Source organism: Coenobita brevimanus, chromosome 44, assembly GCF_032717465.1.
Source record: "Coenobita brevimanus isolate Jiangsu-jjx chromosome 44, ASM3271746v2, whole genome shotgun sequence".
Lineage (NCBI taxonomy): Eukaryota > Metazoa > Arthropoda > Malacostraca > Decapoda > Coenobitidae > Coenobita > Coenobita brevimanus.
In genome coordinates, this window is record NC_136997.1 from 3139302 (window position 1) to 3283480 (window position 144179).

Here is a 144179-nt window from a genome sequence, read left to right on the forward strand (position 1 = left end):
CTTAACCCTCTTTAGGAAATATTTCATAATGGTAGCAAGTTGTTCGATGAAGATGGTATGAAAATAAGAATCTAAAGGATTTTGCTGAGTACTGGAACATGCGTGGTCGTCACCGTCAATGCATTAAACGTTTTCAGTTCAGTTCCGTCATGCTGGACGTCTTGGGAGTTTCAGTCGTCAGCACAAGTTCCCTGCAAGCCTGTTCGAGTGATTAGGGTCGTTTTGTCTGGCAACAGTATATGGGGAATACTTACCACATAGCTTTTTTTTTTTTTTTTTTTTTAATGCTTGAAAAATCTATTTGTAAGAATTAGTGCTAAAGACCAGCTATAATACAATGTTCTTTACATCTGATTAGCATAAAAATGTGGAAAAGGCGACAGAAGAACGTTATGAAAAGCTCCTACTCTCTCCCCGATACCCCTTCCGATGATCCTTCCCAACCTTACTCTCACCTTCCCAGCGTCCCGCTCTCCTTCATCTATACTCCCCACTTCTCCCCCAACCTTTCAGTTATATTTTATGCATTGTACTATCCAACTTAATGAACAGCACTCTTCTGTATTTCTGTTTCTGTAAGTTTCTTGCTTCTCTAGATTAGTTTGTTTCTTGCGATGCCAGTCTTTTTCTCACACACTACTCCAAACACGATGCAGCAATTTGAAACATTATTGCTGCTGATCCTGCTTCATGAATCTGTGAACAGTATGAGGTAAATGGGAACACTTCCCTAGGGAGGGGAGAGAGAAGTAAGAGGAATGGGCACACATGTTTCTTTAATTCAGACCACTGAAGTAATAGCCACCGACTGGCAGGTTCACTCAAACAAACATCAGTGAGGAATATATCACAAGAACTTTTTTTTTCTTTTTTAGTGTGACTTATATGGCCATCACCCGTTATGCGGGTGTGGGGCATTAGGCCATATTGATTCTTCGGTGTTAGCAAACTAACTGAAGACAGCTTGTTCGTCCTAGATGTAGCGAATGTGTCTGGGAAGATGGACCGAATCCTTGTACTGAGACCTGGAAAGAGGTAACTCTGTAGCTATAGCTTGTCTTGCAGTTTTGATACAAATGACGGCCTCCTGGGGCAACGACAGAGCCTTCTTGGCGACGACAGAGCCTTCAAATGGCGCGGGCGGGAGTTCCTCCCACGCCACTTGGACTGCCGTTCACGTCTGATTGTTTCTGTGTTGGTTGCTGTTTGTTTCCGGATTCTCACTGTTGGATTCTCTCACAAGAACGAGACCTCCGTGTTCCTTAATCTAGTTGCTGTTGACAGTGACAAGGGGTGGAGGAAAAAAAGGACACTGGAATAAAAGGAATGGGAACGAGACGGGGAGGGTGAGAATGGGACTCAATAGAGAAGGAATGTTGATTATAAACGTTATATGTAACTGGCTTTATTAACGTATTGTGAGCAACTGCGAATGAAGCAGGCTGGGTTTAGTAGAGACAAAAGAATTGCTGTGCACCAAACAGGTTAGTATCATGGATAAATAAATGAAGGTAGAGAGTGGGAAGAGGAGACAGTGAAGAGGCATAACAGGGCGTGGGGGGTAGGAGGGAGAGGGAGGGGTGGGGGAGGGACACTGAGAGGAGCAAGGGGGAGAGTGGGGGACGGAGTTTAGAGACTGTAATAATAAGGAATACCAGAGTATTATTCTCATACGTCTTTAAAATTCTTCTGTCACCTCTTGCACTTTTTTATGCTACTGAAATACGGTATACAGAATATTATATTTTAGGCAGTCGCCACTGCTAATTCTTACAAATACGTCATTAAAGAGTATAAAAGCCTATGTGACAATGAGCGTCCATACACTGTTGCCAGTCAAAATGACTCATATATAGGCTGATGACCGTACGTTATTTACCCTAACATTATTTTGTTTATTTTTTTCTCAGAACCAAAAGTGTTTAATGGTTTTCATCTTTTTTTCTGCAGGCGTAGATATCTATGAATTTAAATAAAAAACAAATAGAGGAAATGATGAGAAGAAAAATTCAAACGCAAAACCCAGTCTGAGAGCTAAAACAATATATCGTATAAGCATAAATCATTTTATTATTATTTCACAAGTGATTATGTGAAAAAAAAAAAAAGGGCATGTATGTGGAATAACTGAGACAAAATGGGGAGGTGAAACTGTTAGAGAATGGCTGTATGGATACTATGGATGGTGTATATGTGTGTGGTAGTAGGTGAGAATGAGAAGGCAAAAGAAGAAGTTTGTATTGTTGTGTGCAAGAGATGGAAGGAGAATATATGAGTGGAGCTTTTTTTTTTTTCCTTGTTCCTTTTCTTAATCTTGCAGTGTCGTGGGTTGGATCAAATTATTGGTAAGTTATGGGGGCAGTATGAGTGAAAATTTGGAAGCCACTGTTATATGGGATTTGGATAGTTTATAACAGTAATCAAAAGACATGATTACACGCAAGACAATAATGGGGTGCATAATACCTCTCTTCCAAAATCTGCATAGAAGAGATTAGGTGTGCTAAGCAAACTTCATGTCTTCTTTATCCCCGTACAGCTGCTGCGTTTATACAGTTGTTTTGTTCGCTACTGCGTGAAGGAAAGATTCCGGGCTTCTTGCGTTTGGTTATTTATTCTTTGGAAAAAACTTTGTAAGCAGACTAGGAGATGACCAAAGAGCACTAATCTAATGGTCGTATTCTCATCAGCTTACAGGGTAGGGGCACCTACCGTGTAGTGCCTCTTCCTTACCGATTTACCTTTGTAAAAGACTGAGAAGCTGAAAAATTTGGGTTGTGTGCATCTTCATCGTTTGTTGATAATACATACTGTTATTTTGCACAATAAAATCATCAGAGGCATCGCTGTTTTCATCTTTCTTTCTTTTTAATTCAAAGAAGGAATCAAAGGCCAAGAGGCAACAAATGGCTCCCTTCAAGAAAAAAAAAAAAAAAAAAGATAACAGAGATCCAAATTCAAGATCCGTTCATTTCGAGATGCCTCGACACATTGTGTCTGAAAGACTGGAGATCATAGGCAAAAGGAATACAGACAAAGAGAGATAATAAAAGAGCTGACTTGTTGCATACATGAAGGACTGAGAGTAACGGTTAACTTTTGCATTAGAGAGCTGGTCAGAATAAGGATGAGAGTTTGTTGCTTGACTGGAGCTACTCACCCACCGTAGTGATGGAGGGATGCAAGCAGACATTTCAGAGGAGCAATGACCATTGAAGTAGCAATACAAAAGAGATAAAGATACAAATGAGATAAAGATGTGAGTCGAAGGGAGTCAGTAAGAAGAGGAGAGTTTATGAGATGAAAAGCCTTTGATTCCACGTTGTTGAGAATGTGTGCAGTTTCCCCACTCATGAGAGTTGTACTCTACATAGGGGCGAATAAAACCCGTGTAAAAAGTCAACAAATGCGCAGGGGTAAAGAAGGCACAGAGTTGGCTTATCATATCCAATCTCTTGGGAGCAGATTTTACAAGAGAGATAATATGATCTTTCTAAGATAAATCCTAAGACTTTGAAATCTCAAGCATGTTTAAAGATAATAGAGGATTGAGCTGAATATTGTTAAAAATTAGAAGGTACTTCTGTGGTACATTTCTTCGGGTTGATTGATATTAGAATTGAGATTCTGATGCATTGAAAACAATATCATTTTTACCCCAATCAGAGATATGAACCAAGTAAGACTTTAGGTGTGTCATAGCCTCATCCCTTGTTCGTTGAAGTAACTGTTGAGATGGACGCTGAGGAAAGCGAATGTAAAGGTTGAGAGTGGAGTCATCTGCGAATGAGTTGCTGTACAGCTTAGAAGGTGATTGATCAATAAAGAGAAGAGAGTTGACGATATGACAGAGTCCTGAGGAACTTTAACAGTTCTAGGAGAAGAACGGTGGCCGTCTACAACAGCAGATATAGAATGACCAGAAAGGAAGCTAGAGTTGAAGGCACAGATAGGATTTAAAAAAAAAAATGAGATTTATGCCAGACTCGATCGAAAGCATTTGAGATGTCAAGTTCAATAGGAAAGCTTTCGCCATAGTCCCGGAAGGAGGATGACCAGGTGTCTCAAAGGTTAGCAAGAAGATCGCCCGTGGAGCGTCCCTGGCAGAACTTAAACTGACGATCAGAATAAATGTTGTGATACGAAAGATGCTTTAATTTTTCTGTTAAGAATAAACTCAAAATCTTTTGAAACACAGGATGTTAAAGCTATTTGGCTATAGTTAGAGGGTTGAGAATGGTCACCCTTCTTTGGGACACGCTGAATGAGAGCAATCTTTCAGCAATAAGGAAAGATGCAAGTTGACAGATAAAGGCGAAAGAGTTTACGTACGCAGGGTGTAACCACAGAAGCACAGTCATTGAGGAAAACAGGAGGGACCCCATCTGGACCATATGCGTTGTTAGTACTGAGGTCAGATGTGGCAGAATGTACGTCAATTGAAGAAATTTTTATGTCAGCCATGAAGAAGTCAGAGGGGGTAGTGATGGATGAACAGCACTAGAATCGTCTAAGGTGGAATTGGAGGAGAAAGTCTGAGCGAAGAGTTCTGCTTTATCAGTATAGGAAATAGCTACAGAGCCATCAGAGTGGAAAAGAAGAAGGAAGGATGATAAAGTTGTTTTAGAAATATTTTTGGCAAGGTGCCAGAAGGAGCAGAAGGAATTCGAATTGGAGAGGTCAGAGCATTTAGTACGAATAAAATTATTTTTAGCAGAGCGAAGAATAGACTTAACATGATTCCAGGCAGAAACATAAGAGATGAGGTTCAGGAGTGGGTTGGCTCCGTTACATTTAGTAGGCCTTCTCCATGTTGTGCACAGCATTAGAATAAGCGTGATTAATCTATCTATCTATTGCCAGACGCTTTAATCCCTAAAGGGGTGGCCACAAACAAATGGCCTCCATGTCCCCTGTCCCCCGCCATTTCACTGTTCTGCTCCAAGCTCACACCCCCCTCCCTCATATACCTCTCCACTCTATCTCATCCTTGACCTCCCCCTTCCTCTCCCCCCCTCCACTTCACTCACACACATTCTCCTCATCAGTCTCTCGGTTTCCATCGTCTCCATGTGGCCAAACCACCTCAATGTATTTCTCCTGATGCTTTATATCACATCCACATCCACACCACAACATTCCTTCACTTCCTCATTTGTCAGTCTGTCTCTCTATGTGGCTCCACATGCTTCTCTCAAATAACTGCATGATTGAACTAAGGTTTATTTGCATTAGTCAAAGGATATGAGCAAGGAATGTATGATTCCATGCCAGAGAGAATAACCTCTGTAATGTACGAGGCACACACTGATGGTTCCTGGCCATGGAAGCAATAATTATTCCAGGGAAAATCAAAGTATTGCCTAGGAGCCTTCCAGTCAGCAGCTCCTAAGATCCACAACCCACCCTCTTTGGAGGGTCCACAATCCTTACTGGAGCGATAGGACAGGTTGAGGGCGTAAGGTTGTTATCGGAGGAGCCTTTCAGAGTATACAGATTAATAGCATAAGCAGAATGATTAGTTGTATGGAAGAGGTCAATTATGTTGCAATTCTGTCCATGGCGGTCAGCGATACTGGTAGGGTATTGTACAAGCTCCTTTAGGCCGTTGTTATAATTACCGTTGTTCCTCTGTTCAGCCTTTCATTCTCAAGCGATCTCAAACGATGCTCATTTCACGTAATTTTCTGGCACACTATGACAACACTTTGGCTCTGCAATATCCACACTGGTATATTTGGTATACATTTTGTTCAGACTTAGCCAAGTTATAAAGTGACTTTAACCCGCCGAGTGCCAGTGCCGTTTTAAAACGGTCTGACATAATGCTGCCGCCAGTGCCAGTGCCGTTTTAAGATGGTCTAAAATAAAAAACTTTACTGTGACCACATTTTTCAAGATCCGCGGGTAAAAATTGGCAGGCGTGTAAGGTAACTGTTCCTCTACCATCCCCCAGGCTGTCAGGGCCATACACTCACTCGCTCCCCCCCTCACGCTCGCTCTGCCTCACTCTGCCTATGTGCCTCACCCAATGCTCTACATATTGAAGGCATTTTGTAAATATTTTCATGTAAATGTAAGTTGTAAATATTTTCTTGTAAGTGTAAGGACTATATAGTGAAGTCAAGTTGTAAATACCTTCTTGTAAGTGACAGGACCGTACATAATGAAGTTAGGTTGTACCTATCTTCAAGTAAGTGTAGATAATGCATTCACAGTGAGAAAGACATGCAAATTTTGATAGATGCTGAAGTAAGAAGTGATCAGAAAAGTGTACCGAACATCGCTATACCTTCCCAGCATAAATACCTTCCTGTAGTGCCAGGACTGTACGTAATGAAGTCAGGTTGTACCTATCTTCAAGTAAGTGTAAGATAATGCATTCACAGTGAGAAAGACACGCAAATTTTGATAGATGCTGAAGTAATAAGTGATCAGAAAAGTGTACTGAACATTGCTATACCTTCTCAGAATAAATACCTTCTTGTAAGTGCCAGGACTGTATGTAATGAAGTCAGGTTGTACAGTTGGCCAAGATGAAAGGGCAATCAAATATGCAGGTGTGTGGCGATATTTGGCAGATGCTCTGTAGTAAACACTCGTACTTTTTCAATGGATCACTCAAAACCTACAACCTTTGTAAGGATGCACGTGATTGGCTGAAGCGTTTAGTATCGGAACAAATGTATCGACCCTTGTTTATTATAAAATTTTAACTACGTGGCAAGAACTAATGTATACAGATAATCTCTAAGTACTAAATAAGCAAGCTGCAATTGCAGTCACAGTATGAATAACATTTAGGAATGAGTACCAGTTAACTTAAATGTTAGCATTCAGAATAGTGTTTCAGAGGTTAGTTTCGAATGATTTTGACTTTTGAAGCAGCAGAACCTGTCCGAGGGACATTGTCTACTGTAGTTGGTGTCGGTATCTATCGAGATGCAAAATTTCCTTACAAAATGGGCTAATATGTGAGGTTAAGCAATTACACACTCTCTGGAATTCTTCAGTGTAATATATATGTGACATAAGATTGGCCATTCTAGTTCAATGTCACTAGCAATGAAAATTTTTAAAATCATTTATGCAAGTCTTATGATATTCCCTCAGTACGATGCCATTTATAATTAATTCACTTTGGTTACAGAAAATTAAATTTAACTAAGAGAAAATAATTGCCTCCTCAGCTAAAGAAACTACCTTAATTATTCCCCCTACTATCATGATTCATAACCGAATACGTGATCCAGTTTAAGTACTTCATTGCAAATTGGTACTAACAGCAGCGAGTGTCCACACTATGAATCTGGTAGCCCGCTACTTGTAGGGCTTCACCGTGAGTAGTGGATCTCAACCTCGGGTAAATTACCCCCAGCACAGTCACTGCAGTCATTTTGCATTTAAACACATTCTTCGTCATATATACGCTAGGTCCAGTGTCTACATAAACGGATGTATTGTTTGTGTACATTATGGCCAACGATCCAAAAGTATTTAGAATGTAAAAAAACAGCTAAGGTAGGCTGCAATGTTCTAGTAAATCACCAGGGATCAAACTCGTTACTCTAAACCCGCACCCATTCACCCTTCCTCCATTTCCCTATGTCAGTGCACCTCGCCGCATCACCGTCCATTCGACAACAAATATGACCTAACTACCTCAAATATTGTGATGTTCGTGTAGAAACTATAATCACCATCATCATCATCATCATCATCATCATTCGGACCTCCTTTCCCACCCAAAGGCAGGGTGAGAAGTAGCAATGTCCAGACAGCCCAAACTTGCCCAGTCCAATGGGCAACGCTTCTAGTCACTCATCATTCAAGCCTCCGGAATCCTGGCTCCATTGAATATACCAAAAACATTCACCACATTCTGTAGCTTCACATAAACGTATCCGATTGAGTCAATAGATGTTTACAGTTTATAGTTTCTGCCACGTTTTTTAACATGGCAGAAACTATAAACACCTATTAAATGTTTGAATTTCGATATGATTTTGTGTTGTTTGCTTTACTTTCATAGGATGTCTACTATGAGGAGATTGCTCCAGTCGAACTGGAGGGGCCTAAAAACCATGCTCGGCATACCTCTTCACACCACACATTGCTTCCATGCATCCTTCCTCCCTTCTCATCTCACTATGGTGTGGAAAGGAGAGATACCTTTAACAAATATATTTCCTCATGCCTGTCATTGCACCTGTATGTATTGCTGCCGGGCATCAGTGTTATTTTTTTGTCAACCATCGCTTGTATCTATGTAGTTCAGGATATAGAAACTATTTTATGAAAAGGAGGGTAGGAATAACTACGTAAGAAAACTGTGGCATTACGAAATAGAGACGATGGGAATTTTCGGCATTTAACCTTACGTTATACGGACAAATGTATGCTGCATACTGTTAATTATATAAGGCTAGCTAAACGGATATCATCAGATAGGAGTTCGTGCTTAGTAATACTGCGACCGAGAATATCTGAGAGCTATATCAATCACCAACACGTTCAACAAGATATATGAAGGTTGGTAATGAGTAATATACCTACATGTTCTTTAGGAACAGTGAAGGTTAATACTGTGTTTTCCTTTGATCAATGATGCTCTAAGATTTTAATTACAGGGAAGTGTGTATCGGGGCTCTAACAAGTTCTCGTAGTTCACAGTGTAGCCATGTGCTCAAAAATCAAACCACAGCATTACATTTATTATTATTTATACACCTTCTGTTCATGCCTTTAATGCACAAGTTTTATATTTCCATCCCCTACATATTATCCGACTGTAAATAAATACATTTAATTTTTACTTACTGACATTAGAAAGGAAACAGAAATATCAACCTGCATGAGAGTTATTAAATGTGCACCATAAAAAGCATGACAAGGGAGTGTTGCAAGAAACAATATTACTGGACAGTTCAGTACTTTGTCCAACCAGCAGTCTTCACGATTACACTGTGGAGGCGCTCTGGGACGGAAGCCACGTGCTTGTGAATGAGAGTCGGTTTCCTTCTCAAAACTTGCCACTCTGATGTCAGGTATTGCATGAGTTGCTCTGGCGTTCTTTCCTGCACTGGCTACCATATATTCACAATATTAGCTCACACTTCTTCTATGGGGTCCATGTCAGGGCTTTTGCTAGGCCAGGGTAGATCAACGTGGCACTGATCCTCAGACCACCGTTTCACTACCCTAGCTGTGTGAATAAGGCTGTTATCCTGTATGAAGATAATGGTCTCTGGATATGGTAGGGCGTAGGAGCGGACAGAGGGCATCATCACTTACTCAAGTATCTCCAGATACTTATCTGAAGTGAACCTACCCTCTATCCGTGTGATCTCACCAACCCCATGCAGGAAAATCCATCCCCACACGTTGCAAGTCACAAGACCGCAGCGAGCTATCTGGTAGATGTTCTCATATCTAGAAGACATGTTATATAATGTATAAAGATACGTTTTGGTTTTTATTTCGTATGTTCACACTTGAAAAATCTATCTATCTATATCTCTATCTATCTATCTATCTATATCTATATCTAAACCTCTCTCTCTCTCTCTCTCTCTCTCTAATTACTTCGTATTGTCTCTCCTCCTGCAGTGAAGTTTCCCATGAGATGTGGAGCTGAATATTTTCTCATCAGAGAAAACTACTCTCCCCCAGTGGTGCAAGCCATCCTCCACGTAACGCTGGGCATACTGGAGCCGAAATTTCCGATGATGCTCCGTTAACCTGGGTTTGATCGCTGGTGTTCGGTGGCTATAGCCCATTGCCTTCATCCTCTGCCGTATAGTCTCTGCAGACACATCCAGCTGTAACTGTTCTCTAGCTGCCATAGTCTCGCTGAGTGGATGGGTTTCAAAATACTCTCATACGCTGATCCTCCTCAGCCGTGGTTTTCCTCACCCGTCCTGGTTTAGGGTGATCTCTCAAGTTGCCTTCCGTCTCCCACCTCTTGAGCCAGCGATATACTGTACAGTGGTGCGGTGAATGCCAAGTTCCTCTGCTATATCGCACGTTGATAGGCCACTCTCATTCCCACTAACGTCCCTCGCAGGGCAAGTGTGTCACCTTGACGTTGTTCATTATTTGCTGCCATGACGCGCTATGACGGTGTGGGTGAGATGTATGGATCCTTCATCACATATTTATGGTGTGAGGAAATGAATGAGACTTCATGGCAGCACGCTCTTATTATCTCATCTATTGATTCGACCTCCCCATCTATTCCCAACATATGATAATTTAATTAATTACTTTCTTTAATCACTGGACTATATTCAACGGTTTTGATGCATGGTAAAATACTTGCGTTTCACCGTTTAGATCATGATACGAAACCATCCTGCTACCGCTAGACTCCTCCCGTGTGCTGTGATGCCAGCTACTTTGATGGTGAACTGATATTAAAGCACTCTTAGTTCTCCGTAGTTAATTATCTCACATATTTGAATATAGTCCAACAGTTACTGGTGAACGTGTTGGTGTTTGATATAGCTCTCAGATATTCTCGGTCGCAGTATTACTAAGCACGAACTCCTATCTGATGATATCCGTTTAGCCAGCCTTATATAATTAATAGTATGCAGCATAGATGTGTCGGCATAACGTAAGGGTAAATGCCGAAAATTCTGGTCGTCTCTATCTCGTCATTTCATAATATTATTACATACTTATTCCTACCCTCCTTTTCATAAAATAGTTACCGTATCCTGAACTACATAGAAATGCACGATGATTGACCAAAAAAAAAAAGAAAAAATGATGCCCATCACATATGGGTGCAATGACAGGCATGAGGATATATTGTATATTTGTTAAAGGTATCTCTCCTTTCCACGCCATAGTGAGATGAGAAGGGAGGAAGGATGCATGGAAGCAATGTGTGGTGTGAAGAGGTATGCCGAGCATGGTTTTTAGGCCCCTCCAATTCGACTGGAGCAATCTCCTCATAGTAGACATCCTATGAAATTAAAGCAAACAACACAAAATCATATCGAAATTCAAACATTTAATAGGTGTTTATAGTTTCTGCCATGTTAAAAAAAAAAAAAAAAAAGCAGAAACTATAAACTATAAACATCAACTGACTCAATCGGACACGTTTATGTGAAGCTACAGAATGTGATGAATGTTTTTGGCGTATTCGATAGAGCCAGGATTCCGGGGACTTGAATGATGAGTAACTAGAAGCGTTGCCCATTGGACTGGGCAAGTTTGGCTGTCTGGACATTGCTACTTCTCATCCTGCCTTTGGGTGGGAAAGGAGGTCCGAATGATGATGATGATGATGATGGTGATTATAGTTTCTACACGAACATCACAATATTTGAGGTAGTTAGGTCATATTTGTTGTCGAATGGACGGTGATGCGGCGAGGTGCACTGACATAGGGAAATGGAGGAAGGGTGAATGGGTGCGGGTTTAGAGTAACGAGTTTGATCCCTGGTGATTTACTAGAACATTGCAGCCTACCTTAGCTGTTTTTTTACATTCTAAATACTTTTGGATCGTTGGCCATAATGTACACAAACAATACATCCGTTTATGTAGACACTGGACCTAGCGTATATATGACGAAGAATGTGTTTAAATGCAAAATGACTGCAGTGACTGCGCTGGAGATAATTTACCCGAGGTTGAGATCCACTACTCACGGTGGAGCTCTACAAGTAGCGGGCTACCAGATTCATAGTGTGGACACTCGCTGCTGTTAGTACCAATTTGCAATGAAGTACTTAAACTGGATCACGTATTCGGTTATGAATCATGATAGTAGGGGGAATAGTTAAGGTAGTTTCTTTAGCTGGGGAAGCAATTATTTTCTCTTAGTTAAATTTAATTTTCTGTAATCAAAGTGAATTAATTATAAATGACATCGAACTGAGGGAATATCATAAGACTTGCATAATTGATTTACAAAATTTTCATTGCTAGTGACATTAAACTAGAATGGCCAATCTTATGTCACATACATATTACACTGAAGAATTCCAGAGAGTGTGTAATTGCCTAACCTCTCATATTAGCCCATTTCGTAAGGAAATTTTGCATCTCGATGGATACCGACACCAACTACAGTAGACAATGTCCCTCGGACAGGTTCTGCTGCTTCAAAAGTCAATTTATTCGAAACTAACCTCTGAAACACTATTCTGAATGCTAACATTTAAGTTAACCGGTACTCATTCCTAAATGTTAATCATACTGTGACTGCAATTGCATCTTGCTTATTTAGTACTTAGAGATTATCTGTATACATTAGTTCTTGCCACGTAGTTAAAATTTTATAATAAACAAGGGTCGATACATTTGTTCCGATACTAAACACTTCAGCCAATCACGTGCATCCTTACAAAGGTTGTAGGTTTTGAGTGATCCATTGAAAAAATACGAGTGTTTACTACGGAGCAGCTGCCAGATATCGCCACACACCAGCATATTTGGTTGCACTTTCATCTTGGCCAACTGTACCTATCTTCAAGTAAGTGTAAGATAATGCATTCACAGTGAGAAAGACATGCAAAATTTGATAGATGATGAAGTAATAAATGATAAAAAAAAAAAGTGTACTGAATATTGCTATACCTTCCCAGCATAAATACCTGAGTATACCTTATACAGAAAACGGCTTCCTCACGTACGTGGTGAGCGTGAGAGAGCGTCTATAGCTGTACTCGAGTATGGAGGACTAAATAAACTCATTTTTGAGCCTCGGAGAGCATTTTAATGGCGAAATTCGTTGTTTCTACATCAAAATCTATCATTTAAGCCAAAAAAAAAAAAAAAAAAAGGTCGAAAAATGGCCAGCACTGGGGTGACCCAGAGGGCTAAAAATAGCCGGCATGCGGCGGGTTAAGAAACTGCACTTCGTTACTCACAGGATAAGGCACGCCAGTGTGGTGTTTCTCTTTCAGTTATGCAGTTTTTGTTCTAGGTTAGGAGATGCTAGAGTGTGTTTCCCAAGTTATATTGAAAAGTTTCTACTTGACTTAATTTTGTCACTACTCTTTTTTTCTGCCAAACTCCAAGTGCTAACCATAATTCAATGTTTCGTGGCTAGTAACTCAAGGTGCAGTGTGGTAAGCAGTGTCACACAATTTCTAGTCATTCTGAAGGATCCAGTCTGTGTGCGTGTTTGCTCAAAAAAGTAATCATACAGTGATGCCAAGTCTTAATAATTATTGTATTTCGTGTTTATATCCTAACATCGACTTGGTGGATCATTTAATTCTGAATAATGAACTATTCAGGAAGGTATTATCAACAGAATTTTTGTGATAACATGCCTCTTTTCCCTCACAGATGGTCACACTACAATTGCACAGACTCTTTCATCATTGGTTAGTGGTCCACTGCGCGGGCATGACCTCCTGATTGTGAGCGATGACCTTGAGCAGCACCAGCTTGACATGAGTCAGGTAGTGGGGGTCGCTGGAGCCTCTTTCACGCCAGTCTTCCTCGTTACTCAACACTCGTTCTTCCACACCGGCCGTCCACAGTACCACATCAAAGGTTCCCATCTCATCGTCATAATCATCTTCTACCGCGACCCCACCGCCTTCTTCCTCAACCTGGCAAATAACAAAGAGTGGAACCCCAGTTACCTCACCCTCTTTTGCCTCAACCCGCACCTAAACACCACATCAGTAATTGCTCAACCCATCGTCCAGCGCTCGGAGTACATCTTGTTGCTGCAGCCACAAGACCGAGTGGGACATCAACCCATAATCGCCTACACCAGTTTACCTACAAGCACTAGGGCACCACTGGGAGTCTGGAGCACTGAGAAATTCAAAACCAGACAGACACTCTTTCCTTACCGCTTCAAGAACTTTGGGGGGCGGGTTTTGAAGGTACCAGTTTCCTGCTATGATGAACCCTTCTTGTACTTTGGAAAAGACAGTGAATGTGGTGGTGGAAACCCAGACGCACTTCAGGTCATTGGTGATAGGTACAACTTCACGTATGAATTCACCTTCATTGACACAGTTACATGGGGAGTCAAGGAGAATGGAACCTGGAATGGTATGCTGGGTGATATGATGTACAATAAAAAGGACATAGTGATCAGTTCAATGAGGCTTAACACGGATCGGTTCAATGACTTCGACTACGTCTACCCCTACTGGCGATACAGCTTTGTTATCCTCCTACGTGCACCACCACCCATAGCCCGCTGGAGGAGTATCTTATATCCTTTTTCCACCCTGCTGTGGGGCTTAATCCTGGCTTCCACCATCGCAGTTGCCTCTCTGCTCTCGTGCTTACTCCACTACCTTTACCACCTCAGCGACCCCATCGACATCACTCTCAAGGTGATTAAATCCTAGATCTGCTACGGTACTTTGTGCAGCTAGTAACGTTAATATTATATTTACTTTACATTCAGCATATCGGGGTGGTCAAGTTTTGCTCTGATTGTGGATACGGTGACACCATACTGAAATGGACAGTTTCATTTAGAATGTGACAAACATGGTTACTGAAACTACTGTCAGGTTGAAACATGAGATTATTGAGCACAATGTCGTCTTAAAGGAATGATTATATAATTCTTAAAAATAATGTAAAATTTGACATTATTTTGTACTTCTTGATCATAACCTCTGTGGAATTATTTAATCATTTCTGCTTATGAATATCTATATAATATTACAAACAATATTATATTTCAGTATATTTTGAAGCTCAGCTCAGTGGTTAACAAGACAAACATGTAAAAGCATAAAGACATGACATAAGCAAAGCAGACGTAAATATACTGTGTCAGCAAACAGTAGGACTTATATCATTTTCAGTATCAACATAATTATGGTTACCAATCTATAAAGTAGATAATTATAATGAAGAATCAGCCAAGTCACTGCACTTGCTTACATTATCAGACTAATTCCTTTATATCTGGCCCCTGTTGAACAGACTGAATGAACACCTTCAGCCCAGTGGATCACTCTTGAAATCAATAAAATTGTCTAACTACACAGAAAATCCAAAGGAAATGTTCTCAGGACAAATGCATGATTTCCACCACCACATCATATATATAGTCACGAACTAGTTTCAGCTCCCCCCCAGTGATGTCAAAACAGCCAGGTGCATGAACAATGTTCATTATTCTGCATCGGTCAAGTGTAGGACAAACAAAAGGCGTAACATTTACCATTCCAGCCTAGCGATATTGATCCCGTTTAATCACAACTGTCTGGACTCACTCACATACGACCAACTGTCTCGTAACTAAAGTTTGTTTTTGTATGAAGAATTAGAAACATAAAGATCCAGCTCTTTCCTTTCGCTTGTCCTTCCTGTAAAAACATATGCTATGAGAAGTTATTTGGCTATGCAGGAACATCAAGAGATGTGAATATTTTGAGCTCTCGTTTCCTTGTATTTCTTGCATGAACAATCCTTGTTACGACATAAAATTGATCTTAAGCTTATCAGTAAATCCGGCACAGGCAGACAAATTCACGGATGTTATAAATTAATCTAATTTCATTTGGGTTGCAATTCTGATTTATTTGCAATCTATCTGTTATCTGTAACAGCAGATTTGTGATCCGTCCATGTTTTTTCGTCTTCATTCTTCTGTGCCTTTATAATAAAAGAACCTAATTTATTTCATTCTTCTACATGATACCCAATACTCTTTTAGAGGAAATCTGCGAGAAGAACCACTGTCTGGCTTTTTTGCTTTTGAGAAGCAAATATATGAGTCTTCTAATCAACTTTACTTACTTATTATTCCTTACTTTCTACTACTGTGTCATGATCAGGTGCTTTATTTTAATCTTCTGATCCATAAGCTACTGTAGAATAGTAATGAGACACATTGTTGTATAATTCTTTACAAAAGATAGTGACACTTTAAATGTGATTCTGTTCAGCAAACTCCATTAATCTATCTCATTAACTTCTTTTACACGATTTCCTGCAGTCAGTTCGGATAGCACCAGTTTTCTGACATACTATACCCTGCTTGATTGACCTGTGCAGCTGAGATGTATGGGGTGAGTAGGGTGTGTTTGTTTCGCGGTTGGTGATTGGCCGTTGAAGATGTAAATCTGCAGTCTTCTTATTTTAACAGATATATATTTATATTTCTAAATTGCCTGCAATATAAGCAGCCAATTTAAGTGTGGAATAATTTCCGAAGCTAAAGAGGTCAAAATTAGGTGGAAATGTTCACTATAATCAAAGAAAATTTAAAATATATTATAAATTTTATAAAACGATGAGTGACGTTTGAAGTAAATTATCTGCCCACTGTGTACACCCACGTCCGCATGTTGCACTGCATCCACCCACGGTGTACACCTACATCCGCACTTGCACTACAATACGAGTACATGCCTGCATTTACCTGAATTACATAACTAGCCGCCAATCAGAAGCCACAAATCAAACACACCCTACTTACCCCATACATCTCAGCTGCACAGGTCAATCAAATAGGCTATAGTATGCGACAAATTATACTACTCTTTGTAAAATCCACTGGAAGGCATATGGTACACAAAAAGTGGTAAGGAGCACTGTCTGATACAACTGCCCTTTGACAAATCTGAACAGAAATGAAACTAAAGGAGGAATGAAGGATCTGCTTCTGTGGGATTTGAATGCACTGCACAACGCTGTCAAACTGCTTTGGGAACATTACCCAGAGTTACCAAACTACGGTTAAAAAATAATACAAAATATTATGTGTCTGTGAACCTGGAAATTTGGTATTTTAGCAATAACTGCCATTAACCATTTCAAAACGATGCCAGGTAAACATATCTATTCAACTTGGCGGGGGGGGGGGGATCTTCTAATGCAAGGGCTAAAAGTGGTCTCCTTCATTGTGTGGGACAGATGGTGTCGAGGGTGCTGGGTCAGACCATGAATGCCAAGATGTTTTCAACTACAGTGAAGAAAATTCGCTACTAATTTTCCAAGCTATAAGTTTCCATCAAAATTCCCAGTCTGAACTTCCTCAGTTCCCTACTTAAAATTCCCAGGTCACTAATTCTCATATAAACTCCAGGTTGTATCGGGTCTGCTGGGACAGGCCATGAATGACAGTAGGGTGCGGGAGTTTTGGTGGGCGCGTGTGTGGCTGATTTTCTGGTGGGTGGCTGTGGACATCCTAGCAGCGGCCTACATGAGCAACCTTGTGTCAGTGCTTACCGTGCCTGTCTACCCACAGCGTATACAGACGCTGGAGGAACTGGCTGCATCTGACATTATGTAAGAGTAGCATAATTTCTTGTTTTATCCATTTACTTTGATTTATAATCTCTTATTATCATTAGTGTACTTTTTGTTAAATTTGTGTCAGTGTTCACTGTGGCCTTCTACCAGCACCGTGTACAGACGCGGGAAGAACTTCCCACTTCGCATATTATATGAGGGTTCATTCCTTCATTTCGTCTTTATTATCCCTCTTTTGACTTACCTTGCTGCTGGGGAGGGTCGCTTTGATGTGATGGCACCTACATAAGCAGATCGATCCATTGGTTATACAAACGTCCCACTGCTACTTCCCTGTTTCCGTCAAAGAGGATGCACTGCAGAAGGGCAATTTGAGTCTACAGTCCACTGGGTTTACATGTCAGATGAGCCAGGGGTTCCAACTACTACCACTACTATACTTGCATTCGGACGCTGAAGCAACTAGAAAACTCAGATATAATGTGTGAGTAGCATATATTGTATTCGTTTATCTTTTAATCAACACATCTTTTAATCAGCTTATTCTTTTGTTATTCATATGACTGTGCTCACTGTCAGACAAAATGTGTGATCGTTAAGAAATTCTGTCTTACAGTTATTGCTGTATCATCATTAGCCAACTTTAAAGGCTTACAGCCTGAGATCACGAGAGGGGAGACAGACAGCGAATGAATGACTTCCTTGATAACCCTTGTGTTTAACTAGGAAAAAATCAAAGTATTCGTCTTCACACTGGCCTATGTCACCCACATCCTGTGTGTTACGCGTGTTAGACAATGGAGGTTTTGTTTCCAGGGCCTCATCTACACCTCTTTGAGGTGCAGAATGGAATTGAGAACAATAATATTCTAACGTCCTCCCTCCTCACTCTGGTCTTCCTATATTCAGATGGTACAGTCACTCATAAAAGAAACGACCCCCCCGGCCAAGACACCTTTCAACCAATATGATATCCGTCCTGGTAACACTGTAAATGACGTCAGGTGTGGGGGTGTGAAGCTGCGTTTGGAGGAAGTTCATGCAAAGTTCATTCTAAGTGTGTCGAGTCCATTCATTTAACCCTTGAGGCCGGGGGTTTCATTTGCATCATGTGCGGCATTAATGCATAAATGTTTCGGGTATGGGATTGTGTTATCACCTGAGAGTTCTTTGTTCTTGTAGCATAAAGTTAATTTTGTGTGAAGGACAACGTAACAAGTCAGATATAATGTATGTTTGACTCGAAATGTGGATTGAAGCAGTGTTTCGTGCAGATTAACTCCGCCCTCCTCTCAAACACCCCTCCTCATCCCCCCATATGGCTGACATGAAATACAATGTTACCAACACTGAATACCCCGAGTTATATTGCCTCTAACGCAGGGGGGTCTTTTCTTTTATGAGTGACTGTACAATTATGATGGAAAAAAGAGGTTTTGTGCTTAGCCCATTCCCGCCCAGTGTCCTCGATATAGGACGGGACTGGGCATTTTCAAAAGTTAATAAAGAAGAAAACCCCTGGGTAGCGACCTATGAGCTTCGCGACAATGGGTTGACAGGTGGAGGGCGGTACGCTTAGTACCGAACCAGCAAAATCCCTCGAACAGGAACTCTGTGAATTAATGGGTTAACAGCTTTCCTCATTGCTCCAAGCTTTTATTGATGACAAAGGACCTGTTCGCACGGGAGCTTAGAATCTATTCTGATGTAAATTGTCTGTACAAGTTTGGAGTAAAGACTGGAAGTAGAAAACTCTGTTTCACTGGACTAAATTCTGGACACTTTGTTTTTCACTGTCAGATGTAATGTAATATAAGTGGGAGGGAGAAGTGGAATGTCCAGAATGTGAAGCCAATGAATCAGAGTGTTCTTTGTTTAGTTTTCATCCTCACTTACACAGCTGAACAGTTTGTGCAAAATGTGTCCGATTCTGGCTTCCCTAACATATAACACAGGATCTTATATCTGTTTTCCTCACCCAGACCCTGTAAGAAACACTGCAAAGGCTTCATTGACCAAACGCTCAAAGAATCCAGTGACTGTTTATCTCTCCTTGGGGTGTAAGATGTACTACTGTGGACTCTTAATCTCGATCCACTGCCTAACGGTAAATAGCAAGACAGTGAACGATGACTTTTGAACGCTGGTTATGTTGTCATCGAAACCTAGCCAGCTTTTCATGATTTTGCGAAGAGTTGAGTAATTCTTCGACCAGAAAGTGGAGCAATATTCATGGCGGCAGCTATAAAAAGAAAAAAAAATGGTGTTGTACATTTGCAGCAACACTCTAACATTTTGGACGACGACAGTTAATGATGATGGCAGCTAAAACTAAGTAATAAAATGTGTTCATCTTATCCATGATTTGTAAATCTGCTTTAATTATGGTGCCATGCAAGGCTTACTTGAGGCATTACCTAGTGAGAATGTTGTTTCAGATGTTCAGAAATTATTATTTTTGAAACCTAGCGAGTAATATTGATCTATCTATCTATCTATTGCTAGACGCCTCAATCACCTTTGGGGTGGCCACAAACAAATCGCCTCCATGTCGCCCTGTCCCCCGCCATTTCACTGCCCTGCTCCCAACTCACACACCCCTCTCTCATATACTTCTCCATCCCATCCCTCCATCTCATCCTCGGCCTCCCCCTCCCTCATCCCCCCTCCACCTCACTCACATACACTCTCTTCGTCAGTCTTTAACCCTCCATCCTCTCCACATGGCCAAACCACCTCAATGTATTCCTCCTAACGCTTCCTATCACATCCACATCCACTCCACAAAGCTCCTTTATATCCTCGTTTGTCAGCCTGTCTCTCCATGTGACTCCACAGGCTCCTCTTAAATAACTCATTTCCACCGCTCTCACTCTTGACTTGTGTCCTTCCAGCAACGTCCAAGCTTCACTTCCATCTGTTAGAGTTGGTATCACAATACTGTCATGTAGTAACTTTTTCACTTCCATCCTCACTTCCCTTCTTCTTATCACTGCATTCAAAGAACCAGCAACCTTTCTTCCCTGCTGCACCCTTTCAAGCACTCATCACCCTCCAAACCTCCATCCTTACTCATCACACTACCCAAGTACTTAAACGTACTCACATTTTCCAATTCCTCACCATCCAACCTCACTGTACATTCAATGACTTCATATCTCTGAAAGACCATCACTTTACTCTTCCCTACATTCACGTTTAGATTCCGTTTCTTACACACTCTCCCAAACTCATCCACCAAGCCTTGCAGCTCTCCTTCGTCTTCACTCAACAACACAGTATCATCTGCAAACAACAGTACAGGGAGTTTCCAAACACTGCCCTCTCTCACCAGGGCCACTTCAACATCCACTACCCTACCTTGTACCTCTTTTATTACTCCATCCATGTACAGATTGAACAACCATAGAGACATGAGACATCCATGTTTCAACCCAACCTTCAAAGAGAAAAATTCACTCAGTTCACCATCAACACGCACTGCCGCCTTAGCACCATCATACATACTCTTCACAGCATTCAACAACTTCCTATCTACTCCATATATTTTTAATACTTTCCACAACCCTTGTCTATCCATCCTGTCATATGCTTTCTCCAAGTCCATGAAAGCCGCATACAACTTCTTTCCCTTCTCTAGTAACTTTTCCACCAAAAATCTAAGAATGAATATCTGATCTACACAATCTCTTCCCTTCCTAAAGCCTCCCTGTTCTTCTCCAACTAATTCCTCTATTCTTTCTCTAACTCTGTCAAGAAGTATCCTACCATACACTTTTCCTATTATACTAAGAAAACAAATGCCCCTATGATTACCACACACTTCTTTTTCCCCTTTTCTTTTGTACAAGGGAATAATTATACCTGATTTCCAATCCTCCGAGACTCTACCTTCCTCCCAGGTCAATCTGCACATCTTCCACATCCATTCTACTACTATCTCTCCCCCATGCTTCAGCATTTCACAAACACTCCATCAATTTCTGGTGCTTTCCCCAGTTTAACTTTCTTCATTGCTTCCACAACTTCTATCCTACTGATTTCTTTCTGTCTTCTCACCTCCCTCCTTCTCCCAGCCATTCCCGAGCCACTTATACTTGCATTACTTCCATCCTCTATGTTCAAGAATTCCTTAAAGTGTTCTCTCCATCTGCTCACTTTTTCTCCCTCCTCAACTAGTAATCTACCGTTTTTATCTTTCACTCCCCTGTTAACTTCACTTCCACCTTGTCTTACTCTTTTCACCTCTTTCTAGAACATTTTCTTACAGTCCCTCCACTTTACACTCAAATTCCTTCCAAATTCCTCATCCACTCTCTTCTTACTCTCTCTTACTAATCTTTTCAGCTCTCTTTTTCTTTCTACACATAACTCTCTCTTCCGCCTCTCAACTTCTTCCACGCCCCTATTTCTCATCCATTCATTATATGCTTTCTACACTTGTGCCACAGCTTGTCTCACCTCTTCATTCCACCACACTGTTCCTTGCACCCCCCTCCGTCTTCTCTTCCTCCCACACACCACATCACATGCTGCACATATTTCTTCTGTGATTTTCCTGCACACACCTTCCACGTCCCCCATCTGCTCCAATTCATATTTGCCCAATCGTTCCTCCACTTCTCTCTTATACTCTGCCTTTTTCTCATCGTTTTGTAACCTTTCCACTCTCCTTACAAATACTCCTTCTACCCATCCTTCCCTTCTTCTATTTCTCCATCTAATTTGGATCTTGATTCTGGCCACCACCAAGTAGTGGTCAGAAAGTCCACTCCCTGAACCTCTATAAGCTCTTGCATCCATTACACATCTTTGCATTCTGTCATCCACACACACATTATCAAACATTGCCTTCCTTTCATTCAGTTCACCACCCACCCTTCTCATCACTCGCCATGTATATTTGTGGATCATTTTGTACCTGAGGAGGGTATTGGCTATCACCAACCCCCTCCCAGCACAAATGTCCACTAACGCACTGCCATTCTCATCTATCTCAACAGGCACACCCCACTCACCAACTATTCCATCCACCTTCACATTCCGTACTTTACCATTCATATCACCGATCAAAAACACTCTCTCATTCCTTCCAAACTTTTCCATGCACACTTCCACATTTCTCCAGAATTCTCTCACTCTGCTTGCACGATCTTGCGTTGGCGCATACACACACACAATCGCCCACATTTGTATTCCAACTTTCAATCTTACCCACACAATCCTTGACCCAAGTGATCCATACTGTCTTATGCTCTTCATCCATCTTTTACTCACAACTATACATACTCCTTCTTTTGCCCTCTCATTCACAACTACTCCTGCACATATACCCCATCCATACTCCCATTCTTTCACACTCTCACCTCTCCATTTCGTTTCAGTTATTCCGCATACATCAACTTTCGCACCCTCAAGCACCTGGACACTCTCTCTCTCTTTCACCTCATCATTCGCTCCCCTTTCATTTCATGTTCCGATTACCACGTCCTTTGTCCGGTCCTTGGTCGTCAACTTTTGGTCAGTCCTTGTCCAAGGCTTATTGTTTGTCTTTTTAGTTAGTTGTTTTCCAAGGAGGTGCACTAACCCTCCGCCAACCCTTTTAGTTGCCTTTTATGACAAGCAGGGATACTGGGGGAATATTCTTAAACCCCCCCCTACCCCCAGGGGTAATATTGATCATTTTGAATAACATTGGATCCTCCTGTACGATTCATTTTATTTTTTCTTCTCTTGTAATCATCTGTATATGACAGGAAATGTAAGTTTCTTCTTCCCTGAATGTTGAAATGTGGATTTCAGCACTACGCTCAGAGTACTTTGCCATGAAAGAGTTCGGAAAGTTCTTGACAAATTTCACTGTACAGATTAAGAGAGATTCTTTGAATTTGCACAACTTAGCCCAAATCGGCTAGAATCCAATCGTCTTGGCATCTCTTAACAGCATGTAAAATTTCAGAATGATAGATCAATTTGAAGTATGTTTCTGGACAAAATTTGTGATAATTTAGTCCTTACTCCAAATGGAAAGTTCAACTAGATTATGATGGGACTGGGTGCAATTAATTCCTTTTATATGAAGAGTAGCTCCAAAGTTTCTAGAAAGTGTAACACCGTAATAATTATTGTCACGGGGGGAATGTGAATTTATAAATTATGAATGCTGGATGTTACTTAAAACAGAGACAAGGAATTAACTTGTGAAAACCTAGCAGTAAGTTTTACTTTATGCCGGCTTACTTTGCCGATTCTCTAAAGACGAGAATTTATAAACTTTCTCAACGATACACAGCAGAGACTAATTACTCACGAGTGCTGTTTGTAACTGTTAGCCTCTCGAGAAAGTGACTCCACCCCTGACAATCAATAACTAATGCTAATAATAATAAACAGGTTCTTGCTGGTGCTTGACTCCTGGCTGGCACAACAGATTTAAGTTTGATACAAAGGAACTGGCCTAAGTACCAGTTATGAATACTGTAAAGAGTTTGTGCAAACTAGGAGCGGCAACTAAAATAAGCTTAATGTGGAGAAATAAAACATGAGTCTAATTACATTAAGCTCAAAGAAAAGAACTGTAAATTTATTGATTACAATAAAATAAATTTACGTTATATGAATCTCAAAATCAATTCAAAGGGGGAATTTCATGGTTGCTAGGGGACTCATGAATTCAAATAACAAGAGAATACACTCACTCGCTCATTCAAAAGCTAATTAAAATTAAGCCTAGAAAAACGAACAGAAATACTGGTCAGTGGAGGGGAGCTGAAACGAAAGTCTGGGCGCCTGTGATGAACACCAATGCTGCTATTCGCTCCAAGCCCGCTTCGCCAATCACCGTCTACATGGAGATTCAGGAATTCACTGTACAATGGAGACGCTGCTCTATGCTGGGCACAAAACGATCCTATTCTCGCGATGATCTCGGGCTGACTATCTTCAAACTCGGAAGGGAGGTACGAGCTGGCCGTATTCACAGGAAGTAGGCGTGGCCTAAGTTCAACGGTCAACGGAATGAAGGTGAACGATATAGGCTCACAATAAATCACTCAGTGAAAGCACTAATATCGTGGATAAGAATGGTCACTTGTGAAACAGTGACAAATGTTCTGAAAACCATCCCGACCGAAGCGAATATTGAGGACGGTTGAACTGAGTGATGCCCAGTGGGAATTCCACTAGAGTTCGTGGTTTTCTCATCACAGTACAATGTCACGAATTTATATACACTCACGCGAATTCGTGACATTACACCCCATCAAAATCAAATTTTTCTTCAGAAAAATCTTTGATATACGTACATATAAATCCTAACTCAGTCACACAAGATTCACACTGTGGTGTGTGTACTATCCTGCTACAGGAGAAAATCATAGTCGCCCATGAGCGTAAAAACCTCGTATTTACGTTAACAGAAGCAAGCTTGAGGAAAAAACACCGTGACGACGGTGAAAAATCCGGTACTCAGGTCGAACTGAGCGAAAAGTTCGCTACATTTACATTAACAACTGATTGTTATGTAGCATGATGTATGTAATACACGGTGTAGGTGTGACAGTTGTGGTGTAACTGTGCGTACATGTAAAATGATATAATACAGATCAATAGTAAACAGAGGCGACGAGGCAGAAGAGAAGAGGCGGCAGCATTCGGCAGAGACGATCAGCTGATCTGCACTACAAAATTGCTACCCCCGCCAGCTCCATCTGCGAAAGCAATCAAGGTGGAGCATCAAAAATGTCAGTATGACAAACAATTTTTTTTTAATTACAATTTCTCTCTCTGCCTAGTAGTCAGTACTTATGTTACAAAAAGTACACTATTATATTGTTAATGGATACATTATTAACCCATTTAAGCCGAAAAAAATATGAAACTCTGAATCTGACATTGAGGTTGAAGTATATGTGTAATGTGGACATAAACAGAACTCTTATGGTGAAAAAAAATATCCATATATGCAATTTTCTTTGTTTTATTTGGAAAAACAGGCATTGCAGAAACACAACGAGCGCTTTCACGTCCTCATAATATGTTGCATGAACGCAACCACCGGCATCACCAATGACACCTCCCAGTATAATTAACAACTCAGATACCTGACCCAGATACTCATATGGGCAATCTTAACACCTAACACACAGGTTACCACCAAATATATATAATAGAAACTCAAAGATGCGTTCCTCAAGAATTTTTTTTCCATAACATTGCAATGTCTTTCTGCAATGAAATTTTTTGCATACGAATTTTATTCCATAGTAAAACACTCAAATCGTTTTGTAGTAAGAAAAAAAAAATGCTCACAAATAAATCTAGTAAAAAGAAAAGACAACTTTTTTAGTATAAATGTATGTAATTTACATAAGAAAAAAAAAAAATAGAACACTAGGCTACAACTTATATTAGTGCTTTACATGATACCACTGACCTACATGGTGTGGTATTCTACAGAACACTTTTGATGCAAATGCACTTGACACTTCTGGGATATTGTTACGTCCCAGTCCCCACACTGCCACAGGCTCCAACAGCAGTAGTACAGTATAGGAAGGACGTTGCCCAGTGAGATGTTCTTCTTATGGTCAGCCTTTACGTGTGCAGTACACAAGATCAGCTGAGGCGAAAATAAACACTGGCTCCTTAAAGTTCACTGTCTTTATTTTCCAAATAATTCCACTTACGCTTTTCAACTTCACTGTTCTCACAAGCACTGGAGCTATACACACTTTATAGATTGCAGTTACACTTAATGTTTAACAACACTTCACAGTTAGTACACTTAATGCTTGCTAACACTTCACTTATTACACAAGTACTGAAAATAATCTTCACTGACAGTAATTACATTTAATACACTTCACTGTCTTCTCAAGTTCCACTGATATACAAACTTCAATAACCCGTCACTGTTTGCCACTGTTTTCACAAGTACCAAAAATATACAACCTTCACAGACAGTAATTACACTAAATGCTTGCAAAGCAACTCTCCACAAACTTCACTAGCAGCACTGCACCAAAACCGACTGAACTGAAACCCGACTAAAAACTCCAAACTGACTTGTCACCTCCCTAAACTTGTAATAATCTCTACCCCATCCTTATATAAGCTTGCATTGTTCTAGAAACGTCCACTTCTCCAATATTCTAGGACATACTGTCTTGCATCAGCCCTTAGCAACAACAGTTACCAACTATGAGACATCAAAACATTCTAGAGTTGTCTTACATTACATAACACTCTAAATCATTAACCATACGAACTTAAATTACATAATTTAACAATCAATCACTTAAATCAAACATTATAGGGAAAAAGCACATTAAATTAATGCATAACTTACGAAATAACTATCCTCACAAACAGCAGGCTAACTGGCAACTCTGACTCGTACCGAACTTACGGTACCAGAAACGTCTCGAAAGATCTCGGCTACCTAACTGGCAAATCTCCCTTCATAACAATATGAATATTGACTGACTGTTACACAACTTGCAGCGACGACGCCTGGGAGGATCCATTTTCATAATATGATGCCCAACGTTATCATACCGCATATGTGAGGATAAGCTTGCAGCATGTAGAACAGATCGTGATCTACCTGGATTGTCTGGGGCTTTTCCATGTTTCTGTAACAATTCCGTAGCAACAGCACTTGTGAATGACAGCATATCTTCTTTGTCACCTCCTACCCTTGCAAAAATCCAGGCATTGTTTACACATACTTTAATTAGGTAACTGATAATAGGAAAGTACCACTTTTTTCCTCGAATGGAAGGCTGATATTGTGCAATATTTTGATCTAGCGTATCTGCTCCACCCATTTTCAGGTTATACTGATGTATGACATTTAGCATGGGAACTTTCATTCGTTTCCTTTCTGAAACAACATAACGTTCTGCCTTCACTACTGGAGATACATCGTACTCAGATGATGCAATAGTTACGATACCATTATCATGCCAGCGTACTGCAATTATCTGAGAATCAGTATCGCAAAAATGCTCCTCAGATCCTCTTGGAAGCTTCATAAATGTCTTAGAGTTGCTAAACGGGCACTTTTCAATACGATTTTCTCGTAGTGTGCCTGTAGCATCATGACCCATGGCCTTGATTTTTTCAAGGAACTTGAGTGACGTAAAATAGTTATCAAAATACAGGGAGAACTTTTTTGTTGGGTAATATCTTTGCAGCATATATAAAACAGCAAGAACAACTCTTCCACCGAGACCATAAGACATTAGATTTATCTTTATCACCAGTCTTGCCTTGGTAAACAGATAATATGAAATACATAGCCATTTGGATCAGCTGCCACCCATGCCTTATAACCCCACCGCGCTGGTTTTCCCCGGATGAACTGCTTAGTCGGGTACCGGCCAAAATATGGAATCATTGATTCGTCAGTAGAAACGTTAACAGGTCCAAATACTTCCCCATACTTGAGAAAATTGTCATTCAGGATTTCCAAGAGCGGACGGATTTTCGCATACTTATTTGCTGGCAGCTTTGTATTATCTGCTGCATGGAAAAACTTCATTATGTCATCAAAACGATCCCGACGCATAGAACCAGCAATAAGTTCGTTATAGACATCGGGCTGCTTCTGCCAGTACAGTCGGCGACGTGAAACACAACAGTAACCTGACACCAACAAAATTCCTATGAAAGTCTTCATTTCATCACTTGTCAAAGCAAAACTATGGTTACTTCTTTGAACAGCATAGTTTACAGTTTCTTTCACGAGTTGATCAATAGCTATTACATCCAGGAAAAGTTCAAATATTTCACTAGGCTTGCGTGGAATATCTGTAACTGAGGGTTTATTGGGATAGGTTGGAGAACTTTTTTCTGGTAGATCTTGTGCATTCCTTTGTCTAAGCTTTACCTTCTTCCTCTTTTGGCGTCCTTCTTGTCTCCCATTACCTTCATCAGCATCATCCTGCAACTCTGAAGATCCTACCACTGCAAAAGCAGCTAGTTGTGTTGAAGGGAGATTTGAGATATCCACGTCTTCTTCACCTGAATCTTCATCCGTGTGAGCACCATCATCTGCAGGCATGATATATAGATTCTGTGCTTCGCTGTGTTTTACCAATCCTCTTGATTCATCTTTATCACTGTTGTCACTCTTGTCAGACACAGGTTTATCTAGTTCGTCTAATATCTCATTCATTACATAAATTATCAAACGAAATATTTGTAGGCAATTCTAAACTATACAGTTACTCTATGAAACACTTTTTTTTTTTTTTCGCACATAATGCCGATCGATGCGAAAACGCAACATTAGTGATCCCCATGGTGCCGATGGTTGCGTTAGCGCAACAATATAATTTCATTTTTTTTTTACAGAAGTGTCATTAGCACTGTAATAAACTGTTATTGATAAAAGGGTATTTTTTCATCAACATATACACAGAATAGAAGCGTGAAAGAAATATGAACAGCATATCAATTCTCATATTCCTCATGTACCTGTTTTTCTTTGACGCCATCATCCCATAAAAGATTGAGCTTCTTTTGGTGATTTTCACCATCTAACGATGACACTTTAGGGCATAAATGAACCTTCCACAGAAAAGGCAAGGTGTCTACTGGCAGCCCGAGTGGCTACGGGATCCTGCGTGTTGTTTCTAGGGAAAAGGATAACGTCAAGGTAGAGCATTTTTCATGTTGCACAAACCCAACAAGCGGCAACGTAGTCCTTGGATTGCTTAAATCTCTGAGGACCCCTGTAGTTTACTGGTTAAACCTACATTATTAACCAGGAAACGTGCTAGTCCTTGGATTGCCCAAATCTCTGAGAACGGGCAGTTTACTGGTTAAACCTACGTTTTTCACCACGAAACATGGAAGTCCTGGGATTGCTCTAATATCAGAGAACGGGCGGTTTACTGGTTAAACCTAACACTACATTTACGATTAATAACGACAAGCTGAGAATCCCTACACAATCTCGGGCAGGTCACATTTTAACACCCAACGTGGGTGTGAACACTAATGTGGATATCTCTGGGAGTTCTCAGAGAGGCCCACAGCTCGAGATACCACAAGGTAATTCAAACACAGCCTCGGATTGTCCTTACGGGGGTGTCGAACTTCTGCTTAACCTATGGTATACATGTATATACAGGTCCTGGACGTAATGTGTCCTGTGGGACCAACGGGCGAGATTCAGGTCTTACTGGTACACTAATAACTGGGAACCAAGCTAGTCCTTGGATTGCATAAATCTCTGAGGATGCCTATCTTACAGAACCCAGCATACAACAGTTGCCTGTGTTAGTCGTCAGTTAGCAGGTGAGACGTCAGGTCTGTCCCTACATTACCACTGTCCTCTCTCTCTCAACTGACTCAGAGATTATGGGTGTGGATTCAAACGGCACAGAAAGGACATGTCCCTGATTGGTGGTAAGTTGACACACATTGCAGGAATGCACGAAGCTATCTATTTCTTGTACCATTCATGGCCAGAAAAAGTCAGGACGGATACGGCCCTAGGTTTTCCTTTTCCCATATGACCTCCTAAGGCTGAACAATGACCCCATTCTAACACTGCTTGGCGATATTTAGCGGGAACGACAATGCAGTCGAACCTCACCCTGGGGTGTTCGTGACTCACGGTAGAGCCGTCCTTGTTTACGAAGGAACCTGGCTTGCTCCCCGTAAATCTAACTCTACCCTTTTGCTTCTTCTGCACGGCAGCAACGTTGGGTCAAAATGTTGTTCTTGAACATCTTGGCTACAAATCAGATCTTGCGGCGATGCAATGGTCACCGGGGTGACACAGTTCGGAGCCTTGGCCATGGCTCATGTTACTGCAGACGAAGTCTGAGTAGCATCATCCATGGTGCAACTATACTTGGCACCGGATATGTTGCCTATAATAAGGTCAAACAAAGGTTCTGGCATGACAAATGCAAGGGTCGTACCAATGTAAAATGGAGATGCAACCTGGATATGTGCCTCAGGGAGCAATCTCACTGAACCATTAATAAGCTGAGCTTGGATCTGTCGACCTGTGTACTCCTCAGGCGAACTAGACTCTGCCTGACAGAGCAACCTGAGGAACCATTGTCTCTCAGGACCTTTACAGAAATGCCTCCCACAAACCCTGGCTGAACAAGGAAGGCACTGTTACCTGTGAGAGGGCCGGTTGATGAGGCTGCTGAATGAATGATGCAGCAAACGGTGCCCTGAGAATTTGATACATGAGGGGTCGTACTCACCGTCTGGGGAGATGGAGCGTTGACCACCTGTGGCAGAGAGTTCACTGTCGCTGGGGGACTAGTGAACATGGAGACAAGGAGCAGCCAGCCACAGTACCTGTACTGGTGGGGTTGGCACCACTGTCCGCTTGTTGTGGAATGAAGGCTGCGTTAGCCTCCTGCCTCCGATACACTGGGGCTGGTGCTGAAAAGGATTGTCCCGACCTTTGATTGCATGGCTGGTTAGGGTACTTGTTGTACCCCTTCCAAGCAGGGTTCTGTGTATTTTGCCCCTGGTCCTTCTTGCAGTTCGTTTGGACCTTGGCCATTATTTTGAGAACGGCCTTGATGCTGGGGTTCAGTCTGAGACGGTTTCCCAGATTTGTCAGCTTTCCTGTTCCAGGTGTGTTGCTTACGAGTTTGATACATGTACGCAGTGAAGAACTTCAGCCTTCTCCACCATTTGGCTGGCATCCCTTACCTGGCAGATCTTAAGCTGTGCCATAAGCTCAGCAGGCAACGACTTTTCTAGCTGCTGCGCAGCATAAGGTCAATTATCCTCTCTCGCGTGGGAGGAGTTTCATCTTTCTCCATCCACTCATCTAAGTAAGCAGTAAGCCGATCAAGAAACTGAACAGCAGTCTCCTTTTCTTGTAGATGCGCCCTCATAAACTGACTCCTGGCGTTGTCAACTGTGAGACCGTACACTTTGATGAGTGCAGCCTTCATCATCTCATACGTGAGATTGTCTCCACGAACTGTGTGGAGAATATCAAGGGCAGAGCCCTCAAACAAGCTAAGAAACTGGAGGCGCTTAGCTGCCTCATCCAGCTGGTACAGCTGAGCCATGTCTTCGAAATGAGCAATGAATGGCTCAATTCGCTCGCATTCTTTATATGGAGAAAGCTTGATGTGTGGGGTCGCCAGAACATGTGGAGCTTTGATTAGCTGCACCAGATGTGTCTGAAGCCAAGGAGTCTCGCTTGAGCTTCAACATCTCAAGTTCATGTTTCTCACGTGTCTCGCGATCGGCACGTTCGTGTTCTCGTTGTTCTCGCTCTTATTCACGTTCTCTCTCTCTCTAGTTGTTCTCGCCATGTTCGCGTTCTCTCTCTCGTTGTTTTCGCTCGTATTCTCGTTCTCTCTCACGTTCTTCGCATTGTTTTTGCTCGTGTTGACGTTGTTCTCGCTCGTGTTGACGTTGTTCTCGCTCGTATTCACGTTGAATTATACGCTCCTCATGGGCATCATTCTCACGCTGCTGTTCGTAACTAAACCGTGATAGCACATACTCTTTAATTTGCTGGGGGTCGATAAGCTCCATATCTTTGGCTTTATGCACATATATATTAGTAGCCATGACGCTAACTCAACCAAGGCTAAGTAGACTAAAGACTGAGTACTGTCTGCTATTTTGCAGAGAAATACCAATAATCAAAAGTAAAGAATATAGGCACAGGTTGGTTGTGACCAGTTTTATCTAGTTAAAGTGATAAAGAAAGAAAATTTAAAAAAAACTGCAACTGACTGGGAAAACTATTACATAAAATTAATAGAAAAGAATCAATAACCACCAGTAAGATAGTGCCTATAGACTTTAATGATAAATACCAAGGTGTGAGTGAGTGCGTATTATCTCGTTAATAACTTTAGAGCTAGGAGTTAATATCCTGGAATGAGGTCGCCAGATGTCACGGGGAGATTGTGAATTTATAAATTATAAATGCTGGATGCTGCTTAAAAACAGAGACAAGGAATCAACTTGTGAAAACCTAGCAGTAAGTTTCACTTTATGCGGGGTTACTTCAGCGATTCTCTAAAGACGAGAATTTATAAACTTTCTCAACAGTATACAGCAGAGACTAATTACTCACGAGTGCTGTTTGTAGTAATGTTAGCCTCTCGAGAAAGTGACTCCATCCCTGACAATCAATAACTAATACTAATAATTATAAACAGGTTCTTGCCAGTGCTTAACTCCAGGCTGGCACAATGGATTTAAGTTTGATACAAAGGAACTGGCCTAAGTACCAGTTATAAATATTGTAAAGAGTTTGTGCAAACTAGGAGCGGCAACTAAAATAAGCTAAATGTGGAGAAATGAAACACGAGTCTAATTACATTAAGCTCAATGAAAAGAACTGTAAATTTATTGATTACAATAAAATAAATTTACGTTATATGAATCTCAAAATCAACTGAAAAGTGGAATTTCATGGTTGCTAGACGACCCATGAATTCAAATAACAAGAGAATACACTCACTCGCTCATTCAAAAGCTAATTAAACTTAAGTCTAGAAGAACGAACAGAAATACTGGTCAGTGGAGGGGAAAAGAAACGAAAGTCTGGGTGCCTGTGATGAACACCAACGCTGCTATTCGCTCCAAGCCCTCTTCGCCAATCACCGTCTACATGGAGATTCAGGAATTCACTGTACAACGGAGATGCTACTCTACGCTGGGCACAAAACGATCCTATTCTCGCGACGATCCCAGGCTGACTAACTTCAAACTCGGAAGGGAGGTACGAGCTGGCCGTATTCGCAGGAAGTAGGCGTGACATAAGTTCAACGATCAACGGAAAGAAGGTGAACGATATAGGCTCACAATAAATCACTCAGTGAAAGCACTAATGTCGTGGATAAGAATGGTCACTTGTGAAACAGTGAAATGTTCTGACAACCATCCCGATCGAAGTGAATACGAGGACGGTTGAACTGAGTGTTGTCCGGTGGGAATTCCACTAGAGTTCTTGGTTTTCTCATCACAGTAGAATGTCATGAATTTATATACGCTCGCGCGAATTCGAGACAATTATTAACCTCCGTCTCTTAGCTCTTCTATGGCAGACAAAAGAGGGTTTGATCCTCACCCCCTAAAAAAATAAAAAATCTCTTACCTCGCCCTGAGGGCTGCAGGATAGGATGTGCACCCAACAGCAAATGTTCGCATCAACAATCACCTGTCAGCATTGTATCCTGCCTTCAACAATTTTCATTGCTTCAGACGACGGAGTATTCTACCTTCTTATACTCTTCTCTTGTTTGCTTTATATCACAGCCAGAAAAGATTAGTGTCATCAAACTTTTCCTCAATTTGTTTATGTCGAATTAGAAATCTCTTATGATCCGAAAAAATTGCTAGGCTCCTAAATGAACTTCACTGGATTTCAAAAGTTAGTGCTCTTACTGATCGGATCAGTACTCAAAAGGCATTAATCTTTCTTCTTTTATCTTCTTCATTTCCTCCTCCTCCTCCTCCTTTCTATTCTTCTTCCAACCCCAGCATGGTAGACTAAGGATGGTTCATTCCCCAATCCCTCCTATAACACACTACATAATAGCTACTGAGTGTCAAAATGTAATATAGAGGTTTGAAGAAAGTCGTGCCTAACCTCGAGAGATCTGGAGGAAACAATAATACACATTCTAGCTAGGGAATTTTGCACACAGCACAGTATGACACGGGAGGGGAAGCTCCACAGTGACAGAGGGTTCCCTCACACGTGCCCTCACACATTACCGTACCCAACAAATCATATACAGGGGAAATTGGAGAGAAAGGTCAGAAGGGGTTAGGAAAGAGAAGAGGCATGGTGGGAAAGGCAGGAACAGAGGGCACGGAGTTAGCTACCATAAACCACTCTCGCCTCAGTAACTGCTCTTGTGAAGATAACTTCCTCTGGAGAATAAAACTGCAGTCAAACCCCAGACATATCTTTATCTTTCTTCTGTCATTCATGACAAGACCAACTTCAATATTCGCTTCTCTTAAAATACCTCCAGTCTAACACAATTTTGGAAACTCTCGGCGATGGCTACGATATCATTTGGTGGCAGCGGTGGGGTTCAAACCCATGCCTCCAAAAAGACTGGTGAGCAGATTATCTGTTATTAATGATACATTAACTATTACTGATGTTGGTGTTAGAGTCGCTTCTAAGTATGGATAATATAGCATGAGATTCCTGTCCTGAAACAAAGGCCTCAAAGCATGTTTATGTATGCCTTGACTGATTATTTGACACAGATTGTGAACTGTAAGTAAATTCATGGTGATCTTGCCTTTACCAGCATTTGCAATACCTTTCATCAGTGCTTGATACTGAGCCCTGGTGTTGTCTAACTGAAATACTATTATGTCAATATGTTCCATGACTAGTGAGAAGTGATAAAAAAGTGTCATGTTTCCTTCCACTGCATTTATTTTGTCCACACTTTGTTATCACTTCTGCTTTTATTAGATTTTTCACAATCGTCATCACTGCTGTATTTTGATTGTCAGCTAGCTTATGTTGATATATTTATACCCAAGGTATCTTATTGAATTTGTTGTTGAATTCTTACAGATCTTTTTCCTTAGCCAGTCCAAAAATATTCCCTAGAACTGCACTACCCAGATCGAACAAACCGCGTCTCTCAGGTATGTGTGATGTTGTTCATGTCCCTAAGTGTCTCAGTTCCACCAGATGGGATATCTTGGATCATGATAAGCATGGTAGTTTTTGCTTGTTCTAATTTCGATTTAGCTAACTTCATGAACTTAGTCACTTCATTTGTGTTATGAGCTTTTGAAGCGGAACTTCTTATCATTGCTTCGAGTGTCCTCAGTGTCTTAGCAATGTTCTCCAACATCACCGTTAATTCATATAAGATATCCAGACTAATTTCAGTACTCATGATATCTTTCATACTTGCTGTCGGGACCACTGGGACTACAAGACATCCTTGCCTTATTATATGTTGAGGGTTTAATTAAGCTGTTCCTCTTGCTATATAGATGAGAATCCATGGTGTAAGTCCCTCATCGTTACCTACCGAAAAAAAAATCTATTCTTTAACTAATACGGTCATACTGAGGTCGATGATAGTGATGATGCAAATTATAAACTGGCTCATAACTTTGTTCGTTGTTTTACTGACAGGAGTTGAAATCGATACCTAGATCATGCAAATGCTGTATTGTGGCATTTGTAGCAAGAGTTGTACCTATTTTTGTTTGTTTGTTATGCAGTCTTAATTTATTTCTCTATGTACTGATTTCTTCTAATTTATTTTCATCGTGAGTGTTCTGATGTTCGGTGGTGTCTGAGGCTACATATTTCTATCTATCTATCTATTGTCAGACGCCATATCCCCGTAAGGGGTGGCCATTTGACTTTCAGTTATTTGTTTTATGGGGAGGGGCACTAACCCTCCTCCAACCCATTTGTTGACACGTAGTGGCACGTGTGGTTTGGTTATATGGTTACCACTTAGCGTTGTAAATGGTTTCTTGGCTTACAGGAAACCATTTGGCTTGTCACTCAATGTAAAGCCACCTGTGAAGGAAAGAAAAGGAAAAAGAAGTGACAGGAAAGATATGAGAAATAGGAAGAGAGGAGGGCAGGCACAGAAAAAGAATGATAAAGGCTAAGAAGGCAGCACTACATCAGGTGAGTGGATGATGATCCCCACCACCTACCGCTACATATTTGCTGGCTAAATTCTTTGACACATGAATTTACTTTTCTTCGGCACTCGACAGTGCCTTCATTACTACCTTATTGGCTGTTTTCTTAATTACTCTGAATGGGCCTTCAAATTTCGGTGAGAGTTTATTGTCTCTAGTGTGAATGATACCATAGACAATGTTTCCTATGCTGATAGTTGGTTCTTTTGCCTTTTTATTAAATGATTCTGCCATTTCTTCCTTGGACATCGATAACTGTTTCCTCACCATTTTGTGTATATCCTGGAATTCAAGCAAACGTAGTTTAGGATAATCGTCATAATTGTATACAGGCAAATATTCACCTTCCAGAATCGCATAGGATGATTTTTTGTCTGTCCCGTAGATAATGAAATGGGGTGTGTCTCCTACAGACTTGTTTATTGCACAATTAATTGATGCTTCCACTCTGGGAATCCAATCATCCCAGCTTGTATAATTTTTATTGAGAATGTGTCGTAACACATCCAACACTTTTGTGTTTTATCTCTCTACCAACATTGACCTTTTTTAGATTGTATTGTTTACATATTTCTTGTAAGATTTCAGAATTAAACTCACCTCTGTTATAACTTATTGATACCTTTGGTGTGGTGAATCTACATATATTATGGTCTATGATTACCTGTGCCACTGTCTCTGTTGTCTTATCGTTAATTGGGACCAAAATCACATATCTTGAGAAATGATCTGAAGCAACGAAGAGATATTGGTTTTTATTGTAAGATAAGGGTAACTTCTGCAAGTCAACAGTGACAACAGCATATGGTTGGTTAGGTACAGGATATTTTTCTATAGGTGCAGGTGTTAACGTGTAGCCTTTGTGTCTCACACATGACTCGCATCTGTCTATGTGATTGTGTATGTCTTTGCATAATGATGGCCGGTAGTATAGCATCCGGGCTTGTCTGACAGTTTTTTTTTTGCCAGGATGTACTGCATGTGGACTATTGTGTACTGTCCTTAAAACCTGTGGTATCATTTCATTACCTACCACTTGTTGCCTGTTATTACATCTGAGGCCCTGCACGCTACAAGGAGTAAAGCGCCACACCTGCTGAAACCTTTTTTTTTTTTTTTTTTTTTTTTTTTTCAACCAGCGTTTCCTTGAAACACTACCCTCTGACTGTGCAAAGTCGCTTTGCTCAATTCCAATCAGTGAAGTAAGGGTGAAAGTCTGAAATGAGAAGTGTGCCCCAAGTGACCTTTGTGACACTTGGTGTGGAGTGAAGGTTCTGTTCCATGCCAAAAAGGGTAAACTCCATTCGTATGTCAATCTATCTATCTATCTATCCATCCTTCAGCTTACTAATGGTGTCGTGCTTCTTAAATAATACACTAAGTGTGCTTTGCATTTTTCTTTTGTTCTACACAGTAAACCACAAGCTTTGACAGATATGTATTTGGGTGCCCTTTGAACACCAATGCAAGGGTTGCACTTTGCACTTTACCGTTTAGTTCCATATTGCCCTTAAAAAACAACTTACCTTTATCATAGTATTGAACGAATATGATACTTTATTGATTTGAATAGGAAAAAAACACAAAAATGGCAGCAAAACGCTCACAAACTCTGACAAGACACTAGCAAAAAACATTTTTCTGCTGATGACGTAATTTTAACAATGAAAATATTATTTGATCAAATTTCTTAGATTTTGCCCTTAGACCACTCACATGTATGCATGTTATGTCCAAATTTTAGAAACTAAAACTAAAAAGTTATATTTCTATGAACTTTTTTATGCCTCAATTTTTGGAAGATTATAAATGTGTCACTTTGCCCCTTGTTCCTTGCAGGGCCTCTTTTCTTCGATGATTTGGTTGTCCTGGGTTGATCTTATAAAAGGCATTGTCGGCTGTTGTGTCTTCTTCGAATGGTATATTTAGCTAGGGTAACTGTACTGTATGTCTTCACTCCTCTCCAACTTGTATATAACTGTAGACCACGTTGTTTTGTAATGCAAAGAACACTGCAAGTGCCTCTAGTTCTGTAGTGAAATACTCTTCTCTGCACCTTTTATTTGTCTGCTAGCGAATGCAGCTGGCTGATATTTTCCACGCTTATCTTCTTGCCTCAATACGGCCCCTAATCCTTTAAGAGATGCATCTACGCAAATTACAAATGGTTTTGTGATGTTAGGATAGTCCAAGCAAGGTGCACATGTAAGTTTATCTTTTAATTCATTAAATGCTAGTTTTTGTTCCTCTCCAGACTGAAATACAGCTTGTTTTTTCGTCAGGTGGAATAATGATTCTACTATGTGAGAGAATTGTTGTATGAATGATCTGTAGTATCCAGCTGTCATAAAAATTGTCTTATTTCATCCAAATATGGGGGTTCAGGGAAATCCCTTACTGCTTATGTTTTCTTATCTGAAGTGTGGATACCTTCTGCATCAAATCTGTGGCCTAAGAATTTTATTTGCTTTAATTCAAATTTGTATTTAGACAGCTTAATTTTCAAACCAGCATTGGGAAACTTGTGTAGAAGCTGGTCTAATTTCTGTAAATTTTCATCTGTTGTGTGTTTTGCAATTATGATGTCATCAATGCACACAAAGACACCATTTCCCAACATTTCTGATAGTTCACAATTCATTAATCGTTGGAATGTGCCAGGACTTGTCCTTAACCTCATCGGCATTCTTTTATACTGATAAAGCCCTGTATTTGTAGAGAAAATAGCGTTTTTGTGCAAGACATCATCAAGTGCGATCTGATAATATCCATTAAGCAAATCAATTGTGGATAATACATTATTTTTTCGTCCAGTATTTTGCAAGACATCACTTAACAGCATAGAAAACCAGTCTGGGATTCTGTGTTGGTTTAATTTACGCTAATCTACTACCACACGCATTTCAGCATTTCCTTTGGACATGAAATATAATGGGGCATTCCACGGGGAGACTGATGGCTCACTAAGACCCATATTTAACATTTCATCAACATATTGATTTGCAAGGGTATGTTGTGAGTGTGTTACCCTATATGCTGGTACATATATTGGTTGTGTCCTGGTGTACTTTAATCTTGTGTTTAATCAGGTTAGTACACCCTAATTTTTCTCCATGTAATGCAACTGTCTGTCGGTGTTTTTGTAATAAATCCAGTAGATCATTTTCCACATGAAAATTTCATGAGCGAATCAAATTCTCCTTTATGCATTCTCTGTCCATTGATTTTAGCTTACCTGATGTTCCACCTATTGTTACCTCACGTATAGGAGCTGGACAAGTCTCTAAAGTGCATATACAAGTCCCCTTTTGATCTGCACTTCTCCATTCATATAATAAATTAAGAACACATGAGTTTTTCCATCGCTGTTCACCTGACATAAGGCGTTTTCCACCAAGACGAGTGAGACAGAGTCCATAAGAGAGACAGGGCATGGAGGTATGATAGTCGTAAGTAACGGATATATGGTACCCACGTCAGACTTCGGTCAAAAACAAGACCAAGAAGCCTTGTCTTGTCCACATGTTGCACCCTGTGACCATATACCAGGAGATTTGGGTCTGCATGTATACCTCTCAAACGGCAGAAATGCAAGACCACCGCCATTGTTGAGGAGAAATGGATTCCGTGCATGGTGGCCCACCGAGAGACCCTGTCCAGAGCGAGCTGCATGCGACTTTCAGCCACGGACATTCGGGAAGCAGCATCCCATAGAGCCAAATCATCAACATAAAGTGAGGCTGACACCCCTTCTGGAATTGAGTACACAATACTGTCCAATGCTAAAGCAAAAAGGGTCACACTGAGGACACTTCCTTGAGGCACCCCTTCCTCCTGAGGGTATGAAGGAGACAGGGTGACACGAACCCTAACCCTGAAGGAGCGGTCATGCAGCCTGCCACGTAAACCTAAAGAATGGAGTTGTCGGAAGATACCAAACTGCCAGGTAGTATCATATGCCTTTTCTAGGTCAAAGAAAATGCACACCAGATGCTGCTGCTTAGCAAAAGCATCACAAGAAGCAGCCTCAAGATGGACCAGTGCATCCTTTGTTGAGCGATATTTTCGAAAACCAGACTGACACTGAGAGAGACATTTATTGCTTTCTAGGCAATACATTAGGCGTGTGTTGACCATTTTCTCAAATAATTTACACAGGCAGATGTTAAGGCAATTGGTCGATATTCCAGGGGACTGTTACTGGCCTTGCCCGGCTTCTGGAATGGCAGGACAATAGCCTCACTCCAAGAGGAGGGAAGAGATTATTCCTTTCAGATTCTAATAAAAAGTCTAGGGAGAAATGACAGTGCATCATCATTCAGGTGCCGAAGCATCACGTAGGAAATATCATGCGGCCCTGGTGAGGTGTCATGACAGAAGGAAACGGCAGATTGGAGTTCACGATAAGAGAAAGGGAGGTTGTAGGACTCCACATTCCCTGAACGGAAGTCCAGCACCCTTGCCTCCTCTATCTCCCACTGTCTGGCAAAAATTCGTGAGCTAGTGTTTCTATGACTGACCGCCGCAAAGGCAGATGCAAAAATATTGGCCACAGCTGCAGGGTCACCAATAGGCTCACCATTAGACATCAGCACAAGGGACCTGCCTTGAGTGAATATTCCTGAAATCTTTCACACCCTCTTCCATACCCGAGACACTGGCGTCTTTGAGTTTACAGATGACACTCAAGCCCTCCAAGAGTCCCGCCTAGCTTGTTTCAGCATCCGATGAGCCTTAGCCTGCACCCTTCTAAACTCAACAAGATTATGCTCTGTCCTGCACCTACGATAATCGGAGAAAGCCAACTTCTTAGCATCTACAGCTACATTGCAATCCTCATTCCACCATGGGACAGGTTAATAGCGATACGTGCCAGAGGTTTTACGAACAGCATGAAGGGTAGCAGAATGCAGAACGGAGGTAATGAACGAAACAGCCTCATCAATATGCAGGTAGTCATCAACTGAGGCATTAATAGAAATCAGAGAAGAGAAAAGGGACCAGTCTGCCTTATCCACTCTCCACTTCAGTAGACAAGAGCAGGGACTAGATACTGCTGCAGCAAGGAGGATGAGAAAGTGATCACTTCCATCGAGATCCTCCATAACCTCCCAAGTGAAGTCCAGGAGTCAGTCAGGAGAGCAGATAGAGAGGTCAGTTGCAGTAAATGAACCCGTCTGGGGGCGAAAATGTGTAAATGCCCCAGTATTGAACAGGTCAAGATCCTCATCCTCCAGTAAGGACACCAACAAACTCCCACGTTGGTTAACAAGATGGGTGGCGACCATTAAAGTCCCCCAGGAGAAGAAAGGGCATAGGTAACTGGCCAAGAAGGTTCTTAAGTTCCACTCTACTGATTGCTGTGTCGGGCAGTAAATAAATGGAACAAACTGTATACCACTGGTGGGCATACAACCGCACAGCAACATACTGGAGGTCAGACTGGAGGTGGACTGGCTGATGAGGGATGTCAGCTCTCACCAAAGCAGCACCACCTCCAACAGAACCCTGGGTTGGCACTGAGTAAAAAGCATTGTACTCAGGTGGTGCATGGGGAGTGGAAACCCTACAAAAGTTTCCTGGAGACACACACACACATAGGGGAACAAGTCAGGAGGGTCCGCAGCTCCTCCCAGTTACCACACCCTAGACAGTTCCATTGTAGCATACTGGCTGAGAATGCCATAGTACCCATAGTGAAGGAAGAATCAGGATGAGGGGCGAGACAACCTTGCCCCCCCAGCAAGTTTGGATCGTTGCTTATGAGAGCCCTTTGAAGGAGCCTGCCCAGCACCAGAAACCTGCACCCTTTGTTTGACATCCGAAGGCAAACACGAGGATGAGGGAGTAAGTTTTACAACATTTTTTCTTGGAGGGGGCATACCAGTTTGTTTGGAAGGTGGCTTGGGGACTGCCTTTGGAGATGTAGGACTGCCAGTGCTCCCACCGGAAGCCTCAGACGTGGAAGCAGAGTCCACAAGACTCGAATCTTTTGAGGAGGCCGTCCTCCATCCTCGTTGGTGCTTCATATCTGAATCACCAGCGAGCTGTCCAACAACATCCCCAGGTGGGGATGGGACCGGAGGTGAACCTTCAGTTTCAGATGCTGCCTGGCTAGATCCCTCAGCCTGCTGGGCAGAGGGTATAGGAGGTGTCGACAGAAGGGTCAACAACAGAGAACTTAGGTGGCTGATCTTCATGATCAGAGGACTCTGATGAACAACAGTGAGATTTGCCAGGTACAGGTAGAGCCTTGAGCGTGCTGGGTAGGACAGAAGTCTGGTCAACGTGGACATCTACCACCACCACAGAAGTGTGCAAGCCATCAGCCACCGGAATCGGGGTGGAAACATTCTGAGCAGGGTTTGGGCAAGATTCATTTTCACAAAAAGTATGAACGGCAGGGACAGCATCCTGCAAAGCACTAGATGATAAAGTGGGCACTGGATTGGGTCGAGGCCATCTCAGAGATAAAAAGCGGTGCACTGGCATTCCAGAAAGGACAGGAGCAGAAGTAACATAGGGCTGGAAGAAGTGAGTCTGGGCCCTCTTCTTAGCCTCGGGAAACAAAACCTTCTCAAGTGTTCGAATTGACAAAATCTCCTTTTCTAACAATAGCAAGGATAACTTTTAGAAGATACAGCATGAGGGCCCCCACAATGATAGCATTTAAGGAGTTCTGGACAGTCACTGATATGACTTAGTCTACCACTGAGATACAGACACCAGGGAGGCCAGCCCATGCACGGGGGCAAAAACAGCTAACATGTTCATACCCCTGCCCAGTGAAGCAGCGCTTTGGGGTTGACACATTTGGCTTCACAGGAATCAAAAACCATGCTAATTTCACAGATCTAGGCAATGCCAATTTGTCAAAAGTTAAGAACAATGTTGGAATTGGGCTCAGAATCCCATCCATCTTTTTCTGAAAGTGCTCAACCTTCACCACACCAAAGGACTGCAGCTCCTCCAACAATTGCTCCTCTGAGTAGTGGAGGATGTCACGAGAGCAAATGACTCCCTTACTTTGGTTAAAGGTTCCATGAGGAACCCAGGTAACAGCAGAGCCAGCAACAGAGGTCAAAGTCTTTAAGTGGGAGATCTCTTCTGGGGAAGACACATCAGTTAGAATACTTCCATCTTCCTGGGATGAGATCTTGGGCTCTCTTCCAAGGGATGACACGATGGCACAGTGTAATTTGAAGATATCAATATCTAGGACTGACCCTCCTACGGTGAATTTCAGCACCAGATATTTTGCATATGATGCAGGCACCGGCTCTTCTATGCTCAGCCACAGAGCTGTACCTACCCGACGTGACCTCCTCCCAGCCCCAGCTGAACAGTGGGGCAAAGGAGGACATTCACCAGGGGCCTGGTAAGGCTTTAAATTGGCAATAAGGGAGCTTCCATGGACAGAGCTAGAGTCGTCAATGAAAGTTTGTTTATTGTCAGCCATATGCATCTTCAAAAACTTCATTCCCCCACCCCTTCACCCACCATGGAGCCCAACAAGGGGAGGTCTTATGCCAAGGACAACACCACTGGCGACCCCAGAGGTAGCAGGAGAGTATACGCACGTAACCACTGGGGGACCTGGGCAAGGGTGACTCTAGGATGATAGGAGCCACCAGGCCCTCCAGTGCCCACTTGATCCTAGCCAACACATGACCAGCGGATTGACCTGGTCAGGCCCATCCAGGCCGCCCGTCTAACCAGAATAAGGGACCAAAGAAGTGTATTGCTAGCTGCAGGAGGCATCATTGAGCATCATTCAATCCCCAGGACTTCCGTCTCGTAGCATTATGGGACACCACGCACGGCAAACACGTGGGGAGGAAACAGTCGTGCCCTAGATGGCAAATGGACAGGGACTAACATCACCAGCTGGCCCCCTCTACCAGTGATGTAGGGTAGGGATGTGCTGATAGTATCGGTATCGATATCGGCAGTATCAGCCTTTTTTTGTAGTATCAGTATCGGCAAGGGAAAAATATGGACAATACTCCGAAACTTTTCTGGTTTATTATGTGATTCAAGACACTCATGTTTCATGACATTGATAAACAGATGGTTATGATATTATATTATATTACAATTACATGTATGATATAACATTATCATATATGAATACTATATATCGATTACTATATTGCTCCTGCATTAATAATATTATAATACAAGTACTTCTATACTTTTATAATATAAGCTTACAGAGGTTACAGATTAAACGCAGGGTAATCAACATAAAAAATTATCGGTATCGGTAGTGGCAAAGTATCAGCCATTTGTTAGTATCAGAGTATTGGTATTGGCTGAAAAGTGGGTATCAGTATCGGTATCAGTATCGGCCAACATCTTGGTATCGGCACATCTCTAATGTAGGGGGTGCTTAGTCCACGAGGCCGACAAATGCTAAACCCTACAAAGGTAGGCACGCCTCCAAAGTAGGTGGCACCACCAACCATGCTTAATGCCCCACCAGCACGTCAAGGTGACCTCCCGCTTCGGGGACATCATTGGTGAGCTGTGAAGGAATTAATGTTGGAAGTTTACTGTCACCTCGGTCCCTGGGTAAAGGGGATGGTAGGTATGGGAGGGTATGTATGAGTACATGTGTACTTTCGTCAGGCTGAATCGTTCTGCGAAGGTGTTTGATCATTCCAACTCCTTTCGATGTTCTGCAATTGTCGGGTGAAGTTTCTGGAGATATATCTGTTATGAATTCGTTGTCATTTTTGTTCCCGTCCATGTGTGGGAGTAATACGATAGTCTTTTTCCTCACGGTTCTCAAACCCAATAACATGTTAGCTCTTATTTCTAAGCTTTCTACTATATAGTAATTAATGGTGATTGTTCTTGCAGTCTCTGTAAAATTGATGTCTAACTGTATCAGACCCTTCACAGTTATTTGTTTGCCATCTGTAGCATACACTTCTAAATTAGATTCCTTCAACAAGCAAACTTTCTCATAATTTCTAAAAATCCTCTCTAATTCCTCTTGTGTTATTAAATTCACTTGTGATACTGAATCCAAGAATAATGAAATCTTTTGATCTTCACAGGAAGCGGACACCAAGATACACTCATTTTCATGTATGCTTCTTATATGCACTCGAGGATTGGTATTCTTTATGTATGGTCGTTTTTTGTAATGGCATGCCCTTCCCCCAGCTTCAAAACAGACACTAACCTTTCAACTGTTTTGCAATGTGATGTCCAGTGTCCTGTGTTTTTATGCTTTCTGCAATATGGCTGCATCCATTTCTCTTTATCTCTATCCTCCTTGTATTTAATATAACATTCAGATTTCAAGTGACCAGGATTAGCACAGTAATAACATAGTGTAGACCTATCTCCCGAATGTGACCCACGAGATGACTTTCCATTTTTTTTTTTTTTTTTTTTGTGTGTGTGTGTGTGTGTGCGTGTAGCACAGTTTCTGCTTAGACTACGTACACACTTTTTAGGCTGACTGTGGCCTGGTGTTTGCGACTGCTGCCTTGATGTCAGATATTGTTTTGTTTGTCTGTTCTCATGTCACTATCGTTTTTGTTCTGTACTTGTGCTACATGTATTCATGGCTGCTACTCTGTAATTCTCATCTTGATTGTACTGGATTGTAATACATCACTCACCCCTGCTTTGCTGCAGTTCATGTCTACCTCGTTCATAAAATCTAATAAACATATTCCTGGGGTATAAGGAACTGTTTTTGACAGCTTTATGACCCTATCAGGAAATTTACACAATACAGCTACATAATCAAGGATGTTTACGACATGCATTGATGACACCTTCCCTTCAGCTGTTACTCAGTTTGAGTTCTCAGTTCTCTTGATTGTGGACACATCTGCTGTTATTTCACCTAGGACAGGATTTGTGGTATATTGTCTCATAAGGTCCACGATCTTCTGTAATTCGGGAGTTATACTTGGCAAAAAATTTATACCACCGTATAATTTCTTCAGGAATTCTGCTTTAAACTCCTCATATGTCTGAGCTCGTAAAAGCTTATCAGATCTAAGCAGATCACCAGCTGGGCACCTTTCTTCGTTAATCCTTGATGAAAACACAGCTCTTTTCATTCTCATCTGTTATATGCCTTTTAACAAAAAGTTGCTCGCACTCATTTAGAAGTGTCATTATATCAATGCGGTCCTTGTCTGTGCCTGAGAATTTTGTGAGATTTTATCTTTAAGGTACACAAATACTTGATGTGGAGAAGTTGAAGCTGTGGTGTTAGTTCTGTTCACCACTGTGTTTGTTTGGTCAGATTCACTTGAAGTCCCTTGTTGTCATAAGAAGGAATTGATGCATATGTATTTCCGGACCTATGTGTCCTATTGAATAAGTTTTCATAAGTATGTATAACAGATTTATAATCTTTGCTCTCTACGTCAAAGAAAACTGTCCAAGAAGCGTCATTATCTTCAGTTGATATCACAGTAGTGTTTGTTTCTTGATCTTTTGTTCATGAAGAACTATGTGTGTTAGTTACGTTTTTCTGTCGTTCTACTGGTATTGAATCATCATTGGGTAATTCAAATGCTGTCTCCTCTGGCAATAAAGTTGATGTCGTTTTAAACATCCCACAATAACACTGGTCACTAATTAAGAGGTACATTTTTCTTTAGGAATGTTATCTAGTTGTACTCATGAAACACTTAATTTATGTATGAGCTAACAGTATATACAGTAGATAACAGTAACGGTTAGGAATATATACAGTATATATATATATATATATATATATATATATATATATATATATATATATATATATATATATATATAGAGAGAGAGAGAGAGAGAGAGAGAGAGAGAGTTACGTCCCAGTCCCCACACTGCCACAGGCTCCAACAGCAGTAGTACAGTATAGGAAGGACGTTGCCCAGTGAGTTGTTCTTCCTATGCTCAGCCTTAAGGCGTACAGCACACAAGATCAGCTGAGGTGAAAATAAACTCTGGCTTCTAGGAGTTCACTGTCTTTATTTTCCAAATAATTCCACTTAATGCTTTCCAACTTCACTGTTCTCACAAGTACTGGACCTATACACATTTTACTAACTGCTTAATGGTTAACAACACGTCACAGTTATTACACTTAATGCTTGACACTTCACTGTTTTCTCAAGTTCCAATGACATACAAACTTCAGTAACTCCTCACTGTTTGCCACTGTTTTCACAAGTACCAAAAATACAGTATACAATCTTCACTGACACTGACACTGCACTACACCAAAACCAACTGCACTTTACTCACAGAACTGAAACCCGACTAAACTCGTAATAATATCTACACCATCTTATATAAGCTTGCATTACTCTCGAAACTTCGTGTTTACTCTCGACGGGCAACAGTTGCCAACTCGGAAATAGCCCAAAGCATCCCAGTGTTGTCTTACATTACATAACACTGTAAATAATTTATCATACGAAGTTAAATTACTTAATTTAACAAGCAATCACTTAAATAAAACATAATAAAGAAAAAGAACACAAAATTATGCATAACTTATGAAATACCTATTCTCACAACAGCAGGCAAACTGGCAACTCTGACACATACCGATGCCGGAACTTACGGTACGAGAAACATCTCGAAGATACGAGACTACCTAACTGGCATATCCCCTTCATAACACTACCCCCTCCCTAGTTCTTTGTCGTCCCGACAAAACTCCACAGTATATACAAACATAAACCTTAATCCTAATGAAACATCTAACTATTCACAAAATAATCCTTCAACTTGTCAGGTAATCTCTATGCCGCTTCTGACGATGCCCTTGCTCCTCCACCCAGTCCACTCCTCCAGGATGGTCTTGGTCCTCTTCTTGATGCACTTTTTCTCTTGAGGAACTGTCACCATCCCCTTGCTCTTCAGCTCCTTGGTCCTCCTCAACATCCTCGGCTATGGGAGAGCACAATTCCTCGGAGACGTCCCAGCTGTACTTTCCTGGCCCATGGTACTGCCATAGACGGGTCACGTGTACCACCTTTGGGCGACATTTCTTGCCTCCCCGCATCCGATATGTTACATCTGATTGGCGGTCCAAGACAGTGTAAGGCCCGTCCCATGGGCTCTGCAGCTTCGGTGACGGTCCTTTCTTTCACTGAGGATTGTATAACCAAACTTGGTCACCATCCATGAAGCTCACCTCACTTGCCTTGACATCATACTTGCACTTCATCACCATTCCTGAAAACCTGAGGGCTCCTTGCACTTGATAATGTACCTCAGCCATCATTTCCCAAAGGTGTTTCACACACCAAGTGGTGTCTGTAGGCAGCTCTTCACCAGGTGGTCTTCCCATTAACAAGTCAACAGGTAAGCGTAACTCGTGGCCCAACATCAGTTTTGCAGGAGTGTAGCTGGTAGACGCATGAGATGCAGAACGATATGCCATCAGCAATGCAAGTAATTTCTTGTCCCATTCTGTTTGTCCATCAACGCAGTACTTTGCAGATTCTTGTCCCAGGGTCCAGTTGAATTTCTCCACCATCCCATCTGACTGTGGCCTTAGGGTGGTCGTCCTGATCTTCTTGATCCCCAATAACTTGCAGCACTCACAGAACACAGCAGACTCGAAGGTTCTACCCTGGTCTGAATGTAGCTCTTGTGGCATCCCAAAACGACAGAAAAACTGATCAACCAACACCTGAGCAACAGTCGCAGCCTCTTGATTGGGGATGGCATAGGCTTCTGGCCACTTTGTAAAGTAGTCCATGGCAACACATAAATACCGGTTTCCTCTCTCAGTGAGTGGCAAAGGTCCAGCAATGTCCACTGTGACTCTTTCCATTGGTGCACCCACTTGGTACAGCTGGAGAGGGGCACAACCACGTTTCTTGGGTCCCTTCTTGGCGCAGCATACATCACAGGCCCGACACCACTCTTCAACATCCTGACACATGCCAATCCAATACAACCTCTGTCGCAGCTGGCTTAGAATTGTCTTCACTCCCAGGTGCCCAATAGTGATCTGATTATGTGACTCATCCAAGATCTCAGTCCTCATCTTCTTCAGAACCACCAGTTCCCAACACTTGCTGAGGCCATTGGGCGTCTCCCACTGACGCGTCCGTTGCAACAAAGAAGGTCCCACTGACTCCAGCAGCTCCTAATCACAGGGTCCAACCTGGAAACTCCTCCCCATGATGGTCGCACTGCACTCCACTGCAGCCACTCCAGTACTGGTTGCAAATCTGCACCCTCCATCTGCATCCTTCCCAGGTCTTCTCTGTCCGATGCCGGCCCCATCACTACAGTACAGCAGCATTTCTTCCTACGACTCCCATTCCTACTACGCTGCATGTTGTCTGTCCTTCTGTCTTCTCACACACTATTCATCAAGGTTCTCTTGCATTTCTTCAATGGTGGGTCTTCTGCACCCTTCTTCTCATCATCCCAACCATTCTGATTCGCAAGTAACTCAAATTTGCACAGTAAGCTTCCCAAAATACCCTACCATCACTTTCTTGAGGTTTCTTCTTAATTGGATCCCTATTATAGCCATGCACTTCACTAGTTTGGGGCCTAAAAACTGAGTCATCAAAATTATGGACCTCCAACATTCTGATTATTCAACTCTGCAATGCCATCTTCAGATGCCCGGGATCTGCCAAGATTCACCATACATTGTCCACTCCTTTCATATGCTCTCTGTATACTAACCTGAGGCTCAGCAGTGCAATATTTCTCTACAGCCTGCATATTCTCACTAATAATCTTCTCATGATCGACTACATGCGTCAACTGGCTATCTGCATGCTGAATGTACTCTATAACAATTCCCTCACTAACCTTTAGCTGGTTGTCTACATGCTGTTTGCAATCTTTCACTATTTCCTCTCTATCTTACTTCAACTGATCGTCTACATGCTGTTTACACTCCATCACATTATTGCTTACCTCATACTTCTGCTGCTCTATCTTAGCATCTACTTCCTCCTTAAGCTGTTGCTGTTCTTCACTCACTTCCACCATGAATGCACCTAGCCATCCTTGCACCCTCAGTTGCACCTCCCCCCGTTGCCCCTGTAACTCCTCCCAAAGCTGTTCATATAGTTCTTTCTGTTGGTTGTTCTGTGTCTGCAGATGTTTTTTTATTTCTTTCTTCTGTGCCTGTAACTCTTCTTCAATTTTGTTCTGTCCTTCGTTCTGTGCTTGTAGTCGTTCTTTGATTTCGTTTCTGAGCTTTTTCTGTTCTTCACTTTGTGCCTCTAGCTTATCACTCTGTGCTTGCATTAGCTTCGCGATTGCCGCCAGGGAAATTTCCTCCTCCTGCCCAGCTCGAGATCTTGGCTTCACACCTTCTCCTTCCATGTCGACGGTTAGACTCACTGCAGCCCTGAAATAATAATCCCACATTCCTGACACCAGTGTTACGTCCCAGTCCCCACACTGCCACAGGCTCCAACAGCAGTAATACAGTATAGGAAGGACGTTGACCAGTGAGTTCTTCTTCCTATGCTCAGCCTTAAGGTGTACGGCAAACAAGATCAGCTGAGGCGAAAATAAACACTGGCTTCTTAAAGTTCACTGTCTTTATTTTCCAAATAATTCCACTTAATGCTTTTCAGCTTCACTGTTCTCACAAGCACTGGAGCTATACACACTTTACTAACTGTTATTACACTTAATGCTTAACAACACTTCACAGTTATTACACTTAATGCTTGACACTTCACTGTTTTCTCAAGTTCCAATGACATACAAACTTCAGTAACATCTCACTGTTTGCCACTGTTTTCACTAGTACCAAAAATACAGTATACAATCTTCACTGACACTGACACTGCACTACACCAAAACCAACTGCACTTTACTCACTGAACTGAAACCCGACTAAACTCGTAATAATATTTACACCATCTTATATAAGCTTGCATTACTCTCGAAACTTCGTGTTTACTCTCGACAGGCAACAGTTGCCAACTCGGAAACAGCCCAAAGCATGCCAGTGTTGTCTTACATTACATAACACTGTAAATCATTTACCATACGAACTTAAATTACTTAATTTAACAAGCAATCACTTAAATAAAACATTATAGAGAAAAAGAGCACAACAATTATGGCATAACTTATGAAATGACTACGTTCACAAACAGCAGGCAAACTGGCAACTCTGACACGTACCGATGCCTGAACTTACGGTACGAGAAACATCTCGGAGATACAAAACTACCTAACTGGCAAATCCCCTTCATGACTATATATATATATATATATATATATATATATATATATATATATATATATATATATATATATATATATATATATATATCCTGAGATGTCTGAGGAGTATGTGTGGAGTGACGCGTATGGATCGAGTGCGAAATGATGAAGTCTCTTGCGAAGGAGAACTGGAGTTGTTCGGGAGATGGCTGGTAGAGTTGAGCAGAGGGTGTTGCAATGGTTTGGGCATATGGAGAGAATGGATAATGAGCGACTGGTGAAAAAGATAACTAGATCTGATGTGAGAGGTGTAAGGCTGAGAGGAAGACCACGAATACGATGGATGGACAGTGTGAAGAGAGCGCTGATGCGAGAGGGATGTCTGTTGAGCAAGGAAGAGTGGCTGTGCGTGACAGAAATAAATGGAGAGAAATTGTGAATGAATAAGTGATGACGCAGCCCTGAGGGGATAAAATTAGTCTCCCGCATTTGGTCTGATCAGCTAGTCAGGTCAGGTGCGGGTAAGGGGATGGGTCTATTATGATGTAGCAGGGGTAAACCAGTTCTGCTGTCGGGCCCTGCTGCGGATGTCACTGATTGCATTGTGCAGTTGACCCTTGTGCGGTGTGGTGCAGTGAGGATCTGTCCGTTCTCCCGTTTGGGGCTAAGATGCGAATGAATGTGTTTGAATGGATGAGTGAATGGAGAGTGAGTCGTCCTGTCTCGGCTACCTCCCTTTCCTTGGGGGAACCAGCCTAGGTATATATATATATATATATATATATATATATATATATATATATATATATATATATATATTGGTACTAGTACTTAGTAACAGACTCAATACAGATAACTGAAGGTGTATGTATGGACTTAAGTTTGTATATAAATGAAGTGGTATATGTTATTGGAAAAGAATAAAATGTAAAAGTGAAGAATAAATTGGCTTGTGAAGGGTTGTCAGGGTCAGTTCTGTTTTGCTGACTCAGGTCGTAACATCATTCAATGCCCGTTTGCCTTTTCTTTTTCTCCTAACCCTGTTATCCTCAATAACCCTATCTTCATTGTTACTTAGTTTGTTGTAAATATTATAATTGTAGCTGTATTTATAAAGCACGTTTTATATCAAAACATGTTTTTTTTTTTATCACATTTGTATTAGCAATATATCACTATATGATAGTGGTGATAATTCATTTGTGACGTTATAAGCAATAAAGGGGTTGTATGTTTATGCTCTCTTGTTGAAATAGAGTAAAAGTATATTCACCATTAGTTGGTGCAGGATGATGTGATAGTTGTTATGCTGGCCTCACCACTCCCCGTCACTCTCGAAGACTCAGTGCCGTGGTGAGTAATGGCGAGTAATGATGAGTGAGGAGAATGGTGAGTCAGGGCTGGTGAATGCAGCTTCTGGTTGTTTCTGGGTTGTCTCTTCCGTCACCACTAAATCAGCCCCTCCTCACTCTCTGCTGCGTTGCTTGTTTGTACCTACTTCCTATCCTCTATTGTAGGCTGTGATTACTTGTCTAGTGTTTAACTGTAATTTCTTGCTGGATGGTGCTAACTTTGGCTGATTTTGGTTACCATCTCGCTATCTTGTAGTTCACTTGTAGAATCGTAGTATCTTGTTTTGATTGTAGAGTTGATGTTAAATTGTTTGTTAATTGTTAATAGAGATGTTAATTGGCTTTCATTTATCGCTGTCCTTTATCATTGTGGGGGATCAGGGTTGTTGGCCGGTGTATGTAAAATCTTAAGCGTCGTATTGCCTGAACTTGCTGTAGTTCTTGTTTTCTGTCTTGTTAATGAAGACTCAACTGTAGAACTTTAGACGTGGTTCGTACGATTGCTGCTACCAAACAATATCATAGCAATGGCTGAGTGTTTCCAAAAATGAGTTAGACTGGAGGGATTTTAAGAGGAGAGAATGTTCAAGTTGGTCTTGTCATGGATGGCAGGAAAAACATAAAGATGAGTCTGGGGTTTGACTGCAGCTTTAGTCTCCAGAGGAAGTTATCTACACAAGACCAGTACTGAGACGAGAGCGGTTTATGCTCACTAACTCCGTGCCCTCTGTTCCTGCCTCTCTCACCGTGCCTCTTCTCTCTTCTAACCCCTTCTACCCTGTCTCTCCAATTTCCCGTGTATACGACTGGTTGGGTCATGCAGGAGGGCACGTGTGAAGGAACTTTCCACGACGGTGGAGTTTCCCCTCCAGTGCCATACTGTGCTGTGTGCGAAATTCCCTAGCTAGAATGTGCATTGCTGTTTCCTCCAGATCTCTCGAGCTTAGGCACGACTTTGTTCAAACCTCTATATTACATATTAACAGTATATATGCCACTAGCTGTTATGTAGTGTGTTATGATATTTTAGTGTCCTGAGATCAGCACTGTGTCCTGCCTTTCACAATTTTCATTGCTTCAGATGACAGAGTATTCTACCTTCTTACACTTTTCTGATGTTTGCTTTACATCACAGCCGAAGAGATTAGTGTCATCCAACTTTTCCTCAATTTGTACCTGACGAATTAGAAATCTCTTATAATCTGAAAAAATTGCTAGGCTCCTAAATGAACATCACTGGATTTCAAAAGTCAGTCGTCAGAGTTTCATGAAAGTGATGGAAAATTACTACTAATCGGAACAGTAATCAGAAGTCAAAAGGCATTCATCTTTCTTCTTTTTTTTTTGTCTCCTCCTCCTCCTGCTCCTGCTCCTCCTCCTCCTCCTGCTTCTCCTCCTCCTCCTCTTTATTCTTCTTTCAACCTCAGCATTGTAGACTAAGGATGATTCGTTTCCCCCCCTGGGGGTAGTGGGGTTTCAAGAATACTCCCCCAGTATCCCTGCTTATTGTACGAGGCGACTAAAAGGGTTGGTGGTGGGTTAGTGCCCCACCCCGTAAAAAGAACTAACTAAATAAGCGAATAAAGCGCCTCGGACCAGGCTGGACCATACGTTGACTAAGGAACGGACAAAGGACATTTTGAGGGTGGGAACATGGAATGTGAGAGGAGTGAATGATGAAGTGAAAGAGAGAGAGATTGTTCAGGTGCTTGGGGATGCAAAAGTGGATATATGTGGACTGACTGAAACTAAATGGAAAGGTGAAAGGGTGAGAGAATGGGAATATGCTTTAGGTATATGTGCGGGAGTTAATGAGAATGAAAGGGCAAGAGAGGGAGTATGTCTGATGATAAGCAAGAAGTGGAGGGAGAATATAAGAGAGTATGGAACAGTGGGTGCAAGGATTGTATGAGTGAGGATGAAAGTAGGTATACAAGTGTGGACGATTGTATGTGTGTATGCTCCGACAGAGGACCGGGTGGCAAGAGTGAAATATGAGTTTTGGGCGAGAGTAGAAGCATGTATGGACAAATTTCAGAGGAGCGAGAGAGCACTTTTGATTGGAGACATGAATGGCAAAGTTGGGAATGTACGAGTGGATGGAGTGGTTGGTCAGTGGGGTGTGCCAGCTGCAGTAGATGGGAATGGTAGTGCTTTGGTGGACATGTGCTGGTAAGGGATTGGCAATAGCCAACACCTACTTTCGCCATAAGATGATCCATCGGTATACATGGAGAGTAATGAGGAGGATGGATGGTGAACTTGTTGAACGAAAGGCAATGATAGACTACGTGTGTATGGATGAGCGAATGCGAAAACAAGTGTTGGATGCAATAGTGTGGAGAGGGTGGGGGAATGAAGTCTCGGACAATCACTTAGTGATGGCCAAGGTAAAATTGCAAAGAAAATGGTTGAGGAGACGAAGGGGAAGACAGGAGGAAACAGCTCCTGTGAGAAGAGTGGAGAATTTGCAAGATAGTGAGAAAATGCCAGAGTATAAGAGCATAGTGGAAGAAAGATTGGGAAGGTATGAACTAGAGCAGATGGAAGGGGTGGAAGACAAATGTAAGATATTCACGGAAGATATAGGCGCAGCATGTGAGGCGGTGTGTGGAGTGAGGAGGAGATGCAAGGGTGTGCAAGGGACAGCATGGTGGAATGATGAGGTGAAACTAGCTGTGGAACAAAAGAAGAAGGCATATAGTGAATGGTTAGTGAGTAGAGGTAGAGGAGAAGATGAAAGAGAGAAGAGAGAGGTATATGTGAGCAGGATAAGGGAGGTGAAGAGACTGGTGAAGGAGAGTAAGAAGAAAGTGGATGAAGAGTTTGGGAGGAATCTGAGTGTGAAATGGAGGGAGAGTAAGAAATTGTTTTGGAAGGAGGTAAAGAAAGTAAGGCAGTGTGAAAGGGGAAATAGTAGGGGAGTGAAGGATAGGAATAATAGATTGGTGGCAGGGAAGAGAGAGAAATTGAGGAGATGGAAGGAGCACGTTGAGGATTTGTTGAATGTAGAGAGTGAAAGCAGTGCAAGTATAAGTGGTTGGGGAATGACTTGGAGAAGAAGAGATGAGAGGAGGGAGGAAGAGATCAGTTGGGAGGAAGTAGTGAAAACAATAAAGAAGATCAAGTTGGGAAAGGCAACAGGAATTGATGGAGTGTGTGGTGAAATGCTGAGGTATGGGGGTGAGATTGTTGTGGAGTGGATAAGGAAGTTGTGTAGATTGGCTTGGGAAGAGAGAAGGGTTCCAGAGGACTGGAAATCAGGTATAATTGTCCTGTATACAAAGGAAAAGGGGAGAGAGATGTATGTGGTAACCATAAGGGTATTTGCCTTCTCAGTGTGACTGGTAGAATATATGGTAGAATACTCATTGATAGGGTTAGGCATATGACAGAGGAGCTAGTTGGAGAAGAACAAGGGGGATTTAGGAAGAGAAAAGGGTGTGTAGATCAGATATTTGTTCTAAGATGTTTAGTGGAGAAGTATCTAGAGAAGGGGAATAAAGTGTATGCTGCCTTCATGGACTTCGAGAAAGCTTATGACAGAATAGATAGGCAAGTTCTATGGAAGGTATTAAGAATATATGGAGTGAAGGGGAAATTGCTGAGTGCTGTGAAGAGTATGTACGAAGGAGCTAGGGCTACGGTGAGAGTGGATGGTGAGCTGGGTGAGTTCTTTGATCTCAGCATGGGACTGAAACAAGGTTGTGTGATGTCTCCATGGCTGTTTGATATATACATGGATGGGGTTGTAAAGGAGGTGCATGGTAGGGCAGTGGATGTGGGGGTGGCTCTAATGAATGAGGGTGAGATTTGGAAGATTCCGGTGTTGTTGTTTGTTGATGATACAATATTGTTGAGTGAAGATGAATGGGAGTTGCAAGGTTTGGTGAATGAATTTGGGACAGTGTGTAGGAGGAGGAAGCTGAAAGTTAATGTAAACAAAAGTAAAGTTATGGTGTTTGAGAGGAATGAAGTCACAGAGTGTGCAGTGAGGTTGGATGGTGAGGATATGGAGAATGTGAGTGCGTTCAAGTACTTAGGTAGTGTGATGAGTAAGGATGGAGCTTTGGGGGATGAAGTGCGTGAAAGGGTACAGCTGGGAAGGAAGGTTGTTGGTTCACTGAAAGGAGTGATGAGAAATAGGGAGGTGAGTATGGAAGTTAAGAAGTCACTGCATGATAGTATTGTGATCCCTACCCTGACGTATGGAAGCGAGGCGTGGCCCTTGCAAGAGGGGAAGAAGTCGAAGAGTGAGAGCAGTGGAAATGAGTTACTTGAGAGGAGCATGTGGAGTGAGGTGGAGGGACAGGTTGACGAATGAAGAAGTGAAGGAACGTTGTGGGGTGGATGTGGATGTAGTTGAGAAGATTAGGAGAAATACACTGAGGTGGTTTGGACATGTGAAGAGAATGGAGAATGAGAGACTGACTAAGAGGGTGTATGTAGGTGAGGTGGAGGGAGGGCGAGGGAGGGGTAGACCGAGTATGAGGTGAAGGGATGGAGTTGAGAGGTATATGAGGGAGGGGGGGGTGAGTTGGGGGGAGGGTAGTCAAATGGAGGGTGACAGAGCGACTTGGAGGAGTTTTGTCTCCAGCCACCCTTTGCGGGATTAGGGCATTGGGCTATAGATTGATAGATAGATTATTACTACTACTACTACTACTATCATTATTATTCTAGCTCAAGAATGGTGGATTACCGAAAGTTTGTGCGTCAAGACCTCCTATAATAAACCATCCCTTAGGCTATTATTATTATTATTATTATTATTATTGTTGTTGTTGTTGTTGTTGTTATTCCAGCCCCAGCATGGTGGATTACGGATCATTCGTGCCCCAAGCCCTCCTACAATCAACCAAGCCTGTGTACATCACCCTGGGGCGTCGGATGTACCTCGACCCCTCCCCCGTGACAAACGACTATGACCTCTTCCTCCTGGAGCTGGTTATGAACGGCACACACGGCTTCATCGACCATATCGATTTCATGATGTTCCTTCAAATGAAAAAGGACCTTGTTCGAACCACGTATATTATGGACGAGAAGGTAAGGGTCTGACTGAAAATATAAGCCAACATCAAATACTTATACGAATAAATAAATAAAATTCCACTTGGGCTTTTCAGGCCAGACAGTTAAAACCAGAGGACAGGTTACTCATTCGTGGGTGGCATTAACAAAGCAAACATAAACTCCAATATACCCTACTACTAGAATCTTTATGGAAAAAATCGTGTTCAAGCCCCTAAACCCACTAGACCACAAGGCAACTTTTAGTTGAATTCTTGGCTTCAATAAATTATTAATAAATTAATTAACACGAAATGATGCCATTCACTTCCACCTGAAGACTGGGTAAGGAAAATATTACTTGTATATTATTCACATTTCCATATTAATCTTGTTTTAACACGACAGTTTTATTCACCTTGACCAGGGCCGACCCTAGGGCGATGCGATCGATGCAACTGCATTGGGTCCCGCGCCTCTAGGGGCCCCGGGCTTCCCCCCCCCCTAAAAAAAAAAAAAACTTTAGGCCTTTAGGGGCCCCACGCCTCACGAGCGGGCCCCTAAGAGAGCAAAATGTGGCGAAACGCCCTTGACGTGTCTGCAGCTGAGAGGGCAAGGGCCCCTGATTGAGCATTATGTAACATGCACCAGCCACGCGCCTCTCTCATAGTGCTCATTTAGGGCCCCGCTCTGCCCAAGGTTAGATGTGTGACCCCTGTAGATTTATCACATTCCTCCTCATGTTTATCTCGTCAACACGGTTTCAAGAAGTGTGTGGTTTTTCTTGGCTTGACTGATTGTCTTGGTAGTGTTGTTTATCAGAGGTCTAATCTGTGAAATTTGTGCTGCATGCATTTTCCTGAATTAAAGAGTGCTAACTGCTTGAATCCTTGAGCTAAATGCTTTCGGCTGTTGGCCTAGGATTCATAGTTTTCATGTGAGATCCTGATCGGGCTTATGAAAAGATTCTGTCAAATATAGTCTAAATTTCTATTGGAAATATTTGCCTTAAAGGATTAAATGAATTTCTAGTGGGATTATAAGCATCAGGCCTGTATTCAGTTTGCAGTTACATGAGCTGACTGTGGGTATTGTGACATCAAAATTAGGAGTTTAGGACCCAGGTCTTTATGTATTTTTGCTGATATCTGTGTCTTTGGATCCATTTGATAACAGCAATGTTTAGCAGTTCTTTTCTCTGACTGTAGCGCACCAACTGTTAGTGGATTTGGTTAAGAAATTATCTGGCCGAAAATCCCTTCATCTTCTGCTAACAGCAGGAGTTGAACAGCACTTAATTTAATACTTGTCAAGAAAATCTTTTTGAAAAATTTAAATATTGTTTAAAGAACCTTAGCTCTCCCCCCTTGCAAAAAGATTTTTTTTTTTTTTTTATGCGAGGAAGAAGGAACCAAAGGCCATGAGCCCTTGCAAAAAGATTTTTTTTTTTTTTATGCGAGGAAGAAGGAACCAAAGGCCATGAGCCCGCAGTAACAGTTCCCTCCAAGAGAAAAACAAAATACAATAGAGAGCCAAATTCAAGATCCGATCATTTTGAGATGCCTGGACACACTATGTTTGAAAGACTGGAGATCATAGGCAGCAGGAAATACAGACAGAGGGAGACAGTTCCAGAGCTGACCTGTTGCATAAATGAAAGACTGGGAGTAACGGTTAACTCTTGCATTAGAGAGTTGGACAGAAAAGGGATGAGAGGTTGCTGCCAGACAAGTGCTACGCGCCCGTCGTAGAGGTGGAGGAATGCAAGCAGACAGTTCAGAGGAGCAGTGACCATTAAAGTAGCGATAGAAAAGAGATAAAGATGCAACAGTGCGGCGAAGAGACAGAGGTTGAAGGGAGTCAGTAAGAGGAGGAGAGTTAATGAGACGAAAAGCCTTTGACTCCACCCTATTGAGAAGAGCTGTATGTGGGGAGCCTCCCCACACATGAGAGTTGTACTCCACACAGGGATGGATAAAACCCCTGTATATAGTCAACAATTGTGCAGGGGTAAAGAAAGAGCGGAGTCGGCTTAGCACACCCAATCTCTTGGAAGCAGATTTTACAAGAGATGTAATATGATCTTTCCAAGATAAGTCCCGAGTAAATGAAACCCCAAGTATGTTCAAGGATGATGCAGGATTAAGCTGAATATTATTAAACATTAGTGGGTTTACCTGTGGAAGATTTTGTCGGGTTGATAGGTGTAAGAACTGAGTCTTAAATGCATTAAAGACAACCATATTATTTTTACCCCAGTCAGAGATATGAGCCAAGTGAGACATAAGGTGTCCCATAGCTTCATCCCTTGTTTCTTGAAGTAACTGTTGAGATGGGCGTTGCGGGAACCGAATGGAAAGGTGAAGGGTGGAGTCATCAGCGTATGAGTGGATAGGGTTAGATGTACAGTTTAGAAGATCATTGATGAATAAAAAGAAGAGAGTTGGTGATAGGACAGAGCCCTGAGGAACACCACTGTTGATAGATCTAGGAGAAGAACGATGGCCGTCTACAACAGCGGCTATAGAACGACCAGAAAGGAAGCTTGCGATGAAGGCACAGACAGAAGGATAGAAACCGTAGGAGGGCAGTTTGGAAATTAAAAATTTATGCCAGACTCGATCGAAAGCCTTTGAGATGTCAAGTGCAATGGCAAAGCTTTCGCCAAAGTCCCGAAAGGAGGAAGACCAGGAGTCTGAAAGGTAGGTGAGAAGATCGCCAATGGAGCGTCTCTGACGGAACCCATACTGACGATCGGAAAGAAGGTTGTGATAGGAAAGATGCCTTAAAATTTTTCTATTAAGAATTGACTCGAAAACTTTTGAAATACAGGACGTTAAAGCAATTGGACGATAGTTGGAGGGATGGGAGTGGTCACCCTTCTTTGGGACTGGCTGAATGAGAGCAAACTTCCAGCAAGAAGGAAAGGTACAAGTTGACAGACAAAGGCGAAATAGTTTGCCTAGGCAGGGTGTAAGCACAGAAGCACAGTTCTTGAGAACAACAGGAGGGACCCCATCAGGCCCATATGCCTTGTTAGTACTGAGGCCAGTGATGGCAGAAAATACATCAACTGAAGAAATTTTAATGTCAGCCATGAGGAAGTCAGAGGGGGGAAGTGATGGAGAAACAGCACTGGAATCGTCTAAGGTGGAATTGGAGGAGAAAGTCTATGCGAAGAGATCTGCTTTATCAGTAGAAGAAATAGCTACAGAACCATCAGAGTAGAAAAGAGGAGGGAAGGATGATGAGGTAAAGTTGTTAGAAAGATTTTTGGCAAGGTGCCACAAGGAGCGGGAAGAATTCGAGTTGGAGAGTTGAGAGCATTTAGTATGGATGAAATTATTTTTAGTAGAGCGAAGAAGAGACTTAGCACGATTCCGGGCAGAAACATAAAGATTATGTGATTCAGGGATGGGTTGGCTCCGGTACCTTTTGTAGGCCTTCTCCTTGTTGCGGACAGGATTAGAACAAGCGTGATTAAACCAAGGCTTTCTTGCATTAGTCAAAGGATATGAGAAAGGAATGTATGCTTCCATGCCCGAGAGAATAACCTCCATAATGCGCAAGGCACACTCAGATGGCTCACGGCCATGGAAGCAATAATCATTCCAGGGAAAATCAAAGAAGTACTGCCTGAGGGCCTCCCAGTCCGCGGCTCCAAAATGCCACAGACGACGTTTCCCTGGAGGGTCCACAGGCCGTACCGGAGTGATAGGACAGGTTAAGGTAATAAGGTTGTGATCGGAGGAGCCCAACGGAGAGAAAAGATTAACAGAGTAAGCAGAAGGATTAGTTGTGAGGAAGAGGTCAAGTATGTTGGAGCTCTCTCCAAGGCGGTCAGGGATACGGGTAGGGTGCTGTACAAGCTGCTCTAGGTCATTAAAGATAGAAAAGATGTAGGCTTGTTCACCAGGTGGATCCGTGAAAGGAGAGGAGAGCCAAAGGTGGTGGTGAACATTGAAATCTCCAAGAATGGAGATTTCAGAGAAAGGAGAAATGGACAACCCTGCCCAATCTTCCTGCAGCCGAGAAGAAAGCGTGACATTGGCAGAATCTACCTGAATGGCAGTGAAAAGGGGAAGATAAAGACAGCAAAAGAAAATGAAGTCAAACGTCTCAGTGAAGCAATGGAGAAATTTATCATTAAAAAGAATGACACTGAGACCGAAGAGTCAGATTGTGAGTCAGTCAGTTCCATGGAGGTCCAAGACCTGCCCAATCTTCCTGCAGCTCCTTCCGTGCAAACTGCTGAACAAGTTACATCATCATCTAGCTTGCCTCAGCAGCGTACGCCAGATCTCAAAAGGAAAGAGAGCAGCCTTGATGTTAGTTTTACTGAAAATTATGAGGATCTTGCCTCTTGGCCAAAAATTCTTTCCACAGCTCAGCGAGATTTTGTGGTCACAAAGGGTCCACATAAGTTAAATTTGAACCATGAATTCCCCAAAGATGCAGCAGGCAGGAAATTTTCAAGTTCCTACTTACAGCGCAAAATATCAAATGGGGAGGTGATGCAAAGAAAATGGCTGGTGTATTGTTAGAAAAAAATCAGATATTTTGTTTTTGTTGTTAGCTTTTTCCCAGTGTTAATGCCGCGCTGTCCTCTGATGGGTTTCATGACTGGTCCAATGCTAGTGTGCGTATAGTTGAGCATGAAAAGTCCAGCGGTCACTTGCAGGCGAGTGTTCAATGGTTTGAGGCTGAGCAAAGACTAAAGAAGGGTTGCTCTTTGGGTTCAATTCATCAGCAGCGAATCATTGATGAAAAGTTACGGTGGCAAAATGTTTTTCAGCGCCTCCTTGCTATTGTTCAGTTTCTCTCAGAACATAACATGGCTTTCCGAGGATCTGTTGATAAACTCTTTGAATCTAAAAATGGTAATTTTCTTGGCCTAGTCCAACTGATTGCCAAGTTTGATCCTGTCATGCAAGAACACCAGCAACGAATCAAGGATGAAGAGATCCATGACCATTACCTTGGCAAGCGTATCCAGAATGAGTTGATTCAGCTGATGGGTAACAAAGTCCAGAAGACCATTATTGACCGTATAAAGGCCTCAAAATACTTTGCTGTTATACTTGATTGTACTCCAGATGTTAGTCATAAAGAGCAGTTGTCTCTGACAATTAGATATGTATCTGATGGCTCCACTGTTCCTTTTGAAATATATGAACATTTACAGGAGTCTCCTAGACGTTCTTCTTGACAAGTTAGTGACACTGGGTTGAAATTTACAAGATATGAGCGACCAAGGCCATGATAATGGTGATAACATGAGAGGCAATAAGTCTGGTGTTCAGGCTCGTCTTTTGGAAATGAACCCAAGAGGTTTCTTTTCACCCTGTGGATGCCACAGTTACAATTTGTTACTGGGGGATATTGCCAAGACGTGTTCAGAAGGAATGACCTTCTTTGGTATCCTTCAAAGGCTGTGTCTTATTTTCTCCTTCAACTCAGAGATGGGCAATTTTCACATGTTGCCTGTGAAACCTCTCAGTGAAACCCGATGGGAATGTCGTATTGACAGTGTCAAAGCTGTGAGGTACCAAACTGTTCAGTTTTACGATGCCTTAGTGGATATTGCTGAGGAAATAAATGACCCCAAAGCTCTTAGTGAAACTGTCACTATGCAGTGAGCTTCAAAATTTCAAGTTCATTGTTTTCATAGTATTTTGGTATGCTATCCTCATTCAGTTCAATCAGGTCAGTAAACAGAAACAAGGTGAGACAGTTGAATTTTCCGTAGCAGTGAAAAGCATGGAGAGAACTATTGCATGGCTGCAAAAACACAGAACTGATGGATTTGACAATGCTCTTGCAGATGCAAAGGAGACAGCCTATGATATGGACATTGAACCTGTCTTTAAAGAGAACAGAATTCGTAGAAATAAACGAACATTTCAATATGAAGCTCAAGATGAGCCAGTTCAAAGTCCACAAGAAAGTTTCAGAATTGGATGTTTCAATCTCATCCTTGATAGAGCAATTTCATCCATGGAACAAAGATTCCAGCAGTTGAAGTCACATGATGCTTTACTTTCAATTGAAAATGAAGTCTCATCTCAGCTAAACTACAATGAAATAATCAGAGACTTTGTAGGCATTAAATCCCACAAGATAATTATCTAGGGTTCAGTTACATAACAACAGTTAAAACTGCACTGGAGCAGTGAATGATGTGAAACAGCACAATGAATCTCTTAATCTGAAGGATGAAGGCAAAAAAGATGAATGTGATCCAGAACATGCTCACTGTCTGTTTATCATTGTATTGGCTGTATATATCTATTGTATCTGTCTTGCATATTATATTGTATCTTGTACTTTGTATATTATATTGTATCTTGTATCGTATAGGTATTGTATATATCTATGATATGGTGGTTTAGGAATCTTTGTTTAACATTTCTAATTCATAACGAATCATTTGCATTAATATCTGAGTCCATGCATTAAGCATAATTATAAAATTGTGTTATTTTGGGGGGCTTTGGGTTTGACATTCAGAATCAGAGGGGCCCCGCCCCTACTCCTTGACTTGGGCCTCGCACCTGCTTGGGCCGGCCCTGACCTTGACACACACACACACACACACACACACACACACACACACACACACACACACACACACACACATTTACTACGATGACGCCTTACATTAGGTTCTTGTTAACAACTGATAATTTTTATTCAGCAGAGGAAAAACCCATGGTATTATGAGAGAGAGAGAGAGAGAGAGAGAGAGAGAGAGAGAGAGAGAGATTAAGGAGACGGTAACCATGAGATGATCATAAATAAAACTCTACCTGTATGTGCCATGTCTTTCTACCTTTTGCTCAGTAGACAGTATCACTGCTCACTGATAAACGATAACTGATAAAGAGATTGAGTCAGGCGAATGAAGTCAGCATTTGTTTTCTCATTTCCTTTGTTGTGAAAAAGATGTATTTGCCTTCATTACGATTGCAATAAATTCACTATGCCTTTCTGTAAGTCCTGGGAATATTAGAACTGGGTAACAATTTTCAGTCTTACAAAAATAGCAGCTAGGTAAGTGGAGCTGCCAGATTCCACCTGCGTGTGTGTGTGTGTGTGTGTGTGTGTGTGTGTGTGTGTGTGTAAAACTGGGATAATAAATTCTCTCTCTCTCTCTCTCTCTCTCTCTCTCTCTCTCTCTCTCTCTCTCTCTCTCTCTCTCTCTCTCTCTCACCAAACCACTAACTACCTTCACAGCTATACAAAGGCTACCTGACATGGCTGCTACCCCGCAACACAGCCTTCACCCCTCTCATATCCAATAGCCTTCAGCGCATCGTGGAAACAGGCATCATGGGAAAAATATATGAGACGCACCTCAGAAATATCGCCGTACCTACCAAGCAAGTAAGCTTTGATGCACGGCTCTATTTTCACCTTCAACTGTGCAGATTAGACCATTATTGCCATCGTCGTAGAAGTATAACTTAATCACTCTCACCATTAAGATAACATTATAGTTAAGACTATTGTTATTATGATCATCCTGGTAGCAACACATGTTAGACAACTACCTTTCATCACCGTAGCATAACAAATCAGACATTATTAACACGATAGGGACATAAATCATGCCACTATTATCATGATCATTGTAGAAGTACACATTAGCTATTGTAATCATCACAGCAGCATCACTAATCAGGGATTGTTATCATCACCTTATCACAACAAATTAGCGATTATTAGGTAAGTGGAGCGGCTAGATTCCACCTGTGTGTGTGTGTGTGTGTGTGTGTGTGTGTGTGTAAAAATCAGTTATTATTTTCACCACCGCAGCAACACAAGTAAGACATTGTCATCATCACCGTAGCAGTACATTAGTATGTGTGTGAGGCATCATCTTCCTTTACGTCACTAATCAACTGAAATCAGTATCATCAACATCGACTATAACTTGACCGGAACATAATCTGACAAAGATAACAAAGAAAAAAATCGAAGGGCTGACGAAACTTACTCCCAGTTTCATATCACTATAATCGCGGCGCACGAATCTGAGGTTGTAATTATCGTACCCTGGCAACTTACCATTCAAAAGTGCGTCCGAATTCGTTTCATATTATACACGAATCATATTATTATTCACGAATATAGTATACACGAATATCATTATACACGAACATATTATACACGAATCACAAGCGTCTCATATACGCGAAATCAGACGCACTTTTGAATGGTAGTTGCCATAGCACGATAATAACAACCTCAAAGTCGCGCGCCGCGACTATAGGTCTAAACGAATACAAAGCATCAAAAATATAGTTTATATAATCAAGAGGTGACGGTAAATACAAAAATGAGTATCCTGACAGTTCTTGTTCTGTATAGGTTTATGAGACGGGTGTGTTGAACCTGGAGCATCTACAGGGAGCCTTCATAGCACTGGGGCTGGGAGTTGGTCTGTCTGCCATTACCCTGGTGTTGGAGTGTATTGTGAACAGACAGTAAATTACTTCCTTCCACTGACAACAATGTCAAAACCACCACCACCATAATACGGCATAACCACCAACGTAACAAACTGGAGGATCTACAGGGAGCATTCATAGCATTGGGTTGAGTGTTGTTGCGGCTGCCTTTTTACCCTGATGTTCGAATGCAGTGTGAAGAGTCAATAGTCACTCACCACCAAGAGCACCATCATCACCACATAACAATATTAACACCACCACCATACGTCCTGAAGCAGTTAACAGGGCGTCTTCACAGTACTGTGTCTGGGTGATGTTATTGCTGTCTTTACTCAGATGTTGGAGTATATTGTTAGGACCCAGTAAGTTGCTCACGACCATCATTAACAGCAATATCATCACCACACAACAACACACGACCTGGGACATACAACAGGACGCCTTCATAGCACTAGGTCTACGTGTTGTTCTCATTACCCTTATCGTACTGCTAGAGAGTATTGTTAAAAGGCAACGAAGCTTTCCCATCACCACCAGTTAACAACACTGACCAACATCCAATCCACCATCATCACTTAGCCTCCATCCAGCCATCACAAAAACGACCAACCAATACCACCAGCATTACATACTTATCATCAGGTGCTGCCTTCAAGTGGTGGCACCAGTGTGGCTGTATGGTTTCGCTGCCTGGTTATACAAACGTCCCTCAGGTCCCTCTCTCACCCAAAAGGAGGATGGTGGGCTGCAGGATAGGGGCAGCTGCTGCCTATAGTCCATTTAGTTCAAATTTTAAGTAATCGTGGAGCTACTGCTACTACTACTACTACTACTACTACTACTACTTCTACTACTACTACTACTACTTCTACTACTACTACTACTACTACTACTACTACCATACTACTACTACTACTACAACTACTACGACTGCTTCTAAACATTATCCCTCAAAAGCCATCATCACCACTACTACCACCACACAGCACACACTTTATCAACATGCGGCCAACACAATCACTACACAACGAACACCACCTTCACACCACCACCACCACCACCACCAACAACAACAACAACAACAACAATAAGGATCAAATACAATAACCTTTACTTGACTGAACTTTATGTAGGAATAACCATATAAGTACCAGTGTGGGAAAGTTTTATGTATATTTTTTGTTTTGGAATAAAGCATTATATGGATTGGCTGTTGTTATCATTTGACAGAGGCCTTGGTATGTAAATGTAACAGGGATGTGAGAAGCATGGCATATATAATGTTCTGTTTTACACTAATAACTAGGTTAAATAAAACTGAGTACAGCCTGAAGAGAGGCTGCTAGAGATCGAGCAGTGTGAGAAGCCGCCATGAGGCGACCAAGACTGCCGCATGCCAGCATGTTGGCATCTTTATAAACGAAATGAAAGGCAACCGGGCTAATGGATGGCCTGACCTTCACTTTATGTGAAGGATATCTAAAAACGAATGAACGCAACGATCAAATTGATTCATAACAAGTGACCTTCTTGTTTAGGGGACCAAGTACAGCCAATAACCACTACAGTGAAAATGTTAAAACAGACATTAACCCCTTCAGTCTTATAAATATTTTTCAACATTATTCTTGGTAATGATAAACGATGTTGCCCGATTTACAGAGAGACTTGTTGAACCGATTAACTGCTTCAGTGCTAGAATTAGATAAAGTGCTGAATGAAAACGTCAGAAAATAGCAAGAATAAATTGAAGAATACGACATCTGAGTGAATGGGCTGATAGAAAGCATTTTGTACAACAGATAACAGAGAAGCACCTACGATAACAGAATAGAAACCCTGGGATAGAGGCAGCACATGAGGTAGGCAGAGGACTAACTGGAAGGTGGGTATGCTGAAAAGAGAACAAACGGGGCAGCAACCAATAAGTGAAAATTAAACAACGTGAGGGAGTATAACTGGACAATATCGGCTGGCCAGGTGGGCTCAAGACAAAGACAGTCAACAGTGCTTCACATTGCGATGTTCTTTAATCTGTTAATATAATTATATTCATCTTGTCAACCATCGTGACCGGAAAAGCTGAAATTTACTACCACGCACACTGCAGTGTGTCGGTGTGTGTGGGTCTGACAGGGAAAATGTTATAAGTACGTGACGGTCACACATCTTTTAGATTTGCAGTGGTAAGGTGGGTTCGAGACCTGCATGGATGAAGCTGCTTTATGATACGATGGTGTTACAACCTGTTGTTAATATACTCAGTATTGGCTGAGGCTGAAGACAAAAGGTTCATTAGATAGCCTATGTTATAGAATTCGAAACATAATTTGGATTCTGTAAATATTCCTAGCGATTTTTTACTGACCTTGGAAATGATGTGCAACAAGGAAGGGATCAGTCAAGGCTATATTTACCCCCACATTTTGAAAAGTCTCTCCGATTCTGAATAAAATCATATGAAGTTACAAAAAAAAAATGGCATCGGATTGCAGGGTTAAGATGGTACCAGTTCCAGCCCATGAGACCAACAGAGTAAGCCAAAGATGTGGGATTTTTGTAAGTGTATTTGGCGATGTAACAACAGTAGGGAGAAAATTGCCTCAAACCTGATGACCTCGACCTTTTACCTTTAGGGTACGTTGGGCACACAGGTGCCTCAAACCTGATGACCTTGACATTTGACCTTTAGGGTACGATGGATACACAGGTTCATGGCACGTGATGACGTAGCAGGTGTTTGGGTACATAGAGGTCATTGACCTTTATGGTACACACGTGCTTTGCATATTAATGAGGTAGGGTACGTAGAGGTCATTGACCTTTGCGTACCCAATGACCTTGACATGACCGTTGCATCATGCTTGACCTTGAAGGTGATTGATCTTTAGGGTAGAGAGAGGTTGTTAAGTTAGAATCTGCAGTTGCAGGTTTGAAGTGGGCTTTTGTGTGTCCCAGAGGTCATTGACCTTTGCGTGCCCAATGACCTTGACATGACCGTTGCTTAGTGGATGGCCTTGAGGGTCATAGGGTACAGGGTGGGTCATTGACCTTGAGGGTAAAGAGAGATAACTGAGCTTGAAATTGAGGTAGAAGGATGTTAGAATGGGCGTAGGGGTCAATGACCTTTGCATACCCAGTGACCTTGACATGACCTTCAAGGTCATAGAGTACCCACATCGGGAACGTATCCCCCCCATCCCGAGTTATTTGGTAATCCAGGTTGAAAGAACATGTTATATCGTGTTTGTACAAGTTGGTTACCCCCCCCCCAAGGTATTGTTGCATCATGTTTGGTAAATACAGCTTGAAACATGTTACTGCATTCCCCACTTGGTAAAACAGAGGTTCAGTTTGTAGAGAGATGATGTTAACCTCCTGGATTTTGAGCTCAGAGCATGTTTATCCCTATTGGTAAAAAAAAATCAGGTGTGACCCTCGTAACATATTTGTTCCATTTTAAAATGTCACGTATGGCTTTTTTCGGGTTATGTGTGGAGTTTTAGACACTTCCCTTCCCCTCCCTGTAACGGTTTCCCTGCCCCGTCCGCCCCGCCACCTTAGTTGTCGTGGGAGAGAGAGAGAGAGAGAGAGAGAGAGAGAGAGAGAGAGAGAGAGAGAGAGAGACTCCACTTCAAAGCCCTGTAAGGGTTCCCTTGCCCCATTGGCCCCTCGCCGGCCGAATCTTTGCCCGACCAGTCTGCCACCTTAGTCGTTGTGAGAGAGAGAGAGAGAGAGAGAGAGAGAGAGAGAGAGAGAGAGAGAGAGCACACACACAGACAAGTTATGTAACTTTAGATGCAAGCTTCCCGCCCCCCCACACACACAAAGAGAAAGTTGTATACCCTTAGAAGCATGGTTCCTGACACACACACACACACACACACACACACACGTACATAAACACAGTACACATACATGTAGAGAGAAAGATATCCTCCCTTCCTACCTCCCACGGCCCTTTTCCTCCCAGTCTTTTTTTTTCTCCCTCCCTCCCTCCTCTCTCTACACAAAGCTCCAGGCGGTAATTGTTCACCACAGACACACACACACACACACACACACACACACACACACACAGGGATTCAATCAAGGCGGACGTGCGACATCGGCGCTCCGTACCGAACCAACACGGCCAGTGGCATTACCTAAATTAGTATTTTTGTATGAGTCAAGCTCTGTACCAGGTTAGACTAAATGATTTTTCATAATTAAAAGGAAAAAAATAATAAGTATAAACAAGACTTGTTCAAACAGGAAAAAGAACCAAGACAAAAGAATACGCTGAGTCATCTGAGGTTTGTTTAGACTACAACAACACGGGGATTGTAAGTACATGCTCTGCACTTTTAGTATTGCAAAATGGATACATACTTTAGTAAAGCAAATTTGGAAAAGAAAAGGGATAAAGGTATAAAGCAAAATGATGATTTCTACCAAGAACTGGTTGAAGTGGAGACTCACAATAGACTGGTTGAACGTGTAAACAAACTAGAAATGGCTTTCAAAAATGAAATTAATGAAATAAAGAAGCAGATGCACTTGCAAAAGGAAGAAATAGAAAAACTAGGAAGGGAGGCCAATAAGAAAGACACAACCATCAGTGAACTAACAGTGGAATTGAGTACACTTAGGAAGAAAATGAGTGAAATGGCAAGTACAGTAGTCAATCACGAGAGTGTTATGGAAGAGTTCAAAAATGACACAGAGACAATTAGGCAAGTAAGTAGTCTTATAGACCAGATCAGTGATACTGAGGAAAAGATAACACAGGTGAATGAAGCTGTGCAAAGCTACAAAAATGATGTGGAAACCACGTATGCTGAAATGGTGAAAGTAAAGAAAGACTTAGAAACAAGGGTAGTGGAAAAAAGCATTAAAAAGGAGGTGAAAAGAATAATCCAAAACAATCCAAAGTTAGTCAGAGATTCAGTAGATATAAACAAATCTATAGTAATCACTGGTATAGAAGAGGAAGAAGTAAAAAACAAGATCACAAGAGACAAAAAGGAAATGGCAAATGTAATGAGCTTACTGAAAGAAGTATCAGAGGAAATCTGTAGTAAAGACATAGAGGAACACAAAAGGCTAGGGAAATATGAGAAAAGCAAGACAAGACCTCTAAAGGTGACTTTCCAGAGTGTAAACACTGTGGAAGAGATACTAAAAAATGCAAAGAATCTTATGGAAAAAGAGGAGTTCAAAAATGTATGGATAAAAAGATGCCTAATACAAGGGGAACTGGAATTACTGAAAGAGAAAAGGGAGGAAGCAAAAACAAAAAATGAGGAAAGAACAGAAGAGGAGAAAAAGAATTTTTTTTTTACAAAGTAATAGGATTGCAGGTACGAAAGTGGTACACAAACAGGATGGAATAAAAAGGAGGAAGGTAGTAGAACCATGTCATGACAAGTATATAAACAAGATGATAAAGTTGATGTACTCAAATGTGGATGGAATGTTATCTAAATTACTAGAGATGAATGATTATGTCAGAGAAAATGAACCACAAATAATATGCGTAACTGAAACAAAATTAACACCAAGGATATCCAATGACATACTAAACTTAGAGGAATATAATATATGGAGAAGAGACAGAAATTTAAAAAAAGGAGGAGGAATTATAATATTAACTAAGAAAAATCTAAAAGTCAATGAAATAAAACTCGATATGCCATCACAAGTAGAACTGATTACAGTAGAGATCAACACATCTGAAGGTAGAGTACTTGAAGCCAATTTGTACATGCCACCCAGATCAAACACATGGGAAAGAGATGAATATGAGGACCTGGCAGAGAGTACAATTCAGAGTTTAAGATCATTACTACATAAAGTGGAAATCAGAAAGAATTATACTAACTGGGGATTTCAATACAAATATAAATTGGAATACTCTAGATATAATTAGCCAAGAAAGCTGTTGGGACCAAAAGCTCCTGGATCTCGTACAAGAGTTCTTCCTAACGAAACATGTGAGGGAAACCACCAGAAAAAGAGGACTTGATGTACCTTCAGTGCTAGATCTAATATTTACTAGGCAAGAAAATGATATTGACAGTTTAATATATCACCCTCCACTCGGCAAAAGCGATCATGCAGTACTAAATTATAACTTCAGGATAGCATATGACATAGTAAACAGCAATGACAGATACAAAAAGAGCCTAAACTATAAAAAGGGAAATTATCAAGACCTAAAGAAGTATTTCTTAGAAGTTGATTGGGAAAATGAGCTTAGAGGACAAGATTTAAATGCTGTATATAAAAAATTCTGTGAATTTTATGAAATAGGAGTCCAGAAGTACATCCCACAGCACAAAGAAGCAGATAAGAAAATACAGAAATGGTTCAATACAGAATGTAAAAAATCAAAAGAAAGAAGAGATTTGTTGTGGAATAGATACAGAAGACAAAATAGTGAAAGGGCGTATAATAATTACAAACTGGCAAGAAACGATTATACAAGAATAAGGAGGGAAGCCCAAAAACAGTTTGAGGAGGATATAATAAATAAAAGTAGTGATCAACCAAAGCTGTTTTACAGCTATATCAGAAGCAAAACCAAAGTAAAAGATATAATACAATCCATTACGGACGAGGGAATCACTTATACACAAGAGAAAGATATTTGTGAAGCACTAAATAAGAATTTCCAATTAGTTTTTACAGAAGAAAAAAATTTTGAGAGGGACTATGTGGAACATGCATGTCCACACATACTACCAGATATATAAATAGCAGAAAAAGTAATACAGGAGGAGTTAAGTAGATTAGACAGAGGAAAAGCAAGTGGTCCTGATGAAATTTCATGTTGGGTACTACGGGAATGTGCAAAGGAGTTAAGTAAACCATTATTTTTAATTTTCAAGAAATCCTTGAGTCAAGATAAACTACCTGATATTTGGAAAAAAGCAAATATTGTCCCCTTATTCAAGAAAGGAAATAGACAAAATCCACTCAACTACCGACCAGTATCACTGACCAGTGTTGAAAGCAAGGTATTAGAAAAGCTTATAAGAAAAGCTTGGGTAAATCATCTAGAAGAACACAGTATGAAAACAGAAAGACAGTTCGGTTTCAGAAAAGGAAAATCATGTGTTACTAATCTGTTGAGCTACTATGACAGAGTAACAAACACAATACAGGAAAGGGAAGGATGGGTGGACAGTATCTATTTAGATTTCAAGAAAGCTTTTGACACAGTACCACACCAAAGACTTTTATGGAAACTGTACCATCAAGGAGGAATTCGAGGCAAACTGTTTTGTTGGATGCAAGACTTTCTCATAAAAAGAGAAATGAGAACAGTACTAAGAGGAAACTACTCATCATGGAAAGAAGTGTTTAGTGGAGTACCACAGGGTTCAGTGCTGGCACCAATCATGTTTTTAGTGTATATAAATGATATAAACAGTAACACTGGAAATGAGAGCTATCTGAATATGTTTGCAGATGATGCAAAAATACAAAGGAGAATTACTAACACAGACTCTTGTAAAGAGCTACAAGAAGAATTAAATAAACTTCATGAATGGAGTAGTACATGGCAAATGGAATTCAATGTGGACAAGTGTCGTGTAATCAAGTTTGGTAAAAGTGGAAAAAGACCTGATTGGGATTATAAGTTAGGAAATAAAACCCTATACACATCAGAAAGAGAGAAAGACCTAGGTGTGATTATCAATAACAGACTTTCTCCGGCTGACCACATCAGCGAGAAGGTACGGAACATGTATACACTGCTTGCAAATATGAGAATAGCATTCACATACATAAATGAAGACATGCTAAGAAGGATAATAACATCAATCATTAGACCAACCCTGGAATATGCATGAGTAGTCTGGAGTCCTCGTCTCAAAAAGCACATAGACAAGATTGAAAAAGTTCAAAGGGCCGTTACAAGATGGATACCAAGCTTAAGGGACCTAAGCTACGAAGAAAGACTAAATAAACTGAATCTACCAACACTACAGGAGAGAAGGAAAAGAGGTGACATGATAATGCTATATAAGTGCATATCAGGGAAGAAGAAAATAGACATAAATGATTACTTAACATATGGAGAAGCATCTGCAAGAGGACACTGCAAAAAACTGCATAAGAAGAGAGGTGATAAAGACGTAAGGAAATTCAGTTTCCCAAACAGAGCAATTGATCAATGGAATGCACTACCGAATGAAATAGTGTGTGCCAAAACAATTCACAAATTTAAGGATATGTACGATAAATATGGTTTAAGACACGGGACAGTACGAGCTTGACTCATTCCTGTAAAGATACAATTAGGTAAGAACAATTAGGTAAGAACACACACACAAAGGAAAGAAAACCCCACAGGATTTTGTAGTTAGTTTATTATTTATTGTATCATTAATTCGTGTGATCTAACATAATGTTCACTTATTTGTTATGGTGCAACATCATTAACTTAAAACTATACCTATCTAGGAAGGAATGTTATTAGGTACATATCTGCATCATACTGTACTAAAAAACAGTCTAACATAATGTTCACTTATTTGTTATGGTGCAACATCATTAACTTAAACACTATACCTACCTAGGAAGAAATGTTGTGAGGTACAAAGAGACTGTAAACTGTAGATTTAGTTAAAAAATAGCTAAATAAATCGTCCATAACTGCGAGAGGGGGAGGGGGAGAGGTCCATCTAAAAATTACAAATCCAGATCACAAGAGAAAATTAAACATACCAAGTTCACACCATCCTATAGTCGATTCATTTTAACTAGGCTATGACTTTCATCATTTTGCAGCATTTTTTGTAGCCCAATGTTAATCTAAGGCAATACTACATCTCAGACATCAAGACTGTGATTTGGGGCCTGGTGAACAGAGTATAGACATATAAAATATTACTTTCTAGACCTTAAAAGCTACTTACCACTTACCCAACTCACTGCACTTAATGAACTACTCACAATCCTATTTTTCCATGAGACAAAAAGACTAGAAATATACTCTATTCTAAAAATATTACCCCTCCTTGATATATGTCAGACACAATTCAGTCCATGCTTTGAGTTGCTTCAAAGACTGTGGGATCTAATTTTGACAACAGATTTTGGTTTGCGTTTTGGGAACCGTCCATCAGGTCGTCCACATTGCCATCCCATGACTCTGTGAACTCAGCCATGGCGTCTGTTTTGCTGAGATCATCATCTGAACGTTGGGAGGATCTCGAGGTTGTGGTCTGTTTCTGTGTTGGGTTTGTGAGGTCTATGACCTCAGTGTCATTGGTTTCGGGTGAAGGTTCGGGGGGGGGTGTTGTTGCTGTTGGTGTTTTTGTTGTTTTTGTATGAAGTTCAGCCGTTGCTGAATGGGGGGACCTGGGGTCGAACCAGCTGGGGCAATGTGATTCCGAACTGACCTGACCCTCCGGATGCCCTTACCACACACCCCCACGCCCAGTTGGTACATTCATAACTGCCCCCAGGGGGTTGGGAGGAGTCTTGAAGTCGGAGCTGGATGACCCCATCGTATTTTCTGCTGCTGCTGCTGCTGCTGCTGCCTCTGCCCCGCCTCATACTCGTAGTTTCCTGATCCGCCCTTTCAGTATCCCCCCGTGGGGGGTAGCCCCACTCCTTGTCACTCCTTGTCCCGCTGAAGCGGGTGTTGAGGTTGTTGTTGTCTGATGATGGGTGCTTGGGTTAACGGGAGCAGGTGGTGGCGGGGATGCCTGCGTTGCTGTGGAAGTGTGTGTGTGTGTGTGTGGAGGGGGGGACCTGAATTCCCTTGTCCGTGATCAGCGACCACTCACAGGCCGATAACTTATCAGTGAGGTCCATCAAACTCGCCAGTATGTTCGTGGTGGCCGAGTGCATATTGGACTTCATACACGAGCACCTTCTGCTGGCGCCATTACCCCCACGTGTGTTGTTGTTGTTGTTGTTGTTGAGCATTTCTGGAGGGGGTAGGATGACAGTCTCCACGTATAAGGTGGGGGGACCTGTGTGGAAGAAAAGGAAAAAACCTACATGTAATGAACTCGTTAAAACATCAAAATGAGAAACAAGTTTTTAAAAAGAAAACCAGGATTCCGAGGGGTTAGAACTGGGGTGACTGGGTGTTGCTACACCTCACCCCACCCCACCCAGCCAAGCCTGCCCTGCCCTGCCCTGCTCTGCCCTGCCCTGCCCCGCCACGCCCCAACCCCCAGCCCTAGTGTAGGAAAGGAGGGTCGGGTGATGAAAACTCACTGCATTACTCACCCATGGTTTTAAGTACAAATCATAGTCATGAAGTAAAACTCACCTGATTGGAAAACTGGAGCTGATGATGCCCTCATCTGTCAGGATGTACCGGGCACAGGGGGGTCTGAAAATGTGACAAGTAAGATAACTATTGCATTTTATTCTCACTCATTTATAACAGTATCTCACAAGATATATTTTTTTTAGGCTAACCCTTTTTTTATGTGTAGATAATAACACATAATGTACCTGCGCACATGGTGAGTGTTGATTCACTGGCCATGGGGACCCCTCCTTCACATTCATTGGAGACACAATAGTGTTTACTAGTGGGTATTTCACCCCGTTATATGCCCAACCAGTGGTGGTGGTGGTTGTGGTGGCGGCGGGCGGTGGAGGGGTCAGGAGGGTCGGGAAGGAGGGAGGAATGTTAAATAGCGACACGCTAGCTCGTCTTCACACGGGGTAGGGTGATGGTGTGTGTGTGTGTGTGTGTGGTGGTGGTAGCGTAGCAGGAGAGATGAACATCACGGTAGATCGGGTTCACACGGGATAGGGCGATGCTGTGTGTGGTGTGTGTCATTAACAATAAAGTTTGTGAAACTCATGGAATTTAATGTGCGAACAGAATGTTCGATGGCAGTAAGTAGGTATCGTGTGGATAATAGTCACTCTAATTTTTTTTTTTTTTTTTATTGAAGCGATGATCTTTAGATGACTGGTTATGAATGATGTCACTGGTAAAGTAATGGAGGCCTTTATTCGTGATCGGTGTTAAAGTGTGTATGGCGTATAACCCAAATACATACGAATCCTCGTGCATAACCTTTTCTTATTATACTGCAGCGTATACCCAGGATGTTTATCAATAAATTTGTTAAAATACTGTATATACACTCGAGGGTTCAAGCCATATGAATCGAACACATAGCATTGCTTGATTTTTGTATCCACATGAAACACAGCCCAATGCCCCAAACTACAGGTGTTACTGGGTAAAGTATTAGCTATGAATAAATATGGCCTGTCACGGGCGTAGTTACGAAAGTCCATTTTACCCACCTCATCAGCACTAAATACACCCAAAAACTTAACCTCGCGCCCCAGATTATCTTTTAAAACCCGCATAATGTCGTGGGAATTCATACTTTGTTAGGGGGACTTAAGCTCTCACATCCACCTGTACCGACCTATCGTAGTTAACTCTGATAGTGCCGTGTGTTTCACCAAAAAGAAAAATCACGTTATTGCTTGAATCCGATTCCCCCAAACTCACTTCGATTCTCAGGTTTGCATCTCTCTGCACAGGGACAGTGTTGTGTAATTGTTCGGGTACGAAGGAAAAAAACACTCACTATCCTCCCCTCTGTAAAATCCTCGTACTTTATTAAGCCTTCATTTTCGAGCCCCAAACTGGCCAGTGTGGTGTAGTATAACTGCACAAATTTATGGGGGAATTCAATCTTGATGGTATAAGTCGCCGTTCCAATGACCTGAATACTGATGTCGGAGACATCAACGTGCTGGAAATATAGAGGGTTTTTCCTCCATTTGCCCTGAAATGACTGAAGGTCTATCATCACCATATAGATCTTTTCTGGTAATGCTTCCTCCTATACATTTTCCATCACAATGTGTGTCTGGTTTCTACCTAAGATGTACGATTTATACAGAGTTTTACAGAAGAGGATATCCAAAAAACCCTCGGCCAGAAATGTTTTTTCTAAGGCCAGGAGAGCCGATGTATGGGGTTAACCCACGTGACCCATAATTTGGCGGAGTTTATTTGATACTGAAATGCATCGTCTGTCTTGGTCGACTGCAGCACAAATTTCTTCTCAGCCAGTTCTAATCTGAGCGTCATGTCCAGGTTACTTAGTAAATACTTTCACACGAGGAAACATCGGCCAATAACGGGAACATCACGTGCAGGCCCCTCTGTCTGATCTGAGCCAAAATAGCTTTTTCTCGTGCACTCGCCTCCGTGAAATGATTCTCTTGGCACAGCTTCTTTTTGGAAGAAAGCAGACCGTCTGCGTGGAAACCCCCGACCCTGGCCAAACACTTGGCTTTTCCGGGGGTCATTGTCATAAGAAGTTTAATGTAGCTTTTGATAGCATGATACGGTTGGTTTTCGACTGTTGTTCCCAACAAGAAAATCTCCATTGCTCGAAATACTGTATTAGCAATCCCGTTAGCAACAATGACGTGATCACTTTCGTCTAGAGGTGTGTTTCTGTCTTCCATAGTTATCAAGAGAGAGAGCTCAATGAGTAAACCTAAAATATCATTAAAATCAGGATTGGGTGGTATCCTGTACTCCAAATAAGGGTCAGTCAGTTTTCCATTGGATGGTGGTAGGTTGAGTGGTAATACATCGGTAATATTTTTATTAGAAATACTGGTTTCGACCTGACGATGTTGGTCGACACGAGGAAAGCTATCGACCACAGTGGTTACGTATTGCGAGTCGGGGAAATGATCCCCTCATCGTGGGTAACTTGCCATGATGCAACCGGCAGGTAAACTGAGACACTTTTCTGCACGGAGAAGCCTATATAACGTCGAATACATGAGGGTGTAGCCTCTTCACAGTTTTTCTCCAGTTTGCATTTCTTCCCTGAGATTGTTTCGTTTTCCTTCGTGTTCCTTTCACCCTCTGTCGGTTAGATGGTTTCATTGTCATCCCCTTTTTTTTCCTTTTACTCTCCCCCGACATGATTTTATCTTGCACCGCCTGTACTGCTCAGATCCTACGTTGCTTTAATGATGACTTGAAATTTTTGCCAGCTAAAACATCATCCGCTACATTCTGAATGAGATTTAACCCAGAGGGGAGAGCTTTTTTAACGAGAAAAGGGGAGGCTTTTTAGCCAGCCCCGCCAGCAATCCGAACATCCCTGTTTCTCGTGGAGAGGGTTTAAAATATTTAATATTGGCCAGTAAGCCCCCAGGAGGGGGCTCGGCAAATAATTTGAGGAAATGTTGCTCGCTGGGTGGGTGAAATGGCACCTTCATTCTGTGGGCGGTGGGTGGCACTGATGAAATGTCAGAAGTAATGGAATTTTTTTGGATCTAAAATGCAAGACGCATGTGACGCTCTGGTCTCTTTGGAAGTAAACGGGCTCCCCATTTTCATCTGTTAATTTTATGGCTATGGATTCAGTGTGATGTGGGGAAACTTTCTTGTAAACAACTGCACAATGATTTTTTGCTGCGGAGGATGGTAGAGCAAAGATATCGAAAATATTTAAAAACTGATTACCAAAATTACTTCTTTCAATAATATCTGTATAAACATACACTGCAGTAGCAAAATTGCATATTAGTGGTGGGTGTGGTGCATATTGAGGCTTACGCCCAGAATCCCCCTCCGAGGGAAGGCGTGTTCAGGGGCATCGCACCTCTCCCTCCGCCAGTGCCTCCGCCACCTCTCCTGATCCCCTCCATACTGTTGTTGTAGGTACTGGTGTTGAGGCCTCGGGTGTATGTACTCTTAAGTCAGGGGGCTTATATACTGTCAATGTCTCACCCTGTTCAAAACCTAGGAACTTTGCCAGTCTGTACCCCAACTTCAGTTTAATGGTGCAATATATGTCATGTGGGTTACACATTCCCTCTTTCCGATACACAATAACTCTGTCAAAACGCGGAGAACATTCAAAGATCCCCTTCTCGTCGAAGTATTTTTGGTAAAGATTCTTCATCCCCCTCTTTAAGTCATTGGATATTTCTCTGTTCAAGACCCTGATGGCGAATTTCACATCGTTGTGATACAGGTCCGACCTAGGTGTGTAAACAAAGAACTCGTGTTCGGTGTTATCAATCGGTCTGATACCATAAAATGCGATCCCGCTGTCGGGGTTATCTTTAATTAAGGCGTATTGTTTTGATGGGTACACATTGTTTATTAACCCAACTTCGTGTTCTCTAGTCGGATCGAGATGAAGAGAGGGGAATAGTTTATTTTCAAAGGAGTGGTTTTCGTTATGAGGGAATACGTCCCAGTTACCATAGCTGCTCAGAAACACGTATCAGACCTCTCCATTGTGCTTCACACCTTAGAATAACTCCAGACCTAAATATAGAGGGTATAAATATATATACAGCTCTATTTTTTTTTTTTAATTGGGATGGGTACAATGGGTTAATGACCATTACCTGTGTTCTTCTTCTTCGTCTTCTTCCGTTCCTGGGGAAGGGGATCAACATCATCACTGCAGTCTGACTTCCATTTCTTACTATCCTCCTCCATCATTTCGTTTTCACCTTCAGTATCCTGCACGTCGTCCATTCTCTGGCTCGTCCATTCTCTGGCTGGCCTCAGCAAATTCCATCTCCTCTCCTTCTTCTTCTTCCATTTCCACTTCCTATTCCTCTTCACCTGCAGAGTCGGTGATGGTGGCTGTACGGTGTACGCATCTCATCTTCATCACTTTCTGTTTCCCCAACAGTGGCTTCCTTCATGATTTTCAGATATTGCACATACAGACGCACATCCTGGAGGAAGTTTTCCGAGGGGGAAGTTAACACCACTTCTATACCATCCAGGTGCACATCTTCAGCAACCTTGTGAATCAGCGGAAGATAGTGTTCGGCAAACTCTTGTTTCCTGCTGAGTTTCTTCACACAACTACAGCTATTCACGGAGAACACCACTTCGCAGATCGTTCTTCCTGGACTTGAGAAAACCAGTCAGTCGTCCCAGGGCCTCGGCAAAGTACCATTGGTGGTTCTTTTGAGTATCGCTCTTCAGTCCCATGACATACTCTGCATCGGACGAGTGTCGGATGTAAAACTTGGACATTTTGTTGTCTTCTGTGGCGTATCCAATGCCATACTGCACAACAATACCAGCAAACCAGGGATCCTCACCAATGTTTTCGACAAGGCAGAGACTCCCCTGCTTGATGAGGTTTTCTCTGGTGCAACAGTTTAAGTTGTACACACGTTGGTGGCTTTTGAAGAAGTTGAGCTGGGGTTATTTCTTCTCCAGCTCCTTCATGTAGCCGAAGGCATCGCAGGCAGTAGAATCAAACCCCACCACGAGACAGCAAGTCTTCTTCCTGTAGTCTTCTTCTGCCAGGTGGGACGATGCCCTAAGTTTGAGAGGGTGAGTGTCCATGGTAAGGTGAACTGTGATGCGACCTGTGGGTTCAGCGGGGGCTTTTATCCACAGTGCATTAGGGGGGTGGGGTTGGGGGCAGGACAGGGTACCCTATGGGAGGGGCTTGGGGCTTGGGGCCTGAGCTGGTTAACAGTAAGGTACCCAGGTGCTACCAAATGACATTCGATTCCTGCCCTTACTCAGCTTTGTCTTTACGCTTGCGTTTTTCATAAACTTCGGGGGATCGGGGGAATGCTGGCGGTATCTAGTAACATCTTAAAGTGCGGGATATCCAAACTGAGGGTGCGATGGAGGGCTTTGGGAATACTCATCACAGATATTATTTCCCTGACAATGGCGAGATTAAATTTCCAGAAGTGTCCCATTCCACCCCCAGTGCATTTTCAAACATAGAGAGAAGAGAATGGGTGTAATCCCGATGACATGGGGGAGCATACAGGTGGAGTAAGTGGCGCCAGTGGAGGCAGGGAGAGATGGGGTTGTGGGGTGGAGAGTTTTTTTCGCGGGGGTGGGCTGATGCCAGATTTTTTATATTTGTGGATAAGAGACTTTCGGCCTGCAGCCATGGGATCAAAAGATATTCTTTTATCATCGCATTACTATCCCACTGATGAGGGAAGCAGTCAGGGGCAATAGCACACTTAAAATTGCCCCTCCCTTTGGTTTCGAAAGGATGCGTTTCTTGGATTTAATCCCCGTTCTTTTACACGCTACTGCCTTGAACTCCTTTCCGAAATTCTTTTCATGTATTGGAATGGAAAAGATAATGGAAATATAACGCCCACCAAACGCCTCTTCTATTTCAAGAATGTGCGGAGTTTCATCATCATCATCATTGATATTTAAACCCTCCCCCTTTTCAAACAGAACTTTCTGATTGCAGGTGATGGGGACGGTGGTGGTATGGGTGGTGGTATGGCTGGTGGTGGAGAGGGAGGGGTTACATAATCACCCGGCGTGTCTGATTTCCCTGCCGCACGTGCGCATTCATTTTCCCCATACCCGCTTCTACTGGGATGTGGAGAAGTCAGTCTGTTAGATTCAGGTGAGGAGTTAATGTCACCATCACGGGGATTCGCTTGATATATGGGAATTAGTGTGTGTGTGTTCTGTGAGTGGGTGGGTTTGTGCCCTGTTAACCCGTCACGTCCCGAGCACTTTCGCACCTCCGACACCCCCCAGTCCAGACCATTTTTGGACATTTTTTTTTTTGGCTAAAACCTCCGCTTTTGGTGAGAAACATCGAAAATTCATAGAGAAATCACTCACCTGATGTTTAAAATACTCGATCCAGGTAGGAGTACCTCCTTACCTTACAGGGTTTTCTATCAGGCTGGCTGCAAAGAAAACGAGTTCTATGAGAGGATACCTATTCCACACCACTCATAAACGGTATTTATTTATTTATTTGGTACGAATTTATATGTAGTACGAGAGTATATTGGTTTTCAAACAGTAATATAGGCATTATAAGCATTATTTCACTCACTAACTCATCAACATTCCTGGCCTTCTTTTGCCACATTATCTGATCATCATTTCTGACTGTTTCTTTCTCTAATGCTATGTAAACTTTGTCCTCCACATTGTCATCAATTGAGGAATCATCCTGGCCCTGAATGTCTTTATTGGCCAGGTCACTGGTAACAGGTGAATTGCTGAGACAATGGGGGGGGGGAGGTTATGCGGTGTAAGGCATTGTCCCTGCTTGGCATCTTGTAGAGGAATAGAGGAAGGTGTCCCATGTATACGTACGAAAAATCATGCGCAAAAATTGAAAATTGTGCAAATTAGGGACCTTGCAATTGCACAATGTACAAGTATGTCGTCGGGACTGCCAAATGCAAAATGTTGCAACATTGCTGGTTGGTTAAAACATTCGGCCGGTGCAGGGCAGCCAAAGTAGGGAACTGTTACAGGGAGGGGAGTGGGGTCTCTCTCTCTCTCTCTCTCCACAATTAAGGTGACAGGCTGGCTGGTTGGTTGAAGTGTCTACAAAACTCCACACATAACCCGTTAAATAGAACGATACAAGACATTCTGAAATGGAACAAATATGTTACGAGGACCACACCTGATTTTTTTTTACCACTAGAGATAAACACCATCTTTCTTTCAGTCTCTCTACAAATAGAACCTCTGTTTTACCAAGTGGGGAATGAAATAACATGTTTCAAGCTGTATTTACCAAACATGATGCAATAACTCGGGAAGCGGGGGGGTACGGGGTGATGCAGCAATACCTTGGGGAGGGGAGGAAAGGGGGCACGTGTACAAACATGATATAACGTGTTCTTGGTGGGGGGGGGTGATGCAACAATACCTGAGGGGGGAGGTCAAGTGTACAAACACGATATAACATGTTCTTGGTGGGCTGGGGGGTCACGTGTACAAACCCGATATAACATGTTCTTGGTGGGTTGGGAGGTCATGTGTACAAACAGGATATAATATGTTCTTGGTGGAGGGGGAGGGAGGAGGGGAGAGAGGGGGGGCTACATGTACAAACATGAAGTAACATGATCTTTCAACCTGGATTACCAAACATGATGCAATAACTTGGCAAGTGAGGGAGGGGGGAGACGTTCCGGATGTGGGTTCAAAGGCATGTCAAGGTCATTGGGTACAAAAAGGTCAATGACCTCTAGGGTCCCTAACACCTGCTGACTCATCACCTCCCATGCACCTGTGTACCCAATGTACCCTAAAGGTTAAAGGTCAAGGTCATCAAATCTGAGGCACAGGTGTACCCAACGTATCCAATGTACCCTCAAGGTCAAAGGTCAAGGTCATCAGGTATGAGACACCTGTATACCCAACGTACCCAACGTATCCTAAAGGTCAAAGGTCAAGGTCATCACGTCTGAGGCAAAAAATACCCTACTGTCCAGCTATATTCACGAGGAAAATGCAGCAAGTGTTAGCCCCTTTAGTTAGAGAAGGTTGGTGCCATAACTACCTAAACGATGTTGTGATTTGGGCAGACTCTTTCGATCAGATGCTAGACCGACTGAAGATTACCTTTGGAAGATTAACCGAGTTTGGAATGAAGCTGAATGTTAGGAAATGCTCTTTCGTAAGGCGAGAAATTAAGTTCTTGGGACATGTAGTGTCAGAGAAAGAAGTACACTCTGACAGTAAGAATCTTGAAGCTATTGAACAGATGTCACGACCAACGAAGGGCAAGGAAATGAGACACATTGTGACATGTGTAACTTCTGTCGCAAACACATTCCTGACTTTGCTGCCATTGCCAGTCCTCTCACTAATTTGCTTAGGATGGGCGCAAAATTTGAATGGTCAGAGGAGTTTGAGAATGCACTGTTAGTTCTTAAACAAAGCTTAGTGTCAGCTCCAGTAGTAGTAAAGGCAGATTTAACTAAACCGTTTGAGTTACACAGAGATGCTAGTGACTCGCACATTGGTGCAGCTCTTATGCAGTTGGAGGGAGAGAAAGATCTGAGACCTATTGGATACTTTTCAAAGAAGCTTACCCCGACAGAGAAAAGATACTTAGTAACAGACAAGGAAGCTACAGCAGTAGTGGGTGCATGTAGATTTTTTGGCCACTATTTATGGTGCACACCCTTTTCCATCAATACTGACCATAGACCGTTAACCACCATCTTTAAGAAAAAGACTAAATGCCCACGTATATTGCATTATTTGTTGGAGATGAGTGAGTACGATTTTGTGATAAAGTATAAGAAGGGTGTGATTCATTATGTCCCAGATGCTTTGAGCAGACCAGTAGGACCAAGCGAGGAGGCCTCAGATTTCACCCAATCTAATGCAGAATTTCGGTGGCCGGGCCTTACGGTGGACAAAGTCCGGGAAGCCCAGAGAACAGACCCGAGGTGGAGGCAGGTAATTCTGTATTTAGAAGGAGGTCAGTTACCCAGGAAGTTGTCCGGTAATCGTCCCATTTACGCTTTCGAAATGAACGAGGAGATTCTGTATGTGCGAAGAGAAGAAATGGGAAAGTCTAGACTGTGCCTGTTAGTACCCAAGACTTTGGTTGCTATGGCCTGTTCAATTGTTCATTACCCTTCGCACCTAGAGGAGCACAAAACGGTAGCCATGGCAAGGCAGTTTTTCTATTGGCCGTCTCTTCTGACCGATGTGCGACATTTTGTTAAATCATTCAAGTCATGTCAGTCAGCAGTTCAAGGGTCACGGGAAGACTGTCCACCATTTTCAGGAGTTGCCACCAGTAAATGACAATGGTCAGAGAGTTGCAATAGATCTCACAGATTTGTATAATAGTAGGAGTGGTCACAGGTATTGTCTCACGGTGATACACCATTTTTCTAGATATCAACATATCTACCCCCTTTGTACAAAATCCACCAAAGCCATAGCTGAAAAATTTAAGAATGATATCTGTAGGTATGGCAAGCCACAGGTAGTTATCATGGGCAACGGACAAGAATTCATGAGTGCAGAGCTTAGAGATTTTTGTAGGAGAGCTGGGATTAAGAAAGGATTCTGTCTACCCTACCATCCCCGAGGAAATTCAGTTATTGATAGAGCACATAGGACCTTAAAGACAGTACTGGTGATCTTGAGCCAAGAACACCTTAACACGTGGCCCGTGCACCTGTGCAACACTGAGAAAGCATTGAACGAAGCAGTGCATACATCCCTAGGTACATCACCATTCTTTGCTTTTTATGGACGTCATCCAAATCACGAGGTAAGAGATTTGCAGTTGCCTACTGATGAAGACTGTGTAGAGAAAATAGACGTCAAACAGATGCTCAAGGGGACACAACATCGGATGACAGCAGGATACCTTAACAGGGAAAATGAGGCACATAGGAATGGTTTTCTAGAAGCAGTTGAATTAGTTAGGATCTATGTCGACGAGTACTTGCCTGGTAAGGCATCAAAGCTAAACAAAATTGCAGGTCCTTACAAGATTGACAAAGTTATCGATCAGGGTAGAGCCTGTGAGTTAGATAATGTATTTGGTGGCACCATCTGGAGTAGGGCAGCTGAAAAGGTCAAAAGATATGTTGAAAGAGAGTCCTTACTGAGTACAGTGGATCACAAGTTTTTGACCATTGAGGACGAGGAGGAGATACTGCCTAGTGTAAGATTCCAGAGACCGCCTGAGAGGTTGCAGTACTTGTAGATGATGGGTGTGTATGGTGTATATATTGTATATACTAATTTTTTTTTTCTCTGAGGACGTCTTGTCCTTGCCTTAACTGGCTGGGAACATGGAGTCAGGTATGCCTTTCCAGGTCTCTCCAGACTGTACCTTTTTTTTTTTTTTTTGTTTTTACCAGTGCCTGAGTTGAAATTTTGGGTTGATTAATAGAGTTGAGTAGTTGTTTAGGGTATGTCCAGCTTTTGGAGAGGTGAGGCGTGGAAGCTGCGTGTTGTCAAATCGAGTACAGCACGGTGTATAGACCGTTGTTCTTCCCTTACATCGATTCTTTTTTTTTTTCTTTAGGTTAGATTGTTAGGCTTAGTTAGGTTAAATGAGCTCTCACAGTTAGGACTTTCATTTTTTTTTTCCAGAGTTAGGGAATTGTACACGTGAGGGGCAGTTCTACCTGAAGGTCTCCACCTGGAGGTTTCCTACTCGCTTTGAGAACCTCGAGCACCGAGTGTATGTAATATCCAAACTGCAGTATAGGATTGCTCAGAGAAAGAGGGGAAGTTTCAAGTGTCTCTATAGGGCTTGGAGAAGTTGAACTATGGGGCTTTCGCATGTTAGGACAGGTAGGTAGGTTTCGCTCGGTCTCTCTGGACAGAACGCAGTGGAGCGGCTCGTGTTACTCTTAGCGTAGCACAAAGAGTCTCCTTGTAGCAGGACATTCTCCTTGTGAGTAATATACCTGGTGAATGACATACGTCGTCAGTTGCGTATCGTGAGCAGTATGAAAAAATTAACTCGTGGTAGAGGAATTATTATTGTTGCGGACAGGATAGCCGCCGACTTTTCTCGAGCTTGGAGCTTATTTAATATCCCACAGTCGCAGTATTGGACAGGCCAGCTGGTGTCTTTGGAGGCGTGTAGATTGTTTTCCCCTCTCGAGCCAGAAATGTGTGGAACACCCCACAGTAGCAGGATTGAGGGAGACTGGTGAAGTAGGTGAATTACGTACAGAGTTTGTTAAGTAAGGGTACTGGGTATTTCCGAAGTGTTCAGGTCCAGTCACCCAAACTTTTGGTCTTCCCTAACAGTGGGCGGATGTAGTGCCCAGAAATGAAAATGAGTTGTATCTAGTTCATTTTATATGACCAAAATTTCGGTTTAGTGAGAGTGAGTAGCCAGGGTATGGTTGTTTCCATGCAGACGTTATCAGAACATAGATTAAGTTACCTAGTTGCTAAGTCTTTTTTTTTTCTACCGTAATTTACTAGTATTAAGTCTCTTTATAATATAAAAACTCGAGTGGATGGGAATATGTGCATAAGGTACGCATGCACAAAAGGGATGTAAGGAACGATGATTTTTTTTTTTCGATACAAGTGTACAGAGAGAGATGTTGGTGAGTAATTATTGTAACTACGGAGTGTCATTTTTTCGGGTAATCGATTGTAAGGGGAAAGACATCACACTGAGGCTATCACGAGTCTTTTGTAATGAAAATTTTAAATTGTATAAGCTGTCATCCTCCCCCCCTTCCCTTTCCACCACGCAAGACCGGCGTGCTCACTCCCTTACCTGCTGTGATATGAACGGATGGTCGGTACTGTCGTCATCCTCTTCTCCCGCCCCCCCAAGGAACTCTCTAAGTAATTTGATGATATTTATGTATGATGTGTTGAAGCGCGAATAGTGACATCCCATGAGTGATAATAGTGACGAAAATAAAAAGACTCGTGTTAGTGTTGTTGTTTCCCAGGAATTGTACGTTCACGCGAGGTGACGCCATTGACTTCACTTGAATAGTGAGTCCTGAGTTCCCGTTCACCTCCATTGTATTCTGTGAGTTGGATAGTGAGGTATTTCCCAAATATTTGTGTACTGTATTCTATATTAGTATTACTTAGTGTGTAACTGGAATAAGAGAATGCTATCTACAGAGTGCTGTCTGAGCCTCAGATAAATGTGTGATTTTTGTGGACCAAATATCAGGTTCCTTGGATCAGTGAAATATTAATTAATATTTGATGGGATGACTTTGCAGTCCAGTACTTATTAGGGCTATGTTAGTTGTGAGTTAATGTTCATGTAGTTGCTTTTTGAGGCACCATGATATCGATGCAATGATGTTTATCCTGATCAGAGTAGGAATATTCATGCTTATTTGTTATAGTACTCTTCTGTATTATCCCTACAATAAGTATTATTTTGAGCAGACCTAGGTGTCTGTAGTGCCATGTGTTATTCTGTTATTAACTGAGATGCCGAGTGTTGTAACTCATGTTTCTTTATTATGAGACTTTCTTGATCATGTGAAGGGATTATTTGCATTAGGGAGAATAGTTATTCATTGTACATATTAACTTCTAGCGGGTCCAAGTGTGGAGGTCGAAGTCCCAGTGAGTGAGTTATAGTCGAAGTGTGGAGGTCAGTCCCAGTGAGTGAGTCAAGGTCAAGGTCCCAGTGTGGAAGTCAAGGTCAAGTATATGAGAAGATTGGACCGGCAAGGCTCTGAGAGACGATTTTGAAGAAACATACTGAACCTGGGACGTAGGAGCTAAGTTTTTGTGGCATTTGACATTAGGACCATATATATATATATATATATATATATTTTAATTACGTGCCAACTGATTCAGGATTATTCTGTAAGGCTGGTAGATGGGAAGATTTGTACTCATTATTTTTGGTCTTGGTAATACATATTTCCTCCCACTCGAACTTCATTGTTTGTATAACCCTTGAGAACTGGTGGTATAGAGCTTACCTAGTAGTTTGTTAATGTGTAACCTTAGAAGCATTTGGGGGAAATTGCGAAGGTTGGACTTGGGTTGGCCTGGTTGGAGACTGGCCCCGTCATTTTGCAATGCTACCACTGTTAACCTGACCACTTGAAATGTAATAAACGCAACCGAAGAGGCCGCTGGTGGGAGAGAGTCTCCGTCAATCTGATTTCCAACCGATCCAGCACACAGTGGTCATCACTAGTGACTTGATTTCTACCCCTTTTGACTACGTGAAAGTCTGGATCGCAGAGGTGACAGTGCATGTGGCCATCTTACTATGTGCTATTTTTCCCCTTACAGCCACTGTTGAGCATCTTTATACTTAACTAAATATTTCTGGGTATATAAGTGTGTTTTACTTGTGTACCAACAGATATGGTAACCTTTTAGGGTACATGGCTAGCTTAAATAGCATCTTTTCCACCACATCCTTTGTTGAGCACCTTTTACCTCGCCAAACATTATTTACAATATTTTTTTATACTTGATATACTACAAGTATTCATATTTCAGTATTATAATACCAAAACCACAGTACAACACAAGTTTGTAGTGCTGTCACCTTATACACATTTTTTCCTTTGTAGTCGTATGAAATGCAAGCAGAAATTCATCCAATTGTTATCAGCATGTGTAATACATAATACTACTACTTATTTTCATTGATTCAAGAATATTGACAGTAACATTCAGTTCTGCATGAGGGACTTACCACTCAATATTTAAAAGCTTTCTAGCATAAATGATATTGGTAGAAATGTTTTCTACTGTTCATATGGATGGATAAACCTTACCTTTCAGATTAATGGACATGTATGGTTTAAGAACGTCAAAGTCTGTTTAAAACGATGCTTAAGTTGGGTGATCATACTCTTATTTAACTTCGTTTAAGGTTGTACATAAACTGAAGACCACATTTGACCTAGGTATGTAAAACTGATATTAATAATAGCCTCTTTCCTCAATGTAAATGCTCTCTTCAATCAAGCAGGTTCACCTGTGGGCACTCTGAGATGAGGTTCAGTAATGCACATTATGCCATAACTCATCAAGATGTGCATCCTTATATTATTGAAGTACAGCCACCACCATCACCAGATGAGCAGCCAGTGATTGTAGATGAACCAGCAGGAGAGATTGTTAAGGATGTGTTGCTACCAGATTATCAGAGAATATTCATGTACAGTGTTGTTTTATGTCAGAAGATGCCTGTTCTACGGTTTTCACTCATTCCTGTTCATTACTTTCTATAATTTATATTTAGATTTTTGCATTATTATTTACTATTATATTAAGTTGTCATCATACTTGAAAGTAAGAGTGTACTCATATTAGAAAATTTGTTGCCAAATTCTCTTCCACAATTACAGTACGTATTATTTCCCTTAGGTTTACCATGTTTACAACCATCAAGTACCATCATCCACTCACTTGATGTAGTGCTGCCTACTTCTTCCTTAGCCTTTATCATTCTTTTTCTGTGCCCGCCCTCCTCTCTTCCTATTTCTCCCATCTTTCCTGTCACTTCTTAATCCTTTTCTTTCCTTTGCAGGTTGCTTTACATTGAGTGACAAGCCCAATGGTTTCCTGTAGGCCAAGAAACCATTTACAGCGCTGGGTGGTAACCATATAACCAAACCATACGTGCTCCCTACGTGTCAACAAGTGGGTTGGTGGAGAGTTAGTGCCCCTCCCCCGTAAAACAAATAACTCGGATCAAATGGCCACCCTTTACGGGATTATGGCTTTGGCAATAGATAGATAGATAGATAGATTTACCAGAGGAGAGCCAGCATTCTACAGGAGGTGAACGAGACACTATGTGGCAGCCTGTTGTAGTTGACAGTTTTTTTTATTATTAATTAAGAACAATTACCATCTATTTCAAGATAAGGTTACAAAAAAAAAAAAAAAAGTGTGGGAGTCCATTGCCAATCAGATAAGTAGGAAGGTATGACATCTGGTACAGGTAACCTTTTTTTTTTTTTTTTTTTTTTTTTATTTGTATTGTAATGGGAGAAAGTGACTGAGTGTTACTTAGAATGAGTTGGAGGAATTGGGTGGAGAGCTATATGACGGAGGGTGTGTGTGAGTGAGCTAGAGGACAATGAACAGTGAATGACTCTTGTTTTTTATTGTTTTTCATACAACCTATGCCTGTAGGGTGGACAAAGGATCTGAGGGGTTGAATAGTGGGTAAATAAGTATGTGGCCGAATCAACTTTGCAGATTTGTTTTCTCTTTCATCAGTAGCCAACTAGATAAACCAAACATTGTCCCAGTATATTTACCTGAGCACAAGTATAGGAGAACACAGAGCAGATGGCTTGCTGCTTTGCGATTGCATTTGGGTTTACAGGTACAATTGTACAAAAAAGTATCGTTATGACATTGTGCTAAACAGTATGACAAATGACGATGATTTAGGAAAAACTGGCACGGGGCTTGGAAACTGTTGGTACCCCTGCATATCCAACAATGTTGGTTATGCGTGGGATACATGAGGCATTTCCTGTGTGTGAGGTAATAAATGCGTCGTTATGAATGTATCAACCCTTCGGAAACAGAAGTCTTCGTAGTGTTCGTTATGAATCTGTCGGACCCCTGAGTAACGATACTTTTTTGTACAGTTGTACCTCAGGCACAGCAAAGGCAGAGCAGCTGGTATCCAAAGATTGAGAGGCAAGTGATTCTTGTAGATAGTCACGATGTGACAGTGCAATGTTGTGCAATGTGCAACAAGCTACTATGATAAGGATACAATTAACTAGATCAACCTCCAGATTCATTAAGCACCTGAATCAATTTTTTTAAAAAGGCAAATGAATTCTCCACACGGCATCTGGTTTTGGAATGCTTGTGCTTGTATGTCAACAGGCCATTACTTAATGCACCAAAATCTTTAAAAAGCACCATTAATTCAGTCTGTAATGTTAAAGCCGAATCTCCTAAAAGATGGACATCATGATTAGGGAAATAATCATTTGGAGCAGAAGATATAGCCTGTCCTAAAACTGAGAGAGACAAGCATCTGTGATCACGAATAATTCCCGCAAAACCAATTGAAATGTAGGTAAATTTCTTTTGACCATCACACACAGGTATTCACTGTGCCGGGTCCTTGGGGGACAAATCTTGATATGGGTAGCATCTATAGCTCCAAGAACACCCGGGAAACCAGCAATTTGTTGGAAATCATTTGCAGTTTCCTCAATGTCTGTTGGCCACTGAATAATGCTGTCAGCTAGTTCAATAACCTGATGTATTGTAAAGTAAAACAATTTGTGGGTGACACAGTGAAAGTTTGAATCGATTGGATGTCTCCCGAAAGGTTGTATATTGGCCAAGTACCAAAGTGTCACCTGCAGTTGCTCTGACAATGAAAATTTCTCTTTTCCTCTCTTGTAAGCTGTAACTTGTTCCTTGGCTTGAAGGAGCCTAAGCAAATGGTTGAAAGCCGGTCTAGAAAGCCCAAGTTGCTGGAAGAACATTAGGTCATCCATGGAGTCCAGATACGTGGAAAATGACGGATCATGTTTTCCATGAAATGTGGAAAAAAAAAAAAAATAAAAGTGTCCTAAAAATTGAGTACAAAGGAAGAAAACATATGATAACTGGTGGCACTCTTCTACAATACTATGAAATTAATCAAATAAGGCCAAAATCAGCTCTATCATCATATCCCCCCCATTCTCTCTCTCTCTTTCTCTCTCCTGTGTATATATATATATATATATATATATATATATATATATATATATAACTTTCCAATTCAGAGTTTACTCCAGAATGTTTTCTGCATTTTCCCAGACCATTATCAGGGTAGTAAATAACCTTTTTCTGCTACAAAATTTTCCACTGTTTATATCGCCATTCCTTAAAGCGTACGCTACCTACGATTGTCTCACTCAACGTACACAAGGGTGTTTTTCGTTTCCCAACTGGATGCAAGGTTAGGTTAAGTTAGGCTGAGTTGGGTTAGGTTAGACTTCATTATTAGGTCAGTTAATCTAGGTTATGTTAGGTTTTTGTTGAACATTTAGCTAGATCAGGACAGTCCTTCCGCCATTATCCTGACAAATCAAACAAGTTGACACAGCGGAATATAGCTAAAAGCAATGGGAAATCAGATTTTGCATGAGATGTTTATTCACCACCCCAGAAATAATCAGAAAAATATAAGAGACTATCAAGGAGAGAACCAAATGATTGGTAAGGCGTTTCTACTGCTTCAAATAAAGCTTACCATTACCATAATAAAAATATTTAGCTACCAAGCTGTAGCTTTTTCTTTGTGGTTTAAAATAACTTTTATGGACACTGGACTACGCAGGGTTCGTGTCTGAAATCTATCCTTATGTTCAGTATAACAATGTGGTGAATGCACATACTACTATTAGTATTATTTTTCAAATGGACCCACACAGATTTTTTCCCATTTTTATCATTTTTTTTCGGTATTTTAGTTTTAAGACGCTTTTCTTGTATGGCATTTTTGTCGCAAATAATTTGTATTTTACTCCTGAAGGTTTGGTTAAGCTGGGTTAATTTGTAGAGTAAAATAAAAATAATTTGTGACAAGAATACCATAGAAGAAAAGTGTCTTAAAATTGTCTAATAACGAAAAAATGAATCAAAATGGGAAAAACCGGTATGGGCCCACTTGTGAAAATTAAACAACTGATTAATATAAATCATGTTTTTGCAATGGAAAACAAACCACAAACCGCGCTAGTACACTTGCATTGGCATATGCACAGATGCGTTACTTACCTCATCATATCTGCCATTAAAGTTAGCAGTGAACTAATATTTGCCATAATGCTTAAAGCTTCGTCATCATCTTCATCTGTGGAGAGTAGGGCCATGCAGAGGTGGGGAATACTATCGACCTCACGACTAGCCATTGTTGTTATGATCCTAAACGGATCACCTTTTTCTTTTATCACGAACCAGAGGGGGGGAAATCCAGATTGAAATCTGAACCAGATCATGATCTGCTTCGTGATCTGTGAGTGCAAGTAGAAAAGGTCTTTATTCTTTATTGCCATGATTCAGAGTGGCTACCCTAACTTTTATGCTACCTAAATTGTTCTAGTTTGTGAATTGCAACAGAAAATTCGGGCACATTTTATGCACGCGAAAACCTTCCCATAGGGTTGCCATACGTCCGGATTTTCCAGGACATGTCCGGCATTTAGGTGTCAGGATCGTCGCCCGGGAGGAATTTTAAGAATTCTCCCAAAGTTCGGAATTTCAGCTTCCATCACTTTTTCTCGAATAATTTAATATACTGTTAAACTCTGTAATGACGAGAGAGAGAGAGAGAGAGAGAGAGAGAGAGAGAGAGAGAGAGAGAGAGAGAGAGAGAGAGAGAGAGAGAGACTTTCGTTGTTTTCGTCAGCTGGTAAGTATTGCCAGCTTGGCTGGTTTAGTGCTAAAAGCTAAAATGTCCTGCCTTTTCCTCTTGTTCAGCCACGAGCTTCTTTTTTTTTTCCATCTTTCGTGCTGTTATAGCCATGAAATAAATGGTAGTTGTACACAATTATTGGCTTAGTTTTCATTTTTACACTGTAGCATTTGTTATTCTTAAGACTCACCGCCTTATGTTATATTAGCACTCTGTACCTTTTACAACAATAAATAATTCAAGTCCATTCAGTTCACTGGTCTTAATCCGCATCTAAGGCGTTGTTGCATTTTACAGTCATAACTTTGCTACTTCTGTACTTTGCCTGTTTTCCAATATTTTGTAAAAAGATTAAAGAAGGCGCTCTAATCGGATTGAGCCTGTGCAGATTTATATTCAAGGAATGGTTGGGGTTTATTGCTCACGTAATGCCACTCAGGGATGAGTCAGGCTGGTCACTCTCATCTTAAATGTCAGGATGATGGGTCATGGATATATATATATATATATATATATATATATATATATATATATATATATATATATATATATATATATATATATATATATATATATATATATATATCTATCTATCTATATACCTAGGTTGCTTCCCCCAAGGAAAGGGAGGTAGCCGAGACAGGACGAGACATCCCCCATTTACTCATCCATTCAAACACGTTCATTCGCATCTTAGCCCCAAGGGAAGAACAGACAGATCCTCACCGCACCACACCGCACAAGGGTCACCTGAGCAATGCAATCAGTGACATCCGAAGCAGGGCCCGACAGCAGAGCTGGTTTACCCCTGCCACATCATAACAGACCCATCCCCTTACCCGCACCTGACCTGACTAGCTGATCAGACCAAATGCGGGAGAATATCCCCTCAGGGCTGCGTTATCACTTACTTATTCACAATTTCTCTCCATTTATTTCTGTCACGCACAGCCACTCTTCCTTGCTCAACAGACATCCCTCTCGCATCCAGTGCTCTCTTCACACTGTCCATCCATCCTATTCGTGGTCTTCCTCTCAGCCTTACACCTCTCACATCAGATCTAGTTATCTTTTTCACCAATCGCTCATTATCCATTCTCTCCATATGCCCAAACCATCGCAACACCCTCCGCTCAACTCTACCAGCCATCTCCCGAACAACTCCAGTTCTCCTTCGCACTTCATCATTTCGCACTCGATCCATGCTCGTCACTCCACACATACTCCTCTGACACCTCATCTCCATTACATTCAAACTTTTCCTCTCTGCTACATCCATATATATATATAAGGGTATCATAATGCCAAAAGCCCAAAGTTTGTGTGTGTGGGGGGGTGGCATGGCTTTCAGCTGAGGCGTCCGGTATTTTGACTGTTCAAATATGGCAACCCTGCCCTACCAGCCAATGGACTATGCTGGAGAGTGACGGTTTCAAGTGGTGGCATCAAATATGACCAGGTGGCTTTGCTGACTGGTTATGCAAACGTCCCTCAAATCTCTTCCTATCCCCCGAAAGGAAGATGATTGCAGGATAGGGCTAACTTAGCCCACAGTCAACTGGGTTCACATTCCTGATAAACATCGGGCTGCTGCTACTACTACTACTACTACTACTACATCGCCATTCTCAACATTCAACATCACCACTACTACCAACACACAGCTTCATTAACATCCAGCCAACACTACTACCACACAGCAAACGCCACCTTCACATCACCACCACCGCCACCACCACCAGCAACGGCAACAAGCAAATACAAAAAAATTTACTTAACTGAACTTGAAGTAATCTTGACGACTAACCTTGTACGTACCACTGTGGGAAAGTTCTGTTGTATATTTATTTTGTTTTAGAATAAATCATTATATGGACTCTCTGTTACGATCATTTGACAGAGGCCCTGGTAGGCAAACTGACCAGGGATAAGAGAAGAGTGGAGAGAATAGTGTTCTGTCTCAAAGTCGTAGTTGGGGAAAATTTATCTGAATATAGACTGGAGAAGCTAGTATATATCGAACAGCATGAACAGCCGTCATTCGATGCCCAAGCCGCTGTGTACAAGCATGTTGAAGCCTTTATAAACGAAACTAAACGATCACATTGATTGATAACAAGTGACCTTCTTGGTTAAGGGAACAAGTACTGACAATAACTACCACAGTGAAAATGTAAAAACAGATATTCTCACCTTCCGTCTTACGAAGTATTTTTCCATTTTATTCTTGTTAGTGACATTTTACTCGGCTTACGGTGAGACGTTTCGAACTGATGGGGATAGATTTTACCTTGATCAACTCCAGTTACATTAAATTGCAGACTGAAAACGTCTGAAAATAGCAAGAATAAATTGAAAAATAGTATTTGGGGTGAAGGGAGTAATAAACAGCATTTTGAAGAACAGATAACAGACAAGCTAGTGTGACAAAAGTCTGCCAACCCAGAGATGAAGTAAGTGAATGAGATACCTAGAGGACTGACTGGGTGCTCAAAAAAAAGAAACAGGTTAGCAAACAATATGTGAAAATGAAGCATTCTGGGAAAGTAACACAGAACACTAACTTCTGGCGAGGTGGGTTCCAGCCCCACACAGATGAGGCTGCTTTACGATACGATGTTATTACCTGTTGTCAATATACTCATTATTGGTTGACACTGAGACAAATAAGGCAAAACATTCATTAGGTATATTTTAGAATTCGAAACATAATTTGGATTCTGTTAATACTTCTATTTTTTTTTATTCATCTTAGAAAGGACGTGCAACAAGGAAGGGGTCAGTGAAGGCTATATTTAACCCCACATTCGAAAAGTCTTCGCGTTTCTGAATAAAATCGTCTGAAGTTACCAAAAAATACGTCATCAGATTAAGAAGGTGATGCAGGTCCCAGCCCACGAGACCATCAGAGTAAACCAACGATGTGGGTATTTTTATAAGTGGATTGGAGATGCCGTAACTACTATTTATTAGCGATATATTCCATACATTACACCTCAATATTTACTTGTGTGTTAGTAGAGCAAACTACATTGAAATCAAAACGATATAAATATAAAAGAGAATGTTAGTGTGTAATTTTCTTCTTTTCTTCTTCCCTCGTCTTTTATGTGTCCGACCAGTCTTCACCGTACAGGTCAGTCCGAGGATATCCTGGTTTCATTTGTTAATTTGGTTTTAGCAGGTGTAATGTGCCGGATAAATCGATGAAGGAGTGGTGCCAAGAAGCCTCCTATGCCACCTGCAATATCTAATACTTCCCATGAGGTCTCCTATGAAGCACTGGTATAGAATTACAGGGAGAGTAAATACTTAAACTTCATTGCAAATTTCATAAATACACATCGTCCGAAAGAAGTCAGTAACAAGTCAACATCAAAGGGTATTTTACTGTTCTTCTATATATTAGTTTATTATTACGGGATTTCATTAAGGATATATTTTTCTGACAAAAATCCAACGAAGAATTTGATTGAGATGGATGGATTTAGCATCCTAGATTAAAATTAGCCTATATATATATATATATATATATATATATATATATATATATATATATATATATATATATATATATATATATATATATATATATATATATAAATTGGGGAAAGCCCCAGAAATTGATGAGTGTGTGGTGAAATGCTGAAGTATGGGGGAGAGATAGTAGTAGAATGGATGTGGAAAATGTGCAGATTGGCCTGGCAGGAAGGTACAGTCCCGTAGGATTGGAGGTCAGGTATAATTTTTCCCTTGTACAAAGAACAAGCGGAAAAAGAAGTGTGTGGTAATCATAGGGGCCTCTGTCTTCTTAGTATAATAGGAAAGGTGTATGGTAGGATACTTATTGGCAGAGTTAGAGAAAGAACAGAGGAACTAGTTGGAGAAGAACAGGGAGGCTTTAGGAAGGGAAGAGGTTGTGTAGACCAGATATTCATTCTTAGATCTTTAGTGGAAAAGTTTTTAGAGAAGGGAAATAAGTTGTATGCGGCTTTCATGGATTTGGAGAAAGCATATGACAGGGTGGATAGACAAGGATTCTGGAAAGTATTAAGAATATATGGAGTAGATGGGAAGTTGTTGAATGCTGTGAAGAGTATGTATGATGGTGCTAAGGCTGCAGTGCGTGTTGATGGTGAACTGAGTGAATTTTTCTCTTTGAAGGTTGGGTTGAAACAGGGATGTGTCATGTCTCCATGGTTGTTCAATCTATACATGGATGGGGTAATAAAAGAGATACAAGGTAGGGTAGTGGATGCTGGAGTGGCCCTGGTGAGAAAGGGTAGTGTTTGGAAACTCCCTGTACTGTTGTATGCAGATGATACTGTGCTGTTGAGTGAAGACGAAGGAGAGCTGCAAGGCATGGTGGATGAGTTTGGGAGAGTGTGTAAGAAACGGAATCTAAAGGTGAATGTAGGGAAGAGTAAAGTGATGGTCTTTGAGAGAGGTGAAGTCAGTGAATGTACAGCAAGGTTGGATGGTGAGGAATTGGAAAATGTGAGTACGTTTAAGTACTTGAGTAGTGTGATGAGTAAGGAAGGAGGTTTGGAGGGTGAAGTGCTTGAAAGGGTACAGCAGGGAAGAAAGGTTGCTGGTTCTTTGAAAGCAGTGATAATAAGCAGGGAAGTGAGCATGGAAGTGAAAAAGTTACTACATGACAGTATTGTGATACCAACTCTAATGTATGGAAGTGAAGTTTGGACGTTGCTGGAAGGACACAAGTCAAGAGTGTGAGCAGTGGAAATGAGTTATTTAAGAGGAGCCTGTGGAGTCACATGGATAGACAGGCTGACATATGAGGATATAAAGGAGCATCTTAATTTTAAACTATTTTTTTTCTTGCATATATGCATTTCACTACGATAACTCAAGTACATACTGTATTACAGTTAAATAGTTTACTTTAAGTGCATTTATTCAAATATGTATACAACTTGTCTAAAATGTAATATTACTTGATCATTGCAATTTACTATGAATATTATATGTTTACAATATTATAATTAATATTATGTACCAATAGATTAGCATATGTCAATGATGATTGCTGTCGGAGGACCTTCAGCGGCGTGGCCGAGCAATGTTATGAGTCCATATTATAATTACAAATCATAATTGATAGATAGATAAATAGATAGATAGACAGCTCCATGCGAGCCTGGGAAAGGGAAATGATCTTGCAAGTTAACTGAGGAAATGTCGACGACGGAAGTAGCAATGTCAGGAGATGATGTAGGTAGTGTGTCAGCGAGATAGCAGAGGAACAAAGCCTAGTGACATACACACATACTCACACACAGGTTTCTGGAACTTTCCAACGACAGTGTAACACAAGTGACATGACCCCTGTTTCACCAGAATTTAGGAAAGAGAGCTCAGAAGGAGGCTAGCGATTGAACCGACAGGTAGTGATGAGAGTGAACAAGAAAGAGGGGCTCAACTAGACTTACTTATTATATTGTCTCTATAAGACATACCCTGCTCAACTTAGAATTCTCTGAAGATAATAAATTAAGATCCACTCACTGTATTCATCTTTAATTCCTACTACAAGAAATCGAGAGTGACAACTAAACAACAAACCCTCTCTGCAAGTAACTACAAAGTCCTTTTGTGACAGATGTGATAGGAAGCGTTAGGAGGAATACACTGAGGTGGTTTGGCCATGTGGAGAGGATGGAGGATGAAAGACTGACGAAGAGAGTGTATGTGAGTGAGGTGGAGGGGGGAAGAGGGAGGGAGAGGCCGAGGATGAGATGGAGGGATGGGGTGGAGAGGTATATGAGAGAGGGGGGGTGTGAGTTGGGAGCGGGGCAGTGAAATGGCGGGGGACAGGGCGACATGGAGGCGATTTGTTTGTGGCCACCCCGAACGGGATTGAGGCGTCTGGCTATATATATATATATATATATATATATATATATATATATATATATATATATATATATATATATATATATATATATATATATATATATATATATATATATATATATATATATATATATATATATATATATATATATATATATATATATATATATATATATATATATATATATATATATATATATATATAAGCGAGTTTTACGCCAGGTACCCCTTTTTTGGATAAGGGCTAAGGCGTTGCCCCTGGGTAGAGGGCTTTGGTTTGGAGCGTGTAGCATTTTATGACCGGATGCCCTTCCTGATGTCTACCAATGACCCTTGGGTGGATTCGATCCTCCGACCCTTCAGTCAGAGTGGAGCGCTCTAACCCACTGAGCCCCGGCTGATATACATATATATATATATATATATATATATATATATATATATATATATATATATATATATATATATATATATATATATATATATATATATAAGTATGTGTACAATCTATGGTCTTTCCGTCCTCATTTGTTGATCGGATTCACAGAATTGTCAAAATCTTTAGGACATAAACTTTGGAGTGCTTCAAGGGCAATTGAAAGGTCTGCGTTAGATATCATACGCAGAGAAAGAGAGAGAGAGAAAGAGAGAGAGAGAGAGAGAGAGAGAGAGAGAGAGAGAGAGAGAACTCATGGAAGCAGACTATGTAGAATGACCCACAGTGAATAATAATAATGACCCACTCAAATAGGACAGAGAATGTCACCGTTCCCTGCTGTCCAAACTCCCTTGCTATGGACTAACGTCTTTTATTCCTCTGCTTTCCTTATATCTCAGTGACAGAAAAATAAGAGTAAAAGTAGATTATGTATATTCCAATTTCCACTCAATTAACTCCGGCATCCCGCAGCGAGCAGTTCTGGCACCAACCTTTTTCCTGGTTCATATTAATGATCTCTTATCTGTCACCCACAATCCCATCCATTCATATGCAGATGACTCAGCACTTCATAGTTCGTTCAAACTCAGACTAGTCAGACACCCATTTACAAAGTCTAATATCTCTAACTTTTAACTCAGGACAGCCATCTCCATAAATCAAGACTTATCTACGATCAATGAATGGGGCCAAAACAACCTTGTCTCATTTAATGCTAGTAAAACCAAATATATACAGTTTATTAATAGATATTGCCACATTCGTATATTACCTTCAATGCTACTAATATTTCCATCCCCAAAATTCTCAGCGTCTTACTTAACAATGCCTTCAGCTGGACCTTTCATGTCAGATCACTTGCTAAAGCCGCCTCAAAGAAACTTGGATTATTGCACAGAGTCCGTAACTTCTTCACTGACGAGCAATTAGCTATAATTTGTAAGGGTCATGTGCACTCTCAGCTAGAATATTTTTCACCCTTGTGGAATGGATTTGGAGAGGTTGCATTAAAACAACTAGGCAAAATTCAGAACAAAGCTGTTGGAATTATAAATAACCCTGCTGTTTTAAACAAACTACCTCCCCTATGAGTAAGAAGGAATTTTGTCTCCCTTCCATTATTCACACATATTTTTATGGCAAATGCTCACACGAAGTTGGGTCCATTGTCCCACCTCTCTATGCCTTCCCTTGTGCTACACGGGCATCTGGTAGCGCTCATGACTGGAACGTCACTCAGCCATATTGCAGAACTTCTGCCTATCAGAATTCTTTCATTCCCCGAAGTGCATCTCTCTGGAACTCGGCTCCCCAGAGTTGTTTCTCCCCAGACTTCAACCTACAGCTGTTCAAGTCAAACTGTTACAGATATTTTATGAATGGAGGACACCAGCAATCTGGTGTATGGATTATTTTGTTTTTATTCATTCGTTTTTCTTTTCTCTATTCTGTTATTTAAAAAAAATATATATATGTTTTTCATTCCTTTAACAAGGCATATATTTATTTTATGTAAATGATTTTTCAGTGTGCAAATAAGAATGCATCCTCTATTATTTGCATTTTGAAGGTTAAGACACACTGACGTTCACTTGCTACCTGTTAACGATGTTCAGCACACTGTGAAGTGACCTCAGTTTGCTAAGTTCGTTTTATTGTCCCAAAGTTGTTATGTGAGGCTTTTAGCCATCCTAGCTTCAATCTGTGATGCGGCTTTGATGCATGGAAACATCTGTAATAGACAAATTTCACTAACGGTTTTTTAAAGCATATGAAGGAATATACATAAATATGCTTCCTAAGAGCTGACGAATAAGAGAAGACTTTAAAATGACACACCTCATAAATATTGACTTAAAAATAATCTATGAAGCATTAGTCTATCATATTAAGCATACTGCATCCCGAGATTTTCAATAGTGTTCTGGTATCCACTGCCCTCTGCATATAACCAAATACTGTACAGTTTTAATATCAAACATATTTCCCGGAGGGGGCATACAGTACCCAGCAATAAGACACTCCTCTCGCCTCCCCCATTCCCATGCCAGGAGGACCGTCATTATTCAAGGTGATGACCTCCCCCACCCCTACCCTATCGCAAGTACACTGACCTATTTCGAACACTGACTATAATTATTACAGTGAACATGAATAAAAGGATGTAAGCAGGTCACGTCCTTCGTCTTATACGTAACAGATGGACAGCCAAGGTAAATGAGTGGCACACCAGAAAAATAATAAAGGTAAAGGCAGAGAACAAGTTGTACGGTAGTGATGAAACTCGGAGATCTGGTTGTCAGGAATCAGGATGAAACAATATAGTAGCCAATAGGGCAGGGTGGAAAAGAGATGGGAAAGGCCTTTGTGCTGTGGACTGTCTAAGATGGTTGATGGTGTTCATAATGATGTTTAGCGTTGAAAACAGAAAAACAAAAGGCATAGCCAATCACAAGTCAAATTTAGTTTACCATACAAACAACTTAAAACTCTAGTTTTCTTTCCTACAATGGAAAGTTCGCTCTCTTTGATTAACATATGACCAACTTTTACAAAATATAAAAAGCACAGTTAATAAAACTGGGGTCTTTAACCATCTGGCAGCGAAAACTGTCTTTATAATTTATTCTAGTTATGTCAGTAAGGTATACGGTTGCGACCCCAGGCTAATTTGAACGTGCACCTGGTGAACTACAGGCTGAAACCTGCTGTCCTGCAGCTCACCATCCTCCGTTAGTAGGATGGGGAGGGAGGTGAGGGACGTTTGCATAACCCGGCGGTGGAACTGCCCAGTTATATCGGTGCCACCACATGAAGGCGTCCTCTCTCCCATAAGTTAACTTAGGTTAGAGGTTAAGTCTTGCTGGAATGTTTATTTGGGTTAGTTTCTGGGTTTAACAAACACACTTTCAGAAGACATCAATAGATATCCCTATCTATCTGTCTATGTGTCTGTCTATCCATTTATCTATCTATCCATCTGTATATAAACATAAATATAGATAGATAGATGGATGGATAGATAGATAGATAGACAGACAGATAGATAGATAGATATAAATATATAATCTCATTCAGTAAGTAGTAATCTATTTTGCTTGGAATCTGGTCTGAGACGGACGGCAAGCCTCCCTGGTTGGGTGTTACTAGCGATCGAAGAGTCACAATCGATCGAATCACCCACATAAAATCTCGGAGAAAGACATTTCAACGAATAAACAAGCGAGTGTGGGCTCTGAAATCTTTACAGGTTTCTGTACTACTTCTAGAAAAGACTGTTAAAGTGTTCTTTTAAACTGGGCTAGTTACTGTACTGCTTCTGTACTAACCTGGCAGATACTTAGCCTTACTCATCCGAGCGTAACTTAACAACCAAACTCATGGGGGGATGTTGTTTTGAATAATTACCTGATTCTAGGTGCTGTAGAGGGACGCCTTTCACTGATTCACCTAATGAACAAGCCTACATCATTTTAATCCTTAATGATCTAGAGCATCTTGTACAGCACCCTACCCGTATCTCAGATTGCCTTGGAGAGAGCTCCAACATACTTGACCTATTCCTTACAAATCCTTCTGCTTACACTGTTAATCTTTCCTCTCCATTCTCCTCCGATCACAGCCTTATCACCTTGACCTGTCCTATCGCCCCAGTGCAGCCTGTGGAACCTCCAAAGAAACATCGACTGTGGCACTTTGGAGCTGCGGATAGGAAGGCCTTCAGGCAGTACTTCTTTGATTTTCCTTGGAATGATTATTGCATCCATGGCTGGGAGCCATCTGAGTGTGCCTTGTGCATTACGGAGGTTATTCTCTTGGGCATGGAAGCATTCATTTCCTTCTCATATCCTTTGACTAATGCAAGAAAGCCTTGGTTTAATCACGCTTGTTCTAATGCTGTCCGCAACAAGGAGAGGGCCTCTAATAGGTACCGGACCCAACCCACCCTGAATCACATCTTGTTTATGTTTCTGCCTGGAATCTAAGTCTGTTCTTTGCTCTGCTAAGTATAATTTTATCTGAACTAAATGCTCTCAACTCTCCAACTCGAATTCTTCCCGCTCCTTCTGGCACCTTGCCAAAAACCTTCCTAAGAGCTTTACCTCATCATCCTTCCCTCCTCTTTTCTATTCTGATGGCGCTATACCTATTTCTTCTACTGATAAAGCAGATCTCTTCGCTCAGACTTTCTCCTCCAATTCCACCTTAGACAATTCTAGTGCTGTTCCTCCACCACTTTCCCCCTCTGACTTCCTCATGGCTGACATTAAAATTTCTTCAGCTGATATATTTTCTGCCATCACTGGCCTTGATAGTAACAAGGCATATGGGCCTGATGGAGTCCCTCCTGTTGTCCTCAAGAACTGTGCTTTTATGCTTACACCCCGCCTATGTAAACTCTTTCGCCTTTGTCTATCTACTTGTACCTTTCCCTCTTGCTGGAAGTTTTCTCTCATTCAGCCAGTCCCAAACAAGGGTGACCATTCCCAACCCTCTAACTATCGACCAGTTGCTTTAACATCCTGTGTCTCAAGAGTCTTCGAGTCAGTTCTTAACAGAAAAAGTTTAAAGCATCTTTCCCATCACAACCTTCTTTCTGATCGTCGGTATGGGTTCCGTCAGGGAAGCTCCACTGGCGATCTTCTCACCTACATTTCAGACTCCTGGTCATCCTCCTTTCGGGACTACTGCAAAAGCTTTGCCATTGCACTTGACATCTCAAAGGCTTTTCATTGAGTCTGGCATGAATCTTTAATTTCCAAACTGCCCTCTTATGGTATCTATCCTTCTATCTGTGCCTTCATCTATAGCTTCCTTTCTGGTCGTTTTAGAGCCGCTGTTGTAGACGGCCATCGTTCTTCTCCAGTATCTCTCAACAGTGGTGTTCCTCAGGGCTCTGTCCTATCACCGACTCTCTTTCTTTTATTCATCAATGACCTCCTAAGCCATACATCTAACCCTATCCACTCGTACGCTGATGATTCCACGCTTCACCTTTCCATTTGGTTCCTGCAACATCCATTTTCAGCAGTTACTTCAACAAACAAGGGATGAAGCTATGTCACACCTAATGTCTGACTTGGCTCGTATCTCTGACTGGAATAAAAATAATCTTGTTGTTTTTAGTGCATCAAAAACTCAGTTTTTACGCCTATCAACCCGACATAATCTTCCACAGGAGTACCCACTAATGTTTAAAATATCCAGCTTAATCTTGCATCATCCTTGAACATGCATGGGGTTTCATTCACTCGGGATTTATCTTAGAAAGATCATATTACATCTCTAGCAAAATCTGCTTCTAAGAGATTAGGTGTGCTAAGCCGAGTCTGTACCTTCTTTACCTCTACACAGTTGGTGAATTTGTACACTGGTTTTATTTGCCCCTGTGTTGCGTACAACTCTCATGTGTGGGGAGGCTCCCCACATTCAGCTTTTCTCAATAGGGTGGAGTCAAAGGCTTTTCGTCTCGTCAACTCTACTCCTCTTATTGGCTCCCTTCAACCTCTGTCTCTTCGCTGGACTGTTGCACCTTTATCTCTTTTGTACCGCTACTTCAATGGTCACTGCTCCTCTGAACTGTCTGCTTGCATCCCTCCACCTCTTTGACGGATGTATGGCACCCGTCTAGCAACAAACTCTCATCCCTTTTCTGTCCAACTCTCTAATGCAAGAGTTAACCGTTACTCTCAGTCCTTCAATAATGCAGCAGGTGAACTCTGGAACTGCCTTCCTCTGTCTGTATTTCCTACTTCCTATGATCTCCAGTCTTTCAAATGTAGTGTGTCAAGGCATCTCGAAATGAACGGATCTTGAATTTGGCTCTTTTTTTTTTTTTTTTTTTTTTTTTTTTGAAGGAACAGTTTTCGGGCTCCTGGCCTTTGGTTCCTTCTTTCTTGTATAAAATAAAAAATCCAGACAGTGAAGATCGGGGAACTACCCACTTACTCCTGGATGGCATTCAGTGAGCAAAACATGAACTCTATCATATCGTACAGCTTGAACCTTTGTGGGCTAAATTCGGTTGAAGTCACTTAGCCCACTGAACCACCAGGCATACATTTGTTGAGTTTATCGCTTCAGTAAATTAGTATTACAAAATCATGAAAAGTAATTGTAATCATGCTGACACTTTCTTCGACCTAAAGACTGGATGGAATTGGGAAACAGTCTTCCTGTTTTGATCACCTTAAGAGACCTCTCACTTGAACACACACACACACACACACACACACACACACACACACACACACACACACAAGGCGAAAGAGAGAGAGGTTGTCCAGGTGCTAGAGGATGCAAAAGTGGAAATATGTGGATCCACCATCATCATCAGCCACTGCACATTCAATGCTGAACAAAGTTCACCCCAAACCTTCTTCGTGAATTCCTTGACTGAGCCAATATCTGCCACATTTTGACTAGAAACTTCTCTATCTCACCTCCGTACCTCCTGCCTTGCTTTTTTTTCTGCTGAGCTTACAGTCTCTTAAGAGTCCATTCAGTCAGCCTCTTGCTCCATCGGTTATCCCTTATTCTTGCTACATGACCTGCCCATATCCATCTCTTCTCTTCTGTAACTTGTATAATGCCTTTGAGTTTAGTATGCTCATTCACCCAGGCTGATCTTTTCCGTTCTCTTAAAGATGTTCCCAACACTTACTTTATTGCTCTCTGAGAACGGATTAGTTGATTTTCCATCGATTTTGTCAGCTTCCAGGTCTCACAGCCGTATGCCATACCTGGGATTATATATTCGTTTTATACTTTTAGTTTCATTCATATTGGCAGGCTACTTTTAATTATGTCTCTGTGTTTACCGAAAGCTTTTCATCTAACTGCAGTGCGTCCCTAATTCCGCAATCAATGATCTTCCGTTAGTTTTAGTATTTGCCCCAAGTAATTGTACTCTTTTACTTCTATATATATATATATATATATATATATATATATATATATATATATATATATATATATATATATATATATATATATATATATATATATATATATATATTTGGGTTAAACATTACTTAAGTTTTTATCCGGTTCAATTTGAGTCCTACTCTGAGACTTTCTCTATATCGGTCATTTAAAATTTCTTGCAGTGTCTCTGCTGTTTCTGATCTTAGGACAGTGTCATCTGCAAATCCTAAATGGTTTAGGTTTTCTCCTTCTATATTTACTCCTATGTTCTCCGAGTCAATTTCTGAAAATTCGTTTTAGGGATGCTGTAAATAATTTTGTTGAAAACTGATCTTCCTGACACATGCCCTTCTAAATCTTATTTTCTTCCAAATCTTTATATAATTTAACCGTAGCAGTTCCCTCTTCATAGATGTTTTCGAGCAGCTTTACAATGTTCTCATTTACTTCTTGTTCTCACAGTGAATTTATAAATAGCATGTGCTCCACTGAGTCAAAAGCTTCTAGTATTTAACAAAATCTAAGCGCACTGGTTTACTATATTCTGTACTTTTCTCAGTTAGCTGATTCATTGTGTGTAGATGATCAGTAGTTGAATGCCCGCTTCAGAATCCTGCTTGTTCACAAGGTTGGCTTTCTTCGAAATTCGTTGTTATTCTGTTTGTAATGACTTGAGTGGAAAAATAAAACATAAATAAATGTTAAAAATCTAATAAGTCGATAGTTCTAAACTCTTTTGAGTCGCCTTTCTTGTAAAGCAAAATGACGATTGCATTAAGCTGTGTATTGGGAATGTTCTTTTTTATACAGTGAGTAAATAAGTGGGCAAGCCTATTTTGTACTTCTACTCCTGCATGCGACAATAAATCTGCTACTATTCCATCTCCTGGGGCCTTCTCTCTTTTTATACGTTTAAGACAAATGTTTACTTCGTATGGTGCGACCTCAGGTATTTCAATTGTGTCAGCTGAAAAGTTGACTATTAGTACAAGTTACTATTATTACAGTTCTTTGTAAATAAATTTCTTCCGTTCTTTTCACCTAGTAGGGTACTATTCATCGCTGCCGTTTCAGCGCCAGGCCATTTCATTGCCAGACTATTCAGCGTCGGTCCGCTCTGTTTCGTTCACGTCCTGGTCATTTAGGTCCTTCACTAAAAACTGTAGATGTACCTGTCCAAATATTTTATTTTCTGTATGAACAACCTCAGTGTTAATTTCTTTGCTTTAACAAGCGGTTGGATGACCATCACTACCAGACCAGTGGTAAATGGTACAACCAACCACATGGAATTTCATCATCACTCTTAAACGAGTCTAAAAGGACAGGATGAATATTTCGAGAAAGTTTCAGCTGGGCATGAGCCTCAACCCAAATTACTGAAATAAGGAAAAGCTGATGAAAGAATCTCTAAACTTTTTTGTGAATATGAGAACAGAATGAAATAGATAACCTGCGTGCAACAGTGTACAATTTATCAGACTAAAGGTTAACCCTTTGGCTTGGATGATTTTAAATATAATGTAATACTTAATACTTTTTAAGTTTTAATACTTTTTAAGATTTTTAATAATCTATAGTTAATACATCAGTCTCTTAAATATGTATGATTATTTGAATAAATTATTGTAATTAGATTATTTGAAATATCATGTATTGTTAAATATATTTAAATTTAAAATATTTTTAAAAATTATTTTTAATTAATAAATATTATTGTTAATTAATTAAATATGTATGGTGATTTGAATAAATTATTGAACTTATTATTATTAGGCAATGAAAACTCTTTTAGTAGAAATGGCCTGATACTGAAACGGTAGTACTGAAAGGTGTTGGAGCTTAATAGTCCGGCGCTGAAATGGTCTGGCACTGAAATAGCGGCGCTGAAATGGCGACACTGAATTGCGTCATCCCGCTCTTCATCATCCTGTCTCTCCATTAAAAAAATTCACCATTTTTGTCTTTAGTGATGTAATTTATGACTTTCCTAGGTTCAAATTCCTGCTGGGGCAGGGAACAGTTTAAGGATCTGAATTTCTTAAAATCAAACTTTACTGATCTACCAGATGACCCGCAGACATGTCGTAAAAATATTCCTGCTAATACCAATACACCAGACCTGTATGGGATAGCCCTAGCATGTATTCAATATGGACGGTGGGTGTTAGCGCCGAAGTGCTGACATGTAGAAGTGTATGGTATGTAGGAGGACTATTGGGCTTTGGGAGCAGGCTGAAAAGCCTATGTCCAGAGTCGGACACATTAAAAAAAAAAAAAAAAAAAAAAAAAGGAGGGTGTAAAGGTTGCAAGAGGATTAAAAAAAAAAAAAAAAAAAAAAAAGGCAGAATACAAGAAAGAGGTTGTGAAATGACTGGGTAAATATTATGTGGAGCAGCTGGGGAAGATTGAAAATGAGTGCAGGGTATTCACATGAGAAATATCTGCAGCATGTGAGGTGGTGTGAGGAGTGAAAAGAAGGCGAAAGGGTAGTGCAAGGAAAAGCATGGTGGAATGAAGAGGCGAGACAAGCTGCGGCCCAAAAGAAGAATGCATCCAGTGAGTGGATAGGAAGCAAAGGCATGGAGGAGGATTAGAGCAGGAATAGATAGTTATAATGTAGAGAGGAAGAGAGAGGTGAAAAGATTCGTAAGAGAAAGAACAGAGCAGATAACAACTTTCGGAGGAACTTGAGTGTAAAGTGAAGGGAATGTATGAAAATGTTTTGGAAGGATGTAAAGAGCCTTAGACAGGGTTATAAAGAAGGTAATAGGGAAATGAAGGCTAAAAATGGTAGATTGCTAGAGTAGAATGGAGAAAAAATGAGTAGGAGAGAACACTTTAAGGAATTGTTAAATGCACAGAATGACGTAATACAAGTTTAAGTGGCTGGGGAAGGCTGAAAGAAAGAGGGGGAGGTGAAGGGAGGAAGAGATCAGTAGGATGGAGGTAGTCGAAGCAATGAAGATAGTCAAAATGGGGAAAGCCCCAGGAATTGATGGAGCCTGTGGAGAAATGCTGAAGGACAGGGGAGAGATAGTAGTAGAATGGATATGGAAGATGTGGAGATTGGCCTTGGAGGAAGGTAAAGTCCCAGAGGATTGGAAGTCAGGTATAAAATTTCCCCAACAAAAAGGAAAAGGGGAAAAAAGAAGTGTCTGATAATCATAGGAACATTTGTCCTGTTAGTGTAATAGGAAAAGTACATGGGAGGATACTTATTGACAGAGTTAGGGAAAAAACAAAGGAATTAGTTGGAAAAGAGCAGGGATGATTTAGGAAGGGAAGAGGCTGTACAGGTCAGAGATTCATCCATAGGTCTTTTGTGAAAAAGTTTCTGAAGAAGGGAAGGAAGTTGTACGACCTAGATGAATTTGAGAAAGCATATGACAGTGGACTAACATGGAATATGGAAAATATTAAGAATGTATTGAGTAAATGAGAAGCTGTCGAATGCCGTGAAGAGTACGTATGAAGGTACTAAGGCTGCAGTGCGTGTGGATGGTGCACTGAGTGAATTTTTCTCTTAATATTGGGCTGAAACAGGATTGTATCATGTCTCCATAGTTAGTTAGTCTGTAAATGGATAGCTTTGTAAAAAAGGTGGAAGCTGGGCTGTGGATGTTGGAACGGCCCTAATGAGAGAGGGCGGCAATTGGTAACTTCCTATTCTGTTGTTTGCAGATGATCCCTTCTGTAAAATGAAGACAAAAGGGATCTGCAAGGCCCAGTGAATGAGTCTGGGAGAGTGTGCAAGAAACAGAACCTAAAGATAATTATAGGGACGAGGAAAGTTGTAGTTTTCCAGAGAAATGAGGCCACTGAATACGCATTGGAGGAAATGGAAAATGGGAGTGCATTTAAGTATTTGTGTAGTGTGAAGAGTAAGAATGAAAGTTTAGAGGATGGAGTGCTTGAGACGATACAACAGGGAAGAAAGGTTGCTGGTTCTTTGAATGCAGTGATACGGAATAGGGAAGTAAGCATGGAGGTAAAAAAAAGTCGCTGCATGACAGTATTGGGATTCAAACCCTAACGTATGAAAGTGAAGGTTGGACCTTGTTGGAAGGACACTAATCAAGAGCAAGAGCAGTGGAAATGGGTTATCCGAGAGGAGCATGTGAAGGAGCACTGTGATGTGCATATGACAGTGTTAGCAGAAATACGCTGAGGTGTTTGGTCATGTGGAGAGGATGGAGAGCGAGAGATTGATGTGAAGGGTGTCTGTGAGCAAGGTGGAAGAAGGGAAAGGGAGGGGGAGACCCAGGATGGGATGGAGGGATGGTGTGGAGAAGTATAAGAATGGGGCGGGGAGTGAGCTGTTGGGAGGGCAGAGAAATGGCGGGAGACAGGGTGACATGGAGGTGATTTGTTAGGAGCCACTCTTCACTGGATTAAGGCGTCTGGCAGTAGACAGGTGGAGATAATCGCAAAAAAATCACCATACTTTTATGTAAATCATAGGCCAAAATTAGATTTGTTGAACAATTTTCACTGCTACAAAAAAATTAGCTCGATAAAATGGAATAGAAATATTAAATCTCTCTCTCTCTCTCTCTCTCTCTCTCTCTCTCTGAAGTTACTATAATGAACTGTGTGTGTGTGTGTGTGTGTGTGTGTGTGTGTGTGTGTGTGTGTAAAGCTAATCTCACTCACTCTCTCATCAAACCACTCTCTACCCTCGCAGCTCTACAAAGACTACATGACGTGGCTGCTACCCCGCAACACAGTCTTCACCCCTCTAGTATCCCACAGCCTTCAGCGCATCGTGGAAACAGGCATACTGGGAAAAATATATGAGATGCACGCTAGGAATATCGACGTACCTACCACGCTAGTAAGTTAGGATGCAAAGCACTGTTGTCACCTTTAACTGTGCAGACAGGATCACAATTGTATTATCATTATCGCCACAGGAAAGCAATCAATTCATTATGATCACCATCGTGGCAGCACAGATCAGACCATTATCATCATCGTCATCACCATAGCAGCGGAAAATAGAACACTGTTTGCTGATCGACAGCCAAAATGGTTCAAACTTATTCTCACCTGTTTCTAACTACTTTGTTACCCCCAATTTTTAAACTGCCCCTAAAATTTGGCTATCACGTAGCATTGACTTCCTACATCATAAGTGGGGGAAAATTCAATGAAACATGCAAACTTGTCAAATAAGTGTCAATAAGTCTATTTATTGTTACAAAAACAATATACTTAGTCGTTCATTTATATCATATACTAAGCACAAACCTATATATATACAAAACATTACATGACCTTTGCACATTCGAAGTGCCCTGCATTTTGCGTTTGTAGGAGCAATTACTCTCATGCTGTAAAGTCCAAAATTAGTAGCTCATCATGTCTGGATTGAATCGGCCTTGATATCGGCTCTCCATTATGACAATTTCGTGGTGAAATCTTTCACCACATTCATCACTGACATTGCCATGAATAAACAGAAAGAAGTCCAAATGAGAATAGAAAAAAAAAAATTCTTGAGCGACATTCGATCACCGAGTGCATAGTAATTCTTCAACATATTGTCCAGAAGCTCCTCATAATTCGATGCTCGAAATTTCCTAGGCAATTCATGGCAAGAACCGTGAAGCTCTCCCAAGCAGCCCTTTCCAGCTCATATAAGCTCTGTACAAAATCCTGATCATTGAATATAAGATGAATTTGAGGGACTATTGAAAAAACCTGCCTTTACTTTGGCCTCAGGTACAATGCCTTGGGACTTCGTTAGGAAGCAGTGGAAGCCAGCACCATCTTGATCCATAGGCTTCACAAAGTTCTTTATCAAAGTTTCAAATGAAGTGGAGGCAAGAATACCTTCTCAGTTTCAACAAGAGGTGTGTTAAGACAGATGAACCTTCCAGCCATATCTTTCGGTCACACAGGGCAATCCTTTTGTGTGTAATGGACAGAGAAAACACATGTGCTTAGTGTAACTTGCTTAAGTTCTAGAAGCAAGCAGATCACTTTCCGGTCCCCACAGATGCTCCAGTGATGTGTTTTGTAGCCAGTAGCTGTCAGCAGTGTACCCATAGTTTCATAACACTCATTCATTCCGTGGGCATGCACAGTTGAAACAGAAGGAAACTCATTTCCATTATGGAGAAGGACTGCCTTTAGTGCATCCTTCCCAGACTCAATGAACAACCGCCATTTTCCTTTTTGATAAGGACGAGACTTACAAAGATATTGCATTAACGATACAACATTATAGCAGTAACAAATCGTGTCATCCATCTTGAAGTACACTGAGAGCTTTACATGTCTATGGTGGAAGGTGGTGGTACAAACTCCGCCTTGTAGCATGTTCCATTGCTTGAGTCAAGATCCAAGGAATTCATTTTTCTCCCTGGGGGAGCTGAGGTCTCTTATAAGGTCATGCAGCTCTACTTCACTGATTAGGTGTGGCTTAGAGTTATGACTAGATAAAAAATAATTAGCCTGCAAGGGGAGTCGATGAGTATTTTGGTACATAATACAAATGTATTAGTCATTTCGCTTAATTCCATCAAAAGATCTCCCACACCAAGTAAAATTTTTTGCAAAAAACACGAAAATCGTAAAATGTAAGAGGCACACTACATAATTACAGTGGATTTGTCACCACAAACTTCATATCTAAGTATGTCCTTCTTGCACTTTCCACCCAACTCCTCCATCAATTTTATTGCCCTTTCAGTAATGATGCTGGTCCGTATATGTTCAAAGCAGATCTTTCCTTGCTCCAGTGGGTTTTAAGGCACTTCAGTGCGCTAGGGCACTTGAGTTCTTTATCGCTGGCCAGAAGGTTTTCGTAGGACATCTCACTGAGTTTCTGATCAGAAAACCATCCCTCTTGTCATCCATAGGCAATAAAGCGTGCTGGTATCTCCAATGTGCCTCTCCAGTTTGGAAGCAGAAAATACGCGATTAGGGTGTAAATTGCCCTTGAATTCCAGTGGGCGCTATGTAATGATGGTACTTTCCTCAATTTGATTTCTGAAAATGCCCCTTGTTCCATCCCTGGTTTTCACCCATTTCCATTTTCTTACCTGCTTCAAAAGAATTTTGTAGTTCTGCATACTTTTCAGTCAGTTCCTCATCAAACTCGTAACTCAAATTTGGCTTAGTGGAAACCTTTGTCACAAAGATACCCAAATCATGCTTCATGGTCCTGTCCAGTATATGATGGTGACATCCAATGTATTGTGGTTTGTCCAAACCCTTTTCAGTCATTTTCTTCCATATTCTAACCAGAACACCACTCATATGTCCTGTGTTTACAGCCGTTGTATCACAAATGATCATTTTAATACTTGACCAGGCATCATATTCATCTAGAACTTTCTAAAGACCATTGAAATATCATGAGCTGATCCACTACAACATTTTATGATTCCCAAACCGATCTTCCTAGTTTCGCTTTGAAGGCAGACTACCTGGTACTCTTTATTATATATATATATATATATATATATATATATATATATATATATATATATATATATATATATATATATATAATTTCCATGATAATGAAAACAATAGATTTTCTCTTCTTGTAGTAGCGATTTGATTTTTTCCCTCTATTTACCTCCAGGCCTGACAACGCCACACCATACACCAGATTGTGTAGGTGTGGAAACAGGGATGCCTTCATTACCGAGAGTTGAGCTCACACTAGATGCTTTACTGGTTGACAGCGAATGACCTGTTACCAATTTCATTGCATGGTATGTTGAAGATGGCATCTTCCTTATACTTGGGGCTTCTTCATTGTTATTATTCTCTGTATCACTTGTGGAGTCACTTGAGGTAGTATCTTCAGTTTCAATCTCATATGATGTACCAACTTGCTGTGTTATTGGAGTATCACTTGTTTCACAGTGTTTGTGCCTCTTTGATGGATGGATTGTGGATAATGCTGCAAGTTTATGTGTACTGTATCGACTTTTCCACCAGTTGTAACTTGTTTATGATACAGTTCCCTATCTTCCCGGCAGTGCCACTCCCCATCAAGTTTGGTTACGTCAGAAAGATTTTTCAATTCGTTTTGAAACACTTTGTTTGGTCTTCTTTGGTAGCTTTCATATTCACTGACCAGTTTGTTCAGCAGTGCTTTAATCACTTGTTGACTCAATGCAGGAAAACTAAACTTTTGCCATAAATGGATTAGTTCACCATATATTTGCTGAATCCTGCTTTTCTTCAGTTTATCTTCTTCTAATAACACATGGTACCTTCCCAATATATCACATTTTGAAGGCATGAATCACAAAAACCTTACTAGGCCTAAGAATTAACACCTTATGATACACAGTACAAGAAAAAATGCAATAACAGTTATACTCAAATTACACAGCTGCTAGATGGTTGGAGACTTCCTGAGCACTCACAATAATAACAACTGTACAGGGGAGGACAGAGATGTGAACAAAATGAGGAGTAGATCTAAGTGGCAATTAATGCAGAGACTGAGCTCATTATATAGGGGCCGGCAGAGCTTGATTCAACTTGTAAGAAGGACGCGCAAATGAAGCCATAGCGGACAAAGAGTTGACAATCCTGCTCTGAACAACAGAAAGAATGACTTACTCTACTATAAGGGTAGAAGGGGGGAGTGAGGTAGAACACGCTCGTGATCAAACATGCAGCATACTGTACGTTAGAATTATACAAAGGATGATGAAATCATAGGCTATGTAACACCTCCCCACAAAGAAAAAGAAATTTACAAAGGAAATTTCTGATTATGTAACAATATATATATATATATATATATATATATATATATATATATATATATATATATATATATATATATATATATAACCGATTATTCTGATGAGGCTCTTTGGTGTATTTGGGTTAAACATTACTTTTTATCTGGTTCAATTTGAGTCCTACTCTGAGACTCTCTATATAGGTCATTTAAAATTTCTTGCAGTGTCTCTGCTGTTTCTGATTTTAGGACAATATCATCTGCAAATCCTAAATGGTTTAGGTTTTCTCCTTCTATATTTACTCCTATGTTCTCCGAGAGTCAATTTCTGAAAACTCGTTTTAGGGATGCTGTAAATAATTTTGTTGAATTTTGATCTTCCTAACACATGCCCTTCTAAATCTTATTTTCTTCCAAATCTTTATGTAATTTAACCGTAGCAGTTCCCTCTTCATAGATCTTTTCGAGCAACTTTACAATGTTCTCATTTACTCCTTGTTCTCACAGTGAATTTATAAATAGCATGTGCTCCACTGAGCCAAAAGCTTTTAGTATTTAACAAAATCTAAGCACACTGGTTTACTATATTCTGTACTTTTCTCAGTTAGCTGATTCATTGTGTGTAGATGATCAGTAGTTGAATGCCCGCTTCAGAATCCTGCTTGTTCACAAGGTTGGCTTTCTTCGAAATTCGTTGTTATTCTGTTTGTAATGACTTGAGTGGAAAAATAAAACAAAAATAAATGTTAAAAATCTAATAAGTCGATAGTTCTAAACTCTTTTGAGTTCCCTTTCTTGTAAAGCAAAATGACGATTGCATTAAGCTGTGTATTGGGAATGTTCTTTTTTATACAGTGAGTAAATAAGTGGGCAAGCCTATTTTGTACTTCTACTCCTGCATGCGACATTTAATCTGCTACTATTCCATCTCCTGGGGCCTTCTCTTTTTTTATACGTTTAAGAGAAATGTTTACTTCGTATGGTGCGACCTCAGGTATTTCAATTGTGTCAGCTGAAAAGTTGACTATTAGTACAAACTCTAAACTTTTTTGTGAATATGAAAACAGAATGAAATAGATAACCTGCGTGCAACAGTGTACAATTTATCAGACTAAAGTTAAGGTTAACCCTTTGTTTTGGATGATTTTAAATATAATGTAATACTTAATACTTTTTAAGTTTTAATACTTTTTAACATTTTTAATAATCTATAGTTAATACATCACTCTTAAATATGTATGATTATTTGAATAAATTATTGTAATTAGATTACTTGAAATATCATGTATTGTTAAATATATTTAAATTTTAAATATTTTTAAAAATGATTACTTTTAATTAATAAATATTATTATTAATTAATTAAATATGTATGGTGATTTGAATAAATTATTGAACTAATTATTATTAGACAATGAAAACTCTTTTAGTAGAAATGGCCTGATACTGAAACGGTAGTACTGAAAGGTGTTGCATCTTAATAGTCTGGCGCTGAAATGGTCTGGCACTGAAATAGCGGCGCTGAAATGGCGACATTGAATTGCGTCATCCCGCTCTTCGTCATCCTGTCTCTCCATTAAAAAACTTCACCATTTTTGTCTTTAGTGATAATTTGTGACTTTCCTAGGTTCAAATCCCTGCTGGGGCAGGGAACAGTTTAAGCATCAGAATTTCTTAAAATCAAACTTTACTGATCTACCAGATGACCCGCAGACATGTCGTAAAAATATTCCTGCTAATACCAATACACCAGACCTGTATGGGATAGCCCTAGCATGTATTCAATATGGACGGTGGATGTTAGCGCCGAAGTGCTGACATGTAGAAGTGTATGGTATGTAGGAGGACTATTGGGCTTTGGGAGCAGGCTGAAAAGCCTATGTCCAGAGTCGGACACATTAAAAAAAAAAAAAAAAAAAAAAAAAAAGGAGGGTATAAAGGTTGCAAGAGGATTTAAAAAAAAAAAAAAAAAAAAAAGGCCGAATACAAGAAAGAGGTTGTGAAATGACTGGGTAAATATTATGTGGAGCAGCTGGGGAAGATTGAAAATGAGTGCAGGGTATTCACATGAGAAATATCTGCAGCATGTGAGGTGGTGTGAGGAGTGAAAAGAAGGCGAAAGGGTAGTGCAAGGAAAAGCATGGTGGAATGAAGAGGCGAGACAAGCTGCGGCCCAAAAGAAGAATGCATCCAGTGAGTGGATAGGAAGCAAAGGCATGGAGGAGGATTAGAGCAGGAATAGATAGTTATAATGTAGAGAGGAAGAGAGAGGTGAAAAGATTCGTAAGAGAAAGAACAGAGCAGATAACAACTTTCGGAGGAACTTGAGTGTAAAGTGAAGGGAATGTTTGAAAATGTTTTGGAAGGAGGTAAAGAGCCTTAGACAGGGTTATAAAGAAGGTAATAGGGAAATGAAGGCTAAAAATGGTAGATTGCTAGAGTAGAATGGAGAAAAAATGAGTGGGAGAGAACACTTTAAGGAATTGTTAAATGCACAGAATGAGGTAATGCAAGTATGAGTGGCTGGGGAAGGCTGAAAGAAAGAGGGAGAGGTGAAGGGAGGAAGAGATCAGTAGGATGGAGGTAGTCGAAGCAATGAAGATAATCAAAATGGGGAAAGCCCCAGGAATTTTGATGGAGCCTGTGGAGAAATGCTGAAGGACAGGGGAGAGATAGTAGTAGAATGGATATGGAAGATGTGGAGATTGGCCTTGGAGGAAGGTAAAGTCCCAGAGGATTGGAAGTCAGGTATAAAATTTCCCCTACAAAAAGGAAAAGGGGAAAATACAAGTGTGTGATAATCATAGGGACATTTGTCCTCTTAGTGTAATAGGAAAAGTACATGGTAGGATACTTATTGACAGAGTTAGGGAAAAAACAGAGGAATCAGTTAGTTGGAAAAGAGCAGGGATGATTTAGGAAGGGAAAAGGCTGTGTAGGTCAGAGATTCATCCATAGGTCTTTTGTGAAAAAGTTTCTGAAGAAGGGAAGGAAGTTTTACGACCTTGTTGAATTTGAGAAAGCATATGACAGTCGACTAACAAGGAATATGGAAAATATTAAGAATGTATTGAGTAAATGAGAAGCTGTCGAATGCCGTGAAGAGTACGTATGAAGGCACTAAGCCTGCAGTGCGTGTGGATGGTGCAATGAGTGAATTTTTCTCTTAATATTGGGCTGAAACAGGATTGTATCATGTCTCCATATTTAGTCAGTCTGTAAATGGATAGCTTTGTAAAAAAGGTGGAAGCTGGGCTGTGGATGTTGGAACGGCCCTAATGAGAGAGGGCGGCAATTGGTAACTTCCTATTCTGTTGTTTGCAGATGATCCCTTCTGTAAAATGAAGACAAAAGGGATCTGCAAGGCCCAGTGAATGAGTCTGGGAGAGTGTGTAAGAAACAGAACCTAAAGATAATTATAGGGACGAGGAAAGTTGTGGTTTTCCAGAGAAATGAGGCCACTGAATACGCATTGGAGGAAATGGAAAATGGAAGTGCATTTAAGTATTTGTGTAGTGTGAAGAGTAAGAATGAAAGTTTAGAGGATGGAGTGCTTGAAACGATACAACAGGGAAGAAAGGTTACTGGTTCTTTGAATGCAGTGATACGGAATAGGAAAGTGAGCATGGAGGTAAAAAAAGTCGCTGCATGATAGTATTGGGATTCAAACCCTAACGTATGAAAGTGAAGGTTGGACCTTGTTGGAAGGACACTAATCAAGAACAAGAACAAGGGAAATGAGTTATCCGAGAGGAGCATGTGAAGGAGCACTGTGATGTGCATATGACAGTGTTAGTAGAAATACGCTGAGGTGTTTGGTTATGTGGAGAGGATGGAGAGCGAGAGATTGATGTGAAGGGTGTCTGTGAGCAAGGTGGAAGAAGGGAAAGGGAGGGGGAGACCCAGGATGGGATGGAGGGATGGTGTGGAGAAGTATAAGAATGGGGCGGGGAGTGAGCTGTTGGGAGGGCAGAGAAATGGCGGGAGACAGGGTGACATGGAGGTGATTTGTTAGGAGCCACCCTTCACTGGATTAAGGCGTCTGGCAGTAAACAGGTAGAGATAATCGCAAAAAAATCACCATACTTTTATGTAAATCATAGGTCAAAATTAGAATTGCTGAACAGTTTTCACTGCTACCAAAAAATTAGCTCGATAAAATGGAATAGAAATATTAAATCTCTCTCTCTCTCTCTCTCTCTCTCTCTGAAGTTACTATAATCAACTGTGTGTGTGTGTGTGTAAAGCTAAGCTCTCTCACTCTCTCATCAAACCACTCTCTACCCTCGCAGCTCTACAAAGACTACATGACGTGGCTGCTACCCCGCAACACAGCCTTCACCCCTCTAGTATCCCACAGCCTTCAGCGCATCGTGGAAACAGGCATACTGGGAAAAATATATGAGATGCACGCTAGGAATATCGACGTACCTACCACGCTAGTAAGTTAGGATGCAAAGCACTGTTGTCACCTTTAACTGTGCAGACAGGATCACAATTGTATTATCATTATCGCCACAGGAAAGCAATCAATTCATTATGATCACCATCGTGGCAGCACAGATCAGACCATTATCATCATCGTCATCACCATAGCAGCGGAAAATAGAACACTGTTTGCTGATCGACAGCCAAAATGGTTCAAACTTATTCTCACCTGTTTCTAACTACTTTGTTACCCCCAATTTTTAAACTGCCCCTAAAATTTGGCTATCACGTAGCATTGACTTACTACATCATAAGTGGGGGAAAATTCAATGAAACATACAAACTTGTCAAATAAGTGTCAATAAGTCTATTTATTGTTACAAAAACAATATACTTAGTCGTTCATTTATATCATATACTAAGCACAAACCTATATATATACAAAACATTACATGACCTTTGCACATTCGAAGTGCCCTGCATTTTGCGTTTGTAGGAGCAATTACTCTCATGCTGTAAAGTCCAAAATTAGTAGCTCATCATGTCTGGATTGAATCGGCCTTGATATCGGCTCTCCATTATGACAATTTCGTGGTGAAATCTTTCACCACATTCATCACTGACATTGCCATGAATAAACAGAAAGAAGTCCAAATGAGAATAGAAAAAAAAAAATTCTTGAGCGACATTCGATCACCGAGTGCATAGTAATTCTTCAACATATTGTCCAGAAGCTCCTCATAATTCGATGCTCGAAATTTCCTAGGTAATTCATGGCAAGAACCGTGAAGCTCTCCCAAGCAGCCCTTTCCAGCTCATATAAGCTCTGTACAAAATCCTGATCATTGAATATAAGGTGAATTTGAGGGACTATTGAAAAAACCTGCCTTTACTTTGGCCTCAGGTACAATGCCTTGGGACTTCGTTAGGAAGCAGTGGAAGCCAGCACCATCTTGATCCATAGGCTTCACAAAGTTCTTTATCAAAGTTTCAAATGAAGTGGAGGCAAGAATACCTTCTCAGTTTCAACAAGAGGTGTGTTAAGACAGATGAACCTTCCAGCCATATCTTTCGGTCACACAGGGCAATCCTTTTGTGTGTAATGGACAGAGAAAACACATGTGCTTAGTGTAACTTGCTTAAGTTCTAGAAGCAAGCAGATCACTTTCCGGTCCCCACAGACGCTCCAGTGATGTGTTTTGTAGCCAGTAGCTGTCAGCAGTGTACCCATAGTTTCATAACACTCATTCATTCCGTGGGCATGCACAGTTGAAACAGAAGGAAACTCATTTCCATTATGGAGAAGGACTGCCTTTAGTGCATCCTTCCCAGACTCAATGAACAACCGCCATTTTCCTTTTTGATAAGGACGAGACTTACAAAGATATTGCATTAACGATACAACATTATAGCAGTAACAAATCGTGTCATCCATCTTGAAGTACACTGAGAGCTTTACATGTCTATGGTGGAAGGTGGTGGTACAAACTCCGCCTTGTAGCATGTTCCATTGCTTGAGTCAAGATCCAAGGAATTCATTTTTCTCCCTGGGGGAGCTGAGGTCTCTTATAAGGTCATGCAGCTCTACTTCACTGATTAGGTGTGGCTTAGAGTTATGACTAGATAAAAAATAATTAGCCTGCAAGGGGAGTCGATGAGTATTTTGGTACATAATACAAATGTATTAGTCATTTCGCTTAATTCCATCAAAAGATCTCCCACACCAAGTAAAATTTTTTGCAAAAACACGAAAATCGTAAAATGTAAGAGGCACACTACATAATTACAGTGGATTTGTCACCACAAACTTCATATCTAAGTATGTCCTTCTTGCACTTTCCACCCAACTCCTCCATCAATTTTATTGCCCTTTCAGTAATGATGCTGGTCCGTATATGTTCAAAGCAGATCTTTCCTTGCTCCAGTGGGTTTTAAGGCACTTCAGTGCGCTAGGGCACTTGAGTTCTTTATCGCTGGCCAGAAGGTTTTCGTAGGACATCTCACTGAGTTTCTGATCAGAAAACCATCCCTCTTGTCATCCATAGGCAATAAAGCGTGCTGGTATCTCCAATGTGCCTCTCCAGTTTGGAAGCAGAAAATACGCGATTAGGGTGTAAATTGCCCTTGAATTCCAGTGGGCGCTATGTAATGATGGTACTTTCCTCAATTTGATTTCTGAAAATGCCCCTTGTTCCATCCCTGGTTTTCACCCATTTCCATTTTCTTACCTGCTTCAAAAGAATTTTGTAGTTCTGCATACTTTTCAGTCAGTTCCTCATCAAACTCGTAACTCAAATTTGGCTTAGTGGAAACCTTTGTCACAAAGATACCCAAATCATGCTTCATGGTCCTGTCCAGTATATGATGGTGACATCCAATGTATTGTGGTTTGTCCAAACCCTTTTCAGTCATTTTCTTCCATATCCTAACCAAAACACCACTCATATGTCCTGTGTTTACAGCCGTTGTATCACAAATGATCATTTTAATACTTGACCAGGCATCATATTCATCTAGAACTTTCTAAAGACCATTGAAATATCATGAGCTGATCCACTACTACATTTTATGATTCCCAAACCGATCTTCCTAGTTTCGCTTTGAAGGCAGACTACCTGGTACTCTTTATTATATATATATATATATATATATATATATATATATATATATATATATATATATATATATATATATATATTTCCATGATAATGCAAACAATAGTTTTTCTCTTCTTGTAGTAGCGATTTGATTTTTTCCCTCTATTTACCTCCAGGCCTGACAACGCTACACCATACACCAGATTGTGTAGGTGTGGAAACAGGGATGCCTTCATTACCGAGAGTTGAGCTCACACTAGATGCTTTACTGGCTGACAGCGAATGACCTGTTACCAATTTCATTGCATGGTATGTTGAAGATGGCATCTTCCTTATACTTGGGGCTTCTTCATTGTTATTATTCTCTGTATCACTTGTGGAGTCACTTGAGGTAGTATCTTCAGTTTCAATCTCATATGATGTACCAACTTGCTGTGTTATTGGAGTATCACTTGTTTCACAGTGTTTGTGCCTCTTTGATGGATGGATTGTGGATAATGCTGCAAGTTTATGTGTACTGTATCGACTTTTCCACCAGTTGTAACTTGTTTATGATACAGTTCCCTATCTTCCCGGCAGTGCCACTCCCCGTCAAGTTTGGTTACGTCAGAAAGATTTTTCAATTCGTTTTGAAACACTTTGTTTGGTCTTCTTTGGTAGCTTTCATATTCACTGACCAGTTTGTTCAGCAGTGCTTTAATCACTTGTTGACTCAATGCAGGAAAACTAAACTTTTGCCATAAATGGATTAGTTCACCATATATTTGCTGAATCCTGCTTTTCTTCAGTTTATCTTCTTCTAATAACACATGGTACCTTCCCAATATATCACATTTTGAAGGCATTCTGACATAGTGAAACTTCCTATCCTGGGTAGATTACGCTGCTTAGTACAATATGACTTTGGCAGGTTTGCACGCCATTTCTGCGCGTTCTTCATGACAAAATCACAAGATCTGAAGTATGCCATGGTATTGCTATCTCAATAAACACTAGGTACCCTGCAAACACAATAAAAGTAGAATTATATCGATCTTGTCTAAACAGCACAAATTGTAAAAAATGCAAAAATTTAGCCCAATGGAAAATGTTTGTGTGGGGAGACTTTTTTAAGGCAAATGCAGAACCAACATCATATTTGTGATTTATATATTAAAGTTCATCATCCAGCATAGCACGGTTTTTAAAATTAGGGAAAATAATTTTTTGTCATAACCCTAGGCCGCTCCTTGCTCTCTATATCTTCTTGAAAATCAGCATCCATTCAACACTCCTCCTCACTAGATTCTGATTCACCTGTGGTACTTAATGAAGGATCTGGAACTGGAAGCTCAGGGCCATGGGGTGCTTGCCTTGGAGAAAGTACGAAAGATACCTGATCTTGGACCGAGTTTTCGCTGAATTCCTTTTGGTGTTTGTGAGGCACGAGTAACAGTCAGAACAGCGATCACTTGGTTCGTGCCAAACCACTGGCACAGAGAAAGGTGTACCAGACGGCCGTTTCTTGTGGTTTACACCAAGCTTGCATGCAATAGGGGGTGCCCACATCTTGTCTTGATTACAATTAGGACATTTGAAGTAATGTGTGTAAGCAGTTTTAATATTCCTTGTAATTGGTGACAAAAGCTGTGGCACAAAAGAGGAAAGCATATAATGAGTGGATGAGAAACAGGGGCGTGGAAGAAGTTGAGAAACGGAAAGGTGAAAAGATTAGTAAGAGAAAAGAGCATGGATGAGGAATTTGGAAGGAATTTGAGTGTCAAGTGGAGGGAATGTAAGAAAATGATCTGGAAAGAGGTAGAGTTAGACAAGGTGGCAATGAAGTTAGTCGGGGAGTGAAATATAAAAAATGGTAGATTGATAGTGGAGAGGGGAGAAAAAGTGAGCAGATGGAGAGAACACTTTTAGGCATTGTTGAACATAAAGAATGAAAGTAATGCGAGTACAAGTGGCTGGGGAATGGCTGGGAGAAGGAGGGATTTGAGAAGAGAGGACGATAACGGTAGGATGGAAGTTGTGGAAGCAATGAAGAAAGTCAAAATGGGGAAAGCCCCAGGAATTGGTGAAGTGTTTGGTGAAATGCTGAAGCATGGGGGAGAGGTAGTAGTAGAATGGATGTGGAAGATGTGCAGATTGGCCTGGGAGGAAGGTAGAGTCCCGGAGCATTGGAAGTCAGGTATAAATATTCCCTTGTACAAAGGAAAAAAGGAAAAGAAGTGTGTGGTAATCATAGGGGTATTTATCTTCTTAGTTTAATAGGAAAAGTATATGGTAGGATACTTATTGACAGAGTTAGGGAAATAACTGAGGAATTAGTTTGGGAAGAACAGGGAGGTTTCAGGAAGGGTAGAGGTTGTGTATATCAGATATTCATTCTTAGATCCTTAGTGGAAAAGTTCCTAGAGAAGGGAAAGAAGTTGTATGCGGGCTTCTTGGATTTGGAGAAAGCATATGACAGGGTGGATAGACAAGGATTGTGGAAAGTATTAAGAATATATGGAGTAGATGGGAAATTGCTGAATGCTGTGAAGAGTATGTATGAGGATGCTAAGGCTGCAGTGCGTGTGAATGGTGAACTGAGTGAATTTTTCTAGGTGAAAGTTGGATTGAAACAGGGATGTGTCATGTTTCCATGGTTGTTCAATCTGTATATGGATGGGGTTATAAAAGAGATACAAGGTAGGACAGTGGGTGTTGGATTGGCCCTAATGAGAGAGGGCAGTGCTGGAAACCCCCTGTACTGCTGTTTGCAGATGATACTGTGTTGTTGAGTAAAGACAAAAGAGAACTGCAAGGCTTGGTGGATGAGCTTGGGAGAGTTTGTAAGAAACGGAATCTAAAGGTGAATGTAGGGAAGAGTAAAGTTATGGTCTTCGAGAGAAGTGAAGTCGGTGAATGTACAGTGAGGTTGGATGAGGAGGAAATGGATAAAGTGACTGCATTTAAGTATTTGGGTAGTGTGACGGGGAAGGATGCAAGTTTGGAGGGTGAAGTGCTTGAAAGAGTACAACAAGGAAGCAGTGATAAGAAACAGGGAAGTGAGCATGGAAGTGAAAAAGTTACTATCCATCTATCTATATACCTAGGCTGCTTCCCCCAAGAAAAGGGAGGTAGCCGAGACAGGACGACACACTCGCCATTTACTCATCCATTTAAACACATTCATTCGCATCTTAGCCCCAAAGGGGAGAACGGACAGATCCTCACCGCACCACACAACACAAGGGTCAACTACATGACAGTATTGTGATACCAACTCTAACGTAGGGAAGTGAAGCTTGGACCTTGTTGGAGGGACAGAAGTCAAGAGTGAGAGCAGCGGAAATGAGTTAGTTGGGAGGAGCCTGTGGAGTCACATGGAGGGACAGACTGACAGATGAGGAAGTGAAGGAGCGTTGTGGTGTGGATGTGAATGTGATAGGAACTATTAGGAAAAACACATTGAGATGGTTTGGCCATGTGGAGAGGATGTGGGGTGAGAGACTGACGACGAGAGTGTATGTGAGTGAGGTGGAGGGGGGGAGAGGGAGGGGGAGGCCAAGGATGAAATGGAGTGATGGAGTGGAGAGGTATATGAGAGAAGGGGGTGTGACCAGGGAGCAGGGGAGTGAAATGGCGGGGGACAGGGCGACATGGAGGCGATTGGTTTGTGGCCACCCCTTACGGGATTAACGCGTCTGGCAATAGATAGATAGATAATAATTGGTCTCTTCAGGCTTTCAGTTGTAAAGAACCCACAAAGAAAGAGTCTGATGCATTCATCAGTTGCGGTGGTTCATTGCTTGCCAACACAGATCAAGGCACTGTAAAAGTAAAGAAAAGCTGAAATGGAATAATAGCAAATATAAAATTACCATTGCATACATTGATGTAAAAAAAAAGAAAAAAAAAATCATCTGCTTGATGGTGGGAAAATTTTACCCGACTTTCGGCTGTGGCTAATTCACTTTGAGTTGGTAAATGTCTTGTGATTCAGGCACTTAACTAAAACTGATATAACCGCCACAATTACTAGCTGAATGCAACTCTACAAGGTATTTCTATCTCTATGATTGGAGTCGAATAGGATTTTCCAACAGACGAGCAGATTTTCCTATGGTATAATGGTTCTCGAAAACTGGACGTGCTGGCGAAAATTCCGTATCATATTCGAAATGTCCAGGTTCATGTTGCTTAGAATCACCTAAAAATATACTAGAACCATAACACTTTTTTTTTTATTTTGTCGACCAGTGTTCATCATCATCATCATCATCACTGTAGGAGTACAAATCAGGACCATTGTCATCATTATCATCATCATCATCATCACCTTATCAGTATATTAGAAACCGTGTGAGGCATTTTCCTCCTTAGTCGTCGCCTTATCAACTGAAGTCATTATCATCAACATTGCCTACTCATAGTCTGACCCGAAAATAACATGACAAGGATAACAATAAATAAATCTAAGGTCTGACAAATATTACTCCCAGTTTTGTGCAATTAGGGATAGACGAATGGTGACAGGAAATTGGAGAAGGAAGTAATTACAACAGTTGGTCAGTTTTCAAGACATGAAAACTATAGTTTTAAATTGTCAACAGGTGAAATGAACATGAAAAAGAATATCCAGAATCTCCTTGTTTGTAAAATTACGTTCTCACGAAGTGACAAACAAAAATGAATACCAGATTGTTCTTGTTCTGTACAGGTTCATGGGACGGGGGTGTTGAACCTGGGGCATCTTCAGGGAGCCTTCATAGCACTGCGTTTAGGTGTTGGTGTGGCTCTCTTTACCCTGCTGTTGGAGTGTGCTGTTATGAGTCAGTTTGTTGCTCACTACCATCACCAACAGCAACACCACCACCACCACCACTAGCATCTACAAGGCGCCTTCATAGGACTGGGTCTAGGTGTTGTTCTGACTGCCCTTCTTATACTACTAAAGTGCACTGTCAAAAGCCAACAACGCTTTCCCAACACGACCACTTAACACATACCAACATCACCTACATCCAGTCCACCAGTACCACACAGGCAGCATCCAGTGCCAACAGACAGCCATCACAACTACGGCCAACCAATACCACCAGCACTTCATACATACTTAACATCCGGTGCTGGAGAGGAACATCTTCACGTGGTGGCATCAATTTGACAAGGTGGTTTCGCTGTCTGGTTGTACAAACGTCACTCAACTCCTTCCCTATCCCCCCCGCTAAGGAGGACTTAAGCCTACAGTTCACTGGGTTCAAATTTCAGATGAACATGGATCTGCTGCTACTACTACAACTATCACCACTACTACTTAACATCATCACTAAACAGCCACCATCACTACCATTACTAGCACATAACTTTAGCAATATCCAACCATCACTGCTACCACACAACGAATGCCACTTTCACATTGTCACCCCTACTCCCCCCCCCCAACAGCAACAAAAACCAACTACCAAAAAAATCTTTACTGTACATGATGTAATTTATGTTGATTCATAACCTTGTAAGTACCACCATGGGAAAGTTTTGTTATATAATTATTTTGTTTCGGAATAAAGCATTAAACAGAATAGTTGTTACGATCATTTGACAGAGGCACTGATGCGTAAACTTGACAGTAATAAGAGGGGAGTTGAGAGACTAATGTTCTGCGTCACACTAGCAGCTGGAGTATATAAATATGAGAAGAGACTGAAGGGTGCCTGCTAGAGATCGAGCAGCTTCCAGAGCCTGTCCCGTCCGCTTGATCAAATCGGCAAGTTCATGCAAAACCGAACGTGTGTGTGGGTTGTTTAGGTCAAAACTCATCCTTGTTGGGGTAAGTCTACTGTATATAAACGCCTGATACTGTATGGGGTCCTCAAAACTGAATAATATCAGATGATGTTGAAAAGTAGATCAAAACGTTCTTTAGGTATGTCTGAGAAAAAGAAACAAAGTTTTTAAAAAAGTAAAAACACAAACTGCTCCTACAGTGTCATCGCGTCGAAAACCATATCACTTTCGACGATTATCCAGGATGGTCCACATAATACGCCTCTCTTCCGCTTCACCAACCGTTTCTTCGTGTGTTGCGGGGACGTCTCAGTCAGGGTTATCAATGTCCACCCTGCGTTATTTATTTATTTCCCACTCCCACTGCCACACCGAAGCCCACACAAGCAAACTGAGCCATCTCCACAACACAAAATACCAAAAGATGAGTTTCTAGTGGAACGCTATTTCCTGACCATCCGGTATTTGCAGCTTAAGAGAGAATTTACGAACAGGAGGAGTTTGATATTTAAGTGGCTCCTTCAGTACAATACTTCTTTCCTAAACCAGTAAAACGTCTTTGTCGGTGAGATACAAGTGAGGCCATTTAAATCCGAAAGCATTGAAATGATACCTTATAGCCCAAGGATGCCTGGAGTATATTGATGACTACCTATCAAGTTTCGTGCCTTTACGACAAACTGTCTGGCAAGTGGCCTTTTTTTTTTTTTTTTTTTAAAGATTTTCGACATTCTGCACTTGGCGCGTGTCACGTGCCACTTTTTTTTTTTTTTTTATGCGAGGAAGAAGGAACCAAAAGCCTTGAGCCCGCAGTAACAGTTCCCTCCAAGAGAAAAACAAAATACAATAGAGAGCCAAATTCAAGATCCAATCATTTTGAGATGCCTGGACACACTGCGTTTGAAAGACTGGAGATCATAGGCAGCAGGAAATACAGACAGAGGGAGACAGTTCCAGAGCTGACCTATTGCATAAATGAAAGACTGGGAGTAACGGTTAACTCTTGCATTAGAGAGTTGGACAGAAAAGGGATGAGAGTTTGCTGCCAGACGGGTGCTACGCGCCCGTCGTAGAGGTGGAGGAATGCAAGCAGACAGTTCAGAGGAGCAGTGACCATTAAAGTAGCGATAGAAAAGAGATAAAGATGCAACAGTGCGGCGAAGAGACAGAGGTTGAAGGGAGTCAATAAGAGGAGGAGAGTTAATGAAACGAGAAGCCTTTGACTCCACCCTATTGAGAAGAGCTATATGTGGGGAGCCTCCCCACACATGAGAGTTGTACTCCTCACAGGGGCGGATAAAACCCCTGTATAGAGTCAACAATTGTGCAGGGGTAAAGAAAGAGCGGAGTCGGCTTAGCACACCCAATCTCTTGGAAGCAGATTTTACAAGAGATGTAATATGATCTTTCCAAGATAAGTCCCGAGTAAATAAAACCCCAAGCATGTTCAAGGATGATGCAGGATTAAGCTGAATATTATTAAACATTAGTGGGTATACCTGTGGAAGATTTTGTTGGGTTGATAGGTGTAAGAACTGAGTCTTAGATGCATTAAAAACAACCATATTATTTTTACCCCAGTCAGAGATACGAGCCAATTCAGACATTAGGTGTGCCATAGCCTCATCCCTTGTTTGTTGAAGTAACTGTTGAGATGGGCGTTGCGGGAACCGAATGGAAAGGTGAAGGGTGGGGTCATCACCGTATGAGTGGATAGGGCTAGATGTACAGCTTAGATGATCATTGATGAATAAAAGGAAGAGAGTTGGTGATAGGACAGAGCCCTGAGGAACACCACTGTTGATAGATCTAAGAGAAGAACGATGGCCGTCTACAACAGTGGCTATAGAACGACCAGAAAGGAAGCTAGCGATGAAGGCACAGATAGAAGGATAGAAACCGTAGGAGGGCAGTTTGGAAATTAAAGATTTATGCCAGACTTGATCGAAAGCCTTTGAGATGTCAAGTGCAATGGCAAAGCTTTCGCCAAAGTCCTGAAAGGAGGATGACCAGGAGTCTGAAAGGTAGGTGAAAAGATCGCCAGTGAAGCGTCCCTGACGGAACCCGTACTGACGATCAGAAAGAAGGTTGTGATAGCAAAGATGCCTTAAAATTTTTCTATTGAGAATTGACTCAAAAACTTTTGAAATACAGGACGTTAAAGCCATTGGACGATAGTTGGAGGGTTGGGAGTGGTCACCCTTCTTTGGGACTGGCTGAATGAGAGCAAACTTCCAGCAAGAAGGAAAGGTACAAGTTGTCATACAAAGGCGAAAGAGTTTGCCTAGGCAGGGTGTAAGCACAGAAGCACAGTTCTTGAGAACAACAGGAGGGACCCCATCAGGCCCATATGCCTTGTTCGTACTGAGGCTAGTGATGGCAGAAAATACATCAACTGAAGAAATTTTAATGTCAGCCATGAAGAAGTCAGAGGAACAGCACCGGAATCGTCTAAGGTGGAATTGGAGGAGAAAGTCTGTGCAAAGAGATCTGCTTTATCAGTAGAAGAAATAGCTACAGAACCATCAGAGTAGAAAAGAGGAGGGAAGGATGATGAGGTAAAGTTGTTAGAAAGATTTTTGGCAAGGTGCCAGAAGGAGCAGGAAGAATTCGAGTTGGAGAGTTGAGAGCATTTAGTATGGATTAAATTATTTTTAGCAGAGCGAAGAACAGACTTAGCACAATTCCAGGCAGAAACGTAAAGATGATGTGATTCAGGGGTGGGTTGGCTCTGGTACCTTTTGTAGGCCCTCTCCTTGTTGCGGACAGCATTAGAACAAGTGTGATTAAACCAAGGCTTTCTTGCGTTAGTCAAAGGATATGAGAAAGGAATGTATGCTTCCATGCCCGAGAGAATAACCTCCATAATGCGCAAGGCACACTCACATGGCTCCCGGCCACGGAAGCAATAATCATTCCAGGGAAAATCAAAGAAGTACTGCCTGAGGGCCTCCCAGTCCGCGGCTCCAAAATGTCACAGACGACGTTTCCCTGGAGGGTCCACAGGCCGTACCGGAGTGATAGGACTGGTTAAGGTAATAAGGTTGTGATCGGAGGAGCCCAACGGAGAGAAAAGATTAACAGAGTAAGCAGAAGGATTAGTTGTGAGGAAGAGGTCAAGTATGTTGGAGCTCTCTCCAAGGCGGTCAGGGATATGGGTAGGGTGCTGTACAAGCTGCTCTAGATCATTAAGGATAGAAAAGATGTAGGCTTGTTCACCAGGTGGATCCGTGAAAGGAGAGGAGACCCAAAGGTGGTGGTGAACATTGAAATCTCCTAGAATGGAGATTTCAGAGAAAGGAGAAATGGATAGAATGTGTTCCATTGTAGAAGTAAGATAGTCGAAGAATTTTTGATAGTAGAATTAGGGGATAAGTAAACAGCACAGATATATTTAGTCAGAGAATGACAGGAAAGCCGAAGCCAGAGTGTAGAGAATTCAGAAGAATCGAGTTCAGGAACACGAGAGCAAGATAAGTCGTTGCGTACATATACACAACAGCCACCTTTGGCTTTGAAATGAGTATAGAGAAAGTAGGAGGATACAGAAAAGGGTTTGCTGTCAGTTGCCTCAGACAGCTGAGTCTTTGTTAGAAAAAGAAGGTGAGGTTTAGAGGAGAAGAGGTGGTGCTCAACAGAGCGAAAGTTAGAGGAAAGGCCGCGAATGTTGCAGAAATGACGACGAAGAGAGTCAGACAGTGGTTCCAGGCACCTCGAGTCGTCATCGGGAGAGAGGCGGATGGTGGGGGCATTTATGGTCCCTCCCCTGGGGACTCCGAGGCTGTGTGTTGTGACAGCTTAGAGGTTACAAATACCTGAAACAAATGCAAGAGTGTCCGATCAGCACCCCAAGAGGTATGGGACAGAACCCTCAATAGATTGAGAGCCTTCATACATGATTTTTTAAGATTTGCCAAGTGTGAGATCCATGTCAAACGACAATCAAAAGTCAGGCCCAAGAATTTCGTCTCTGTCACACAACGGAGTCTCCTGCCACAAAGCTGGAGATCAGGGTCGGGGTGTACCCCTCTCATCCTACAGAAGTGCATAGCCACAGTCTTTGAAGGGGAAAACCGAAAACCCTTGGAAGTGGTCCAGGCAGAAATCTTGTCCAAGGCAAGTTGCATCCGCCGCTCAATAGCAGACATGCGGGAGCCAGAAAACCATATAGCTAAGTCATCCACATAAAGGGATGAGGATACCCCAGCAGGCACAGTGTCAACGATACCATTAATGGCCACTGCAAACAGGGAAACACTTAAGACACTCCCCTGTGGGACACCTTCCTCCTGACACAGTGGCTCGGAGAGGATAGAACCCACACGGACCCAAAATACACAATCAGTCAAGAAGTCTCCAAGCAACACAGGCAGGCGACCACGTAAACCAAAGGCATGAAGTTGTTGGAGGATGCCATGGCACCAGGCAGTGTCATAAGCCTTCTCAAGGTCAAAAAACACAGCCACAAGATGTTGCTTGGAGGCAAAAGCTTCACAGATTGACGCCTCGAGCCTGATAAGGTTGTCTGAAGTGCACTGTAATTTACGGAAACCACTCTGCAACGGAGAGAGAAAGCAACCCTTCTCCAGAAACCACATAAGCCTGACACTGACCATCTTTTCGAACAGCTTGCACACACATGATGTTAAAGTGATAGGGCGATAGTTGGAGACTTGGGAATGGTCTTTACCAGGCTTGGGAAAGGGGAGGACAATACCCAACTTCCAACTCCTCAGAATAGAGCTCTCACTCCAAACCCTGTTAAAAAGGTCCAATAAAAACTGAAGTGAATCAGTCGGAAGATGACGCAGCATAGCGTATGGAATATCGTCAGGCCCAGGAGCAGTGTCACGACACTCTGAAAGGGCAGCACATAGCTCACGGAGGCTGAAATCTAAATTATACAGCTCTCCGCCACGAGAGCAAAAGTCAAGACCCAGCCTCTCCTGATTCCTACGAAAGGTGGTAAATGGCTGAGAAGGATCCTTTGTGGAGACAGCGTAAAACTGATCTGCAAAAGCAGAGGCTACTGCATTTAGTGCAGACACAAGTTCTCCGTGAAGGCGCAACACCGGAGGGGAGGGGGGCGTGAACCTACCAGAAATCTTGCGCACCTTTTTCCGCACCACAGATATTGAAGTTGAAGATGTAATTGTAGAAACATACGACCTCCACGAGTTACGGCGAGCATTCTTCATGACCCATCTATAGTGAGCACGTGCTTTGCGAAACTGTATTTTTAGAAAAACAACATTACGATTGGCAAAATACCGACAAGCAGCTGTTTTGTAAGTTCCCTTTGCTATGAAGCAGTCATCATTCCACCATGGCACAGGTCTCCGGGAAAAAACACCAGAAGTCCGTGGAATAGAATGAACCCCCGCTGAGAAAATGGTCTTAGTAAAATAACATTCGGCATCATCGATAGTTGAAAAATCAGTAACCATGTTGGCAAATACACATATTTCCTCAAAGAGAGACCAATCAGCCCTGTCCAGACACCAGCGTGGCAGACGGGCTACAGGAACAGAGCGAGTAGGCTGGACCACTACAGGATAATGGTCACTACCATGTAGATCATCCAAAACCTCCCAAGAAAAATCAAGGGCACAGTTAGAGGAGGAGATGGTAAGGTCAATGACAGAATACATGCCAGTCTGAACATGAAAATGGGTCGGCCTTCCATCATTTAGGACAGCCAAATCTAAATCCCCAACCAAAGAGGCAAGAAGATCATCCCGGGGATTTGAAAGTGAGTCACCCCACAAAGGATGGCGGCCATTAAGGTCACCAAGGAGTAGGAAAGGGGGTGGAAGTTGGATGATAACGGTTTCCAGATCAGCACGTATAACAGGAACGGAAGGTGGAAGGTACAGACAACAGATGGTATAGCACCTCCCAACGTGCATTTGTACGGCTAGAACTTGAAAGGGGGACTGAATCTCAAAGGAAATAAAGGGGACATCAGAACGGCACAAAATTGCACATCCACCGCTGTGACCACCAGGAGGAGATGCAGGAGATGCATGGAAGGCCTTATACCCCCTAATGGAAGGGAACTGTCTGTCCCCCACCATTGTCTCCTGAAAACACACACATAGTGGGTTCAGAGCAGAGAGTACTAACTGCAATTCCTCCCAATTTGCCAAGGCACCTCTACAGTTCCACTGAAGACAGATTGGTACTGATTGAGCCATAGTGATTAGTATTAAATATTATGAACTTAGAAAGCTATGTAGCAACCTCGTTGGGAAAGGAGTGAGAGCCATTCTTCCTAGGCGTGGAGCTCTGCCTCACCAACCGAGAAGGCAATGAAGATTTAGAGTTTCCATGGGTGGAAGTACCCTTACCCCAAGACATGTCCTGCCCATCGCCAGAATGAGTCCAAAGCACAGAGACCTTCTTGGAAGACCCACATGCCCTGTCTGCACACCCATGTGAGGGTTCAGCTGGCACCTCGGGGCCAACCGAACCCCCCCCCCAACCAAATCATCCAAAGGTTGGCCGCTGGGTGACGGATCAGAGGGAGCAAGCGACTGAGCTCTATGAGTATCTAAAGACCCAGGCCCCACCACACCTGAGGAAGAGGCAGGGACGGGAATCCTAGAAGGGCCATCATGAACACCCACAGACTTAGACGCCACCACTGGCTGGGTTGTCGAGCGAAGAGCTCCCTCAGAATCCTCATGTGGTACAGAAGTTTGAACCTTAGAAGGAGGGGAGTCACCCAAAAACTCCTCACTCCTCACTCGTTTGAGGTTGGCAGATGCAACCTCCATCTCTGCACCAGAGCTTAAAGCATTAGAAACTATACAGTAGTGCCACATTTTAAAGAAGAGTGAACAACAGTAGTAGGGCAGGCAGATGGTACAGGAGCAGCAGTCGGTACGGAAGTAGCAGCTGATACAGAAGTATGAGAGACGCTAGTTTTTTTGGATATGTCAGGACAAGGATGCACAGGAAGGACATCGGGAGTTTTGAATGTGTCAAAGCAAAGTGTAACATCGACACGGGTGTTTGTCACAGGAGGAACCGGAGGAACTGGGATGGGGGAGGCACTCCCATACGCTGGAAGAACCATCGTAGAGGGGACACCCCCAGAGACAGGAGGCATCTCCCTGGAGGAAGTACAGCTGCTTCCAGGCTGCACTCCCTCAGTGGAACCCCCCAGGCGAGAAGGCCGGGAAGTAGAACCCCGAGAATTTGATGGGGTATTGTGTGATGGCAGGGGCACCTGCCGAGTAGCTTTATGGCGAGACAACGCAGCAGCAAAGGTAACCCCAGGGCGAATGAACCGCTCCCTTACCCTAGCCTTTGCCTCAGAAAAGGAAATTTTCTCCTTCATTCGGACAGAAATGATCTCGTATTCATATTCGTATACTTCGCAACCCCTTGAGGAGGCTGCATGTGCTCCTCCACAGTTCAAACATTTAGAGGGTTGAGAACAATCATCTATACCATGAGAAATTCCACCACAATTTCCACAGACCTCAGGAGGGCCAGACACTTCCTGCCTGCAAGAACGGCGGACGTGACCAAATCTTTGACAATAATAGCATCTTCTAGGTTGGGGAACATAAGGTTTAACCTTTAGCTTCCACCACGCAGCAGTGATAACCTCCGGCAAGGTAAGATGGTCAAATGTCAAGATAAGAGTGGGTGTGGGGGTTAAAACCCCATCAACTTTCTTCATAATTCTCTGTGCTCCTACAACACCCTGAGGAGCCAGCCCCTCTAAGAGGGAAGAATCAGAATATGAGATCAAGTCATGAGAATACACAACCCCTCGGGACTGGTTCAGGACCAAATGACGAGAGGCAGATACAGGATAACCGGCGACCACAGTTAGAGACTGGATGCGTGAACTCTCCTCTTCATTCCTGGCTTCTAACAATAGAGAGCCATCGCCCTGCAAAGAGACCTTGGGGGTAAATCCACATGCTGTTACTAGACCACTGTGAATCTGGAAACATTTCAGGTTCCGGAAGGAAGTACCATTATCCATTTTGATGACAATATATTTTGTGTAAGAATGTTTCACAAAGACACCATGTAAAAACTCAATACAGGGAACATCCGAACTTGCAGTTTTGGCAGATGACCCTGAGGGTACAGGGTCGTCGGCCAGAGAGAGACCAGTTGATGCCGACTCGTGTGGCTGGTCACCGACCACACGAGTGGTTAATGATATGGTCAATGTATCCAGATATACATTGTTAAATAGAAATTGGCACCAGGAGCCAAGGGAAACCGCCTACCAGGGAGTGTGGGGACCGAGCGCGGTCTGATGGGAGCGGGGTACCTCGTCCCCAGAGGGTGTCCCCAAAAGGACACCCTGTGATGCGAAAGTTTGCTCCCACCAGTGCAAAGACCCCCTTCCCCAACACCCCCCAGCCCAGACAACCAACCAACCAACTCGGGACAGTACCGAGGCGATCCCTCTGGAGGGCAGCACCGATGACCCTTACGGGTAACCTACGTTTCGGGCAGCGCTTAGTCAGACCCCTCACCCACAACCCTACCCGCGTGGGAGACCCTGCCGGATGTCGTTACATCCACGGGCAGGCTTGTGGGATCACAGGGGCATGCAAGCCCCCCCACCACGACACGGTGGCTGCCCACGGGGGGGGGGGGGAGATGACCGGAATGACTGCTACACCATGAACTGCAGATCACATGTTTATACATCAACGGCAGTGGTTCACCTGTTTTCTTTAGTGGATTGCAATATACACCGTTACTCGGCCAGTGCAACAGCTCCATGTTCGGACACTGCTGAGATGTGTGGCTCAGTAGTTGCTCTCCGTGAACAGGGAAATGGTCCTTGAATTTATATTTATCCTGTCTTTCATACAGTGTGAACACCACTCGGTTGTTTATCATAACAAAACACACTGCAGATGACGTGTGTGTTTGCATTAAATACAAGCGTTTTCTGTAACTAATGGCATAGTTGATGTAATATGCACGTGCTCAGAACAGATAACCGCAGACATTGCAACCTTGTTCCACCATTGTTAGCTCGAGAGTTTGTGAAGGAATGCTTACGGCATACTACAGTTGCTCAGTATGAACCTAAATATAACTAATAACCATTGGCAATCTGTAAAATCAGCAGCCAAACATGACATACATAAAACGGTAACATATACCTGGATTAAGTAAATCCAACCTTTTTTTACATTGGTGCCATAAAGATATTAATGAGATACATAAGGCCCATAATTTCTGTCAGACTGTTCTTATTTATTGGTGACTAAAGGAAAAATCCACATAGGCCTGTATCCCTACCTCGGTTTGCGTTATTAGTCGTCATCCATGATGATAGCACGTAATTGGCTACAAGGGTAATTCTCAGCTCACTGTAAACAACATCTGTAACATCTGGCAAACTGTGAGGACGTGTAATAGGCTATATTTTGCATACCAACAAATAGTCACAATACTCAAAATATGTTAAGGGTACTGAGCCACCCAGTGGAAATTGAGCCTTCGTGAATTTTTACAAACCATAACGGCAAATAACATTTGGCAACGTCAACATAACGTTTCATGATCTGACTGTAGCAAAATTCCATATTCTTCATAAAACACTGATTTGGCCCAGTCATCACCTTGTATTTTATCCCTCCCACTGTAGCTCCCTGTCGTCTACCAAAATCCACCTTCCCTCATTACCCCATCACCCTCTCCTATAGCCCCCAGTTCGAACACTATTGCCCCCTTCCTCACCCATATCCACTCCTCCTGTCTCCCAGGTCCCCCACTCCCCACCTTGCTGGACCCCTGTGGGGGCCACCTCCTGTATGTAGTGAACTTGCTTCTTGGTAACTTTCCAGAGGTCTATCAATGTCAGGGTTCACGGTAGGGAGGATGGGCGTCATGATGAGGATTTTTTGTTCATTGATAATGCTGTGGGGGAACCTGATAACTATGGCATATATGATGAAGTATTAACTGTTGCATGGTTCATGACTCGAAACAAAACCACTCATGAAATCCGCTGTCATTCACAATAACTGCCATTATGTGAAGAGAGTGTACTGTGTGACATAAATATATAAAAAATATTACTATCATCAGTATATTTTCTGGTGGAACATTTGCCTCATATATTACCACCAAATAATCATGCGCACAGTGGCAATCAGCGATCACAGTGTTCGGTTTATCCTAGTGACCGAACGAAACCTGGTGCAGTTCCATATCAATCAGTGTTGGCCTGGTAGATGCGGAGAGCTCTACACCACCTTTGCTGGTGGACCGGGTGTTTCTGTTTGATATGTCCGCAACTGTACATCAGGCCTGATAACCTTCTCGGGGTCTGTTGGAGTGTCATGAAAGGGTAGTGAGGGAAAAGGAGGGAGGGATGGGGGTGGGGTTTGGGGGACGAGGTCATGGCAGGGAGGGAGGAGGGGAGAAGAGAGGGTGGGAAGGGGATGCAGGTGGTGGGTGGGGAGGAGAGATGCAGGTGCATGGAGGGGTGGGAGAGTGATGGGGTGGACAAAGGAGGGAGTGAGGGAGTGGAGTAGAGGTGGGTGGCATGGAGGCGTCCAAGAAGGGGGGAGCATCCCCACTGCCGGAATTGGTCAAATCCCCTCACGCCACATCAGGGACGAGTTCTCATTGGCCTGAAGCCATGTACAGTCATAATCGAGGAGGAGCAAGTTGCTCCAGCAGTTTTTTACAGGCCCTGCTCAATTGATGCGATTAGGCACTTTGGCATAAAACTCAAATCGCATCAATTGATGCGATTAGTATTGGCAACAACATACCGTTTCCCTCTGATAGCTTCACGTTTGTGTACTCACACACAAAGTAAATAATGATTATCCCACACTCTAAATAAATAATGATTATCACACTTAATTATTCAATGTGAGATGGATATGCAGCACTCTTCCCAGCTCCATCCACTTGCTCCTTCTTATTGTTTTGTGTATTATTTTAACATTCTTACATGAATCAGTTAAACTCCAAAAGCCGTACTTCACTACTCATTCCGAACACCCATTGTGTGGTTATGTAACTTAATCAACCAAGCAAATAGCAGGCATTGTACTGTAAAAACAGCCCATAGGAGTAAGCTTAATCGAGCTGGTACCGTGTACACTCCAACAGTATGTAGCTGATGACCTGTCCAGATGTGTTCTTAATGCTACCTGACTCGATATTTTAGTCCACATCGAACCAGTGATTCCTTCCATACCCTGCTTTAGGAATACTTGTACGTCAGTTCAGTGGTTTAGAAAGTGATGCAAAACATGAATATCAGTACATCCATAATCATACTTATTAATTTAAAAAAGGATTTATGAGAAAAGTAAACGTCAGGTAATGTTATTAGACATTTAATATTCTAGATTATCTTAGAATTTACTACAAAGTGGAATACTTGGGTGAATGTGAATACATTATACAAAAGCTTAAATGAAAATAGTGATAATAAAAAATGTGGGAGCTTTAATGAGCGATGAAAACTTTTCTATTACAACAGTGTTATGCTCTGTGTTACAAAAAATTGTCTTAGATTTTACAATAAATGAAAGAACTGTGAGCCGAAAGAAATGCATTAAAGAAAAGCAATATGAAATTACTAACCAAGGACTTATGTCTCTACGAGGGCAGAAAAATTCCGTGGACGACGGATACGTTGTTGTTGTAGTCGATCGGCCATCTTGCTCTCTCTAGCGTTTGTGAAAACTCCCAGGTCCTTGTGACAGCTACCCGCCTTACTGACAACTGGGACCCCGAGGTGTGAAAATTCAAGCGAACTCTTGTGAGACTTGATAAATAGCTCTTAGGGAGTTTTCGCAAGTTTATGAACATTCACAAGACTTATGAATGGTCATAAGGAATTAGGAGCGCTGATAAATACTTCGGCCCTGACTCTACACAACCTCACCTTCCTCCTAAAACCTCCCTGTCATTCTCCAACTAATTAGAAGCAAAGTGAAAATGAAGTAAGTACTGTCATCTGACTGAAGCGGTTACGAAGGAGGTAACCTCTCCCAGCCTACGTGACCTCCAGAGTAAAACCAGTGCGCTGTGGGGAATATTAAATGGATTTTTGATATTTCCTAGCACCTCCTCCTCAGTGATATATTCTATACGATACACCCTCTAATGTTCACTTGTGCTGAACATTACCGATGCAATCTATGTTGGTACATAAACGATATAATTAACATCCAAGAGAATGTTCATGTGTAATCTTCTCTTTCTTCTTCCTATTCTCCTCCTCTCTCTTCTTCGTCCTCTTCATCTTCTTCTTCCTCTTATTCTTCTTCTTAAGTTCTTCTTCTTCTTAGTCCTTCCTCCTTCTTCTTCTCTTGTCTCCTTCTTCTTCTTCTGCTTCTTCTTCTACTTCTTTTTTTCTTTTTCTTCTCCTTTTTCTTCTTCTTCCTTCTATCGTTTTCTTTTTGTTCCTCCATCTTTTTCCACTTCTATCTGGGGTCGATGTGTCTGACGAATCTTCGTTATACAGTTCGGTCCGAGGCTTTCCTGGTTTCATTCGCTATATTGGTTCTGGCAGGTTAATGTGGAATATGCCGGAAAAAGTTAATGCAGTGGTGTTACGAAGCCTCCTACGCCGTCTACAATACGTAATACTTCCCATGAAGTCTCCTACGATGCATTGGTATACAATTATATGGAGAATAAAGGCTAAAACTTCAATGCAAAATTCTTGAAATAACATTTTACCGAAGAAGTTAATAATAAGTAAACATAAAAGGGTATTTCATTACTATCTCTTATATATTTGGTTTAATGCTACAGGATTTCATAAAGGAAATATTTATTGTGACAACATTAAAAACCCAACAAAGACTGTGATTGAGATGAATGGATGTAGTAAACTAGTTAACATTATTATGGAAAAAAAAAAAAAACATTAGTTGTACAGTCTTTGTTCTTTCTGTTCCGACTTGAGGATCTGAAATACAGAACTATCAAAAATCCTTGGAATGTAAACTTACATTAAGAGTGCTAGAAGGGGAATTGAAAGGACTGCATTAGATGTCATATGTATATACTCTTGTGTGTGCTCTTGTATAGAGAGAGAGAGAGAGAGAGAGAGAGAGAGAGAGAAAGAGAGAGAGATTTGTTAGAAGAACCGACCAAAGCAGAGGCTACAGAGTCTATAATCAGTGTTCGAGATGCAGGGGAGGGTGTCTGACCCCCTCAAATACAAAGAAGACCCATGGAAGTACTCTGGAGAAGGGCTTATCGTGTATAATAATAATGACCCACTCAAATAAGATATGTTCATTATAGTAACAAGGCTATATATATATATATATATATATATATATATATATATATATATATATATATATATATATATATATATATATATATGTATATATATATCTATCTATCTATCTATGTATATATATATATATATATATATATATATATATATATATATAAAGAGAGAGAGAGAGAGAGAGAGAGAGAGAGAGAGAGAGAGAGAGAAAGAGAGAGAGAGAGAGAGAGAGGAGTTTGGAAGTGTGTGTGAAAGGAAGAAATTGATAGTAAATGAGACTAAGAGTAAAGTGATGAAGTATAAGGAGGTTGGTAGATGCAGTAGGCAGGGGGATGAATATTGTTTTGATTGGTGAGTTGCTTGAGGAGGTGGAGTGTTTTAAAAATTTAGGGTCACATGTTGCTGTGGATGGAAGAATAGATGCAGAAGTGAAGTTTGGAGTGAATGAAGTAGGAAAGGTACTGGGAGGAATGAAAAAGGTGTTTAGATGTCGTTCGCTTAGAATAGATGTCAAAAGAAGGCTGTATGAGGGTGATGTGGTACCGATCATGTTATATGGGGCTGAAACATGGAATATGGGTGTTGCAGAAAGAAAAAGTTTCAATGTAATGGAGATGAGGTGTCTGAGGAGTATGTGTGGGAGGACGCTTATGTATCGAGTGCGAAATGATGAAGTGGAAGTAGAACTGGAGTTGTTCGGGAGATGACTGATAGAGTTGGAGCAGAGGGTGTTGGCGATGGTTTGGGCATATGGAGAGAATGGATAATAAGCGATTGGTGAAAAGAGATAACTAGATCTGATGTGAGAGGTGTAAGGCTGAGAGGGAGACCACGAATGGGATGGATGGACAGTGTGAAGAGAGCGCTGGATGTGAGAGGGATGTCTGTTGGAGCAAGGAAGAGTGGCTGTGCGTGACAGAAAATAAATGGAGAGAAATTGTGAATGAATAAATGATGACGCAACCCTGAGGGGATATTCTCCCTGCATTTGGTCTGGATCAGCTAGTCAGGTCAGGTGCAGTAAGGGGATGCGGGTCTATTATGATGATGTGGCATGGGTAAACCAGCTCTGCTGTCGGGCCCTGCTGCAGATGTCACTGATTGCACTGGTGCAGTTGACCCTTGTGCGGTGTGACGCGGTGAGGATCTGTCCCTTCTCCCCTTTTGGGGCTAAGATGCGAGTGATTGTGTTTGAATGGATGAGTAAATGGGGAGTGTGTCAGTCCTGTCACGGCTACCTCCCTTTCCTTGGGGGAACTAGCCTAGGTATATATATATATATATATATATATATATATATATATATATATATATATATATATATATATATATATATATATTAATATATATATATATATATATATATATATATATATATATATATATATATATATATATATATATATATATATATATATATATCGTATGTGATCATTCAGTAAGTAAATACAAATGCATATTTATATTTTGAAGGTTACGAGGGGGCGTTCACCATTCACTCACTCGATGTAGTGCTGGTCTTGGGTGGCTACCTTTTCCTCTTTTTCCTTCCGCCCTCTTATGTTTTTTCTTCCTTCTTTCTTTTGCTCTTCCTTCTGCCTACGGGTGACTACACCGAGCGAC